Source organism: Gymnoscopelus microlampas (genome assembly GCF_963454915.1).
Source record: "Gymnoscopelus microlampas genome assembly, chromosome: 1".
Classification (NCBI taxonomy): domain Eukaryota; kingdom Metazoa; phylum Chordata; class Actinopteri; order Myctophiformes; family Myctophidae; genus Gymnoscopelus; species Gymnoscopelus microlampas.
The window spans coordinates 13978971-14090517 of NC_139962.1; the positions used below are offsets into that span (position 1 = coordinate 13978971).

Sequence of the window (111547 nt, forward strand, 5' to 3'; positions counted from 1 at the left end):
GTATTTGGTACCTCCAGGAGGGCCTTATCTGAGAATCTACAGTGTCATGCTTAAGCTGTGATGGAAAAGCAGCTTAAGAATGTGCTCAGACTTAGGAGGGGACAGCATATCAAATATATAAGTAGGGGCCAGCCCATGCAGGGCTTTATAAGTAATACGTACAATTTTAAAATCACTCCTGGAGCTCACAGGCAGCCAATGAATGGCGGCCCCTCCATCACAAGTAGGACAAATAATCATACAAAGCTTTTGACACTACAATGCATATAAGTAAATGTAAAGTAGAATGAGCTTTGACAAACCTGTGTAATTTAAATGAAGCTCATGAAAACAACTGCTGATCAAGCACATTTGTCTATCACCATCCAGGCATGTAAATCAAAATGAAATCAATCATTTTCACCTGCAGGGGTGGATTACCGCACAGCCCAGGGGCCAAAGAGCTCAGGGGGTCTTCTAAGTCATAGCCTTTTCATGGATTGTCACTGTTATTAACTTTCTTGTCAAAGGGCTTATTCACTCATAAGCCCCAAAATACTGAAAAACTGAAGGAATAGTTAAACACATTGTAGAAGACACAAGAAAGAAGCTATCGTGTCACCTTTTAAGTGAGTTTATCACGGCAGTTTATCTATAGGACTTTAGAGGGGATGAGTACTCCATGCAATATGGGCCCCTCATCTGTAACCTCCCCCGGAGGTTAAATGGGTTGGCGTAGGGCCAACAACCCTGACCATAAAAAAGAGTACGTTACAAAAGAATCAAAAAGGCAAATCCGGTCCGGGCACCTAGGCTACAATGTAGCCTGACAGCGCGTTTGCGGGTTTGAGTCCCGATCCCGACGACCTTTGCTGCCCACGTCACTCCCCATCTCTCTCCCCCCATTTCCTGTCAGCCTATACTGTCCTATCAATAATAAAGGCATAGACAAGCCCTTTAAATAGGCTAATGCAAAACATAATAGGAACTTGGAAGTGGCCCCAACACACACACACACACACACACACCTGAAAATGGTGGTTCAGGAAGACCCTGTTATGTTGTTATCCACCCCTAATCTGTCTTGAGTACGGCCCCTCAATCATTATAGCATCTTATAGAACCTGACTATGTGCTCCTTTAAATATGTTTTAGTGTGCTGTATTTTATTGTGTAGTGTGTACCGTTTTAGGCCTTAACTGTGAAGTGAGATTCCTTACATGAACACCTCCAAAGTGAATTGTACTTCCATGTACTGTTTCTCATGTCTTACTAAATAAAGTACATCAATCAAAATGCGCTTTCACTTCTACCCATAGAGGGCGCCACAATTGTGAAATGTTGCACTGTCTGTCGTACAAACTGTAATATTTCCATACACAGCTTCCTCGTGTTCTGACGGCTGCACTGGGAAGGCGGCCTGGCCCGGCGGAGATGTGCTAAACGGAGTTGTGTGTGTGTTGTGTTTTCTGGTTGTGTGTATGTGCACTGTAAACCCTGTTGAGAATGATGCAGGTGAGTGTGTGCTGCCAGTTGCCTACGCATGTGTACTGTACATCCTGTAGCAAGGGTAAATAGTTTGTGGTGTTGGCCACAAGCCATTGTACCTGCCGGTAGTGGGGTAGGGCTCCATTTTATAAGCCTGTGCCTATTTTTAACTCTTTGGTCTGTGCCCACTGCCCACGGGCCCTAGCTTTGAGCTACTAGAAAAACAAGTAGGCCTGGGGGGCGTTCGGGTGGTGCAGGCCTGCAGGGTTAACTTGTTGCTCACCACCTACCTGTGTCTGTCTGTCTGACTCTGACCATATTTGCTTGGCCCTATGCACAGCAGCCATATTGGAAAGAAATTGGGCCTCTTCTTACTTCCTTCACAGGTATTACCAATGATACTAATGAAGGCTCTGTTCCATTCTGGTCAGGGTGCTGATAGCGTGCATGTTGGCTCACTAGAAACACTCCATTTTGGTTCCCAAATGCCCCCTTATGGTGGGTGTGTAACTGAGAGTGTACAATGGGTCCATTTGGTTCCATTTGTACACTCTCAGAGTTATGAGGGTCCTTGAAAGTAAGACAACCACTATGCCAAATGTATGAGCTCATTGAAAAGATAAGATCACCCACAAATGATCAATGTAGTGTGCTCTGCATCACATCGTTTAGTTACAATAGGCTATTGTGGTTTACATCTGAAGTTGCTGGCTTCTGCATGCTCGGTCCTGTGAATCGCGGCAGCATCCTGATCCTGTTGATTACGGTAATAGTTTTGCAGTTTGTGGTTAGCTTAGCTATTTCTGGTTTAAAGCTCATTCTAAGAAAAAAGTAAAAAGAATAAGTTCAAACCTGTCTGACATTTGTAAGAATTCACTTTCAGTTGTTCACTTTGCTACAAACATGATTCTGTCTGACATTTACACAAATGCATCACTGTCTTTCAGTTCAGCACAGTTTCACGTCAGTATATAATCAGTATTATAGTTAGTTGGGACACCAGGTTTTCCCCGTCGCATCACTGCCTGTTCCGTTGTGGCCTTTATTAAAATATGCATTAAAACAAATGTATAATATGAATATAATTAATAAATTATAATTACTCAATAAAACATTATTTATCATTTGCATCTGCTGTTCTATTCATCATTGTAATCTATAGCCTACCTAACCTGACTGTATACAGTTGAGTCTTCCACAGGTGCAGCTGGCTCTTAATTGGCCAGGCACATATTGGCTCTGTTCACAGGTGGGTAGCTGGATAGGAAGATGGATAGAAATACAAATGTTTATTTTTGATGTGCCATATTTCTTTAAAAAGAAAACAGTAAGTTACATGTAGAGCAAGATGTTCGTACTGTATGTAATTGGCCTGTGCTTTTTTAAAGCATATTGAACCATACAGGAATGTAAGCTTTGATTGATTGAATACTTTATTAACAGTTTGCAAAACAAAAAAAAGAAGCTTATAGATAAGTAAGTACTCTATCGCTGGCGACCACTGATGGGTCAGGGTGAAAAAAGGTTGTTGATGCATTCCCCACTCCCAATTCTGTATACTGAGCTACAGTATGCAAGACTGCAGCCTAATCTTTAATAATTAAACTTGTGGTTTCCAAGGGAGTAAGAATCACTGGCTAACTATAAATCATTGATTGAGCTTTTTTTTGCCCTGGGGAGCTAGCTGTTTAGCAATCTACTGCCCTCACTTCTGTGGCTACAAAGTCGCTTGCCACTCAGATATATACAACATACTGTAAGTCCTGATGGATGGAAGCTTACCTCATCTGATGATGGATAGATAGATAGCTTTATTGTCATTCAACAATACATAAAATGCATAATTGAACAAATTCCATTCCACTGGCTTACTGAATCTATCTAGAACTACTCTTAAGTAAAAAAACAAAAACAAAAAACAGAAAACACCACTAATAAAATCACAGTCAGTTCATAATGAGACAAAAAATATTGCACAGCAAGGAGTCCTCAGGCTGCGCTAGGCTGTCCGCACAACCCTCTGCATTGCTTAGCGGTTGAGGTCAGTACAGCTCCCATAACAGGCAGTGATGCAGCCAGTCAGGTTGCTCTCAGTGGTTGCTTTGTAAAAGGTCTGTAGGATCTTGGGGTCAATACCAAACTTCTCAGTGAAATGGATGCTACAGAATTTGAAACTGCTGCTGACCTTTTCTACTATACGGTGCCATGTACTGTATGTATGGCCCAGGTTGTTCTCCTGGCACCATGGTGTCAGGTTCACCACCTCTGTCATCGTGATTACGCCTATCATTTTCGTGTCATCAGCGACCTTGACCGCTAAGTCAGAGCTGTGTGTGGCTCCTGTGTTGAGGGTCAGAATAACCTGTTGGAAACAGCACAGCTTTCAGCCACAGAAGCACTCCATGCTGCGCAGGCTGCCTCCCACTCTGCAGTCCTGATCTTGCAGCAGTTGACACAAGCTTCTCCTGGACACCCTTTTAGACCGTGGCATCACTGGGACAGCACTCAAGTGGTTCTCCTCCTACCTGTCTGGTCGGACCTTCCAGGTTTCTTGGAAAGGTTTGCTTTCATCCCCCGTAGCCTACTCCCTGTCATCTCGGCTTACAAGCTCTTCTATGATTCTTATGCTGATGACACTCTGGTTTTCTCCTTCCCTCCCTTTGCCACACAGGTTGAAAAGTGCATCACAGGCTGAAATCTCACAGTGGGTGTCTTCCAACCACCTCAAGCTCAAAGCAGACAAGACTGAGCTTCACATCTTCCCAGGTAAGTCCTGCCCTCTGCAGGATCTCACTATTCCCATCGACAACTCCCTAGTGGCTTCTGTTCCAACTGCCAAGACCCTGGGTATTATTCTGGACCATCAGCTGTTCTTTAGTTTAAGGTACATTGCAGCTATCACTCACATCATCCAAAGGATCAGACCCTTCCTCACCCAGTTGTCTGCCGAAATCCGTATCCAGGTCTCAGTCCTTTATCTCCAAGCTTGACTATTACAACTCCCTGTCTCCCTCCTTATTGAGACCCCCCTTTGTAGTTTAAACAGATGCTAGTGTTCATTGTTTACCTGATGTCCTCGTCTATTTCAGGCACTACATTGTTCTTTCTGCACACTATACTTAGGTGACTATACCTACAGTGCTGTAAGTATGAACTCTAGTTGTTTGCCGACTAGAGTTCATATTTACTCAGCTTAATCCGATCTCGCACCTGTAGGTCGCTCTGGATAAGAGCCTCTGCTAAAATGCCTAAATTGTAATTATAAATTGGGCTGAGGTGTTGTGCCGCATCCGCACCTCCTTGCATCGCTCTGACAGAAAGTCCAGGATCCGGCTGCACACGCTGGGGTTGAGTCCTACATTTCTGAGCTTGGTGTCGAGTATGAAGGGGACTATGGTTTTGAATGCTGAGCTGTAGTCTGTTATCAAGTAGAAGTCCCTCTTCTCCAGTTGGGAGAGGGAAATGTGTAGTGTTGTAGCTACGGCATTGTCTGTGGATCTGTTTTTGCCAGAACACGAATTGGTTGGGGTCTAGGATCTTTGTAATGCTTCTCAAAGCATTTGCTGTGTTCACTCATTTGTAGTGTGTGATACTTGCATTGTTTGTGTTGTAACAGTGGTTCATGCTGCTCTCTTGGCCAGGTCACGTTTGTTTTTTATAATCTAAATACATATATACTTGAGCACTTAACAGAACAACTGTTCTCTTGATTCAATGATCTGCAGTATTGTTTTGATGACAGCTAGACCCTGCAAGTAAAGATTAGTGTGGAGGATTTCTATGGTGATTTGGTAGAATTGCATAAGGACTAGTGTAAATTGATACATTGATTGAAAACATTGAAACATTCATATATTCTAGATTCATTGCGCATAAAGTGACATATTTCAAACCTTAAAACCATATAATTATTATATATCACTACTGTTATTTCCCTCCTGTTGGTGCTAGAATCTGATCATCCAGCTGACCATTAACTGATGGGATACAGTGAGTAGGCTCAATCTTAGCTTAACATTGCCATCTGCTGGCTGCATATAGTACCTCATATGATTTTCAGTGAGCGTCTTGGATTTACCATTTGATGTTTTGGTCTTTGTACTTTCACATGAAACACATTATATCCATGAGGTTCAAATGCAGATTGTCAGTTTGTAATTTGAGTTTTTGAGTAATTTGAGTTTTTTTTTCAGACGTATCTAATGTAACACAGCTGAAGAAGTTACAGAAAACTGCACTGAACTTAGTTGTGTGCACAAAAACATTCTAAATGAGAATTGTATGTCACCTTTTCTTTTTGTTATTTTATTGTTGCATTTTAATGCACTTGACAGAACAGATTGATTTGAAAAGCCTATAGCCGAAAATAGTCCCTGGAGAAAAGATTGTTTTACAGATCAGAGAAGATCTTTATGACTTTCTCATGGCAATGTGGATATTACCTGGAGAAGCAGAACATTTTAAAGCAGGTTTTTGAATGGGGAACAAGGGAGAAGACAAGTAGGCTAATTATTCACAAATCTGAAAAACAGTGACATGCTTTGGAACATTGTCGGCTTTATATCTTATGGATAGACATCCTTTGAAGGAAGGCACTGTGGGGCTTTGCTTTATATAACAGCATTTTAGAGAAGCTGAAGGGAACACAAGTTAAGAATTTGAATTGATTAAAATAATATTAATTCACTTCTGAAATTCGAGATTGTAAGACATTTGAGACCTGCAACAAACACACACATATCTGTGAGTAACTAGTAAATTCAGACAATTATACATTGAACTTTCCCCAAACTTGTGTAGTCTTGTCACTGCTTACCCCTACCGTTTGGTCTTCGGACCCCTTGGTCCTAGGGTTGGTATTGAAACCAAATGCCTCCTCCAAACACACAGAATCACCTGATTTTTCCTTTCACCTGCCAGTGAAGGAGCTTCACCGGGAGGATGTAGCTTGTGCAGAGGAACACCCTATTACTCAAAGTTCAACACCTCTGCAACCCTGACCAAGCTGTAGGAGTCGCTAGTGCAATGACAAAGAACACTGTCCCTGCCTGTCTTCCGCCCAGCCAAGCCGGATGCACTGCAGAGGATTCAAATCCCAACCTAATCAAACGTTAATTCACAAACTCTTATTGAAATACCTTTCTTCAAATCTGAATTTAATATATACTTCAAGTTAACATATTTTATTTTCCACGAAACATAACGTTTAGTATATACAGTCTTTTATATCCGTTTACCTGTGTATTTCATACTTTCCATTAAATGATAGATTTATTCCTGCCTGTCAGTGTGGGACTATTAGAAAGTGTATAGCCCACACTGGATTAGACCTAACTGAGGTGAAATTACCATGGCTGCATGAAGATGGAATGCCTTGAAAATGCTATTAGTGGTCATCTAATGAATTAGTAAGGTGTTGATGAGCAACAACAATGATGAACTGATGAATGTTCTCCACACGAAGGTCATTTTTGTGCTGGTGTTGATGAGAGAAAATGTTAGTTGGTTGACAAATCCATCATCACAAAAGGTCACCATTTATTCTGCGGCATTCTCTCCATCTCTCTTTCCCTGACATTGATGTTTCTCTTAACCATTCTCTCTCTCTCTCTCTCTCTCTCTCTCTCTCTCTCTCTCTCTCTCTCTCTCTCTCTCTCTCGCATTTCCCTCCCTTTTTTTCTCAATGATTTCCCTGCCCCTTCCTTTCCTTCTTTTTTAATTCTATGGCTACAATGTGACTTTGTTGTCGAGTGCAGTGCCTGTCACTATTTGGTCACAGTACCGTCTGCCAGGCAGTGGAAAAGCACAGATTGTAGCATTATCAGCATTCAGCAGCCACCAACATGATTGCACTGCCACGGGTGGCTACGTTACAGCTGTCTCCGGACAGAAGCAGGTACCTGGCCCAGAATGCCGACCAAGATGGGCATCCACTTCCCCAACTGGTTCTTGTTGGCCCGGTGCCCATATGTCCCCACCACACACACGCACCCGCACACACACGCACAGAGCAGTCCTTGTGCTATAGCCAACACTTGTCCCCGATTGTCAGCCATGCCACCCATGCAAGGGAAGAGACTGTCACACTGTCTCTCACCTGAGGGACCTTTTTCTTCAACAACAATAAGCCCCTGGCCAGCATGCATGTTCACTACAAGAGCATACATCTGGTAAGCACGCAGACTGTTGCTGGTCTGCTCAGGACTAAGACAAATATTATAATTTATTTTGCCCCTTGAAGCAATTTTCAGCTGCTTAACAGCCCAGTTTTTGTCACTTGTCTGTCAAGGAGTGTCTTCACACACCATATGACACATGAGCAAAAAATGAATGAAAAAATATTAATATATACATAATATGTTGGAGGTGTGCTCACGTTGGCCTCACGATTCGATTACTATTTGTCTGTTAATGATTCGATTCAACGATTCTTCATTCATTCTTTCAATATTTTTCAATTTGACTGCTAATGGCTCAGTTAATACAAGCCGGCAAACCCATATTAACTTTTTTGTTTATAAAGTGCTGTAACGTGTTTATAGCCTAATCACTCTCAGTCTCCTTCAAACATAAATGTATAAAATATATACTATATATTTATAAATTATGTATTGAATTTAATGCAAATCAAAGCTAGAATAATGCCTGGACAAACCAACTCTGAAAACTCTAAAGAACAGGTGAAAGTACAACAGAGGGTGAGAACAGAAAATGTTAGGAAAATGGAGGCAGCAGGGGAAACATATTTACTGACATCCATGGGCTGTCACCACTCTGATTAATGGTGGTTGGTATCCCTGCCTGGTGAAAAGGTGTTGTTGGGGTGTAGAGGAAGCCCAGGCACTGACCCAGAACTAATAGCATTCGACTTGAACAAGCTGTCCAACCTGAGAGAGTGAGCGCTGATGTTGCTGGTACACCGACGGCCTGGAAAGAGGAGGAAATAAAGCCTGATTTATACTTAGTTGCGCAGGGGTGTCACGCACTAGAAATAGCTGATCTACAAACTGACAACACGTTGCAGCACGACTCGTTGTGAGCTTGTAGATTGCCTCTTTTCAGTGTGTGACACCCGCGCTCAACTAAGTATTGCACATGCTTCAGGAAAGTTAGTTCTGGGGAAACATTGTGAACAGGTTCAAATCGTGACCTTTGGCCTTCTTGCACATGGCCCGACCACAGATGCTGTTGAAATTGGCATACAAGATGTTTTGCATCATCACAAATATGCCTACTTAGATCTCATACTCGTAAGATATATGTAACTTTGACGTTACCCAGTTTTCTAGGGAAGTTTGTAGTACAAGCGTAATTTATACTTTGTTGTACGACAATGTCGCTTTCCGAAAATAACTAAAACTCTGCGACCTAATCGGTCACGGTCATACAACCAAGTGATATATACAGTAGTATAAATTAGCCTTAACAAGCCATGGTTGCTCAGGTTAATGGCATTGTTATTGTAATTGTGCAGTTGTATCACGCTCAAGACATAACCACTTTCAAACTGGTGTCCGTATTTTTGGCATGTCAGTTTCCAGAGAATTCCAAAGGTTTCAAGATTTCACATTTTTCAAAATGCTCACAAGCTTACAACGCCTTGCGTTGTGCCACGTGAGATTGTAGACCGGCTATTTTCGCTATTAGTCGATGAAGTATAGGGCTTAAGTGGTTAATGCCGGTATTTATTTCCTTCAGACCATTCATGCCCACTGAACTGCTCTCCTTATTGATCCTACACTCCCGAAACAGTCACACCCTCATACGTGAGCCTTCACACGTACATTCGCCAGCGAAACACCAAGGAAAAGGTCTTGCCTCAACTAATCTGTCCAGTGTTGCCGGGAACATCATCCTGTCGAGGTTGTTTTTGCTGAGGGCAACAGCAAGCCCAACAGCTGGCACATAATGAAGCTTTCAGGCGCTTGTTCTCCCATCATGTAGCGCCAGCCCCTGTCTGCTTCCACCAGATGTTCCATGTTTTCACTCCAAAAAGTCTAGCTGCTGCCAAATGGTGACGCTAGCTAGTGAGGTGGTGGCCAGCTAGCTCCATATTCAATGGATGATTATAGGGTGATAGTTAGGTTAATTGCTTGTTTCATGTTTACTGGGCGAGGCCTTGTCATTGTCATCTTTTGCGTAGCTGAGGAAATCGATTTGACAGTAAAGATGTTATTATCCATCTCAAGGGTCCAGAGTCAGTTTGGTTACTAGTAGTACATTATTATGGTTTACTGTTGGTTGTGTTGATCGACAAGTATTGTATGTATTACGCACAAAAAAAGTGGGGAAAGATCTATTGTAGCCTATACTCATTATTACATAACAGACCAACACTCTAATTCATTATTAATCAACTACCTAACTAAACCAGACAATTTACGCAAGATTCTGATTGTTGTGTGTGGTGGGTTTTTCATGCCGAAAGAGGTTGAGACTTCATTGGGCAGTGAGAAGTCCTGTAAATGGACTTGCTAAAGTAATTATCTCTCTGTTCTTTGTTTTTTGTGACATTGCTTCTTTTCTAAATCATGGTATTATTGCAAGTATATTACAAGCAAGGAAAGTGTGTGTGTGTGTGTGTGTGTGTGTGTGTGTGTGTGTGTGTGTGTGTGTGTGTGTGTGTGTGTGTGTGTGTGTGTGTGTGTGTGTGTGTGTGTGTGTGTGTGTGTGTGTGTGTGTGTGTGTGTGTGTGTGTGTGTGCGCGCGTGCGCATGCGTCTGTGTCTGCATGTATTTGTTTAGTCTTAGATTTATGCTCATGAACTTCATGATGTCAGAACAGCATTAAAGGTCTAAAGTTGTCTCCCCACTTAATGTTTTTTTTACTTCATCAACCAAATGTATGTCACATGCTCCTGCATACAAACACACACACAACACGCATGTACGCGCGGACACACACGCGCATGCACACACATGCATGCACACGTATTACATTCTCATGCAGTAATGAAGTTTTACTTGAGCAGAGTTATTCTCCTGACACTCGTTCAGTTTTGTCATCATTATTTACTTATTTGAGTTGTTCTCTGTTAAAACTGTTGTCTGTTTAGGAAGCCACTCTATGATCCAGGAACACAGATCACTTTTTAATTAGTGTTCACTGTGTGTGTGTGTGTGTGTGTGTGTGTGTGTGTGTGTGTGTGTGTGTGTGTGTGTGTGTGTGTGTGTGTGTGTGTGTGTGTGTGTGTGTGTGTGTGTGTGTGTGTGTGTGTGTGTGTGTGTGTGTGTGCGCGTGCATGCGTCTGTGTCTGCATGTATTTGTTTAGTCTTAGATTTATGCTCATGAACTTCATGATGTCAGAACAGCATTAAAGGTCTAAAGTTGTCAACCCACTTAATGTTTTTTTTACTTCATCAACCAAATGTATGTCACATGCTCCTGCATGCAAACACACAAACACACACACAACACGCATGTACGCGCGGACACACACGCGCGCGCACACACGCACACACATGCATGCACACGTATTACATTCTCATGCAGTAATGAAGTTTTACTTGAGCAGAGTTATTCTCCTGACACTCGTTCAGTTTTGTCATCATTATTTACTTATTTGAGTTGTTGTCTGTTAAAACTGTTGTCTGTTTAGGAAGCCACTCTATGATCCAGGAACACAGATCACTTTTTAATTAGTGTTCACTGTGTGTGTGTGTGTGTGTGTGTGTGTGTGTGTGTGTGTGTGTGTGTGTGTGTGTGTGTGTGTGTGTGTGTGTGTGTGTGTGTGTGTGTGTGTGTGTGTGTGTGTGTGTGTGTGTGTGTGTGTGTGTGTGTGTGTGTTTGTGTGTATCTCTCTGTATATTTTTGTGTTGATTCGTGTGCTTATTTATTTGAGTGTACATTTTGGTGTGCATGTGAGTCATGAGAGACATTGAGGGTGTCTGTCTTTGTATGTGCACATCATGTTGTGAAGCATTCCCTGTTAATTACACTATCTAATCTACCCCTTGCCAGTGGGATCATATTGCAGGCTAATTGAATTAATTGAGGATACATGTTTTTTTTTTACAATGTAATTGATTTAATTAATATAATTTATGCTTTGTTCATTCCCGTTACGCTGAAGACACTCTCACCCAATGTGTGTGTGTGTGTGTGTGTGTGTGTGTGTGTGTGTGTGTGTGTGTGTGTGTGTGTGTGTGTGTGTGTGTGTGTGTGTGTGTGTGTGTGTCTCTCTCTCTGTGAAAACCTCTATCGGCTATGTTGTCACTGATCAATGCACATTTAGTTGTCTAACATCTGGCAAGCAACTGGATATTGGGTTCTATGGCAACATCACATTGCTATCATCCCCCCATCATTAGCTTTCACCATTGCCCCAAGGTCCATAATGTCGTTAGCCTACATGGAGATGCAGTAAAATGTTGTTACATGACGTGTCTTAACTCCTTTTACTGAGGTTGCCTGCCATGCAACCTGCTTGTCGTATTCAAATTGGACACCACAGGGAAAGAAGGGAGGATGAGGGTAAAAGCGTGATAACATGAGGTTTAAAATCTCTCGCGTCAAACACCATTTAATTTGGGGATTAGGCAAGCAAAGGCCATTACAGAAGCTAGCTCCGAAACGCTGGCTAGAATTGGTGGATTTTCCAACATTCATGGGAAATGAGCTATAAAGATTTGGTTCTAGGCCAATTGGCCTGTGAAGGCATTTATACATTTGCAATTTCTCGTTCCCAGCTAGGCTTAATCAGTTTTACTTTTTGCTCTCATTTCTATGAAACTTGATGGGGTTAGCAGTGAAAATCAGTCCAAATCAATCAACTTGCTCAACTGCTGCAGTAGTTTTAATCAAATGTGCAGTCAGAATGATTAGCTACATTGACTGAAATTATTTAGTTCTAATTACAAACAGATGGGAGTCTTTATTTGCACTTAAGGCGACTGAGCATGGGAAATGCAGTGTGAACGAGAATAATTAAGAAGTTGGGTCTTGCTTTTTTCCAAGTTGCGTTTAAATAATCAGTGCTATCATGTAAATTTGTCTTAAATTAACTATATAATTATATGCATACTTTACAAGCAGCAGCTATCACCTTCAAGCCTCCAGGTTGTAAAATCAAGGGGATCTTCTTTTTTTACTGAGACCTCAATTTGTTTGTTTTCTGGAGAGGAACTGTGTGCAATGGTTCTGTTGCCACAAGCTGAGATCTTCATGCCACCTGGGGTGCACATGGGAATGATAGCAACTCATCGAGTGAATCGGACAGTGCACTGAGTGCAGTGAGTCATTCTGCTGGTCTACTACGTTTAAAGAAAGGAATAGAGCAACTTTAGAGAAAGATGTGTATCCAAATATGTACAATGAGATTAAATATGGTGGGTTTGTGTTTTCTTTTTACAGACATGGAAGTATACTTGCAGATGAACATGCGTATCAGACAACAGTTTTGGCATAATGCAGAAACTAGGCTCCTTAAACACAATAAAACAGTAATATTGAGTTCAAATGTTAAAAATAGCAGTATTGTTTTTTTGCTCTGCACTGGTGACAGAATGGGTAATTAATAAGTAATTAGTTGTGTTTGTTCATCTCATATGTCATTACCTGTCATCGACCTGTACTGTACTGGCTGTACAGTACAGTTTAAAACACATAAATCGCATTCATGCATGCATAGGCCTAGGCTCTATTCCAACATCAAACTGCATCTGTGGACAAGAGGATCAACTGTTCATAATTCTGTTAAAAGCTTAGACAAATAATTAATCTGAAAATTAGATGAAGTTCAGATTCTGAATGCCTTATTGCCTCGTGCAGCTTTGCTTCAGACTCTTTAGAACTAGCATATCAGCTCAGGATCATCAGAACATTGTAACCACATGCACTTCACTCAGAATGCGATAGAGGTCAGTAGACAATGCTGGTCGTGCATCAGTAGAAGCTGGTCTTGCATGAATGTGTGCAGACCAGTGGCACGTCTTGGTACTCTGTGGCACAAAGGACCAAAGTTCCAGTGATATAGCGTAGTTGTGGAAGTCTTTCTCCAAGCCACCATTAACAAACAGCTTGTATCTGATTTCCACTCTTATCTGATTCAGCAAACCTGCAAGCATAGGCGTGCTTTATTTATGCCGTTGGATTTTATGCATGGCAGTTTTGCTGAGGGGGTAAAAAAAAGAAAAGTTTATTCCTCCCCATGTTTCCCCTATTGATTTTGGTGCCGCTTTGATGTGAATCTGCGCCAGAAGTGTCACTTAGATGAATCACTGTTAGTCCAAGCTGGCATAGTTCGGCGCTGGTGACAGAAGGGAGAATTCCACGCGGATCAAATAAATACAGATGTGAAGTAATTAGTTGTATTCCCAAGGAGACCATTGTGGGCATGTTAAAGATGCGAGGGATTGGCTGGCGTTCCCACAAGCAGCTTTTATCAATTTAAACAGGAAGAGACAGTAGGTAGGTCACAACCCGTTTGTTTTTTTAATGAGTCATCTGTCCAGTGTATAAACTAGCACATCGGACAGGGGGAGCCATCTATCACTCTTATTATCTACATACTTATGGGGCCATTTTTATAAATAATTAACACGCTATTAGTTATTTTGGACACACATTTGTGGGTTGTGAGATTTGCACATTATAGTCTATTCGGGGGAAATAAGTTCCCTTGTTCTCGAGTTCTAAAAACAGTTACACTAATGCTGTAAAAGGCCCTAACACTGTTTTTAATTAGGCTATTAAATTAGTTTCTGCAGGACAGGTTTCACCTAACGTCACACCAGCTGCATGATGCGACAGTTAAACTGGGGATGCAAATCATGGTTCCAGTGAAAGGGACCCAAAGTTCGTTCCGCGTGAATTCTGAGAATACATCCAACAATTAATGGAAAACATGCTATGCTCTTCACATCTGAAAACGTACCCTGCGTTAAGTGCATCATCATATGACAATAGGCGTGTACATTAGCCACATAATACGACCATGACGCGTAATGCTGCATCCTTGTGAAATTGGACACCGTTTTTTCAGCACCTTTTTCCTTTTTTCTCGCAATTAGGCTACAAGCCCCTTCAGAAGCGGTCATATTTATGCCTAGCAGTTAGCGATGCATTGATTTAATATGTTTCTAATCAGGGCATACAGCTTCAGGGCCTGAAATGTTAATTTTTCCTGCTGCTTACAAAGTAGCCTTTGATTTTCTGTCACGGCAGTAATTACTGTGTTTTGCCACTAGATAGGTGGAGGGCTTTGTGTCGTCTAATTATGAGGTAATCATTGCTGTAGCTTCAGTATGTTGTTTTCACCTATCTCTTTTACTTATTTATTGGTTTATTTTCATTTTAACAACTCCTCGCTCCCCCTGTGCTTGCGTGCGTGCTTGCGTGCGTGCGTGTGTGTGTGTGTGTGTGTGTGTGTGTGTGTGTGTGTGTGTGCGTGTGCGTGTGCGTGTGTGTGTGTGTGTGTGTGTGTGTGTGTGTGTGTGTGTGCGCGCGCGCGTGTGCGTGTGTCAAGTAAGGGGTAGTATCCTAGTAACTGTAATTGTTGTGGTATGGGTGCTGTTAATTACTGGAGTAAACGGTTGAACCACGGCCAGGGCCCTTTGTGGTGGGCAGCAGCAGCAGCAGCACAGAGAGAGAGATGGGGGGCTGGATTTTTTTTTTTTTTTACCATCTGGGGACCAAAGGAGAGAGGGAAGTAGAAAGGAGAAAAGGGGAGGAGGGGGGGTGGGGGGGTTACAGTGGCAGAAAGAGAGGGGCCCAATCAGTGTCCAGAGCCTAAGGCTCCGGGGTCCATATGGAGACAGCACTTTGCCTTGCGCTTTATTGCACACCTTGCTGTTTTAATCAATGGCAAGCCTGTTCACAGAGCCTAAAGCAGCACAGGTTGTTCCTCACTGTCACACTGCTACTTCCACTTTTCCTGCTCTGCTACAGTAAAATCTTCAGTGTTTAACTCTGGAAGTGTACAAATAGAATCAAATGAACCCTAACTCATTTGTATCTCTGAGAGTGTACACATGTAACCAAATAGACCATTACGGGACATGTGTGCCCTCTCAGAGTTGAATTAACACTCTTTTTCTTTTACTTTGGACAGTACAACCTCCCCATCTTCTTCCATATCTTAAGCACTCCACAGGGCTCATGAGCTTGTAAGTTACATTTGTTGCAGTGATTTCATACATAAGAGGGTGGGTACGTTTTATGTAGGCACCACAATTAATTTACCTACAAAAAAGGGTTACGAATTACGAACCTACTGTGTCTGAAATGACTTCTTGACATGAAGGACTACAGCTTAAATGCAATTCCATTTCAATTCCATTTGAGCGTGAAATCTAATACGGAGAGAATGTGTTAATAGTGAAACATTGTGGCTTGTGTTAATGACATCATAAAAGTGAATCAGTGTGCTCTCGCTCAGTTTGTATTGAAACCGTGGTTGGACTAGTAGTGAGTCAGTTATTACTGACTCCACACCTCCGCCCTTTGTCTCAGTTCATTGCTGGTTATGTACACAATTTTAAATGAAAAGGATCAATTTAGAAGAGAGGTTGTTAATGCTGATGATTATCTATCTATCTATCTATCTATCTATCTATCTATCTATCTATCTATCTATCTATCTATCTATCTATCTATCTATCTATCTATCTATCTATCTATCTATCTCTCTTGTTTGCATCATCATGTTTGTATCACCAAATATAGTAATTACTCAATAGTTGCAAAAATATCACATCCATTTTCACAGATTCTTACAAAGCCCTGAAAAGCAACAGTATGTACAAATATGTTTTACTTGAGAATGTCTATGTAACATGGCCCGTATTGTCAGCTTCTAGATAGATAGGTACTCATAGTACTCACTGTAGATAGTTTATTGAGCCTGAAAGAAACGCCATGAGTGAAGGTTCTACCAACGTCAGATCACATCAGAGAGCTCATGGTGGCTACTTGAATGGTTACTTGCTTTGGGTTATCAACAACAACAAGCTGTCATATCCACATGTCTGAGCCAGTGACAGCTGGTATCTAATTGTTGAATGAGCAAACATACAGAACAGAATTATCTAGCATTTTTTAACAGTCAGTAACTTAAACATTAACTTGTATAATGGATCTATGAATCTTGGGTACATACAGTACCTTGACATCAGTGAAAATACTGATTTGTATTCTATCTGTGTGTTTGACTTGAAGGACTGGACAAAGTCAGGACTGGGGGGGGCTTTTGGGATCCTGATTTATTATTATATGTTGTATTCTCAATAGAGTTCCAAATTATGCAGAGATTCCACAAATCCTACCATAACACGTCTCTACGGTTTCACTTGGAACAAAACTTCCCTTGAAGGGGTCATGGCTATGTTCCCTCAGCTTTATGTTCCCTCAGCCCTATGTTCCCTCAATCCCTAACAAAATAAAACATCCAAATTAGGCCATATGTTCCCTCAGCCCTATCATGTTCCCCTATTCCAAATTAGACCCGAGGCTGTCCCCTCAGCCCTATGTTCCCTCAACCCCTAAAAGAAATCATCCAAATTAAGCCCTATATTCTCTCAGCCCTATGTTCCCTCAGCATCACAGAAGGCCCTTCCATAATGTACTGTTGGGGTCACCTGTTGGGGTCCCCTGAAGGAAGGGGGGTGCCTCTGTTCCACCCAGGGTGCCACCCCAAAGAGCTATGCCCCCCAACATCACTCTTGTGTGACATCATGTCAATAAGTACTTTTTGAAAATACAACAAAAAGCTGTCTAGCTTCAGTAATTCACTTGTACAACACTCAGATTGAAATCAGTAATACCCTTTTAAATTATATACATAATCATAAGAATATTAGGGGATGTCGACGTCAAATTAACATGAACAGTTCAGTTGTTCTTTGTCCCATGACAAACCTTTCACAAAATGATTGTGGTGTTATGATATACAGTCTGTTATATGAATTTGATCTGAAGTCATGCAACATTCTGTGATAGGCTCTCCATCGCTCTACCTCTTACTCAGAAATGTACCTTTTGTGACATGCCACGCCCGATTTCCCATTGCCACGCCCCTTTTGACAAATCTGTGGATTTTAAACAGTTCTTACTTTGCCCAGGTTAAAAATCTGTCTATAACTTTTTGAGATACCTTGCTAAAAATATCTGATGACAGACAGACAGACAGACCATATGTACATACATACATCCTAATATACAATAGAGAGTCGCGCGCATGTGTGGCTGTCTGTCTGCGTCTCCAAGCTGTTAACGGGTTTGCCTCTCCAAGCTGTTTGTGGGTCTGGGTTCATACGGGTCCTCATGCTCTCTCTCTCAATATAAACTCATGGTCACTCGACCATGCTCTCTCCGTCAACACAACATTACGTTTCGCTTTCGTTTTCTCCTCCGCGCACCGCTGTCGCAATGAATGTCTACAGGCTACTAGACGGTAGCCCCCACGCAGCTAGACGGAAGGGCCGCGCAGCGGCCCGAACCTCTAGTACAATACATAGGCTGCATACATACAGACAGATGAATGAACAAACAAACAAACAAACAAAAACATTACCTCATTGTATTCATCTGAGGGAACATACTAAGGCTGAGGGAACTTGAGTACACTCCCACATTAAAGTGATTGTTTCGTTCATTATATTACAACCCTTGCCATTACTTGGATTTGTGATTAAATTCAGCAAAGTGCTGCCGATCGCTGAATTGCCCAGCCACTCTCAATTACTGTCTAGGGAGGGTACCTGAGAAAGCTTAACACAGCAATTAACAACTTAATTAAGTGCCACAGCCATTGTGGCACTTCTGGAGCCAGGCAACAAGGGGTGTATTGATTGCAGGGGATTGTCAGTTGGCCCTCAATTGATTGCCCAATTGATTGTCTTGCAAAGACATTTGTCAATGACTCAATGAGTGTGTGCATGTGTGTATGTGCATTTGCATGTACCTACGTGTTCGTGTATGTGTTTGCGTGGTGTGTTTTGTCTCAGAGGAAGTAGCCGTCACACGGCTGTGTGACACACTGATAATGACCTGCCACACTGGCTGCCTGGCCTCTCCTTGTCCCCCTGGGTTTGACACACACGTCTGGTGTCAGTCACTCAACCCCTCTCACACAAGCACTCCTACAGAGACCCCAAGACTGTGTTTGAATCCTAAGTAACATCTGCAGTCTATTCATTCTAAATGCACCTGACAGGAACCAAATCATACACACACACAAAATGAACACAAATGCTACACAAGCAATCCCTTCATAATGTGCCACACAGCTAACATGCCAGTCATTTTCACCAGAGTGTATCTATTTATTTGTGACCCTGAGAATCAGTAATATGGTTGCATGATTGCATTATGGGGAGTGTTGCTGATGGTAATGACAACTACTTCTCTGCAGATTTGCTTTAATTATTGAACAGAGAGATGCTTGGTCACAAAAATGATAGCAGTCACTCACACTAAAAACACATGCGCGTGCCCATAAAGGCATGTGCTCATGTACGCACGCACGCACGCACGCACGCACGCACGCACGCACGCACGCACGCACGCACACACACACACACACACACACACACACACACACACACACACACACACACACACACACACACACACACACACACACACACACACACACACACACACACACACACACACACACACACACACACACACACACACACACACACAGCATGTCTACTGTTCCCCAGGGAGTAGTTAGGACGCAGGGTGGGGCTGGATATAGGAGGGGAGCGAAGTGATGCTAAGACGTCAAATAAACTGTCATCTCTTATTGTGTCAATGAAGTAATTCCCTTTTAAAGGCTTGACCCTTCACCTTAGAGGGGCTCGGCCAATTGGACAGAGCATTGGAGGGTCATGAGGTGATAACAAATGATATGGTGGAGGTGGAGGAGGAAGGGGTGGAGGAGGGGAACTGGGGGGGGGGGGGGGGGGGGGTTGACACGGTAGAATGAACTCATCACAGATCAGTTTCAAGGATGGAGTCCGTTTCTGTTGCAAGAGAGAGTGAGTTTTGGAGAATTTAATACATTTGTTAATACATATTTTAATATCATTACCTTGAAACATCTGGCCAGAAAATATTGTTGTTGCACAGTCTAATCTCTTTTTTTTAAAATAACTCTGTAAAGCTTAAATTGACTTGTCTCGTATCAATATATTTACTCTTGTTTCTGATCGGGTTAGACATAGCTCTCTAACCTATAGTGCTATTTTATGCCACTAGGGGGTAGTATTACATGGTCAGACATGAGAATTGATAACAAAGAGATGTATTTTAAGCCAGATATATTCATCAGTGAATATTAAGTTGGCAAAGGCATATGGAGATAAACTACAGAGAAAACTGTATATAACAAATGTATATACAGTAATTCAGTTAATATAAGTTCATTCTATCTGTAGTCTCAACTGTAGCTGCTTGTATTTTATGGTACATGTGCGCATGCACGTGTTTCAAAATGCTTGACAAGCACAGCTTTCCCTTCACATGCTGTGGTTCTGAGGTGGTCAACTTATGACCTGTAATTACAGTGGCAGTTCACTCTCACATCTCATAGGAGCAAGTTGATCTCGGAAGCTTTCAGTCCTATACCCTCAACACCTCTGCTGTGCTCATGTGCCCAGCAAAACAATATCCATATATAGGTGATTGACTGGATTTTAACTTCATGCTTGAAAGGATTTTCCAATAGGAAATATTTTCCAATAAAACCAACAGGACAAATAATGCTGGTTTGCCATTTATTTTAAGAAAACTTAATTTTGTTTATATAAAACAGGCCACAGATCTGTTTGGTTCCATTTGTACAGTCTCCGAGTTAAATGAATATTCAGGATTTTACTAAACCTTTACACGCCACCTGTAGATTGGAGTGTAGCTGGGCTTTTCTTTTCCTTTCTGTAGGTATAAGATAACAGCAGAGGCCAATGACACCTGTTTTTCAGAAAACACAGCAGAGTGGCACCAGATCCTCAGCTACAAGCCACAGACAAATGCATATTCTTTACAAATGGTCTGCATCCATTTGCATTCAAACCTGTTGTAAAAGAGAAAAGGAAAAAAATCTATTTGAGCATATTCGAAGGTTGTGTCCAGGTCGCATATGTTTGCCCTTGTATATTGCCAGCACATTGTGGTATAACGGAGCCTCAGCTGCAAGATTGCGTTTTTTTAATGAAAAAGTGGGGGGCTGGTGCGTCCAGGTAAGACCCCTGGAGCTTGTATTTCAGAAGGCTTTGTTATAGCCCACAATGAAGTAGGGTGAACCACACACACACACACACACACACACACACACACACACACACACACACACACACACACACACACACACACACACACACACACACACACACACACGATTTACAGAGTCAATGTGGACAAAACAATAATTGCAGATTTCCAGGATTTCCAGGATGCAAGGCTGTACAAGTCTGTAAAACACAGAAAAATATGATATTAAAAGTTGGATATCACATAAACCTCTTCAAGTTTATGATAACAAAACATATGTTATTTTTCAACAAAACACATGTTATTTTTCAACAAAACACAATGTTTGTTTTATATTCATGAAAATCATAGCTCCCTGGCACATTGTCAAATTGCCTGCCAGAAATTGTGTCAGTTATTTGTGGTGATGTGTGAATTATTAGAGTAATTTACAAAGATACATTCAGTCTTTTTTCTACTACTTGGGCAGTATCACAAAAATTGGTATGCATCATTTTCTGACTTAAATACTTAATATTTATGCAGTCCTGAACTGCCTAACTCGATGTATTCTTGGCTCAACTGTAAATCTCTCCGCTCTTAAATATGGCTAAAAGGAAATATAATCTAGGCCTACTAACTTGCAATTTAGCCATCTCGCATGGGTATTCCGTTGATTTTAGATTTTTTATTGAATTAGATCCACTTGCCCTCAACACAACCCTCAGTTGTTCCTTTTCTCACAACATCACAGCCAGTGATTTCAAAGCCCAGCATCGACCTCAGTAAGACACTAATGTTACAGCTGACCCTGCTGACATGAAATGGCCCACTTGGCAGTTCAGAAACAGCAATGTCCCAACAGTCATAAAGGGACACAATGCAAGTTCTGATCTGCTCACTCAGCGGGTCAGAAACTGCACTGAGTCATTATTGAATTAGATTTAACTGTATAATAGAATTGGGGATCAGTGGACAGTTCTGCTATGATCACTAATGTGATAAAGGTAGGCCTAGGTATAATTAAGAAATGAATTGGTGACATCGCCTATAGACGGACAATTTGTTGACAGCCATTTGAGTAGGATAAGGAATGTGGGGTGGGCGAATTGGACTGGAGATTGGATCATTGTCGACCTCCATCACTGTGATGACCACTGTTGTTGATCGACAGACGGCTTGGTCTATTTTGTTCTATAGCCTATATGAGAAAGACACTATTAACAAGCTCCGTTGTCTTTTAAGACAATCTACATTGTGAAAAGCAACAGAGCAGTCATGTCAAGAGACACAAAAAAAGCTCTACTGCAGCAATAAAAACGATTTCTTACACATTTCTAATCAGCGTCCTGATTTTAATAACTTCACGCAAATCCGCTTGTGTTCTTTTTTTAGCTGTACTTGTATATAATAATGATAATAATGAATCAAATTAAAATGATAAATACCATTTCTAACATAGGATGTCACACAAAATAAATCATAATAGTAAAGGGAGTCTAGTTACATTACATGTTTACATTGGTCTTTAATTGTCAATTTCTTTCAACAGTCATTCAATACATGACATGTGACAGCTCTGCTCGTCATGATGATGACGAACATGTTTCTGACAGAGAAGACCCCCAAAACATTCCCTGAGTCATTTACCTCAATCTTCATCAATTATTGAACCGCTGTTGCCGGTTGAAAAGGCAGCCAGACTTTCCGTTGAACTATTTGATGAATATTTCAGCTGACAAACAGGCCACCTGACACTGTACACCAAAGCAATGTGTGGTTAGAGGGAGGTCACGCTTCTGGTCACGGTCATGCACGTACACACACACACACACACACACACACACACACACACACACACACACACACACACACACACACACACACACACACACACACACACACACACACACACTAGTTATTAGTTATTACAGTATGCAGTACTGTATAAGAAATATCAGAAATATATTCATATTAATAATGAATTAAGTGTTCGATTGTAAGCCAGTCCACATTTTGGTAATGGAGCTGCATGTGACATGAACTGTAAGACAAATGACAGTACTGTATGTTCACAAAAATCTTCAAAATAATTATTAGACAACATCTAAATAGAAAAAAAGAATATAATACAAGAAATACAATACAATTTAAAGGAAGCCTGGCTATTAATCCTTATATGCCTTATAATTGCTAACTAAAATTACAAATTAAAAACACCTTAAATATTGTATTTCTTTTAGAAATACTTCATCTTTTACTCAAAGCGGACAGCGCGCCTCGCAAGTTGATGATGTAATTTGTCCATGTGTGGTCCAGCCCTATGGAATGTATGGAATGCATGTGCTAACTAAAAAACAACTTAATACTTCCTACGGTTAATATGAGCATCAAAACAATATTTTAAATTATGTTTTATTAGCACATGCATTCCATACATTCCATAGGGCTGGACCACACATGGACAAATTACATCATCAACTTGCAATGGGCGTTGTCCCCCTTGAGTAAAAGATGAACTATTTCTTTTAAAGAACTCTCCACAGTTGCGAAATGCTGTACATGAGTGAAAAACATCTAACTGCTTTCTCTCTCAAAATTATGAAATACACATCATTTTACATTTGTTTGTTAGGAGAAGGTATTGGTTAAAAGCATTGTGTAGTTCCTATATCTTGGGAAATCATAAGAGGAGAGATAATGGGGATTTCTTCACCAATTTAACAAGTTACCATCGTACAATAATTGTATTACCTCGTTCTATAACCTATCCAGATACAAAATAAAGCATTGTATCCATATCATGACTCATCATTACATGTCTTACAATGAGAAAGTTAAGGATGCACTATGAATCATTATATCACAGTAGTACACAATGCCTACTTCATACTTAATTACTGATCCCAAATTAAGAGCAAAGAAATGACTTTAAACATGTTCCAAACAATTACAAAGTAATACATTGCAGTCCGCCTGTATGCAAAAACAGAAAAAGCATATGACATCAATAGATAATATTTATAGTGATGTAATATGCTTTGTTCTGTTTGGACCATCCTGTGTGTGTATATTATACACAGGACTGTCCATTTTAAATCAGAACAAATATAAGGCTAATGCATGTTAGCAGCTAAATATGACACCAATGTGATATATTGCATTAAGGAGATTTGTGACAAATCTCCTGGTTGTTGGTTGAAAAAAACGAGTGCTCACATCCGCCATTCAATAATGTCGCCAACTACAGTATCAAATTGGACTGTGAAGCTCTAGTGAATGTGTAATGTGTTATTTATGTCAGACTCGGTATAACTGTAATCTCTATGGAGAAGACACACGCCATAAATTCTTCTATGGCCCCAATGAATGGGTCAGGAAAGTGCCAATATTTCGTCTTTATTAGAAACAACAGAAACAGCAGAGTCATAAAGGGAATCTCTGGGGTAAATGTGAGACATGGGGTACGGCGTGGTGAACATACATGTCTAAAGGGTGATGTATCCTTAATTGCGTGTGGGGCGGTCACCGACAATAGGCTATCTACAAGCTCACAACACGTCACAGCGCGACGTGTTGTGAGCTTGTAGATTTGAGATTTTGGGTGCACGGCACGGTGCGCATCCAAGTATAAATCAGTCATAAGAGTTCAGAGGTAGTCACAAGATCCATTTCTTGAACCTTCTTATCCACACCTTGGTGCATTTACTCATAATCTGACACCGCTGACTTACAAACTTGCCATTCTTCATCACAGGTGAACTTGGAAATGAACTTTAAAGCAAGATGTAACAAATTATAGCATCTTCTCGGGCAATTCATGTCTGCTGAAGTGCTGTAACCCTCCTCATATCCTGACCTCAATTTGGAGTCTGTATGTTGAAGGTCCAACTGAGAGAGATGGTATCGATCTGAGCAGGGACTCTGGCAGCATCAATAAACAATAGGCTTCAGGCTTCAAGGCTGAGGAGACACATCTCTATTTCAACTGGAGGGTTCTCATCTAGACACCTGAGTTGGAACCTGGTTCTAGAAGGATGGTGGGCCCAGACCACTCTTTCCTTGTCAGGTAACAGGAATTCCAGTTCTTCTGCAAAGGCTAATGATGGCTCCCAATTGTTGTTTTTTGTATATTTAAGCCAATAAGTGTGGAAAGACATGAGTTTCAACAGCTATGTGTTATGCCAACAGTTAGGGGTGCAAACCCTGCCCGTACCAACATATCTTGTTCTACATCTCTCGATTGTGACCTTGACCTTTAACCTTTTAGACCCAAAAAGAAGATCATCTCTTTGGGGCAGCCTTCTGATCAATCCCACTAAGTTTCATGAAAATCTGCACACTCACACTTACTTTTGTCCATGACAATGACTGTGGCCTTGACCTTTGAACCTATTGACTCAAAAGTGACAAAAAAAAAGTGACTCAAAAGTTTGCCCCAAAAATCTTTTTGGGGCAAATCTGCTAATCCAATCCCATCCATCTTGCAAAAAAACAGACGCACGCACGCACGCACGCACAGTACTGATCATTACAATATCCTGCCATTCATTGCTGCAGGCATAGTACTGTAATTATTACAGTGACTGGAAGGTCTGTCAATGTCTGTCTTTCAAAAGGAAGCTATCGAGAAGCAAAACCAATGCACATTCAGTATATCAATACATGAACAATGCCTGAAAGAACAATACCACCGTGGAGACTGGGGTTTGATTCCTCCGAGGTGCCTCTGGCTGGGCCCTCCATAACGAACACAGGTGGCCGGCTGGCCGCCCGTGTTTGCAGGTGAGAAGCCGGCAGAGGAGGGGACGCCTGTTCAGCAGGGAGCCAGGAGTCCTTGAGCGGGTTCCAAGGGGTCCCCAGCTAGAGGATAGATAGTTAGGAACCAAATGGACACATAAGGGTCTGTAACTCAGAGAGTGTACAAATGGAACCAAATGGACCTATAACTCTCAGAGTTAAATTAACACTGATTTTACAGTGTAGATTGGGCTTCCACAGATGCCATCAAATGGGGTCCATGGCCTCATGCATATCAAAATGGGGGTCCTTGAAATCTTCTCTTATGGGTCCCTGGCATACCTTTTCAAATGGGGGTTCACAGGCTAATGTGTATCAATTTGGGGGTCTTTGACATGAAAAGGTTTGAGAACCACTGCCATACACAACTGAAAGTCTGCAAATACTTTGCCTGTGCACATCCCCGGTTAAAGCAGCATTCAACCTGCCTTCGTTGTTTAGGGATGTTCAGCAATACAAATGCTGTGCATGTACACAGTGCATAACCCAATGTCTGCAAATACTTTGAGTGTGCATATCCCTGGGCATGGCCCATTTGGCTTAACTTTTCAATTTATGAAGCAAGACTTTTATTTCACCAATCCTACTTTAGAGATCATATCATTTATCATTGAATTATTTTCACTATTATTCCCATTTGTAATAATATTCCATACTATTTTGTTATTTTTCCTATTTGTCAATGTATTCCCTACATTAGAACTTTTAGTTACAAGCAAAAAGGATCATAGAAACTTTCATATGAAGATTATCTTTAAATCTTTGCAGTGTTATTTACTTGTTTTTCCCCTTTTTGTGGAGAAATTTAAATAAGCGTGCCTCATATATTTAGAGTCAAACTGAGATCACTCAGCACTAAGCAGCCTGTCAATAGCAGGAAAAGAAGAACGGGCAAAAGAGGAGGTCTGATAAAATGGCTTTTAATTACCAGACAGTGAGCGCTGGCCTTCCTTCTCCACTTTCTCCTCCCAGCTAAGTCAGGAGTTTGATTTCTGATAATGTGGATTGCTGACTTGGCTTCATCGTACTTGCCCTTAAAGCAGAAGACCAAGGCATCAAGTCCTGGGAGAGTGTGTTTGACAAAGTGCCATATAGATCCCCTGTTTTTCATCAGAGGGCAGTGCTGGTGGAGGCATTAATCAGAGTGCTTGATAGCCCCGCTTTGTTTTCGACTTTCCCCCTCCTGTAACAATTAGGCACAGTAATAATTTCAGGCATTACATGGAAATCAATGGGCCTTTCACCCCCAAGCTGTTGATATATAAGTGATGAGATGGGTTCAGCCTGGGTCGGAGCAATGGGGTTGAACGATCGTGCGAATGATTAAAGTGCAATGAACTTCTAACCTGTGTGTGTGTGTGTGTGTGTGTGTGTGTGTGTGTGTGTGTGTGGGGGGGGGGGGGGGGGGTCACAACATCTGTCTATCTGCGGCCAGACAGACGAGAGAGTGAATGCAAACATTTGTGTCCAGCACTACATAAACCACCACTCCCCAAATATTCTCCCCATGTCATGATTACTCATAACTGGTTTCACCTGACAACCATAATCTCCCTCTAATAGCCATGAACAGGATACGTAAACAGAAACAAGGCCGGTCCTTTGTAGCTAATTGAAAGCTACTACATGGTGGTTTTTTATCATTTGCACTATTCCTCATCTAAGCTTTCACCCTTTGTTGATTTTTAGACGGGACACAAGAGTTTGTGAAAGACAGGGCGCAAAACATTTTATCTGCCCACTGAGCAATTGAATGCTGTCCTTACATCTGAAAACAGACAGTTCAGCCCGAGGGCGTTCGGGAATAGAGACTTTTGTTTTATCCAGGGATGAGAGCCAGTGAAACCCGACCTGGTGGCGCTGGCACGGCACTGTCTCATCACTATTGGTTTTCAGTGCTGCACATCCAGCCATGTCTGAGCCACAGGGAGACAGAAGCCGCTTTAACAGCTGCTTATCATTACACATAACCCTGGTCAACAGACTAAGGTATTGGGTCTGTGAACACAGGGCTGTAAATTAACAGAAAATGAGACTTCACTTTGTCCAGAGATCAATGTCTTGTTCTTGAAACTGCAATCAGGGCTGTTTGGTGAGCGGGCAGAGAGACTGATTTGGGTCCACAATGATAAGGCAGTAATCAACAATGGTTTTAAGTGCTGTTTGTTGTACGTTCAATTACACACTAATGACTCATGCAGAGTAAAAATCTTTAAATACTAATGCTGTGTTAATCTAGGGTGAGGGAGGGGGAAAACCTCTTTGAATGCCTCAAAAGCCATGGCCATGAAGGCACATGCACCCCTAATGCAACCTCCTACTCTCTTAAAGGATACATTATCAAAATGGTCAAGGTTGGAATTAAACTTGGAAAGCCTTGGTGCCATGTCACTATTTTCATGATGTCTCAAGTTTCTGAGAAATCAAAGGTGATAATAGTCAAGGATTGATTAAGACTTTATAATACTGTAGTCATCTAAATTCAATTTTGAAGGGGAATGTCTATGCTTTTTATACTCAACTTAAAAATGTCCTAAGAAAACTATTGGGCACCCACTGAACCTGAACACGCTCTATTGAACTTTATCTCACATCATTGTCACTCGTCTATTCAAGCAAGGTTAAACATGTCAAAAGGAAAGTAGGCGACAGTTATTCTTTTTATGTAGCAATCACTTTGTTATAAAAGACTGTGCTCTACATTCTTCTTTTATATTTTATAAGAATCTCAACTCTTGCATTGGTAAAGAAGAAAACTGAAGTTTTCTTTCAGATATTTTTGTTAAAGGCTATTGGTGAGTTATTACTGTGATGCGATGCGAGAGTGGGGTCTAGCCAACACGAAAAAGTCTCTGTGGTGAACAGTGATTGACCACAATCTTAAATGTATCTATTCAAATCAAATGGGCAATTCAGTGGATATAGATTTTTCAAAATAGGCTAACTTAATGAAAAATTTGAAATGGAATTCCGATGGTCATTCATTACAGTACATTGGAAAAATCCAGCCTCTAAAATGATTTAAAAAATATATATATAATATCAGAGTTCTTATCTTGTCAGCAGAAGAATATTTATAAGGTACAGAAACAAAATATGTTTTCTCAGTACAAATTACTTACATCATCTCAGCTCAAAAAAGGTGATGCACAAAATGTGTGCTGTCTGACCACAATATTAGGGTACAGGGTGGCCTGATACTGGGGCTATATAGGTTTACATTATTCTTTAATTTTGTGATAAGTTGTCATTCATGAAGTAGCTTCAAACTCCAAGTTTCAGTGATTCTAGCTCTGGTCCATAGCGTTTGAATTCAATTCAATTCAATTCATTTCAACAGGCTTTATTGGCATGACATTTGACGTGTTGCCAAAACAACATAACTAAATAATAAAATAATGTTTAAAAAAAGGAGATGGTGGGGTAAGTAAAACATGGTATTTGCCTACACTGTATGTCTATGCCCTATTGGTTGTCCCTTTTCTTGAGACAGGAAGTGTATATTTAGCAACCAAAACTGCACATTCCCCCAGAAGCAGGGGTCATTTTTTCTCCCTTTCTGTCACACTTCGGAATTCAGGGCAATTTATTTCAAAGTTTTTAAAGTATTCCTCCTAGTTTTTACATTGTGTTAGGAAGTGTAATTCTGTCTGAGCTCGTTGACCCTCATCACAATGACAGCATAATCACAGCCTCTCCTCTCTGGGCACCAGTGTGTGTCTGTGTCTGCCCTTTTCTTTACAGCTTGAGGAACCGAATATAACAGGGCACCACTTCTCCATTGAACTCAATGGACGCGGCCGCCATGTTCTTTTCTGTCGCCCTATTACTTTGAATGGTGACACGTTCTATACTGTATATTGCCAAAATATGATCATTCAGTCTGTACATTGTCAATGCCTTTCTTAGGTTTCTCAGTTACTGTGCTTATAGTGCTGTGGGTCTCACACTTTTTTATGTCGAGGACCCTGAAATTTGGCCGTGGACCCCTATCTGAAAATGTTTTGCCCCAGAAGAGAAGATTTTGGTAAAAAAAATAAAAAATAATTGTACAATGTTTTTGTACAATTATGCAGCGCAGCACGAAGTGACGCGCTGTGGGCTTGTATATCTGCAATTTTTGCAGTTCGGATATGCGATTGTCCAGGACCGCCGATCCGACCATATATAGACCATATATAGGCATGTCACTGTGACTCAGAGATAACCATAAAACACATAAACAAACCCGATATATAGGCATATATGGAGATCTGGTTGTCCAGAACCACAGATCTGACAGCTATGCCCATGTATGGTCAACTGCATATATGGGACTGACCGACTTCCAACTCTGCGTGGGTGAAGGCCGCGTAGCGGCCCGAACCTAAAGTAAAATAAAATATGTCCTATCCACTAGACGGGTAAACTCGTATTCACTCAACAGCAACACAACTTTAATCATTAAGAAATGTTGGTTGTTGTCTGAATGTTTTCATAAAATGTTGCCCTAAAAAAAACTTAATTCCAGAGACTTCAGAGCTTGGCTCTTGAAGCATTTGTTTCTTTCCTCTCCCAAGAAACCTTTATTTTGAAAGATCCTAACCGGATGTTGATTCGGAAACGCTGAAATAATGGTTTCCTTAAAGCTAGGAAGTTGACCAACTGTGTTCGTCATCTCCACATATCTTCACATATCTTGCTTCAGAGATTGTGTCAATCACAACAACAATTAGAACATCAAAGCTCACGTTCGGTACGAGCCGTTGGAGGTGGTTTGTTCGGCCGGACTCATTGTTAACAGCTGTTAACTCAACCTCTCATCATCTGTGTGTGTTTCTGTCACTACTCACACAGCATGCTAGCTGCTAGCTGCTAGCTGTGCAGCTAGCAAACCTCCACAGTACACACAGGAAATTAGCTCGCTAGCTTCGATAGCTTCAAGCCCAGTGTGAGTATGACTCTCTCTATCTGTCTGTTATGCTTCTACTTGTTTTAAATAACCTCTGCGACATGGACACCGAGGGAGTAGTGATCCGCATCAGGACCCCCACTGGGGACATGGACTCATCTGTCGACTGTCCATCCATGTTGAGCTTCAACGACCTGCTGGTAAGTTTCACAGCGATAAACAGTCCCTCTCTCTCCTTGTTGTCACTGAACTATAAACCAGTTATAGCTAAACTGCAGTGGTGGAAAAAGTGCTCAAGTTTTTTACTTGAGTAAAAGTGTCATTACTGCAATGTAGAAATAATTTAACAAGTAAAAGTCAAGAATTCTGAATTTACTTGAGTAAAATTACAAAAGTATTGGTATCAAAATGTACCAAAAGCAGAAAGTACACATTAAGCAGAATGTCCCATTTCAAATGTTCAAATTTATAGAATGTATAAAAAACCTTTAGAAAATAGTAGATCTACAAGTTCACAATGCGTCATATTGGCTATTTTCAAATGGCCAAAAATGTATATGGCTGAAGTGGGCAATGTATGTTTTGTAATAATAATCAAAATCTACAAAGTTACTAAAGTTTTCAAATAATTGCAGTGGAGTAAAAGTATAATATTTGCCTCTGAGATGTAGTAGAGTAGAAGTACAAGTATTGAAGATTGGAAATAGTAAAGTAAAAGTACCTCAAAATTGTACTTAAGTACAGTACGCAAGTAAATGTAATTAGTTACCTTCCACCACTGTACAGTGTTTAGTCCAATAGTAAACTGCTTTGCACACGAACACACAACTGCTTTGTAAAAGTATTATCATTTTTTGTTGCTTTTAACATCATATTATTGCCGAAGCCAATCTTTGTAGTATGATAACTTAATTTGCAAATGTTGGCTTGGCTACGTAGGTGATTATTACCTGCTGGAATAACCTATGATTTTAAGAGTTTGTAAAAATGTACCCTTCAAAACACTTTCAGGGTGCAATCAGAGATGTCATGCCCGAAGCCACTATCACTGCTTTTGAATGTAAGTTGCAGTCATACATGTTGAATGGTTTAAATCTTTGACAGAAATGTCTAAAACTTTAGTCACTCAAGACTTCATGACATGTCTTCCTGTTTTGAACAAGCTTTTCATTTCAAACCTTTATTTATTCTCGAAAGACATTGAGGTTGCCCTCATTTGCAGTGTCGTCAAGATACCATATAAAGATATAATGGTACCATACAGGTATATAACACAGTTACAGACCATGCTACATTACTACTATGTACTGTGTGGTGATGCCTGCTTGTCAATGCTTATGTAATGTCTCATGACATATTCTGAGCTTAACGTTTGTTATAACACAGCTTATGTTTTGGGTGAGATGTGCTTGGATTGTTTTCTTTCTTTGAATGTTTTCTTCAGCCAAATGTCATATACATTATTACCATGTTGTTCCCTGTGTTGTCAATCAACTATACAACACTAATTAGTTGATAATACGTTCTCTCTCTTTTTTTTAGATGAAGATGAGGTGGGGGATAGGATCACTGTAAGAAGCGATGAAGAACTCAAAGCCATGTTGTCATATGTGAGTGTACATTCCTTACATCTCTAAAGTTAAGCAAATTTTAGCTCCACTAAAACACTTGGGAGTTCTGTTCAATATCTGCCATAATTCTGGTCAGCACTGAATCTCTAAGTCAGCACATGTCTTACATTATGTCTCTCCTGGTTGGATACATTTTCACTCTTGAAAAAGTGTAATGGTGATAGAGAATGCTTGCCATTGGCTGACTGGTTGAAAATGTTGCATTCAGCTCTTCCAAACCCATCTTTTTGGTGAGGCTTTCAGTGTAGAATAGCTCCTCTTCAAATGTGTGAATGTGACAGTGAGACTCAGGCTGTAGTTTGTACTCTTCCACTTCCACACGTTGTACAAACTGTCTTGAGCAAATTTGATGCCCCCAGCTTGCTTTTTTAGCTATTTTCTGCCAGCTAGCTTTCTTGCTAGGTGCCAGTGAGAAGAGTTGATTTGTCCTTGCCTATGTGTCGGAGTGATAAATTAGCAAGCACGTATAGTTAGTTGTTCCTCTGAATGCCCTTTATATTGGCCCTTTTTTTTTGCCTGCCTGGCAAATTGCCAGACAGTTGAGGGAAAACCCCCACACAATCAAGTGCAGCAAGTTTGGTTGCTTTAATCACAGAAAACCAGTGAAATCGTGTAGGGACTGCTGTAACAGGGTCTTGGGAAGCAGCTGCAGCAGGATGCATTAACATAAGGTTGTTGTACTCTTGCCCATTGAGCGGCATCAACAGAGCTTTTAAGGGGTTCAATGTCATGGGCCCTTTGGCAGATGCTGCCATCGGATGAGAGTGAAAAATGTACCTTGGTGATAATAACAAATGGTGTTGTTTGCTATGCCAACTTGTGTGTATTGCAAGTAGGGATGTGCGTGGCATCACAGAAGCGGGGTGTGGTTATAGGCAGCACAAGCAGTATAGGATTTGGAATGACGTGTGCGGCGCTAGTCAACTTGTCTATTTAACGGTGCTACTCCTGCTAGCCTAGTTGACACAGAAATACTAGTCTGTAAACTATTATTTATTATGGGAGTTCTATTGCAAAACACACTTTTACATATATATGTGGGGCAACTAAATACTTAGCAAGATTTCATATCTGCAAAATCAGTCAATATCCTAAAGTGATCTTGAATTGTTGCTACAACACATCTTTCCGCTTAACAATGGTTTGGATTCAGTTCAGCGTCATACATAGGCCTGTCACAATTACTACACAATCGCCTAATTGCAATTATTTGAGATAATCGCAAATATTTTTGCATAATCGTTTCCACATTGAAAAATTTTCATACATTTTCAATCATTTTCTAAAAATAGCAGAAATAGCAGGTCATCAAGCGTAGCTATTTCTTCTTTTCTTACATTTTTGGAAAGTATAAAATCATTAAATGTGTGAGTAAGTAATTTCTTTGTGTTATGTGTCATATCTGCCCTGTGCAGTTTTTGATTATGAAGCCTAAAAGGCAAACAAAAATTAACTTTTTATTCATAATGTTCCAATGTTCAATGCCAAAAAAACACTATTAAATAGTTAATTGCAATTATTTGTGTGACCATTAATCGTCAACTTAAATTTGTAATCGTGACAGCCCTAAGCATACAACATTATTTTTCTCAATGATAAATCTGCCGGCAATGTACCTTGGACAGTTTTAAAGAAGGGTTGTGTGAGGAGGTTAGGAGGTACAAACCTCTGTCATCTCTATCTGGACAAACACAACCAGGCAATTCCTCTGTGTCTGTCACTAGAGAAGGTGAAATCTTTAATTATGTCAAAGCATGCCAGGGTTTGATCACTGTTCCAGAAGTGTATACAGTGTAGGGGTCTAACATTCCGAGCATACACAAAGATAGTTTAAAAAAGGTTCATCCTCAGAGAACTTTGTTTGTTTTAGGCTCTCGGCACTCAGGATTTTAGATAGGATAATCGTTAAGATTGAGCAAACAGGCAATGTTGTCAAAGTTGTCTCTGTCTCTGGACAATATTGTTTAACAACAGTTTAGTTTGTGGGATATATGTATGCAAACAGTTTGTGGGAGGAATGTGAACAAAAGAGATAACAAGTACCTGCATACACTTTAAAAGAGTGTTCCATTCATTGATCAGTGGATATTGCTAAGTGTTTTCTTCATGATACGTTGTATTTGTAATGTATGTATGTGTTGATTGATCCTTGAAGGGAAACAAAATAGTCATTACAGTGAATGACATGCAATGAAAACAACCTACAAGTATTTACAATTGATGCAATTAAAACATAGGGAAAAAGTGAATAGTGAGTAGTGAATAGTGAGTGGTGAGTAGTTTATTTGGAATTTTGTGTAATAATGTGTAAATGTGTAATTAATTTAATATTTTAAGATGAGGTAGAACATAAATGATTCATTAATTTAACAACTAGGCTACAGTGGAATTCACTAGTAGTTGTCCAGCAAAGGGACAGTTGACCACTGTAAAATGATGAAGGGCAAGACGGCAGTTTGCATGAGGGCAGCAGCAAAAATCAGCGAGCATACTCACTGAGCTAGAGTCTCGTCTCGAGCCTGAGCAAATTATGACCACTGCTTCTAACTCCTGAAAATGTCCTGGTGTATTCCTTTACGTGGTTCTGTGGCTTTACAGTAGGCTTAACTTTTGGAAATGCATGGATGAATTAGGACAGTTGTTCTCAACCAGTGGTCCGGGCCTCTGGGGACCACCAGTGGCCCTTGAGGGGGTTCCAGGTGGTCCCCAGATAAATGATGGAGAGTTGGTAACCAAATGGACCCTTATACTGTAGATCTTTAACTCTTGAGAGCGTAAAATGTAATTAAAATGTTACGCTCTCAAGAGTTAGATAATTGCTAAACATCCTCTGCATTACTTAATTAAAGAATTGCGATCTCTCCTATGGTACCAACACCAATACGGCATGGAATTGCGGACAAAATCCTATTCATGATAACAAAATACTCTTAAGTCTTGGGTCTGAGAGTCTAAATCCCATCAAACGGTGGTCCGTGGCTCAAATGTCGACTAAATAATGGACCTTGATATGCAAAGGGTTGAAAACCACTGAATCAGGACATGCTGAGCTCGATGCCTTTTGCTTCTGGATCACTTTTTAGTCCCTCCACACACTGTCCACCCATCCACCTCTCCCTCCCAGGGAGATCTGTTTTCCGTATTCCTCCATACTTACTGTTCACGCCACAGACATTAAGAGTAATGACTTGTAATGGGTTTTCCTACGAGGTACAGTGAAAGCTAAATGAACTGTCAATTTTTATTATTTATTATTCGGTACTTAAAGTTTTGCCTCATTAACCCATTCAATCCGGGAACGCATCTGTGTCATTTTAGATTTTAGCCATAACCACTGTTTTATACTTTTGGCTATTCAAAAATAGCAGATGTACAAGCTCATAGTGCCGCGCTATGAGCTTGTAGATCTGCTATTTATTTATTTTTAATTGTGAAAATGTGTGCAAATCTTTGAATATATATTTTTCTTTGCTTCTGGGGGTTCCTGGAACAAAACATTTTGAGATGGGAGGGGGGGGTGGGGGGTCCGCGACCAAATGCATATCATTTTGGGGGTCCCTGACATGAAAAAGTTTGAGAACCACTGATATTATTATAGCAAGTTAGCGATATATGTTTTTCAGAAAGGTTAGGATTTAGAAGACATTTGTAGATGCGTTCCCGTATTGAATGGGTTAAAGAGCAGGCCCCCCTGGGCAGTGGAATTGTTCAAAATCTACTTTCATCTGTGGATGTCTTTTACCCCCCATCAGCTCACAATGATGCCACTGTAGCCACAGGCTCAATTTGCTCCCCTTGTTTTGTTTTATTTTTGTCCATCTTTTATCATGCGTTCTCTTCTGGATGCTTTTTAATCATTAAGTAGTGCAAGGTGGCGGGCAGATCGAGCCGAGAGAGCCGTGGCAGCTGGTGGGATGACAAGCTGTAGTGAAACAGGGACGAGGAAATATGTTGACCTCTGCTGGCATTATGTTTGTTCCATCCGGGGGAAATGTTTTGAAGATTGTTTTTCATATTCTTACCTTTTTGTTTATAAACCATAACCATATTTTGTGTTATGTGTGGTATCATTATTTGATCTCCATAATCTGTCTTCACATTGGCTGGATTAGAGAAATGCAGAATTATTATTTGGAGAATTGGAACATTTCCCCCTATGAAACCTACAGATTTGCACTTGAGTGATATCTGATATGTTACATACTGTGGTAATTACAACAATACCCTGCCAGTCAAGTGATAGGTTGATTAAAAAAAACTACCATGTGTATTCACTTGTAAAGACAGGACAGCTAGCCGCAACCATGCAATTAGTATAAGTCACTCTGTCGGTCTGTCGTCCTCCAGAATTTCCAAGTGCAAACCGAGAGCTGCTCGCTTATCAAGGATTACGTGCTTGTTCGTCTGAACAAAGACAGACATGTCTCTTTGCTCCAAATACATGACAAAAGGGTCCATTTGCTTACATTTGTACACAAGTCTCAGAGTTACAAATTGATTAACACAGATTTTACTGTGTCGAAACCAAGCTCTATTCAGCTTTGTTATTCAAGGTGAATCTGCTCCAATATGTGTGGAACTCTTAAAATTGGTGGGACTAAGCATCAAGAGCAACACTTATTCTAAAACAACAAAATGCACAACATCAAAGCTGAGATCCTGTACTTTTTGTGATTTTGATGTGAAACGTAAACTAGTTTAGCCGGCAGAAATAAAGAATATGCACACAAAACATATACATTTCAGCATCCACAAGAATGCAGTGCTTCGTCCACACATTTTGAATGGCATTCGTACACTGAATCTTTTGGCAAACAAATCCAGGAGTCCCATAATGCTTTTCTGCCCCTCCAGGGACAATCTGGTGTACTAAAATCAGCTGATCAACGAAAAAATACTATGTCCGCTGAAACATAATTTACACAAGCAGCCCGCATTAAGTGTGGTATGCAAGGGTTATGCATCGCAGCAGTCATTTGCATTGGTATTCAAAGGACTTTCCTGGGTTTGCTGTGGTTGCCTTTTGGCCTCCGCTGAGACCGCAGCAGGTTTTTGCCTTGGTGTCGTTAATTCCAGGTGAGTGGACAGCCATTATGTGAAATTAATAGGAATTAAGAGCAACTAGCATGTTGGGTGAAAAACAGGGCAATCCATTAAGCTCTCTCGTGGTAACTAACGTTCTCTCTCTTTGTGTTTGTGTGTACAGTATAATCCATTGATAAGCACAATTGATGAGAACTATGACTTTCAAAAATGTTCCCACCTTGCAGAATGAAATTAATTCTCAAAGATAACGCCTACATACATTATTTAGCATTGGTCTACGCACAGGGCTTTTATTGGGCTGAGCATTCCACTATGCTCCTTTCTTCCAGGCATCTCTATTTCACAGTTTGACACCTTGAAAGACAACCTCAAGTTGAAAGATAAAATCTGGCCTATGTCAGGTGCTGGAGAACTACATCACTTGGTCCCAAACAATGGGTCAGGACCCATTTCATGGGTTGTGAATACCTACAATAATAATAATTAAAACACACTCTGTGTGTGTGTGTGTGTGTGTGTGTGTGTGTGTGTGTGTGTGTGTGTGTGTGTGTGTGTGTGTGTGTGTGTGTGTGTGTGTGTGTGTGTGTGTGTGTGTGTGTGTGTGTGTGTGTGTGTGTGTGTGAACAATATTCCATAATTTTTCAAATAGGGCTTTAGTGGTTAATTCATATTGTGTTTTTGTACGTTTGGGTCCCGGGAGACAACAAATTTATATTTTGCATAACATGTTTTGGGAACCCCTGAACTACATGACCTCATTAACTCCCCACTTGGCACCCCCTGGAGGTACGCAGGCTATTCAAAAATAGCAGATATACAAGCTCATAGCGCGGCACCGAGTGCCGCGCTATGAGCTTGTAGATCTGCTATTTTTGAAAAATCGTGACAATGTGTGCAAATCTTTGAATATATATATTTTTTTAAAGCAAACATTTTTAACTCAAATCTTTGCCAGGGATCCCTGGAACAAAATATTTTGATGGGGGTCCGTGGCCAAATACATTTAATTTTGGGGGTCCTTGACATGAAAAAGATTGAGCACCACTGATATAGAAACATGCGTTTTTCAGAATACCGTTGGGATTAGGAGACATGTAGAATCGGCTTCAGGTCTTAATGGGTTAAGGTAGCTCTCCATGGCACAGCGGCGGCGGTAAGTGTTGGAAAGTGTCCGTTGCCGAACATCTGCTGTTGAATGGGCGGTGGGTACACTGTCGCGTCCGGTCGCTTGTAGGGTAGTGTCGAAAGCCGACCGACGTCGGATAGCAGCAGGATTGTTTTTGAAAAAAACAACAAGTTAAAGGCTATTTTTAGCCACATAGTCTGTCGGTGTCGGCTCTCAGGTGCATTCAGCAACTTTTTTTTTCCACACCTTCCAACCGACTGATCTCTCATTGGACTGCCAGTCTGTAGTAATCTGTAGTAGTCTGTTTGGTAAGAGAGCTACCTTTACTCCCATTTGCCCATAGTCTGCTAATGATGATGAGACCAACTCGCCTCTTCTCCTCTCCTCCCCTCTTACACTTGTCCCTTAAGGCTGAGCGATGGTATTTGGGATCGGACGCTGTTTAGTTATTGGCCAACAAAGGAGAATGTCTTTTAATACAACAACTACAGATTAGGTGGTAATTGTAGCCTTAATCAATAAGCTAGCTGAGCGGAAAATTAAAGGTATGTGAATCCCCCCCACCCCCCCAAGCCTATACACAGTTACACACACGCACGCACTTCTTCTTTGGTGTGAGACCTATTGTTCATATGTGGCCTAGTGAGAACGCTGGAGGGTAAAAGCAGAGGGCTAGGAGCGAGGAGGGACCTGACAGTGATAAATAGGCCTTTTAATAACAGCTGTGCCACTTGGGTAGCCATTCTGATCCATTCCCATCCAAGCTGGCCCCATCATCCCCTCCCCAACCCACCCCCTTCACAATGAGAGAGCAATTCTATATTTACATATTATGTTCATATTAAAAGTCCCCCAAAAAATAATCTGTATCTTCATCTGATACTGCGCTCATAATTAAGCAGCTGGCACACGTTTTCCTTCCCCATGCCATGTCCATCTGTGACTGTAGTTGGAATGGGAGTCATGGTCAGGGTTAAGGCCTCTTATGTTCATTTACAAATGTTGCCGCCTATAAAAAGGACACACACACACACACACACACACACACACACACACACACACACACACACACACACACACACACACACACACCATTTAACAGAGGGTTTAGTTCAATGTAACATCAATTGGTATGTTGCCCTGCTGGCAGCAGTTGAAAGGCTCCAAAGTGTGTGTGTGTTTATTTCTCTGTATATTTTTGTGTAGATGCGTGTGCGTGTTTATTTGAGTGTACACATGAGTGTACACATTGTGTGTGTGTGTGTGTGTGTGTGTGTGTGTGTGTGTGTGTGTGTGTGTGTGTGTGTGTGTGTGTGTGTGTGTGTGTGTGTGTGTGTGTGTATTCCTATAGGGTATGAGTGTTTGGTGAGCTGTTGACCTGGAGCAGAAAAGGGTTAATGCTACAGTGGTCCAGAACAGGCCCTCAGGGCTCTAGTCCTCACCGGCAACAGATTTCAACACAGCATGCTCTTATTTTTGGGAACAGTGTCTGACATTATTTAAAGGAACCAATCCATTTGAGTGTTGTGAATGATGTGCATTGCAAGGTCAATTTTCATAGGGTTCTTTTTTTTCGTTGTTCTTCAATGTTTAAAATCACTGATGCTTACAGTTACATTTTATGCATTTAATCAAATCGTCGCTGTCGAGGTGACATTTTTCAAACATTAACATTTTTGTAATTAAATTGTAGAGAATTGCAGATTACAAGCTCACGACACATCACATGGTTTCTGCGTGACTGCAACAACATGTTCTTAAGCAGTGGTATTGTAGAGTCGATCTGAGGGCCATGACCTCTGTTAACCAAGATTAGGAGCGACGCTGTTGTAATGAGACACAATTATGTTGTACCACTACCAATAACATGTTATTTGTTTCAAATTTAGCATTAGAACCACTTCAACCGTTAATTGTGCTCTCATTTTCCATCCACTCAATCCACTCTCTTTTTTTTTTTTTTTACCTTAGTACTGCAATACGGTGAATGAACAACGCATGAATGGACTGCTGCCGGAGCCTCTCACCATATTTCCGCGAGGTATGTAGAGAGATTTGTGTGTGTGTGTGTGTGTGTGTGTGTGTGTGTGTGCGTGCACGTGTGTTTTTGTTTGATAATTGTAGAATTTTCACCATACGTGTAATAGGTGGACATATTGAGTGTGCTTTAATGACGTAAGCCGTGACACGTTGTGAGCTTGCAGATCTTTTATTTTCAAATTTTTCAAAAAAACGTAATTATCTATAAATTCACAAAACCTCTGTGTGTCTGACTGTTCCGGGCATAACCCAGGCACTCCGCCTATGGCCCATCCCCAGCCTTTACCCGATAGTCTGGGAGTTGGAGATGATGTTTCCACCCCTGTCCGTTGGTCTGAGTTTGTATCTGTGTACAGATAATCTCAGACACTGCTGTACCAATCAGCGTCAAACTTTGCATGCTCACTCGCAGACCAAGGAAGAACCGGGCCGCTTTATGTTTTGGTCTATCAAGGAATATCACTTCAAACACTAGCCATGCTTTGTATGGAGAATATAGGTTGCTGCCTTCAGGAAGGAGATACGGTGTTCCTACATACAATAAGGTCAAACTGAAGAGGTCCTTTGTCCATCAGACGACACTGAGGCTTAATCAGGATTTATAGGCCAAGGGTAGGCTGAGAGGTGGACATTGCTCTTGTCTTTGTATGTCTTTATGTATGTATTTTGTATTGTGTTTTGTTTTTCTTGTGTCATGTCAAATGTGTGAACTGTTTATTGTTGCATACATGGCTGCTGGGTCGCAAGACAAATTTCAGTGTGAACTGACAATAAAGTATTATCGTATCGTATCGTATCGTATGTCTATACCAGTGGTTTTCAACCTTTTTCATACCAGGGACCCCTAAATTGATACACATTTGGCCGCGGACCACCATCTGAAAATGTTTTGTGCCAGGGACCCCCAGAAGCAAAGATTTGAGTTAAAAATGTTCTCTTTGAAAAATGTATATATTCAAAGATTTGCACACATTTTCAAGATTTTTCAAAAATAGCAGATCTACAAGCTCATAGCGTGACACTCGGTCAAAGATTGTTAATATAAGAAGATACGCATTCTCCATTGGAGCCACTAGAGGCGAAGTGGTACACAAATCCTACAAATGGTCTCCTAAGTAGGCATGGTTGTCTTCTCCCCCAACCACCCCACCACCCTCCCCCTCCCCTCTCCCTGGCTGACAACGTCATATGTATTTGTGTATTTTCTTCATTAAAGAAAATAAATGCTTTACATGTTTGAAAGCAAACTGTTATTGGCAAAGATGCTTTTAAGAAACCTATGAAATTCCCACTACAAACACACATTATTCAGTCTTATGCTAGATGTGCTCCTGTTTCTGCTCAATGTTAACCATATATATATATATATATATATATATATATATATATATACATATATACATATATATATAAATATTATATATACCTTATAAATAAAAGGCCCTTATTTATAAGGTATATATTTTACCACTATAGACCATAGTATGTTTAGAAAATTAGCATGAATGTTATGTTTAGCAAAATGTTATGATTCCCAAATCATACCCCATCAACCAAGACAGTTAATAATGGAACATTATATTATTGAGCATTGGAACACACATTTTATTTAATTTTTAATATGTCCATAATGATTTTCACGTACTATATTCACATATATAATCTCAGTTAATCCGTTTTTAGAACATCTTATAGGGACAGAACATAGAGTTAAAAAAATAAATAAGGGACAGAGCCCTCTATGTCTCGTCCGTCAGACTGCAGATGGACTCTTCAGATATCTTCCCAAATCTCGCGAGAGTGTGTTGATGGGATAGAGAAAGGTCGATAACAAAGTAGATTTTCTCCTAATTTGTTTCTCTAAAATAAGCCATTTTAGTATGAAAATGTTGTACATATTGTGTGGCTTGTGATGATTGGGTCCAATATTTAGTTCAGTATCCATGGAGCTAAGGAATGGTTCAGAAGCTGTGTTCACGTTGACTCTTCCATTGGAATCAATAGACTCCAACTTGCTTCCTGTCTCCTAAAAAGGTGTCCACCTACGTCACGCAGAAACGGGAAGTAAACCGGAGATTGCGTATCTTGCTATTAAAAATCTTTGACTCGGTGCTGCGCTATGAGCTTGTATATCTGCTATTTTTGAATAGCCAAAGCTAAGTGGTTAAAAATGATTCTGAGGCTATGTTAACTAATTTAGCTGGGGACCCCCTGGTAGCCCCCCAAGGACCACTGGTGGTCCCCGGACCACTGGTCTATACCGCTTGACCTGTAAGTCGTGCAATCAAAATTCAAATGTTTTCCTCTGGATTCCTTGGATCATGATGCAACTCCCCATATAGGCCACACCCATTGCTGGCTTGTGACGTCAAACGTTTTTTTTACTCCATGCTGTTCACCTCTAATTGCCTTCACAAATGTGTGGACTGGGCCTAATTCCAAAAAATAGCATGTATCATGAACATAACATCCAATCATCCCCAAACGGGGGAATCGTATGTCGAGGGGTCGAAAAGCGGTTTAACTTCTGCCCATAGACCATATTCACACGGCGGCCATATTGGAATTTAACATTAAAAGTGCCGCCACCTGGGGTGGCTACTTTCATTGACTTTATAGAAACATGGCCACCGTGTGAATATGGTCTATAGGGGGAGTCACAAATGCACATAAGTTGCACAGTCTGTCGTACAAACTATTTCCTCCTCATGTTCGGATGACGGATGCACCCCATGACTGACACGGGCCCTGGGTGTGGTTAATGTTCCATCAACAGTATTGATGGAAAATACTGCTGAAATCAGTTTTTCTGACTTGGGTCGGATCAAGCTTATCTGAGGCATATCTTAATATACGCATCTATGTGTTTTCTTTGCATTAACGGCACACATCATCAAAATAGCTAACACAAACACACCCGGAAAGCAAGGCGGCTACCCATTTATCTCTCACTCTCTTTCTCTCCCTCTGCCACCCACACCTACCCACCCACCCACCTCCCTCCTTGGTCTCAAGAGCCCTACATCTCAATCACTCTCTCCTCTACAGCTAATTTCAGAGTCACCCTCATTTCATTTCTTTTCTTCTTTTAAAAAAAAAAAGAACTGATTCCTTTTCTGCACATTTGTAAATGGCCCAGTGATGTGTTCTACAATCTAGTCAATTACTGTTTCAGCCGGCAAGACTCCAGGGATCCGGAACATACATGGCCTGAAGGTACGTATCTCAATAATTGTTTCAGCAGCCTTACACACGCATAGAGAGAGCAAGAGAGAGAGAGAGAGAGAGGGGAAAAAAGTTGTGGCAAATGGATTGGTAATGCTGTGTTCCACTTATTGAAATGTCAATTGAAGTCAAGGCTGTCTCTTTCTTTCCCTCATTTTTTCCCCGCTCCCCTCGTCTATATTTATGTATGTAGATGGCTGACTGTGCTTATAGCAATCTCTCTCTCTCTCTCTCTCTCTCTCTCTCTCTCTCAGTTCATTTGGTTATGCCAGGTAGTCATTTAAGAGCACGGTGTTATGCTCTAACCCCTACCCCCCAAAGTATTGTGATCCGTCCAAACGTCTGTTAGAGGGAAGAGAATCTGGGTTGGTTGGACCAAACTAAGTCAAGCAGCAGCAGATGAAGCATTGTCACTCAGCCGTGAAATCATCATTACGAGCCGGGGCCCCAATTCAGGAGTGGCTTGTCCCCAGACCCTCCCACTTTATGTTGGGCATGTGTTACTGTTGAAACCCATTGCTAATTACAATGGGTTAAGTGGCTTGACACCTTGCTGTCTCTCCAGATGATCCATATTACATCTCCGTTTCAATAATAAAACGTCCCCCTCCACCCACCCCGCTCCCCAAATACTGAAACCACTTTATTTAATGTGTCCTCCGAGGGGCTTTGGCAACGGCTCTCTTTCTTTTCTTTTCTTTTTTTTAAGGTCACAGGACTGTTTTGTGAGGATGAAGGTTTTTTTTTTGCAGAGACCTTTGGCAATCTTCCCCTACTCTTCTTCTGTTTTAATATAAAAGTGATTGGCTGAAGGGAGTTCTCGCGATCCATTTTTAAATGAGGTCTTTCTGGGCACTAATTAAAGACAGGATCCCCGTGCCTTAGTAGACACATCACCCTGGCCCTTTGACCTCAATTAAAGAAGTTATTTTTGGAAAGCCCTCCTTACAGTGGCCACCATGCGTCTCTTTTGTTCAATATCTGGGTTGACTATACAATGCTCTGAAGGAGGGATTGTTTTTGTCTTGACATTCACTCATTTACTTGCAATCTCTCTCTCTCTCTCTCTCTCTGTCTCTCCCTCTCTCTCACCCACATGTTTGGTCTTCACTCTAAGGTTCTATTCTTCTACTCAAGATTTTGCAGTGTACCTCCTCTCTCCTCTCTCTTTCTCTCTCTCTCATTTTCTCTCTCTCTCTCCTTCCCCTGCTCTCTCTAAAAAGCCAATTAACCTCCAGGCTGATCTGAGAGGTTGTGTTGTGTTCTTGTTCATTAGTAGGGGCTTGGCCATATGTCTGTATGTCTGTCTGTCTTTTGGCCTTGGCCACTAAGTGTGCCGCGCGTGTGTGCGCGCGTATGTGTGTGCCCTCAGGTGAACACCAGGCCGAACCCAGGCAATGATTGCGGTCACCCCACCCCAGACCCCATGGCCAACAACAGGTGAGTCGCGTGGAGTGCAAGGAAGATGATGTCACACTGTCTGGGGTTACACATGTACATTTCACTCATAATAACACAATACAATTTAATTGTTTTCCAGCCTCAAGAAGTCATCCGCTGAACTGAAGAAGATCTTCACGAATGGGCAGGTGAGCTATTGTCACGGTGGCTATGTTCTTACTTCATACTCGCCACCCAGGTGCTGCTCTTGATTGTGTTATTGTGTGGGTAGCAGGAGGTCTGTGGGTCCTTGTGTCTTGGTCATCCAATGCCACAGACTCGTCGCACGCACGCACGCACACACACACGCACACTATAGTGGTGAGCGTGTCAAGGAGACAATTAAACCAGCAGCCCCTCTTGTTTCTCCTGTAACACGGTGGACTAATAGAGCTGTTGTCTCCCTCCTCCCTTCCTACACCCGTCTCCTCTCATTCCCTCTATTCCTCCTCCCCCAGCCATGTTAACAAATCAATTGGAATTTGGGGGGGGGGGGGGGGGGTATTAGGGGGACGTTTTAATCTCTACTGCTGCCTGCCTCTTCCTTTTTAGGCAGCTCTCCACCGCACCGATTTAGTCCCGCCTCGGCGGCGGGAGGCGTTGGAAAGCGTGTGCGGCCGACAACTTGTTGTCGGATAGCGTCGTTCGGCCGGGACCTCTATCGACCCGACGATGAGAAACTGAGCATGTTCAGTCTTTGGGCCGACTGGTAGAGCCGTGGGGTAGTGAAGAGGGGGGAGAGAGGAGGGTAAAGGTTTGGTCCGAGCTGGCTTCGGTGTTGCCAGATTCTGTGAGTGAAACAAGCGACTAGGTCTATGAAAACAAGCCCAAAAAAAGCGACCAGCTTCACCACTTGAGCCCTATTATATCAGCTGTTTTCAAAATGAGCCTTTAAAGCAAGCCCAAATAAGCAACTGCACTTCAGAAATAAGCCCAAACAAAAGCAGCAACCAGCAACTAGGAATATTTACAAGCGACATTATAGGAAAACAAGCCCAAAGTCGCTTATAATAAGAACACCTGGCAACACTGGCAGGCCAGCCTGCCAGCTCTAACGCATTAGCACAACAATGTGCCGACTGCTTATGCTGAACTAAATGCCAACTTTTGCCAACATACTACCAGTCTGTTGCAGTCGGCACACACATATCTCTCCATACCTAGTGGAAATATGGTGTGTTATGATTTATAAATACTTGTTTGATCGCTTTCCCTCCAGTCTCAACAGGCAGGGGGAAAGGTTGTGAGGAGCCTGGGCTAGTGATACATTGACAACGAATAACAAAGTCAACAGTGTGTCTTTATTAGAGCAAGACTTCGTAAAAATGCCTCTCACCTAACCTGTAGGGCACAGATGGGCAGCCTTTTTATGGCAATTGAGCTCATTTCTGCTCGACCTCCATGGAGTAATAACATTATACCAGGGCCATGGATTCTGCTGTGGTGGCATGATGGTTTGAGAGACTTGGCAGTCGTAATACACCGAAATGAAAAATAAGGAAACACTTGACCGAATACCGAAATACCAAAAGCATAACGACAGTAACAGAACAAAAAATCATTTATTTTCTTTTTCTTTCTGCTTGAACCCCGAGACTCGGCGGTGGTGGGCAGGTACTTTACCACTGCGCCACCCGAGCATCGAAAATAATATTTCTTTGAATAAGGAAATGACTTGGCTCTTTCAGCTTTCACGTATTAATGCCCTTATCCTTGCAGCTCTAAGACCGAGCACTTTAAGAGACCAGCCTGTGAAAAAAGGATAAGGCTGCAAAGGAGGGATTCTTCTGAATTGATGTCACCAGGCTTAGAATTACACTAGGATGGGTGTGATTGGATTGAATGTTTGAAATGGATTGCTCTAGGTGTTTCTACAATGCTTTTCTAATACAGTGCTTTGTACAACCAATGCTGCAATTAACTGATGCTGACCCCTTTGCTTTAGGACGCTGACTAGTCTAATGCCCTCCACTGTCCTGGTAGTTTATGTTAAACTCTGTGCTAATTTCATCACTGGTATTTGAAGCATTTCCCATAAGTGGCCAGCCTTTTTTTTGTCTATGCACTGGGAATATTGTTTTAATGTTGTTGTTTTTTAATAAATCTGATTGATTCATGGATCATTCTCTTAAGTGCATAGACCACTGTGGAGAAAGGGGTGTAGAGATGGGGGGCTTCATGTCAGCTGGGGCCACGTTATATTACCCCCTTCTGACACCTTTTATCAAAGTGGAATTGAACAACGACAGCAAACAAATCGTCATTAAACTCTACATCACTCACCTCCCCTCATCCCAAGCACAATGTCCTTTTATAAATTGGACAGCAAATGTTGTATTGATCTCCCCTCTCCCTGCTTCTCTCTCTCCCTCTGTGTCTGAACTTGGAATGACCTGAACGCTTGTCTTGTTTATGGCCTCCAGTAACATTTTGTGCTGTCTTCTCTCTCTCTGTGGCTTTCTCTCTCTCTCTCTCTCTCTCTCTCTCTCTCTCTCTCTCTCTCTCTCTCTCTCCCCCCCACCCCCATATGCACACACCTGTGTAGTTCAACATAACCTCCATTGATTGCCTCCCAACCTTTGGCATGTGTCTTTTCTACCAAGCCAAAGGCATGTGTCACATTGTTACATGCCTGTCTTTGTTTCCCCTTTAGATAAATGCCCAAGACATCCACTACGAAGAGCAACTTGGTCACGGAAACGGAGGAACTGTGTTCAAGTAAGTGTGGAGTGTGCTTACAAGGGATGGGTATTGTTAGATTTTTTTTTACACAATACTACAATCAATACTGCTCATCAATACCGATAATCATCAATACTCCATAATTTCCAAAATGTATTGGAAGTTATTTTCATTACTGTCCCCAGTTCTTTTTTCAACTGCAATACATGTCTGCTGTGTGCCTTATTACTACAAATACATAAACGCAAGAAGATTAGATACCAAAGAACTGTAATTCATGAACTTCCCAAAAGCAAAAACTGTTAAAAAATACGACTCACTGTTTTTAGGTAAGCCTACCTCAATTTTCTTTTTTATAAAAAACAAAACAAGAATTAATAAAATAAAATCTCTAAAATAAAATAATATCACGGCATACTGATTATATCTACGGACAAGACCAATTTAAGCTAAAATAAGTTAGATGCTCATTTTCATCCCTGTATTTAGACCCACCACTTTGATGATGCATTTAATTTCATAATCAAGTTTTCCGTGATTATTTGTTTATATTACCTCTATTACACCAACAAAAAACCCAGCAGTTGTGCTAGCCAATTACAATTTGATCTTTCCTCCGGCTCCATTTACAACACACCTTTGCCTCCGGCTTATGGGATCTATACTACTAACTAGACAATTACAACGCTCCTATCCCTCTGGCATATGGGATGTAGCTGATCATCTTTTGTTGTAACTATAGCTACCAACACGGCTTTTTACTGTTTCATCACGATGAGGTGGTTTCATTAACAGCCCACCTCTCATACTAGTTGGAGAAAGTGATTGCCGATCAGATAGGCACTAGACAACGCTCCTATCCCTCTGGCATATGGGATGTAGCTGATCATCTTATGTTGTAACTATAGCTACCAACACAGCCTCATTGCACCTTTGCTTCATAGAATTAGAAGCTACAACCCAAGTCAGAGAATAATTAAAATAATTAGCACTAGACAACGCTCCTATCCCTCTGGCATATGGGATGTAGCTGATCATCTTATGTTGTAACTATAGCTACCAACACAGCCTCATTGCACCTTTGCTTCATAGAATTAGAAGCTACAACCCAAGTCAGAGAATAATTAAAATAATTATCTGAAAAGGAGAAAGCTTTGCTAGTAATAAATGCACAGTTTGTGACCTTGTCTTCTAATGTAATACTGTGTTGTTGGCTACTGTGTGTACTGCCAACCAACAGAGCGAGAGGAGTCTGTTCGCATAGTTAATCGATCGCAGTTGCGATTGTTTGCTTGGACGGAAAATAGAAATAGAAACTTGCTAAAATGGGTCTTCAAATATACTTTGCCAGCTGTTTGCATCTCAGAGCGATCCACCCAAGTAAAGTCTATGTTTGTTAAACACTTCGTTAGAATGAATTGAGAGCATTGTTTGTCCAGGAGCTTATAGGTAATTCAGTTCTGACCAATCAGGAACTGGTACCTAATTGGCATTGGTTCTTGTTACCCATCCACACCTTTTAGAGTGGCTCTGATCAGGAAGTTTGCCAGGCATGTGCAGGGATTGTATTCATATAAAAAAAACAATGCTCCCTGGACCCTGAGTACAATAGAAGAAGTATGTCTGATAAATTGTGATGTTGAAGTGGTGGCACTCTGCAAGATGATGCACTGCCAGTTTGTAAGCTGATGCTATGATGTTTGACTTTTCAGTTTTGCATTTTGTTCACTTTTTGCATGGCTCCACTGTGCAGGCATGGTAGAGTGTTCTCTTTTCCCCCCCCTGGGTCCATATATCTCCTGTGGTTTGTTGTTGACAATCCATCAGGCCAGTTTGTCTCCAGGCCTTTATTTATTTATTTATTCTGATCTGAAGGTTGCCAACATATGTGATATCGATTTGGGGCTGTAAGGTATGAGAACAATTGGCTTAATCGGTGTACAGTACCACACATTACCTGTTGCAATAGATAGAAGACGGATTCCCTCGTCTCTAGCTAGACTGATGTATTGCTACCCTGCTAATGTTATGACAAGGGTGGCATTTGGGTTGCTGCTTTTTATCCCCCTATTCCCCACCCAATGTTGTCCTCCCTCCATCAATTCACTACTATTGAACTGTTTTATTGAGATTGAAGTATTGATCACTGCTCAGTCCTAACCTTGACTTGACAGAGTGGTCTGTCGGTCTGACTGCTTTTGCAGGAGCCCCTGTAAATTTCCTCTCCAGCAAATCCACTTTTATTCTTGTGAAAGGGCACTCTTTTTCAGTTTTTCCCCCTCTTCTTTCTTTTTCATTTACGGCCTTTTACTGTTTCATCACGATGAGGTGGTTTCATTAACAGCCCACCTCTCATACTAGTTGGAGAAAGTGATTGCCGATCAGATAGGCACTAGAAATTGTTCCACTGCACTGGGGAAGGCCAATATTGCAAGACCAACAACTTCTCAGTCAATTGAGCTCAGCAGAAAATCCATACGCTTTGGCTTTGAATTTTTTATGGTTGGGAGAAGAGGGTAAGAAAACTTGCTGAAACGTGTTTTTTTTTCTTTTGTCATACCCAGTTGTACAATGTTTATATATATATATATATATATATATATATATATATATATAAATAATTAATATGGTTTATTGTTGCTGTCGGTTGAAAACCTTTGTGTATGTCCAAAACTGTTTCTTGCGTCCATTGTACTTATTATTTAGTTTGTTAATACTAATATTTAAATATTAAAATAGCTGGCAATTTTCACCAGCTATACAGATCTACAAGCTTATCGCATCGCTACTGTCTTGAGAGAAGGACAAACTGGATCTAACCAGGACAGGAAAATATGCTCAAGAGGATAAGTACATAAGTTTGTAGTTTGATAAACAGAATCCTTAAAGGTCCACAGTTGTCTGCTTCCTTAAATAGTACATGCCAAATACCAGTGTCTTCTGCAACAGTGAAAGACATGGAAAAAAGGCAGCTTACGTCTGAAGAGGTGGAGCCAATCAATTGGGGTGCGTTTGGAGGTACACCAACGGCGCCCGAACGCACCCAGAGTTATCTCTCATGTACTGTATGTGTGTCTGTTCGTAGTATGAGATTCATGTGCACTGCTGGACCAATCAACGGGTAAAGTCAGTGATCTCACCGGGAGTGTTTCGGCATTCGGCAAGTGGGCAAATCATTTCAAAGAATAATTGTCAGTGGAAATGGTAGTTGTTGTCAGTTGACTTAAAGGGATATTTCACTTTCAAAAACACCTTTGGTCATTTTATCGTCTACTCAGGCCTTTGTGAGCCCCCCAGACAGTTTTTAAATTGTTTGATTCAGTATTTAGATATTTGATATTAATTTTATCAGACACGCCCCCTTCCTATACAAACCCATTGTATTTTCAAACTCCATTTTAACCATGATAGATTCATCAAAAACACCCGTCCTTGGTTCTGGTGACTCATACCGCCCTCCTAATACGCGAGGGGCCGTGTTTTTTCAATTACGTTTTTCATTTATTTTTTATATATTTTTTGGAAAAAAAAGAAAAAAAAATACAATACAAAAATGAAATAAAATAAATGAAAACATTTATTGGAAAAACACGGCCCCCTCACGCATTAGGGGGGCAGGGTGAGTCACCAGAACCAAGGACAGGTGTCTTCGATGAATCTAACATGGTTAAAATGGAGTTTGAAGTTACAATGGGTTTGTATAGGAAGGGGGCGTGTCTGATAAAATGAATATCAAATATCTAAATACTGAATCAAACAACTTAAAAACTCTCTGGGGGGCTCACAAAGGCCTAAGTAGACGATAAAATGACCGAAAGTTTTTTTTAAAGTGAAATATCCCTTTAATCGTAAGAAGGTCGCTTTTGTGCAAAAGAGAACAGATCTACTAACAACGCCTCATGATGCAACACGTTTTTAGATCGTATATACATTTTGGACATTTTGGTCGTACTATGCAATCTGGCCAGGTTGATCTTATGATTTTAATTATATGATTTAAGATTACTATGGCTATTTACAATATACTTACAGATGTCTGTGTAATTGTGGCGCTTAATGAGCAGCACTTACGTTTCAAAGTTTATGATTGGCTGAAAATCTCTATAATACAGCCATAAAGTGTGTAATAAACCATTTAAGACCCCTGGTCCATCCACCCACCCTGGAGCCCCCCCAGGGCCCCAGTCCCCGGCTGGCTACTATTTCCATCCAGCTGGACATTGTATACACTTGTGTATACAATGTCTACTAAATAATACCCAGAGAGGACAGACCTCCAGACCCCTCTAGTGGGTCTGTCTTTTCCCTGCTCACGCATGGTTCTCACCTTTTTCACCCCTAACCAGTATGTACAGTAACATGCATCATGGGAAGGGGCATGATCATTTTCTTAGTTTTCTGGCAAAAACAAAAGAAGTTACCTTTTCGTCCCTCATCAGTTTGCATCCCTGCAAAACATAAAGCGGGCTGGTATAGCAGAGCTATTGAGGTTGATTTGAAAAATTTGGGATGGAGGTACTTCCCTGCATGGACGAAAAGGTTAATGCTGAACAGGGCCAGGGGGTTTCCGAGGTTAGACACACAGACGGGGCAAAAACAGAATCCAGCCTCTGGACTGGTGCAGATAATGACAGTAAACCTGTCAAATCGAGGCCTGAGAAGGTGACAATGGATGAAGACTATTTGAAGTTGTAGTCACCTAGAGCACCAGCTGGTCTTCACACTTAACAATATTTAAGTAATGTAATGTTGTCTCCAGCAATACAGAAAAGACATATTAGATATTTTATATTAGGTTATGCTAGTGGTCCCAACATCGCAGAAGATTTTAAGATTTTAGTTTTGCTTGCACAAGCGCATGGTCTGTTTGGACTACCATTTTCTTTCACTCAAATGAATGTATACTTGTGATACACGTTTAAATTACAGAGGAGCTGCTCCTCATATAACATGCATTTATGTGGTAAACATTACTTTTGTGCACAGATATTTGGACTTCGGTGATGTGAGACTTGTTTTCTCATCACATTATTCCCTGCAGGGTGCATGGCTTATAGGCCATGTGTTTGTACAGATATACTGTATGTGTATGAAAACAGACGGCTGCTTTGGCAGGGAAATGGGGACATGTCGATTGCTACCCTCCCGGCAATATTTTCCCTGCGTCCTACATCACCTCTAGTCTAAATAGTTTTTGGTTAATGTAAAACACAAGGCACTTTGACCATCAAACATGCACAGAGGGTTTTTACACCCTTCGTTCCCACTCAGCAAGGCACCTTGGGTATTACTCTAAATTGCTTTCTTTAAAAAAAAAAGTAATTCAGTCAGCTCCTCTGTTGGGCTTTCTGTCCTGTTCCAGTGTTATTATATGTCAGAGTATGAAGAGTTGATAACCCAATGACATACATATGCACACACACACACGCATAGCTGCAGATTGTGGAACTTACAGTACACACACACACGTGCGCATGCACACAACACACGTGTCTCACTTAAATACAAATACTGCACCTGCAAGGACACAATGGTTTGCTGTATCCACTCTCATTTACAGCCGGCAGTGAAATCCTTCACTGTTGCCTAATGCGAAGTGAACGTAACCCCCCTCTATCAAAACCGTTTCTCTGTCGTCTCCGGCTTCTCCCCCTTTGGTCCAGCTTATATGAGGCTTAGCCAGTGTGAATAGCACCACTGAAGGCTCCACACCTTTAACCTCTTAGCCCATTTATGACCTAGAGCCATTTAGACTCAATTGGATGTTACCAACACCTCAGCTCTCCATAGCCATATGCTGACCTGGCCATCCATCAATGTCGGCCTTTGTTTTTTTATTACAACACTCTCTGCGGTCCATCCTGTCCACCAATCTGACTGACTCCGTGGCTTATAAATGCAGTAACAAGGACACAGAGGCTATTTGGTGCCTGATGGATCCAGCAGTGCAATTAGAACAAGCACATTTACATGGCAGTGGCTACAGTGACATCCACTTAAACACCCATGGCTTTTTCCTTTTCGTCTCTCGGCCCATTTTCTCCATTGATTTTTTTCACCCCACCTCATTGATTATGCTGTATACTGCAAGGCCTAAACACTTTGGTTGTATAATTGGTTAATGAGCTCTGCTTGTATGTAGAATACTTAAAAACGTGCAGGATATTTAGACGCCAATCGCTCACATTGTGCATATGAAGTCTGTTACGCGTACATCCGCTTGCCTGCCCCGCTCACTGTGTGCCTTTTACCCTCCATTCCTCCTTTGTCTCTCATGTCAAAGTGATCTGCAGTGAGGTAAAACTTGAAGCAATTAATGTTTTTATCATACGTTCTTATTTGTAATTAAGTGAACTTACTACTGTGTAATTATTGGGGTGACAGTAGGAGACTTGACTTTTATCTCAAGAGTTTATTTAGAATGACCAAGACAAATCAACTGAATGCAAGGTTACTAATTTGTTGCAAATGTGCAACAGAGACTAACCTCCCCTGGATTATTTTTGGTTTACTAGCCTATTCCCATCCATGCAGTCTGGCCGTCCACCAAGATCCAGGTTCTGCTTGAGGTTTCGTCTCGTTAAGGGTAGTTTTTCCTCAACACTTTTGCCAAGTGCTTGCCCATGGGGGAATGTTGGGTCTCTGTGTAGAGCATGGTCTCGACCTGCTTTACATGTAAAGTGTCTTGAGATAACTTGTTATAAAATGTATATCCTCGTAAGCAACTGGGCTGTGTGATAACACGTGCGTCTGTATGCTCGCATACCTGCGTCTGTGGCAGTTTGGAGACCTGCGATGGCTGTCTCAGGTGAGAGTGTCAGGGAGAGCGAAAGCCACCCCATCGCCTCTGTGGCACTGTAAACCTACACCCCTCCAGCCCTGATCAAGGAGGCCAGGCTCTGCAACCCTCAGTACCAACTTCAGAGTCATCGAGAGAGGCCCTATGAATACTGCATGATGGAGCTTTTATTACAGCACGGCCTAGAGTGTAAATAAGATCCAGGCAATGGGGCACGTTTACTGGGGTCAGATAAGGGGGAAGTGGGGGGGAATGGCTATGTAACCTTGTCCCTCTCTCTCCCGCCGTCACAAGCCTGTCACTGTAACTCATACAGGAACGCTCAGCCCTGAGGTGGTCAAGGACAGTCTCGAGGTAAAGCTTGGACAAAGCAACGGTCACCCCATATCTCAAGCCCTGTTGAGGGAAACCAGCCAGTATTTAGGGCCTTCATGTTTCCTTGTGAACCTGCCCACATATTCATTTGTGAAATGATGTTACGTTGAGTTTCACTGAACACTAAGGTATATATATTTTATAAAATAGAAGAATGAAAATGATATATGTGGACCTGTTTCCCCATATCATTAATTTTACAGAATTGCCCTGCAATGTTTGTCTTGTTATAAAAGTCCAGAGTTGTGAACTAGAGCTTTCTCTGTTTTGTCAGAGCCGTATTTTTTGGCCAGCCTGCCTCCCACACAGAACCTGCTCAATCAGTATTTAACTAGTCAGTATTTATATTTCTGTATACCTCTGCACTCTTGTCTCAATTAACATCTTTGTCTCATCTTAATTAAGAAGCAGCAGCCATGCTTAACTGACATTGATTATGGCTTAAAGGGAGAGTGAGACATCAAAACGGAAACAAGACCGTGTGTGTGTGTGTGTGTGTGTGTGTGTGTGTGTGTTTTACAAAAAGATCCGGACAAACATTCTACAGTATAGCAGGCTTACAGATAGATATTTATCCTTGAAATATCTACTATAAATGCACAAAATAATTTATCCCATAGCTTGAAAAATGTCCATATACGGCACAATACGATCATTAGCCAGAAATAAATAGTCTAAACTCTAAAACATCTACAGTGTATTTGAATGTGCAGGTGCATCATTACACAGCCGCAATCAGGAGCAAGTGTGTGTTCTAACTGTGAGTAGTTACCAGACATGACACTAAGAGGTGTCATTAATTAAAGGCCGAGGCCAGTTTAGAGGTGTCTGGACGAGGAGCAACGTGATACTCCAATCTAAGACACATTAATCACACCCTGCACCATGAACATTCTCTCTCGCAGACCTACTGACAGGTGAGATGCCAGGTATCCCATTTACCCGACCCACTCGCAAGCAAAACCAGCTTGCGTAACATGCTCGTTCCCCCGTCACTATCAAGCGACAGCTGTTGGACAGTCTTCGTCCTTGAGGATTGAATGTTGAGACGTCCTGAGGTATTGTCACCGGTGCCGTAAACGAACCTTTGCGGGCTGTAACTAAAGCCGACGTTTGGCATTAAGGAGTTTCATAATTAAATCATTATGGGGCCGGGCTGTGGCTGCTGCTTTACCTGCAACTCTAAACCCTGTCTGGGAGCGAACGGGCCATCGGGTTGACTGAGACGGTTTTGACCTTTGACCTTTGGAAGAAATTATAAAGGCATTTTGTCATGCTCGTTGGAACCCGACTGCCCTCAAACCTGCCATCCCAGTCAAATTTTTGTTCATTCATTACCCATCGCTTGAATACATTTTCTTTCCCTTGCACGTTTTTTTTATTTATTTGAATACAATGATTGAAGGTCCTTCTTCTGTAATTTGTCTATTCTTTTTTCTCCTTACAGAGCATACCATCTTCTTGGTAAGCGAGTTTTAGCAGTCAAGGTAAGGAGAAGGGCAGTGTACCTGCCTTTTTTATTGTACACTACTAACTAAACCCTCAACCTTTTCATGCCATCTTGTCTGCAATGTGAATTCCATTCTTTGGTGCCACCTCATGAGCAAATTCATGTTACTGTTTTAATATTTATCTATTTTTCCGTTTGCTTTGTCTGACAAGATCGCCATGAATGGAAACACATTTCCTTGAACTTGGTTTTGAGCCTACACCCGCTGGCAACACAAGATTCAAGATTCATTATTGTTACATCCCATTATGAAAGTATAAAAGTATAATTCTTAGGTTTCAACATTGCAGCAACATGAGAAGTACAAAACAAGTAGCACTAATATAAGTTGTACTAAAGAAATACATTGCAAACATAATTGTATAATGTAAGGTGCCTTTGTTTAGGTGCTGTGTGCATCGGTCCTACCTCTAAATATTATACAGTGTGTATATATTTATATAGTTAACTATATCAAATCACAACCATTGATATGGAGTTGGTCCCCGGTTTGCTACTATAACATTCTCCACTATTCTGGGATGTTTTTTAACTAGTTAGAACATTGCTGCTGCAATTAGCACAAGAGTATTAGTGAGGTCAGGTACTTCATGTTGGGTGATTAGGCCTGGCTCGTATTTGACGTTCCAATTCATTCCAAAGTTGTTTGATAGGGTAAAGTTCAGGGCTCTGTGCAAGTCAGTAAAGTTCTTCCTCATTCATCGCAACAAAGCATTTGTGTGTGGGGGAGCGTAGGGGGCACGTGGGTATTGTCATTCTGAAACGGGAAACGGCCTTTAACAAACTGGTGCCACAAAATTAGGAGTACACAGTTGTCTAGAATGTCATTGTAGCTGTCTCCATTCACTGAAACAAATGTCAGTAATTAGAAATACAAATTAGAAAGGGTGTGTATGTATGTGTTTGTGTATATATATGTGTGTGTGTGTGTGTGTGTGTGTGTGTATATATATATGTGTATGTGTGTGTGTGTGTGTGTGTGTGTACGTATGTATATGTGTACGTACGTATGTGTACGTACGTACGTACGTGCACACAGTTTAACAATGTATTTATGTCCACACACAGGGAAAGCATACAGGGACACAAATATTTTAGGTGCAGTAAAGGTTACATTCTCAAACTCATGGATATATGTCCTCATGATATAACACGCATGTCACTCAGCGCTCCAAGTACCGGCGGCTCTGCCACATATGGGAGCAGAGACGGCACAATACTTTGCCAGCCTTTCTGCCCCGTCTTTGGGCATCCCAAGTTGTCGAAACCCTCCAACAAACAGTCCGTGGGTATGTCCTTGGCTGGATCACCAGAGGAAACAAAGTTCTTAGTCTTCTTACTGCTGCTTGGTGTTAAAGCGCTCCGTATAGTTGTTCTCATGGGCCTGGAAGTCCACCCATTGCTATTCCGACAGTGGACAGACCCACCGCGGGAAGGCCGCCGGGTCTATTGCCTCTCTTCCCGGTAGCTGTTCACGGGAGGGGCCGTCAGGTAGCGTCGGCTGTTGGTAGAGTCCACTGGTGAGAAATGCCTTCTTGTATGCAAGCTACATAGTCCACAGAAATTGCAAATGCATCCACTGCACCTACATTGACGGTGGTAGTTACAACGGGGCAGTTTAACGTCATGCCCAGGACACACACACACAAACACACACACACACACACACACACACACACAGTATACGGTATGTGTCACTCTGCTCATGCTGCCTGCTACCATGATGGGTGCATGCACTCGCATACATGTGGGAAAACCTATGAAGGAGGACCAATTGAATCAGACTTACTTACTACAACACTGATAGGCAGGCTACACTGGAGAACCGATTCATTGAATCAGACTTTTAATGACAGACCGATAGGCATGCTACACTGAATGATATTGAATGAACCGCTTACTCAAGGGGTGTCTTAACTGGTGGTCTGTGTGCCAGATGCGGCTGGATCGTTTGGATTGTGAGAAACCATTTTGAGAAATTGTTTGTTTTAATCATGCACCCGAACGTAACCCTAGCATCCCGAAAAATATTTGAACATTCGTCGAAATTAGCAGATATCTACAAACTCATAACGCTCACAACTGCTCGTTGTACTGTATTAGATGGCTGAGAAGAGGTCTCTGCTGTTAACTTTTCCAGTACTAATGATGTTAAAATATATCAGCAGGAGTTAGCAGCAGAAAGGGTTTACTTGTACTGAAAGTGTTAATCAACTATTTGCATACTTACTGTACCAAGTCATTAGTAAGTAGTTTACTAATAGCTTGTTCATGATCTATTAACTATTTATAATGCATAGCTGTAAATCATTAACCAGCTATTAACAAACCTTTAGCAAGTCATTAATAACTCATTAGCTAACGGTTTGTACAATTATAATAATATAAAGTGTCTTTGTGTGTGTAAATAATATATGTGTGTGTGTGTGTGTGTGTGTGTGTGTGTGTGTGTGTGTGTGTGTGTGTGTGTGTGTGTGTCCTGCCTTAATAAATGTGCATTATGAGAACGTAGTTGTTTCAGTCTGTGGTTGGGATGGCTGGGGTCTTTGATAATCTTAGGGCTGTACTGACACTATCGTAACAACACTGTAACAACTCCATGGCTGCTTCATTTTTCAATAATGATAACTTTATTCGGAGATGAGGCAGTCTCTATATCAACAATGCACTGAAGTATTCTCTTTTTGCCCTAAGCTGTTCAGGATCATTAAAGAAAGCATTTTTGGTAAAACGGCTTTGTCCAAAGTTAAAGGGGCAGTACACCCAAAGTAGAAAAACATACATATATATATATGTATTTTTTCCTCTTACCTGTAGTGCTATTTCTCTATCCACAGTTGTGGTGTGATTCACTGATGTTTGGAGATGTTTGCCATAGTAGAAATGTCTACCGTCGCCCCAATACAATGGAGCCCTATTACATTTAGTTTTTGACACTCAAAGCAGGAACATATTTCAGTTTTGAACCGTTGAAACTATTTTCTATCGAAGTAGGCCAGCCAACACTGTCTCTGTTCAAAAGGCAGCATACCAATATTCATTGACTGCTTTCTTCTTTTGTGTGGAGATTAAGTTGCCAGTTTTAGTTCTCAAACTGTGGAGATCTGTGGATTCATTTTGAGTAAAGGAAATACAATATAATGTATTCATCTCATAAGCATCGATGAATACATTAAAATAATAATATATTGTATATACTGAATAATTAATTTTATTTGAGTCTCTTGATTAATCTTTTTTGGGGTGAGCACATTATCTTGAGTTACTGTTATGATTTCTGGAATGAGACGTGGTTGAGTTTTAACTGGTGCAGTACCTGTGAGTGAGTACATGGAGGCCAGTCTGTGACATCAGTCATTTATTACTATGATTATGAAGTTAGTGCCCATTGTCAGAGTGCTTGGAGGCCAGTCTATGACGTCAGTAATCGGGTATATGGAGAGACATACACAGATACACAGACAGATTCCTGGGTAACACTTTATGATAACCATCTGGGACATTATTCTAAAGTTCTATCGAATCGTAATTTACTGTAAATGTGCGAAATCTCTGTGTGTGAGTTTGTGCGTCTCTAGTATATGGAGAATTGTCTGACTGATCGACCTCAAACTCGCCACGCGCAACGCAGAGGACCCAAGGGAGTGCGTGCCCGGCATTGGGTCGGTCGGAGCGGCGGTTGTCCAGTACTGCCGAACCCCCCGATATATTCCCATATTATACACATAATGTAGTTCTGGTTGTCCAGAACTGCCGGTCCGACCGATATAACCATATATGGGCATATACTGATGGCATCAGGGATGAACCGACTGACCAACTTCAAACTCGGCCTGCGTGCCGAGAAACGTATCCCACTAATCCACTTATCTTGACTAATTAGTCAAATAAACATTGTGGCCTTGGTTTTTAAACCATTGGATTATCACCCTGGAACGCCCCGCCCCCCCCCTGGACAGGACATATGCCAGGGGTAGGCAATTGAGATAAGCCTAGGGCCAATATCACTCCCAGACATTCCATCGCGGGCCGGGCCTCCCCGCGAACATGCACGCGCGCCAACACGCAAAACTTTTCGGGTCTAATTCGGGTCTAACTCGGTCTAATTCGGGTCTAATTTGGGTCTAATTCGGTTCTGTTTGACCAATATAAATCAACATTTTTTCCGGTTTAAATATCAGCACAGGCGATTTTTCTGGTGATTTTTTTTTTTCTTCTCCATTTTCCTCTAATCTAGCTATAAAATGTTATAAATCCTTTAAAATGCATCGTGTTTATGAGTGCATGATTTCAAAAGTGGGTTCAGGTTCTATGAAATAAGTATTTATAATTAGTTTAACATTAATTTTTAATACTTTTTTTATAACACTTTTCAGTAAATCATTCATACTGTATCTTTCTGTATTTGGATATAATAGATATAATAGCGGCCTATATGTGAGACTATCGGTCTGATACTGTATAAAAATAAAATCCCTCCCCCCAAAAAAAATCAAAACATATTTTTCTAAAAAAAATAAAAAATAAATAAATTCTCAAAATTATCTCACGGGCCAGATATTATTTCTGGGGGGCCAATTTCGGCCCGCGTATCGCCTATTGCCGACCCCTGACATATGCTCTGTTGATTTTGACCAATAACCCTGAAAATGTGATTTCAGGTTATTCCCTTGGACATCACAGTGGAGCTGCAGAAGCAGATCATGTCAGAGTTAGATATTCTCTACAAGGTTAGTGGGGACTGATTTAACCTGTTCCATTCTTTTTAAACTTTTTTTTTCTCAGATCAGAGGGGAACTTTCCTCAGAATTGCATTTTGTAAATGTAGTAAATGTATTTAATGGGCTGTCATTTAAAAATTGTAATGGAACACTTATCTTTATACGCTAAGCAAAATGTCACTCTGTGGACAGGAAGCTGCCTATGCTGTACCACATATTACAGTACAAGCACTAGTACAGCAGTCTTCTCCAAAGCAGTGAAATAATGAGGTTATTGTTCAGTGAATGGGAATTTTAGTTGCTGTATCCTTTCTGTGCACAGAGAGATGAAACGGCAACACAGACCAGACGAAAAGGTCCTCTGTGAGCCATAGCCATTAGCTTAAACAAATGGCATTAAAACGTATTGAACATTCTTGAATAATGACTTCTGACCTTTAAATTGTACCTAAGGCTGTTAGACATGTTGAGGGATCACCCACAGGCCACCTAGATAAATTAATTAGTTTGAACTATAATTGTTTATTCCCCTTTGTGACATACAGTACATCTTCAAGATCTTTGTTTTAACCTAATATATCAATAAATCAATTGTATCAATAAAAAACTTCTCTTAAACGTGCAAGTGGCAGTGTGTGGGTATATCTCTCCAGATTGATCACAACCTATATATAAATTCACAATAATACAAATGGTTCAAATATTTTCGTTCCCCTTTTTTCCTTATTCTAATATTTGACACTAGTGTGCAAAGGCACACTTTTAAGTAGATTATTTCAGTGCAGTAACACCCTGCATGAAGATGTTTACACCTGTACATACTAGTTCTTATTCTAAAAGCAAACGCATGCTTCCAGTGAACCCTGGTTGTTCCCCATGTCATCAGTGTGCAGCTTGCAACAACTTTTTAAGAACCATCTCACATCCTAGGATTAAGACATAATTCAAAGTAATTAATGTATTTTCTTTACTGTCCTTGTTCAATGGGGTACACTACATACACATCAAGACATTTCAAAACAAGACTATCTGATCAGAAAAGACCTGTAAGATCTGTAGGAAGAAGAGCGGTATATCTTACCAGAATGGGAACCTTTTAAAAGATGAAACACTCCGTTTTGATGTCATATTTTTGGGTGGAGGGGCCGCTTATATTGCAGACACCAGTCACCTGCAAGTAACTTGGCATAAGCATGGCATTGAGAATGCAGTCTACTATGTTTTCTCTATAGAGATGTTTAAGGCCGCTGTAATAAATGATTAAGCAAAACCCATTAAATATTTACTCGGACTTGACATTTTACATTGTAAACATGCTGTCTTCCCTGTTTCTTCCCCCAGTGTGATTCTCCCTACATCATCACTTTCTACAGTGCCTTTTTTGTGGAGAACAGGATAAACATATGCACAGAGTTTATGGACGGTGAGTCTGGCTTTGGCTAAGGCCTGTGGCTTTTACAGGGTATTTACTGTACTCGTACTGTAGCTAGCCTAAGCTTTGTAGAAAGGGCCTCAGGGAACTTGCCTCCGTCTCTCCACCATGTATCCATTTACACTTCTACAGAGCGAGAGAATGCCTTATCGCTGTCAGCTGGTTAGCATGTCTGTGTGCTAAGAGCTACAAGGGCATGATTAATCCTGACTTCAACGTGTTTGTGTGTGCTTAGGTTTTTGTGAGATACAGTCAACTTTCCTCAGAAATGATATTCGAATATTGGTCTTAAAAATTGGCAGATATTCGAATATATTCAAATATTATTATTATTATTATTATATATTTATTTAAAAAATATATTTTTTTCAATTTTGTTTTTGACAGAAACAATACAAAAAACAATGTATCGAGTGCTCGGATCCAATAAAACATATCTTTTCTTTGTTTTGATACATTGTTATTTGTATTGTCCCTGTCAAATAAACATAATAAAAAAAAATGTATATTCGAATATTAATTTTCATATTCGAATATACATATTTTCCCCATATTCGAGGAATATTCGATATTCAAATATTAATTCACCAGCCCTAGTGCATGTGCACATGTATGTCTGCTTGTTACTGCAGTGGTTCCTCTGTTTCCCACATCAGTCAACTTGTCAACAATTATTGAGAGAGCAAACGCCAATTGATTGGCTGGGTGCTACTTCGCTAAATAATGCAGGAATCATGTTCATTTGATCCAAGACTAACACACACACATACAGACACACACAGAGACGCACACAGACAGACAGGGGTGAAAACATAATCTGTACCTCCTGGCCTAACAGATAAAAACCACAAGCCCTTGTCTACCAATATATAGTTAGATAGATGCCTACCTTTATTGATCCCATGGGGGAATTTCAGTCACTCGGAGGCAGCATGTGAGCACTGTTACTGATTTCCCCAAACTGATATGATAGTTTTCATGACAAATATGCATTTCTCAACATGACTCTGGGTACCCTGATATGCGTAAACCCAGGTATTGTCTATTACACGAATATGTGGTTTGCAAATCATTTGGTCAAAGAGGCTAGAACATGAGTAAGATGTGAGTGAAATAAATGGTAATAAAAAAAATAATGGTTTACTGGGTACGGCTTAACAGTTTCTTTGTGCAGGTGGTTCTCTGGATGTCTTCAGGAGAATCCCAGAGCATGTGCTCGGTAGGATCACAGTAGCGGTAAGTTTATATACAGTAAAACACTTCTGATTGCCCTGATTACTACTGGGCATGTAGCACTTAATCCGTATTATGAATCAGTAGTAACCAGTAAGCATGACCAGTAATTAAGTAATCACGTCTTTCATGTCCATCTGGCTCTTCTACAATACCATAGTTTCCTGAACTACAGGTGTGAAACTTTCAATTAGCCTCCCATAGGAAGGAGATGGACCACACACACACACAGTGTCACACACACACACACACACAAATAACTCAATTAAAACCAGCATTTTAATGCCAAAGGCCTTGGATTTGGATAAATGCCTCCCTCTTCTCGACCCTCATTACTCCAAGCCCCCACCTCCCCTTTGTCTCCTCTCCTTCAACTTTGTCCGTAATCAAACATTGACAGCTATTTAGTCAGCGTTAATTCTAATTCACAGCTTTCCCTTCTTATCCACTGTCACAGTTGTTAATTATCACAGAAGGCAAAGCACCCAAGAGAGCATGTGTGATGCTGCTCTCATCTGTCGTCGTACTTCCACAGGCAGTACGAGTTCAGGGAGACACAGGCTTTGAGGGAGAATTGCAGTCAAGATTGAGAATAAAACACATATTCAAGTCGCCTTCTCTTCTTTCCTGTTTCGTGGGACAGAACGTTGTAGACTGGGGGTGTGGAAAATAGGACACAGCATTTATTTTTATATATTGGGGCTTTTCTGTACAGTGGAGAGCGACAGGAAAAAATACAGAGAGAGAGAGTAGGGCGAGTGACATGCAGCAAATGGTCTAGCCGGCCGGGAATCGAACCAGGGACTTGCTGTCAGGCATTAGAGCCTGTGTGTGTGGTACTTGCTCTAGCCACTCAGCTATCAGGCTGCCCAGACACTGCATTTTGCAGTACATCATCAAAAGTACATTACTTACCGTTGACTGTTTTGTGATTTTTGTGTTTTCCTTTTTTCTTTTTCACCTTGCGACAAATGAATTATGCCCCATCAGTTTAATACCAGCTCAGTGACTTTGTGGTTAGGGTGTCCGCTCTGAGTTTGGGAGGTCGGGGGTTCAATCCCTGTTTTAAATATACTTGCCGAAAGTAGCCGATCACAAGCTCACAGTGTGATAAATGTTTGACGCGTCGTGAGCTGTAGGCTATTTTCACCAAATGTTATTCCCAGAATAGGGATGCTAGGGTTCAAGTGGGTAAATTGTACACTTGTTTGTTAAAAGTCAAACATTTTGTAGGTTTGTAGAGCTCTGTATGCTTTCATATTGTATTGACACAATGACACAATGTATTTTAATAATGATTACACCATTTATGGCTTCCCTTTTGTAAATGGTCTTTAACATGATCAGAATTTCACCCTCGCCTTTTTATGTTAAACTGTGTACAGTAAAAACTAATTATAAATAAATGAACACTTCAGATTTTGCTGTGAATGAAAGATGTATAAAATGGTTATATTATACATTTTGTGTTCTTTTTCCCGACATCACTGTTCATTATACATTAGCAACATTCACATCCTCGCCAGTCAGAGAGAGAAATTAGAAAATAGATGATACATTTATGTGTACTTTGAGATATAGTTTGGGTATCGAAGCTCAAAAGTTTAATTTCGTTTTTGGGTATCGAAGCTCAAAGTTTAATTTAGTTTTTCGGTATCGAAGCTCAAAAGTTTAATTTAGTTTTTGGGTATCGAAGCTCAAAGTTTAATTTTGTTTCTGGGTTACATGTTAAGCCTCAATTGTATTTTTTTACTGTTTTAAGAAGAAGAAGAAAAAAACAATAGATGAATACTTAAATGGAATGCTCTTAAACCTTTGGAGTGTGAATACATGGTTGTATGTTGCTTTGGATCATAGCACTTGTGGTGAAGTTTGTCTGATAATGTTGAAATAAATAACGTTGTTGTTCCCCCTGTGCCACAAGGTGGTCAACGGCTTGACTTATCTATGGAGCCTGAAGATACTTCACAGAGGTGAGAGGGGGGACTATGAAGGCTCGAAGTTATTAAACAACAGTCAGAGAGAGTTGATAAAGGCCAGCTGCAGAATGCTGACACAGCGCTTCTCTCAACCATTTTGTCTCTGCAGACGTCAAGCCCTCCAACATGCTGGTTAATACTCGAGGACAAGTCAAGCTCTGTGACTTTGGTGTCAGCACACAGGTAAACTGCTGCGCATGTGTATTAGAAAGAGTATGACGATATCGTGCACTGAAAATAATAGATCTGCAATCCCAAAGCTCATAAAATAATAGATCTACAAGCCCCAAATGGGTTGCATCACAATGCCTTGTGAGCTTGTATATCACGAATCAGGCATAAGAAGGTTTTTTTGTATTTGTCTCCGAGACAGCTCTCTGCTCTGTGCCATTTTGTGGATGAGTGTGTGCACGTGTACTCTAGCTACTCCTGTTTGTGTATTGCTAACCTGTCAGTCTGCGCATTCATTTTCCACTCAAGATAACAGAGTGATCCCTCGGGACAGCCCCTCGCATTAACTTAGCCGCTCGCCGCCATTGTTCTGCAGAGTCCCAAAATTTGACTGGCTATAATTGTGACTCGCGCGCGACAACGGCACGTCCTCATTGATATGTATGAATTGCTGACGGACAATAGCTGGAGCCATTGTGTGTATGTGCCTGTCTTGGGGTGGGTGGGGGTGGGTGAGGGTGGGTGACGTGTGTTAGTAATGTCATCAGCAGAGCTGACCCTCAAAAGGTCAACACTGAGAGGTCTTCTACTTAACATCCTTTTGGTTGAATTGTAAAATTCATTTTCAGCCTGCATAGAAACTCAAGTTGGTAGCATTAACAACACTGAGTCACTCTGTCATAGCGCTCTCTCTCTCTAGCCCTTTCTCTGCAGGACCGCATTTAAAAAAAAGAGAAAAGGAGTCATAAGGGAACAGACAGTCATTATCCCAGTCCTATCATTGATGGCATGTGCCATCGTACGCGCACACACACACACACACACACACACACACACACGCACACACACACACGCACACACACACACACACACACACACACACACACACACACACACACACACACACACACACGCTTAAATGTCCCCTCGTCCCCCTCTTGTTCCCTAGTGTAAGCACTGAGAACAGCCCAAAAATAACACCCTGACATTTCAGTAGATTTGGGGGAATGTAAGTTAGAGAAGGATGAAAGATGGGAGTTGCTACTTAATATAGGACAACGATGTAGTGACTCTTAGAGGTTGTCTGACTATGTCTCTCTATCAGTTTAAACCCTCTACTTTCATGTATATGACTGATTATATATGTTGTTGTTTTTTTTGCAGTTGGTGAATTCTATTGCCAAAACATACGTGGGAACTAATGTGTACATGGCGGTGAGTGAATTCTACTTTTATTGAACACACATTAACGTTAGCACCTTTTATAATGATGTGCTGTAGCTGATGTTTGTTTGCTTCTCCTGCACAGCCTGAAAGGATATCAGGAGAGCAGTATGGTATCCATGCAGATGTGTGGAGTGTGGGGATCTCGTTCATGGAGGTAAAGCACCACTGGATTGGCATGTGTCTTTAGAAAGAATTGAGCTGCAGATTTTATTTTAAAAAAAAGCTGCAATCCGTAACTTTTATGTTCTTCCTGGGATTCAAACCCAGGGATTCAAATAAGTTCCGGATTGCAGCTCCAAAAATGGAACTGTACCAGTCCATTTGGTTACATTTGTACACTCTCAGATCTACAAAGGGATAAATTAAGACTTTTCACACTTTTATCTGTTTTTCCCCCAGGAGACATTATTCTGTTTACTGTGTCTTACACTGGGCCTCATTCACTAAGCTTGGGTCCGCACATAATTTGTACTTATTGACATATATCCGCACTTTTCCACGTACAGAGTCTGATTCATATAAAAATAAATTGTCTGTGGATTTTGGCGGACGTCCACTCAAACTCATGTCTGCTCGGATGCAGACTTATATCTCAAATATTGCGGATAATTTATTAGAATGCCTTATTCTTCATACAGAATAAATTACGATAAAACCTCAAATAAAATATTTATGTGCCCGACATTTGTCATCGCATATAACAGAAAAAATATGTCAAACGATCTATTGCTTGGATGCATATTATACTGTATACATGATGCAAATTCAATATATATATATATATATATATATATATATATATATATATAATATCCTTTCCCAGTTTTATTAGCCTTTGTTCGTGAGGTTAAACTTTGTAAACTTCTTATTCTAATTACACATGAGAGTAGGCTATTACTTTTTTGACGTTCAGCAGATCTATCGTACGAGGGACTCTGTTGCCAAAATACACTGATCTACAAGTTGTCAAGGCGGTGCGACACGTAAGCTTGGTGATCTATTCATTTTGACGAGTGATGACGTTTATCGTCTGCCGTTGGATTTTTACGGTTGCCTTATATGGTGTTAAATGGGGCGTGGAACAATGCAAATGATTTCCGCGGGAGCGCACGTATGACTTGCATACAAAAACGAGATACACCTGTGATCCGCACAAATCAAAGCTCTGCACTCCCATTCATTAATCGCACGTCAGATTTGACTTATGAGATATACAGTACATGACCCTTTACACACAAATAATGTCGAACATTTACGACCAGCTTAGTGAATGAGGCCCAATATCTGTTTGTGTACACACTGATGAAGGCCAGATGGCTGGGAAAAATAACACTTTTTGAACTGTATGAGCCATGTAAACATTAATATCATATACAATGTTATATACTGTCATATAGCATTTTATGATCATTTATATGTTGTGTGTTTCCTTTTCATTTTTTCAGCCATATAGCCTTCAGCAGTTTGTACAAATTAATGGATCCATTCTCTACTTTAAAAAAGTACACAGTACCTCAGTGTTGATTTAACTCTTGTGTAAAAATGTTCCAAGCCTTTACTGGGGGATAAATAGAACTGAACTGGATGTATGTAATAATAAGTCCATTTAAGGCAATGTTTTAATTGTTCCTGTCAATTTGAGGGATATGTTAAGAAGGGAACCCTGGAGGGTATTGCGAAGGACTATAGGCTGGATATTGTTCATGCTTGCATACACGGCGCTCCTGTGTGTGGCTGTGTATTAGTGACTTTGCCCGCCTCTCCCCAGGGCCTTGATACAGTGCGCCGCTGACAGGACTACATTTTCAAATAACATTTTAATTTCAGTATTACACTTGCCAGGTCTCTTGCCCTCCCCATTGACACTATTGATTCTCCATCTGTTTATTTGCACAGCTCTCCCCCTTCCCAGTTTGACAAATTATTTAGACTTCCATCTCATCTTGTATTACGTCAATACTGTTGAATATTATTACAATCCTTATACTAATTGTTGAATGCAAAGAAAGAGAGCCACGTGAAAATGATCAGCATAATCTTTACTTGGTAAAGAGTTTTCTCACCATGCTACCAAAAAGCTCCCTTTTCTCTTTACTTCCATCCAGAACAGTATACATTTGTCTAAATGAAATGGCTTCAAGTCCTATTTAATGTGGAATAATCCACAGCCTGCTTAGTCTATGTATGTTCAATGCAAACATGTCACTTTGCTGCCTTTGACCAAGATGAAAGATGGACTCCCCAAGTGAGTTGTCAAATGTCAGGGGATAGTTATCAAGAAAAAAGGAAAAGAAAGAAACCACCCTGCTACTCACACCGCATCCATCTGCCGCACAGTCCTTCCCTCCTTTTGTTTATCCCACCGTTTTGTTCTCGGCAGGGGGTACTTGTAGGGGGTTATTAACTAATAGCTGATGGTGTTTTTTTAGAAGGGGGCACTGAGCTTCTTTCAAAGCCTATAATAAGGCTCATATTCTGCACGTTTCAGTAAATCTTGCAGCGTTGAACTATCCATGCAAATACACATACTCAAAGGTGTCAAGAAGCTTGCAATGGAAAGTCTTTTATACTCCCAATACACATACATGAGAATAATTATACTGTATGTAGTCTACACACACAATCCAAACATTTCCTTCACACACATGGCATAGCACCACTGGCTTGAGGATCTCCAATTACTTTCCTGTTATTGTAATGACTGTACACTTATGGGACAGTAGCTTGTAGAACACTGGCATTAAATCTGTCTTTTGAACGATCAGGATTTGCTACTAAAATGTAGATGACTTGGACTCCTTACTCTGTATGGTAGGACCTGACAGTCATGCTTTTCTCTTTATACAGTTGGCACTGGGCACATTCCCCTATCCACAGGTGAGTACACTTCTGTGTAGTACAGTATATGTGTGCAATTCATTCAGCAGTCAGCAATGGACCTGTTCAGTCTATAAGGTCATGAGGTATTTTAAGGAAATTAACTTTAGAAAGTATTAGAAAGTAAGATTATGTTTTTATCTGTCCTTTCCAGTACACCCCAAGTATAACCAAAGTTGTTTATTGGGTAATTTTTCTTAAAAGATTTAACTAAATTATGGATCAATGTATTGTATTTGCATCTTACTTGAGTTGTGTAGTTGGTTATTCATGAAAACAGGTTTAGCATGACATTAGGGGCCAACATAGTGCTGGCAGAGTGTATTTTGATTTCATAAATATGGATTACTTCAGCTTTGCCATTTTCATGTTTATAAGCGTGAAATAAAAACGGTTTAGGGAAAGAAAATGCCATCTGTTCCTCTGGCATTTTACTCAGATAGAAAACTTTGAAAAGATGTTTTAGGAGTTTCTGCTAGAGACAGGGAATGACAAATGATGCAGGTCATGAACCAGTGGAACCTTGCGATTATGTCTGAGCATTTGTGGAACGCCCAGGCCAACACTGCACAGGAAAGAAAGGATAGACCGGATGACATGGGTCACAAGCCTAATTTGAAGCCGTAATTTAGGAATTAAAGGTAGGGTAAGTGATATTTTTTGGTTAAAACAAAAAGTATTTTGTTAAAAGGTTAAAGCACTATATTCTGATAGTAATCATTGCTATAGAGTGTTTGTTCAGTAACAGGAGTCTCTCCGTCTCTCCAGCTCTTTAATAAACAGAAAATACATTTTTCGGTAGGTGTCAAAATCTCAGCCAATCAGGAGAAAGTACCCATTTTTAAGCTTTATTTTTATAGTGTTCCAGTTCCAATTTTGCCTGCTCATTTCTTAGTGTCATCACTTCCAATTTCACTTGTTTAATCTATATCCTGATTGAGTTCTCTATCCTGATTGGATAAAATTGGAAATGAAACTGAAACTGAAACGAAAATGCATTTTCTGTTTTATAAAGAGCTGGAGAGACAAGGAGACTCCTTTTACTGAACAAACACTCTATAGCAATGAGTACTATCACAATATAGAGCTATTTAACACTTATTTTAACCAAAGAAAATCACTTACCCTACCTTTAAGCCTGTTTAAATACAATAACATTCTGAGCTACCAGGAAACTGCGGCATAGTTATGATTAGTCTGAGTTTGCCTTGGTATCTGATCATGGCATATTCTAATTTTGATCTGTAATGGCTGTATTACGCCTAGTCAATTCCCTAATATTTGTATATTTAACCTTGTTGCGCTCTGTCTGTCATATTCACATGGACATTATCCACTACTTGTGACAGCGAGTCAGAAATGTGTTTGCTGTTTAGCAGCAGCTAATTAACTTGACCAGGGCTGAAGTCTCTGTGCTTTCAACTGCATTGAATTGCAACAATAACGTAAGATTAGACAAAAACACATACTGTTCACTGTGTTGGATTACCTATCTGAAGCAAGTTTAAAGTTTCTGCAAGTTGATATATTTTCTTTACTAATTATTGTTTGACTTATTATTACTAATTTGAAATGAATGGAAATCAAATGGCTTCATCTAAAATCGAAGAAGTGACTGTATGCTCGGGGAAATTGTCTCCAGTAATGTCAAGCATACTGTTACTTGTAGTCAGTGGACTAAACATGCAATGTCAACGGTATGGCCCTTTAATCATGTACACTATACTGATGGGCTGCACATGACATAAGGTCTACTTGAAGGGTGACAAGTGGAATGTTGTGATTTAAAGCCTTGAACAAGGCTGAGCTGGAGGCCAGAATTGTCTCCCCTTTGAAACATGTAAAGTGCATTAGCTATTTGGGTTGTTTTATTCCCCTGTCCTTTCTTATTTATTATCTTGCTAATCCCTAAATGAGCAATCTGAACTCAGTTACCTCAGTTTACCTCCTGGCAAACTACCTTCACACATCTCCCTGCCTTTGGCTATGGTGTATTGTTCACAATTGGTCAATTTCTAAACACGTTTACTTAATCAAAAAATGTGGGTTTCCTGAGAGCTACAGTGTATAAGTGTAGAGCACATTTCTGATTTTTCTCGTTCTGATTACTTATGGGTAAAATAAATAGTTCTGCAATGACACCATACATAGAGCTATACAAAATGTACAAAGAAATGGCAAGGTCGTTCTTGATATGGCATGTTGCACATTTCCTAGGATGTTGTTTGGCTTATCTGCTAACTTTCACTGTACGTTTAACAGCCCTTTACCCGACAGGTAACACGTGCGCTGCTTCCTCAATTAGATAAAACTTCATTGTAATTGATTAAAGAAGCCATGTGCTGGAACCCTAACATTATCTTCCCAGGGACTGCCTAAGTGACTGCATTGTTTCAGCATTCCAATTACCCCTCCTGGGAAAGAGGGAACCAATTTAATGAACATTAGTCAAGGCTATCGTCTGTGAGCTGCATGTCCCTCATAAAGGGCTTTTAAATCTCAAGTGTTACCCATTCCAATTACATCTTCATTATTATACTATTATATATCATACTGTTATGTTGTACTTTTGTACGACAGGTACAACTGTAATGTGTTTCTGACTTGAAAATGTTCTTTACGCAGTGCAGAGACAAACACATTTAAATTCACAGAATTAATGCAGCACTGACTTGCCTTTCTTCAGGGGCTTTCGCAATAGATAGGCAGATAACAATTATGATGAATCCCTATAGTAAATTTCTGTTTCCAATTTCTGCTCCTTTGAACAATGCTCTAGTTTCATGCAGTAGCTAGTGCTAACCAAACATGTCTGCAAATGAGAAATCATTTATGTTTGTACACATCTTAAATTAATTGTTTGGTAATATAAATGACACATCATGACCACTCTGTCTGTGTGTGTGTGTGTGTGTGTGCGCGCGCGTGCATGCGTGGCTACAGCTGGGGCATGTCTCATTTTATAGTGCAGTCACTCTTCCCTCCGGCAGCATCTATTAACATGGCCATTATCATGTTAATCATTAGTGTTGTATTACATATACTAATGAATACTACACAGAATGTGGTACTGGGCGCCTTCCCACCACCACACTTTCCCATTTCTCTCAAAGATGCTCTTGTGTAAGTATGAATAATAAGACATCCAACTCCCAGTTTGACCTATTGGGAATTTGAGATATTTTAAACCATATAAACTATATATGGTTTCTCATCTTCACTTGACTCATTAGTCATTTCTGTGTTGCACAAGGTTCCATGTGGTTATATTCAGTACAAATTGAATATAGAAAAATTATCCCCTACACAAGTCCTGTCTAATTCATTGTAGGATGCATGTGTGTAATTCACAATCTTTCCGCACCATGCAGGATTCGATTCAGTTTCATGATTTATTTTAATGTTTGTTTATGACATCCTTTTCAGTCCAAAGTAGAACTTTGCAGAACAATGATGTTCATGTTGTCACAATATTTTTGAGAATTCTTCATTGTCTTTGATGAATAGAGCTAGAAGTACAGTGTTGGCGCAATTTCATGTTTTCACACACCAGTCATTATTCAACTTTAATTTATTTTTTTACTTATCCCTCATCCTTCTTTAGTCTTTTTTTTTGTGAACTTACAGTAAATGGCTCTATATGTATATAAGATGGAGCGTGAGAGAATGAAAGAAGGAAAGGTTTAGACTTCCCGCTGCCACAGCTCTCTTCATCTCACTGTTAATTTTCCCCCACCTCCATATGGTGTTGCAGACAGTTCACCTGCAGGCTGTAGCAGAGTGGTGTGGCGATGGTGCTCGGCTCCAGCTCGCCAGGCGCAGCCAGCCAAAGTCCTCAGGCCTAAGCTGTCATTTTTGCAGACGCCCGCACAGCTGTCTGCGTCAAACCCCCTGCTACACTTCACACTGAACATTTCAGTGTGGGCCGAGGGAGAAGGGGGAGGGACAAATAAAGGGAAAATGAATAGGGGGGATTGGTTGCACCTGAGACTGCACACTGTTGACACGGTCCTTGTCATGGGAGTTGCAAGGTATAGGTAAGATAAGGGATATGTTGAGGAGGATTTAGCTTTTAGGGTTTCAGGGTGTTTTGTGCTTTGGAGAGGGCTATTGTCTTCGTTTTTTGTCCCTTCAATTCTGAGGTTATGTGCGTGTGTCATTTGCCATCATGGGGGTGATGCTTGGTCAATACTGTAGTTTGCCATAGCCCACTCTTTTTTTGTGTGTGCATTCACACAAATCCCGTATTTGTCATTGTAGAAGTGGTGTAGCAGTGCAGTTTTTTGAGAGCTTGCTTTGGAAGTCTTTGAAGACATTGGACCTGATCATTATTGTTTTTTTCTTGATGTTTTTCTTCATTTTCTCTTATTTTGTCAAAGTTGAATGAGTTTTCTGGATGAAAAACCATATCAGTGGTTTGAGCGTAAACTGTGCTTGTTTGAATCTACCATTACACATCAAGATATGCTGAGTGATCTTTTGTCTTTAGCCACTGCAAATTACATTGACTATTTGATATTAGTAGGATCATGACTATAGTGTCTGTGTTATAACCAATGTTGCCTGTTGACATTGTTGACAAACATTTTTCTGACTAATCGCTGGAAAGTGTGGTTTCAATCAAACCCAAGTGTTCTGAACTCATTGTATAATTTAAGCAAGGGCAGACGAATATGAATATGAATACAACCCAAATCTTATACGTTTGTTTTGTGGGAATTTAACAAAGAAATCATATGGTTTCAGTCTCCAACATTTTACTTATTGCTACGTCTCTCTCTAACCTCTGACCTACAATCTCGTGATCTTATAACCATACTACATCTATTCCTTTTTTTGGAGCAAGTTTATCACAACATAAATGGTGGACAATCTTGCAATCCTTAGAACTACACATTGCAGAAACACCCTTAACGTGGGTACATGTTGGTGGAAAGGCAAGTGTCTTAACCATTACTACACCAGTGGGCAAAATGACTCTCGTTTGAACCCGAGTCATTCTTGTTCCTTGGGAATACAGTACCATCACTGACTGACACCCTCATATGGGACAAGAAGATCTACTGTTTAATCAAGAACGGAGATTGTTTTCCTACAGTAACTAAAAAAGCTGAACATTTCACTGACAGTCCCGGCCCAATTTCATACATGGGTAATCAAAACTATCTCTACACCCTCCATCACAGTCTGCTGTAGCTCCACCTCCACCTGTTCCAAGGACAATATCCAGTGTGTTCTCCACACTGCTGAGCAGGGCGTCGGCTGTCAGCTGCCCTCCATCAAGGAACCACATGACACTAGGGTGACGGAAAGGGGAGGAAGAACTGCTACCAGCATTGCCCAACCAGAAAGCCATCTGTTCCCAGTACCAGCACCCATCCAAGAAAACCAAGATCACTTGTCAACCTGAAAAAGTTACTTCCCAAGAGCGACATCCCTACTGGGCCAGGTCTAAAAGTCAACCTCTGCAAACTCTCACACTCTCTGGACTCCATATCACTATCCAATAGAGCTGACTTTGAAACTAATGACTGCTGCTATTTATCGTCATGCATCGTCATGTATAATTATTACCCATGTGATTTTTGCATAGCTTTGCACAATCTAAACTGCCCACTATGACACATGTTAGTCTCAGGAATGTACATTGTCCAGTGCACATCATTATTTCTTCCATCTTGTTCTGTTTAGCATAAATAACATTGATAAAGTGAGCCGTACGACTGTTCTCCACTATAAAGGGACAACCCGACTACGTCATGGTACTGAAATGCACATAGCTAGAGAATATAGAATTTTGAATGTATATGAAATGTTAGGACTGTCAAACAGTTATACGTTTTGATTGCAATTCTTTTAAAGCTTATGTAATTAATTGTTATAAACAATGTGATACCTGGCGTCCCTATTCTGCGGTGAACATTAAGCGAAAATAATCTATCTACAAACTCACAACGTGTCGCAACGCGATATGTTGGGAGCTTGTAGATGGACTATTTTCCGGCAAGAGATTTGGTAAAGACAGGAAAAAGGAGGAGGCCGAGCATGGACCCCTGGGGATTCCGGTCAATGAAGTATATAGGGTTTAAGTGGTTAATCATTGCCATTAACATGACAGCGCAAGTACAGATTGATATGTAGTCTGTTCTCTACCAAGTTGTAAGCTGTCATACCTTTTTACACTGTGTGAGATCCTATCATCCATGATTTGTGTCACTAAGTTATATGAAATTCTGTCTTTGTACCATGTTTATTGTGCATGGGAAATGGGAAAACATCAAGTGCATGGCGATTGTTATTTTCTTGCCTATTTTGAGATGTTCATATTAATTCAAATGAAATGCCCAGACATATACACATGCACACAAACTTGAGATAACCCATGGTGTCTTTGACAGTAACATATTTAAAAGTGTTGTGGCTCAATAAGATCAATATGCATCTATTGAAAGTTAATTTATCTGTTAACTTGAGAAATATACAAAGAGGAAAGTCTTTATGCTTACACTATATTGAATACCCTTGGAGCAGCGTGTTTGCAATAGTAAAAGCTCTCACCTTACTCTTTACAAACTGACCTTAATCATGGTCAGTTTGTAAAGAGTACTGTACCTTTGTCTCAAATAAGTTTGTTTGCAATTTTGCATTATAGCAAGCTTATAATATGAGTTGCGAGGTATCTGCTCGACAGCAACAATATCCATGGTGGCAGACAGGGTTCTTACACACACAACTAAATCTTTCTTTGCCGTCTTTGTTAGACTTGATGTTTTTTGATGCGGACAGAACTCATTCGACAATCAGAACTTGATGTTTGCCCATTTAAAAATAACAGTTGGTCCTTAAAAAAATATATTTTCAAGCTGCATAGCAATTGGGATGAATGAAGCCTTTGATGGGTAGCCTTGTTAAAGCTTGATCATCTTATTAAACATTGTTTACCCTCAGGACGAACATGCACATAGTTATATGTTAATCAGATAATCACCTGACAACGATCAGAGACTACGTTAAGAGAAAGAGGACAGTTATTAAGCCTCAGTTTGTTGATGCCTGGTCAAAACTGCCGCATATGAGAAGAATACATGCTCAATTATGCTTGAATATGTTTGTCTCCCACTCTCCAATTTCAGGCCCCTGAGCAGCATGCAATTCTGTCCTTGTAATTATTTCTGAACAAATTAGTTTTCCATAGTAGCCTTTAATGTGTCTGAATCGGGCAAAACTGGATATAAAGGCAGTTGAGGAGTCTCTTGATATTTATTTTGAAAACCTGTATTTAATTGAGTGAATCGATAAGTGCTCTAATTCACTGTCAAAAGACCCAGAAACAAATGAGTTCATTCACTGAACATAATCCGGTATTTACCTAAGCCAAAAAGACCATGAATATTTTGTTCTGCATGCCAAATTCAACAATATGTCTTCATGGAGAGTGTGACCACACTTATGTTGGTGTCTACCGTCACAAAGATTTAGTTAATTAAAACCTTTTGGATGATGTGTGAATAGTTTCTTTTTTTTCCCCTACAGTGTTTGTTGGAATTATTATTCTGCTACAACTTTTATTGTATGCATTTTAATAATGAAGAGCCTCAGTTGCAGCTTTTCTAAATGAGCCTGTCACATTCTGGTCATGGTCAGGCCAAACAGTACATTTCTTTTAGCTTTTTGTTACCTAATGAGTGTGCCTGATGCCAGCAAGCGTACAATCATTTGTGTTGTATCAGTTCAATCTTTTTGGATGAAATTAACTCAGTCATTGAAAAGCCTGTAATTGTGGTTTGGAACAATAATTTTACATACTAGCATTTCTAGATAACCTGGAGGGAAGGAATAAAGCAGCTCTCAGAAAATTAGCCATATTGACCCCCCCCTCTGTCTCTCTCCAACAAATGAGAGCAAAGCTATTAACATTTGTATGTTTTCATTATGTAAATGCTGTTAACGCATCCCCACAAATTGCCACCAGGAATGTTTTTTTTTTTTCTCCCAGTGATCATAATGTGTCCAAGTGCATCATTTTGATTATGACACACTAATTACATATTGCCTCTCCTCCTTTTCTCCCTCTCTGTCTCTGTCTTGCGTTACAGATTCAGAAAAACCAAGGATCCTTAATGGTAAGTTTTATGGAGTTAGCATAAAAGAGATTGAGAAAAAAAGAGGTCTCCCTCCATACCCGGCAGTGTTTCACTCTTGATTGGCTCTCTCATTTGAAAATCCTCACAAACTGCATCTTTTCAGTATGTTGTTAGAGCAGACTTTAACTGCTGGAATTACATTGGGTGCCATTATGGGATAATAAAGACATTCAGGAGGTGCATGATGGCTCCGCTAGAGCTCGCTGCATTTGATTAATCTAAGTAGATACTTTTTTTATTATGCTATTGATTTTCCCTATTGCCAAGACATTGCATGTAGGCTAATACGTTTATATTCCCCCCCCCCCCATCTTTCTGTCTGTCTGTCCTCCCCTCTTCTAGCCTCTCCAGTTACTGCAATGCATCGTTGATGAGGTGAGTCGCCGTCTTATGTGCTTTTGCATCTAAAGTCAGTCCTAATGGCCCGGAAAGCTTATATTTTGTTTCCTAATGAAGCAAGCCACTCAGGCAGCTTTGCTCCCCGCACACTCAACCCTCCACCCTGTGCAACTGCCTCCAGCTATTCACATTACTGTAGAGAGAGCATCTAGCGCGAGTAACACACACACACGAGCACACATACAAGTGCAGCAGCAGCTGCCCTAAGCATTGCTGCTCTGTATACTGAATAGCAGGTTTGGCCCCAAACCAGACTAAGATTAATCCAGGGATTTTCTTGCTAACAGTACTGCCTTAAGTTCCTGTTCAGAACCCTCATATCCCATTTGACACTTATAAACAGACTGCTAATGGAGTGATGTATAGCTGCATCTCAGATTATTGAGTATATTTGACCAATGCGCAACTTTGCCAAGTTGTTGGTCCCTTTTCTCCTCAAGTGTGTGCACTCTGTGTTTGTCTGTTTGTGTACAGACACACCTACTGTGTCTGTATTTCCAACATAAGCACCAATCCCCAACCAGGGACCTTTCCCTTCTCCCTGCTCTCCTTTCCACCTCAGTTCTTTGCTGACATGCACTAATAGCAAAACTGCCATGACACCCTCACTAACCCAACCCAGTTCTCCAAACCCCCCAACCCCAGCCCTGTCCAACATTAAACATAGCGCACTGCTTGTCCTTAAGTGCCTATAGATTGGGCGTAATTAATAATTAAACGCTTTCGGTTGTAATGGGTTGACCCCAGCTGAACTGTTCATTAGTCAGCCAGACGGAGGCATCACTCAAACTATTTTTCCTGCGCCCTTTGCCGTCTCCCCTTGAGGTGAGAGAACTCTCTGTGTCGGCACAGGCAAGCCGGCACCGCCTCACTGTCCCAGCTGACCCAGGGCTAGGGAGAGAGGGAGGCAAGCAGAGGATAGACAACTCTTTGGATAAATGAGAACACTCAAAGAGAAATGCAAAGGATGGATGGCATTGCGAATTTACCTACCAAAGACACATAGGAGAACCATAGAAATGCTATAGAATACAATGGCCCTACTGTGTTGCCTAAAGAGACAGAGAAACATCAGTGTCTTTCGTCGACAGCTAATATAATTCAGAGGAATAACAGAGAAGCATTTAATCACATTAAAAACCCAATTGGCAGTGCAACACATTTATTGCAAGGTGCACCTTATAACATGGCTACTATTCTGTCTACTCTTGACAGTATTGTCATCTACTGCTCTTACTTTTAAACACAGGAAGGTTCTCTGCTTTTAAAGTTGGGTTTCAGTCACTCTATTTGCACATTTCTTTACTTGGACATAATTTTGATCAGATGGGCGAAGTATTTTCAAAAGGTAAGCTATTTGTAAGTGGTCTAGAGTAGACGTGTTTGTATTCAGGAACTTATCAAAACCATGCCAGGTGTTATATAAAACTAATTCACAAATCTTTGGTAGAAATGTGAGATATTCTTTGCATGTTGCCCTGATGTTTGTTTGAGTACTATGCTCCAGTAAGTGGATCATTAATATTGACATAGCTAGAGGTGTATTCTACGGGGGGGATTCTCTCTGGGGTTGGAGAGATAAATAACAATCAGGGCCACATGAGGCTCAGGTGAGGGAGTATATAAACAGGGAAAATAGAAATGTCTACTTAGAAATTAGTGTACATAAGCACAGGTTTTGTTTGCTATTAACATATGCTTACCCTCACCCCTCTCATTTCTCACTCTCCATCCCACAGTAAATGCTTTTCTATTCAAATGTTACTTAATATTTAGGTACAGGAGAGAACATTTGGTTGTTATTTTTTAACCTCGGACTCGAACCCGAAATTCTCTTCTCCTTTGTCTGTCCTCTGTCCATCTGTCCTCTGTCTGCCTGTCCTCTGTCCGTCCTCTTTAATGTGTCTCTCCGGTACTTGTTGAATACGAAGTGGCTCCACTATTAACGGACGTCTGCTTTGTTTTCAACTCTGTAATTACTGATCTAATTTTGCCTAATAATTACTCGGTGCCAATGACATGTATATTTACTGCTCATACCCTCATAGTGTGCCGTCTTAGAATGGAGGGCATTGACAAAGCCCCCAGACTTACCACTTTCATCAGGCTGCTGGTCATTTTCGCCATTGCTTGCCGCCACTTCAAAGCTTTGTCAGTGTTCCCCTTCACTGGAAATATGAATACATGCATGAGTTTGTGTGTTTGTGTCTTCAGTGTGTTCAAAGCACACGTGTAAATGCAAATATTGGAGGAAAGTGTGTAAGTGAGAGATCAGTATCAGAACTAACAAACATACAGTAATGCAGAAATAGATTGCATAGCTTGTATCTTACTGTGTGTGTGTGTGTGTGTGTGTGTGTGTGTGTGTGTGTGTGTGTGTGTGTGTGTGTGTGTGTGTGTGTGTGTGTGTGTGTGTGTGTGTGTGTGTGTGTGTGTGTATAACACGGAAATAGATTGAGTAGCCACTAGCCTGTATCTTATTGTGTGTGTGTATCTTACTGTGTAGAAATAGCTTGAGTAGCCTGTATCTTACACTGTGTGTGTGTGTGTGTGTGTGTGTGTGTGTGTGTGTGTGTGTGTGTGTGTGTGTGTGTGTGTGTGTGTGTGTGTGTGTGTGTGTGTGTGTGTGTGCGTGTGTGTGTGTGTGCGTGTGTGTGTGTGTGTGTGTAATGCAGAAATAGCTTGAGTAGCCTGTATTTTACTGTGTGTGTGTGTGTGTGTGTGTGTGTGTGTGTGTGTGTGTGTGTGTGTGTGTGTGTGTGTGTGTGTGTGTGTGTGTGTGTGTGTGTGTGTGTGTGTGTGTTTGTGTGTGAGAGAGAGAGAGAATGTGAGAGTGTGCCACAACCCAGCAGGTGGAAATTGTTTGGTGCTCTTGCTCTAAATGGCATGTACACTGAGGCATACGGCTTGCAGTCCTTGAGGGTGTTTTTAGTGTGTGTGTGTGTGTGCTTGCGCTCTATGATATATTGCTCATCCAAGCGGCGGTAGCACTCTGAAGCACAGCGAGATTAGAAGCAGCCAATTCCTTTGTTAATTTAAATAGGTGCATGCATCATGCTTTGCAGGGGCCTGCCGATCAGAGCATTAAGGAACGGGGGAACACTGCCCAGAGGTGTTTTAACAGCACAGCGGGGCTGCTAATGCAAAGCGGTGTGATCCCCTGCATTTGACTGAACGGATGATTGTGGAGCCAGCTTGTGTGTGCGTACGCTGTAGATGTGTATGAAAATGAAAATATGAATATAACATTTAGGACATGACGTTATTGTTATCTCCACCAGGGTGGAACACTGGGAGGCAGAGATAATGTTTTTGCCCCTGTGAGTGACTGACTGTGTGAGTCCGGAGTTAATCTTGCTGGATCGATCAGCGTCAAACCTTTCGTGCAGGCAGCTAATGGGCCAGGGAGGGAAGGCGCTATAGCAGTCCGTTATACATTTTGGCATATTTGGCATATTTTTGGCACATATGTTTTGGGGTATATTTTCATTTCATATAAAACTTGAAAATCAGAGCTGTAAAATTGGTATTAGTTGTTTGACTCAATAGTTAGAAGATGTCATTGAAAGGGGGAACACAGTCATTCTCTCTTTCTTTTCATTCACTGATCTCTGGTCTAAAGTATCCCAGAGGACATTGAATCTGAAAGCAGACTGCTGAGAGCTGAGACATTCCTTCCATTATTTGTATGCTTTGTCTCAGTGAGCTGCTAGCCTGCCAGCAGGCTGCATCACCTCTCCCTAGATAGTTATTTGAGCTAGCCTGACAAGGTTAGCTCTAGTATAGAGCCCTGAATGGAAACTTCACAGAAGCTTTCTGGTGACTTTCTGTCCCAGCGATGGAATGTTTCAATGTGTTTCATTGGACTTAAGGGGATTTCTGCAGGGTGACTTTTCCAGCAATGGGATGCAGTGATGATCGATTGAATACTTTATAAGCAAGAAATGTAAACAGCATATGGTATAGCAAGACGTTAAGGCTAAAAGGATAACATTTAAAAAATCCTGGGGACTCCTATGTATTCAATACATCTATGCAATGTATTCAACCAATTAGAGCAGTGTACTCCGAAAAACCTAAGAAGGAGCAATGGAGATCCAATGTCTGGCTAAGCAGAGGGAACGGACTCAGCCGCTGTATGAAATCCAGAAAATAAATAAATAAGCGAATGTCCGAAACTTTTAATTGAGATTCGAACAAGCGAATATTCTAACCTTCGGATGCCACTGGTCCAGAAGATGAAATATTAATTGTAGATGATAATATTAATTGTAGGTGTGTTTCATTTCAACATGGACAGCTCCTGGAAGATTAACTTCATGCTGCCTCACAGAAGCAACAAAATGTCTGCTGTGAAAAGGGTCCATAGATATGGCAGATGTCTCCCTAGAATCTGGGATATTTTGTAGGGGTGGGACGATATGGGTATCTCACGATACGATATAAATGGTAAATGGTGCATTTATATAGCGCTTCTATCCGAAGCGCTTTACATTGATTGTGCCATTAACCCATTCACACACACATTCATACACCGATGGCGGAGGAAACCATGCAAGGCACCAACCTACTCATCGGGAGCAATTAGGGGTTCAGCGTCTTGCTCAAGGACATTTCGACACTAACTCTAGGGGAGCGCCCCAGCCCGGGATCGAACTGGGAACCTTGCGGTTTTCCAGTTCACTCTACCCGGCCACTCTACCCCTGAGCCACTGCCGCCCCCGATATCTGTGGCGATATTAGGCCCTCGATAACAAAAATATCACGATATTCGATATATTGCGATATCACGATATATTGCATGAAATTTCACCAACAATATATCACGATAGTCCTTGTATTCAATTCATAAACACATAAAATAGCACCAAACAGTTCAAAATCATCATTACACAAATACAGAGTCGGAAAAACATTATTTTTTTAATATCGTTTTTTTTCGGCAGTATATCGATTATTTATCGCGGGAGAAAGTATCGCGATATATCGTCCCACCCCTAATATTTTGTCATAACATTTGTAATTTGTTGCCTTGCATTGTAGATGACTTGAACACTCACTGACTAATAGCATTTGTGTTTTATTTTTCTGTAAATGTGTTCATTGATGGAATTGGGGACAATCTGTATTTGATTGCAAACTGTGGCTCCAATAATTGAGAAATCAGCTTTGGGAACATAAAACTTCTTTAATGTGCCGAATGTCTTCATTGGTTATGGCGAAACAGTGTCTGGGCTGTAACAGCACATCCAACACAAGGAATAGTGCGAATGTGGTGTGAGAGGTTCACGGTTGTCTATATTTTTTTCCCACCATATGACTACTTCATTTATACATTTTTACTGATTTCTTGCACTCTTTAAAATGTTTGTGTTCATGTGGTCATTTTGACCTATCTACATTATGTTATTTAGAAATGATTTACATATTGTTTCCAACAATTTAGAATATTCCTAGCATCAGATTCCGAAATAATATCTAAGATACATATTCATTATATTGTATATATACTTCTTCAATCTTTTTTTCCCATTTCTCTCCCAATTTTAGTCATTATACCAAATAAAAAAAATGTCCAGACACTTGTGTGTCTATAGTTGGTCATGTGGTGGGAGGGTGTAGATGAGCACATGTCTCTTCCAATATAGATGAAGCTGCTTCTTTTCACTTGACAGTGAGGCGTTTCACCAGGAGGGCATAGCGCATACGGAGGAACACGTTATCTGATCATGTTCCTCTCCCTGCTGAACAGGAACCCTGACCAAGCTGTAGGAGTCACTAGTACAGTGACAGAGATTGCCCTCAGTCTAACCCTCAAACACGGCCAATTGTGTTTGTTGGAGCATCCGGCTATGCCAGAGGCTCCTTGGAGGATTCAAAACAATAGTCTCCGCAGTGGTGTGCAGGAACTTCATACGCCTCAAAAAGATTATTTAAGTGCAACCCTGCCTTATGGAAGAGACAGGATAGATGAGTGGATAGTGATTCTGCCGGTAATTTTAATGTTTGTATCTCAGTCTTGGCAGGAGACATGTGCTCATCTACACCCTCCAACACCAACTATAGGGGTTAACACTGACGTGTATGGAAACAAGAATGATTAACTTAACAACAAAAATTGGGAAAAAAGGTGGAAAATATTGCAAATATATATACTTCATATGTAGCTAGGGCTCACACAGTTTTATAGAATCTTATAGAGTTGAAAATCTGGTTGCGTCACATACATAAGGAGAATCTTAACAGATTCTCTATATTTCAGAATAATGGTGCACAGCTTTAGACATGATTTCAAAATCTGATTCCAGAAATATTTTACTTGTGAAAAGTTTGTAAATGATTAATACGTGTAACGTAATGTAGGTTTCAGTGTAGGTCACAGTGACAGTTTGTGGCACTCCTAGCGTTATTACAAATATGGAGAATGGTAGATCCAGCGGAATGTGTATATAAACAACACTTATCATACCACCTCACGTTATTTGTGCAATCCTCCCTTATACGTAAAGAAGAACTTTATTTTGCAAGGTGCTTCATATTGCAGTATCGGTTAAATTTGAGATCTTCTGTCTAATTTATTCCTGTTACCTCCCTATTTTCCAGGATCCACCTGTTCTTCCTGTCGGCCAGTTCAGTGATACGTTTATTCACTTCATCACACAATGGTGAGTCTCCTTTCAACACTCTGTCACCACAACAATTCTCTATTAAATGTAGGCACTGGTGGATGCCATTTTTTTAAATTTTGAAATCCACTCTGGATAGATAGTAATTGGGTGTAGTTCTCGTAAAAAATAAAGTATTAACCCTAATGTTGATGTACTACCTGTACATGCAGCCAGAATGAACAATTACATTAACTACAGAGTATATTTGACATAAACTCCTAAAAAAAAAAGGTCGGAAACGTAACTTCGGTCGATTATTTTCCCCAAATCCCCCTGTTGGTAATCGCTCTCGTTTTGAGCGACCTGCCAGCACTGGCACCTGAACATGGCTCCTGCAACTTTGTTGAGTTTGTGTATGCTCCAAGCAGCAACGTGGAATCTTTTCAGCCCTCTTGAAAAGATGCCACGTTTGTGGCAGCATTATTTGGTGTCATCCCTGGTACCATTTCCTGACCAAGTTCCGTGAGACTGGTGAAGTCAAAGACAGACAGAGTGGCCGTCCCAGGGAGACAACACCCCAAGAAGACCGGTTCCTCGCCCTTGCTTCACTGAGGAACCATAGGCTTTCCTCCAGAGATTTACAGACAGATATCTGTCAAAGTTGCAGGACCCATGCTCAGGTGCCAGTCACACACCTATGACTGGCACACACCTGCCAGCAGCAGTGTTGGGCGTCACGAGTTACAAAAGTAACTAGTACGATCCTTACAAGTTATACCTCGTTGTAAAGGTGACTACCGGTAATCAACGATAACAACAATATATAACACAGTACCAATTGGTATTTTTGAAAGGGACAAATAAAAGGTCAAACATTTTGAGGAGTTTTAGATATCCCAAATTACTCTAGATCATTTAATTGTATAATGGCACACAAGGGGACTGAATTTACATGCATGGATGTGTGTGTATGTAATGATTGTGATGCTCAGCCTCTGCTCCCGCTAAATGAAAAGGCTATTCTCCTTTTACCAGCAGTGACTGATTGGTATATCTAGCGCAATGGGGCACAGGCAATGTTTACCCTTGATTTGGTTTGCCTCCTGTAACCTCTACGTAGTTACACACAAACGTGCCCATGCACACACCTGAAACATGAGTGTGTTCTCTGCATGTGTGACTGAGTGCTGTGCTGTGCACCCATGTTATATTATGTATTTGTGTACGAAGGCAGCGAGTCCTTACTAGCTGAGCCTGCCAGCTGTTGTTTACCCACATCCCTGCCTTATTTACTCAAGCAGGGCACCTCTCTCTCAGGACGTAGTGAGGTAGGAGTGCCCAGCCCCACCCTGGCACACGCCTGGCAGTAGCGTCTCTTAAGGCTATTCTTAGAGGGTCATGGCCCCGCCCACTGTGATACATCACCCAGTAACACGACCAGCTCCAGACGGGGCCCAGCATTAATCCCTCAAAGTCCCCCCTATGTAGGTCGCTCTAACAGATAATGCACATATACACTGAGGATACACACACACGCACACACACACACACACACACACACACACACACACACACACACACACACACACACACACACACACACACACACACAAGACTCATAAATCCAACTGGTGGGCTCTTTAGGCTACAGATTTCTTTGAGAGACAATCATTAAATAGTGCTATGTGAAGCTTTTGCAATGTGTTGACTTTCCAGGGGATTGTATTGCCTAAGTATATGTTATAATTTATATCGCCAGTCCAAGGCTTCTCTTTCAATTTCTGTGCTACGAGTATTTTCAAGCCAGCAGCCATAAAGACTGCTTGTATCGCTTTTTCCTTTCAGTATGAGACGGCACCCCAAAGAGAGGCCTGCCCCCAATAACCTAATGGTAAGTTACCCTATAGGCCTTCCATTAAAAAGTTGACCACAAAAATTCCAATTAAATATAATTTTATTATTCTTTCCTTGGAATATGCAGTTGTGTTTTGTCAAAATGGTTGAGGAGGTTCTGCCAGGTCAGGGACCCTCAACACGGTGATGCAAAAACAATATTAATGATTTAATGTATGGAAGCCAATCTGAATGAACCAGGTCATGCTGCTGTAGAGCAAAGAATTCTGGTTCACACAAATGAAGTTCCAGAGACCATAGGAAATGACAAGGACAAGCAAAATGTGATGTGTGCATTCGTGTGTCTCTTAAGACACTATGTAGTATGTAGACTTATGATTTTTACATACTAATCTGCATACTACTCAAGTAGCTCTGGCTAATGTTTCAGGACCAAGGACAGTGACAGCCGGGTCCACAGAGAGAGGAGCTGTGTGTGTGTGTGTGTGTGTGTGTGTGTGTGTGTGCGCGCGCGTGTGCGCACGTGTGTGCACGTGTGCGTGCGTTTTAAGACAACGTGTAGACATCTCATTTGTACATGCTACTCTATGAAAATGAATTGTGTTTGTATTCACAAGTTTTTCACACAAAGTATAAAGTCTTCTGAGCATTCTGATGGATGTACTGGCCACATCATATGTCCCTAGTTCTTCCCCATTTGGATGGTTTTCTATGATCTGGTATTAGCTCACAAGGCCACACTAATTTGCACCAGCCACCTTTTAAGAGCTGCTACAAGCCCCGACTAATGTTTCAGGACCAGGGACAGTGACAGTCGGGTCCACAGAGAGAGGAGGCGTGTGTGTGTGTGTGTGTGTGTGTGTGTGTGTGTGTGTGTGTGTGTGCGTGTGCGTGTGTGTGTCAGGGAGTATAAATGCAGAGGTGCTAACATTGAGAATGTTCTTTGTTTCACACCTCAAGAGCAAGGGGAAAACGTTACACTGAACACAGAAAAAGCACCACTCATACTGAGCGGAAATGAATGCGTGCGTGTTGCTCGCATAACTTTATAGAATTATTAAGATTGTTTGCCTTCCTTTAGCAAACAAATCAAGTGGCTATTTCATAAGTTCTTATTTATTTGAGTATGCTCTATTTGGGTCAGTCTATTCATGTTATTCTATGCCCACTTCCCAAAGATTAGACAGACATAGGATCCATCTCTGTCTCTGTCGTCCTCCGCTCTTCTCCCTGCTGTGGTGTTGTGACATCAGCGTGTTGGGTCATCTGAGCTCGCTCACATAGCACCGTCCTCCTAGCAACTGTCCTGTTCATTGTCGCTCCAGCCGCCTTCCTCTCAAATACTTCATCGTTAAGGTCCTTACTCCTTACACACCAGGAGTGAATATTATGTGGTGATAAAGCGACATCATTACTTCTCAAAATGATATTGATTTTTCACCGCAAAAAAAAACATCAACCTGTATGAATGGGGCATCACCAAATGAATAGCTTGATGTGAAACATTCGCCAACGCATTGTCAGTTTGTTTATTCGTCACACTCAAAATGTGTAAGGACCTTGATTTCCCTACTCCACTCCAACTCCCTTTGACTATCCTTCTTTTTGGTCTTTTATTTTCTCCAATTAACCCCCCCCCGCCCGCGCCCCCCGAAACACACACACGTGCGCTTCTTCTTCCCTCTATTCTGCCATCTTTTCTCTCTCTCTGCTTTTTATTCTCTCTCTCTTTTTTGCATTCTCTCTCTCCCCTTCAGGCCCAATCATTTCCTTCTCTGCCCATGATGAGCTGGGAGATGAGGTCATGGGTACCCGCCATTGTGGCACCGTCCTCTTGATTGTCTTTCTCTCTCTCTCTCTCTCTCTCTCTCTCTCTCTCTCTCTCTCTCTCTCTCTCTCTCTCTCTCTCTCTCTCCCTCTCTTTCTACTCCTTTCCCTGTGCCTCCCTCCCCTTCCGTATTCCCCCACCCCTCTACCATTCCCCCGGCCTCCCGCGTACATATTAAAAACTCTGTACCTTTTCTATCTGTATGTTAATGCACCTAGCTAGCCACAGCTGGAAGTCCCGTCCCTCCCCCCCCCCACGAACCCCCACCCCTATTTCTCCTCTCTTATCTCTCTCTCTTTCCTCCACTTGCTAATAGTTTTTATCTTTGCCTCTCATTCCTCTGAGAGTGTAATGTTGGAAAACAGGCGCTCACATTGGCAATAAGCAAATACTGTTATTTTTATGGCCGTGCCCCCCTCCTCCCTCCCTCCCACCAGCTCATCGGGTTTTTGCGTACCTTCCCTGATCGCTACCACAGCTTTTTATTGACGTCATTACTGTCACTGGAGTTTGATCCTATTAAGACTCTCCTTTAGTGGTGCTGGGATCCCGCATGCCCGTTTGATTGCATGTCTGCAGCTGATAGGCTCTATCTCTGAAGCTTGACATGAGGAGCATTACGGGCACTTTATGGCGAGTGCCTTGGTAGCACTGTTATGTTTAACCCATTGAGACCTGAAGCCGATTCTACACGTCTCCTAAATCTCAACAGTATTCTCAAAAACGTATGTTTCTATATCAGTGGTGCTCAATCTTTTTCATGACAAGGACCCCCAAAATGATATGTATTTGGCCGCGGACCCCCATCAAAATATGTTGTTCCAGGGACCCCCCAGAAGCAAAGATTTGAGTTAAAAATGTTTGCTTTAAAAATGTATATTCAAAGGTTTGCACACATTTTCACGATTTTTCAAAAATAGCAGATCTACAAGCTCGTAGCGCGGCACTCGCGCTACGAGCTTGTAGATCTGCTATTTTTGAATAGCCAAAAGTGTAAAATAATGCTTTTTAGCTCAAATCTAAAAATGACACAGTTCCAGGTCTTAATGGGTTAATTGACAAACAAAATAAATTGGGGAAAAGAAAAAGAAAATATGTCGTGAGGTAAGTGAGGTGATACGGAAAGTAAAAGAGTTTCAGGCCAGAGAGATGCGTGACTCATATCACAGAGCCCATTAGATTGTTGCCCCAGACATTAACTGAGCTGTATCAAACTTCGTATCAGCATCACCTCTCTCCCTCTTCCTTTCACATCCTCCTGAGTCTCCTCTCCAGCTGGAAAGAATTACAGCGATCCATCACATCACAAGAAAGTGACAGTATCTTCTTCTCCTCCTACCTATGCATCTTTCATTGTGGACACCCTATCCTGTCATCATAACCTCATGACGTTGGTCAGTTCAGGAGACTTTCCGTTGGCCGAGGACCAGGACCTTAGCTGGGACACACACTTGATTCCATGTATCCGCTTATTTCTGAAGCCTTGGGCGAGAAAGTAATCGGTTTTCTTTGCAAATTGTGCCGTTCCTCAGGATTCATTTGTGTTCATTCATAATATGGTAGTTGGCATGGACCACTGCCATATTAATCTATGTGTGTTTTCTGTATTTGTGACTGAGTGAGATCCCACAGCCCTCCATAGCTTCTTTGTGATTTGATGGACATTTCAACTTACCCAGGCCCCCCCCCCCCCTCATTCCCTATTCCCTGTCCAACGGCCTTCACATAGCCTTTTAGCACCTTTGTCAATGCAGCCCCCTCCCCCTTTTCTATTCATATGCACACATACAACCATACGCAGGCACTCCTTAGCCCCATCCAACCCCAGAGGTACCAGATGAGCCCCTCAGTCTGTCACAAAAGAACCCCTCCTCTCTCTCTGACATAACCCAAATCTAGCAGCCTACACACAGATGGAGGCTGAATAACTGCGCTGCCAACTGAGGCTATTAGTTTTCAATAAACCGGTTGAAGTCTCACTGCATAATGAAGCTGGATCTTAACTACTTGCTCTCTGTGGGTCCAAGTATTAACCTGCCCACTGTAAAACAAATATAAGTGGATTCCTTATCCCCAACACATCTGACATAATAATAATCCATCGATGTAGATCAATCCATTGATTCAATGAGCAATGATTCAATCTGATCATTGCAAAGCAAAAACATTTTTTATTTATTTTACCTGTAAGACCTGGCCAAAAATGGCAGTATAAAAAAAAAGTGAAAAAGAGAAAACGAACATGCCAAGGAGAGTCAAATATCAAAGATATCTACATACACATAGCATAATCCAGTGTTTATTTCTCTGAGAAACTTCTTTAAAACCCCTTTCCCACTGTTATGTATGTATGTGTGTAACTGTATGCTATCTGTTTTACGTCTTGAGACTCCCGTCCAAGACAGGCGTCAGACGCGCCTCCTGCAGGAGACTTGGCTCAGTTTGGCGTAAGGAACCTATTTTGACTGCCCTTGCTGACGTCAACCCCGGCAGGGTTCGAACCCACGACCTAACGAATGAAAGGCATTACACTAGGTTGGCTCTTCTCCCACTAGCATGTAAAGCCAGTCATTTACTGATGTTTTTCATGTTGGTGTCCTGTGGAAATAGGTGCCAATTTTGAATGCCACTTTCAATCTCATGTCTCTCTACCTTGTCAGATTAGCTGTTAAATCATGATGGTGCTTATGTAAAAGATTTTTGTCTGACGTCCCAGTAATCCATCATAATTAGATTGAGGTTAGGTTTTGGTATAGTTTTTTTTGTGGGGTTATGGTTAGGTTTTTATGAAATTGTTATCATTTTAGTTGCAGGCAGCTGTGGATTCTGCTGCTATTGTTGTTCAGACAGAGTTTCATTTTTCTCGAACATCAGTTGTATGATTTATTATCCACGGATGGTACTGCTGGTATACTCCATTGTCATGGAATATACTTATGAGAGGTTAATATTCATTACAGTTTATAAGTAAGTAATTAGGTCAGAGTGGCTTATTGCCGGTATCAGACCAACAAGGGTGTCTATCACCTTTTCAATGCGCTAGACCAATGGGAGAAGGATTGCTCGGGAGGGTGCTACACCTACCGTCAGCTCCCAGTACCGAACGGACGAGTTGGTTACCCAAGCGTGCTACTCATACTGAGTTGCCGGTGCCTGAGATTGAACACAGAACCTTTTGGTCCAAAGGCGAGTACTCTACCCACTCAGCTACTCTGACACAGTTCTCTAAATTTTGATGTAACATTAGTTAACAGGGACAATTGTGTTGTTTGATCATATAAACAACAGTGTTTTTAGAATAAAAACAGTTACAGTACCTCTGCTGCCTCTATCTCAGGTACTACTAAAGTACTCTGTTTAGTAAATAGTAGTAGTAATACTAAATACTAGAAAGGCGCAATTTCGGAAGTTGCAAGTGTAGTTGCCCCGGCGCGAGTCGTGGGTTGCGGCCACCGGGACCTGAGGAATACGCAGAGAGGAATAGCGTCGGAGGCCATGCGACGTACGATTCAAATTTGGTGCTGATCGGATCCTGCGTTCGTGATATATGCCGCTTTGTTTCTAAGAAATAAGCTCCTCCCACAAATTTTACGACATCAAGCGCATCAAACATTTTGCACATTTGTGGCACCCGCAATGGTTCAAAGTGGAAATTCTTAGGCCGATTCGTTGAGTACATGACCCTCGACATGTGATTCAAATTTGGGGTTGGTTGGACGTTTCGTTAAGGATTTTTGACATTTTCTGACAAATAGGCTCCTCCCACTAACTTTGAAAGCCGATTCCAAACGGTATGGACTATCAAAATACTTTCCCATTAAAGTCAGTGGGAAAATGTATTCACTAATAGATTTATATAAATTAAACTGTACAACATATCGCCGGTCAATTTGACATATCTCTTGTGTGTGTGCCGCAACAACTGTGGGAGGAGTAGTGCATACAAATTTTATATTTTATATTTATTGCACCTCCTTTGAGAAGATTTTGTGCCCCCATAAGAGATATAGTATAGATATAGTACAGAATTCTACATCTGTATACTGAAGGTGAGAAGACTACTGAACAGTAGAGAGTGAAATCCTGTGATCTGAATAGTCATCCTATATTAAAATTGGCTAATGTGAGGGCGGGCCGGCTAGCAGGCAGGCCACATCACTGACTCAGACATAACCATAAACAAACCCTATATGCCCATATATAGGCAGGACCACGGCCACGTCACTCTGACTCAAACATAACAATAAACAAACAATGAATCTATCATGTTTAAAACGAAGTTTGAAGTTACAATGGGTTTGTATAAAAAGGGGGCGTGTCTAATACAAATTAATATCTAAAAAGTGAATCAAGCAACTTATAAACTGTCTGGGGTTCTCACATAAGCCAGAGTAGATGTTAAAATGACCCCAAACATGTTTGAAAGTGAAATATCTCTGAATAATAACTAATAGTGGGGGAAATATTAGTGAAATTAATCTATTCCTCACTTTGCTGGGGACCTTCTGGAACCCCACCCCCAAGGACCCCTGGGTGTCCCTGGACCCTACTTTGAGAACCACTGTGCTAGGTTGTCTGCAGTCATTTCTTCTTCCTATAAGTGGCCAGACTGACCACTTATAGGAAGAAAAGTTACCGAGCATATTTTAAGTAATGTCAAAAAGACCATACCAAGGACATGGCAAACAGGAGAACTGGATGCTTGGACAGCTCTGTTTCTAGGGAAAACAAGTTTGTAACACAATTGTTACATTCATAACCAGAGATTTACCCCTTCCCCTACCCACCGAGATTAGAACACACATGCACATACATCTATGCACACAAACCAATGCCACTTAGATTCCAGTGGGAGCTAGTGATTAGCATGCAAATCTGTAAAGACCCAGTTATTCCACCTACCTCTTCACCTTTCTCTCTCTCTGTCGTACTCTTTCTGTCTTCACCTAACCGTTCTTTCTCCCTCTCCCTCCGTCACACACACACGCACGCGCGCGCGCGCGCACACACACACACACACACACACACACACACACACACACACACACACACACACACACACACACACACACACACACACACACACACACACACACCTATATATTTTGTTCCTTCCAACAAGTCTAATGAGGTGACGACCAGTCTCTTGTAATAATTGCCTCAAACTCTTGTTTAATTTTTCCAGAGCTGATTAATCATAAGTAGAGTTATTTAAAATCGCATAAATTAATCTTCCATTAAAAAGACCTATCAACGGCTCCAAACAATTAAAGAGTTAGGTAGAATTTCCCCTGGGATAAGGCCAGTTTTATTTGAGTGGAGCATTCAGGTGATTATGCCAGTTTGATGTGGCCAGACGGTGATTAATGTAGCCATACTCTGAGTCCCTCCCCCATCTCACCTCTCTCCCATGCACCGCAAGAAACGTAAGCCCGTATACCTTAAATTACCTAAGTAAAGAGTATTTATTCATTGTAACTCTCTCATTACACTTTACATGTTTAATTCAGCTATGGAGGTGTTTTAATTATTGGAGGGCTATGTTCCTGTTCCTTCCTACAAGGAACGTTGTCGTTGTGCCCATGTGTGGCAGAGTAGCCCTGCCTGTACCCCATAATCCTAATATCGGTCAGGGGAGATTTAGTGGTTCAAATCCAGGTGGTTACATTGATTCCGTGACCCGCAATGGGTGTCCCGATGCGGTGGAGGTCAAAGTGAGGTGAATGTTGTAGAGTAGACCTGCCTGTAACACAGATTCCTAATATCTCCCTTGGGCAGATGGGCTCTCCTTTGGTTGAGTGTTAAATGTTTGGTTTCCCGTGCGGGAGACCCGGGTTCGAATCAAAGTGGTTACACATGTCTGAGAGAGACGGCACAGAAGCGTATACTACTATTGCAGTCAGTGTCAGATTGTGTGTCTGCATTTGAACAGGACACCAGAGGCAGCTTGTGTGTTAGATTAACAGGGAGTCTGTAAAGAACCTGGCCCATACATGTTAATGCAGTGTTTGCACCTCAGCCTGGATTGTGCATGTGCGTGCGTCTGTCTCTAGGTAGCATGGCAGTCCATAGCCATGTGCCCTCATTCGGGTCAAATACCATCAGACGTTGTTGGTCTGTTCGGGTTAGGTTCTGGAGCAGAGGTGGAGAGCTGGATATTAAAGACATCACTCTGGGCTTGTCTCCCTGTCTCTCTCCCCCCCTTCCTGCGGTCCCCTTCTCTACTGAGGCAAGGGGGATGATTGATGAGATGGGTATCCAGAACATAGGGGCACCCAGAAGCATCCACCTCACCCCTGTCATACGGACACACATACACATGCATGTGTGTGTACACACACACACACTCGCTCGCTGATATGAGAGTAATTAACCTCAGACTGTGTTAACCCCAGCCACACATTAGAAGGACACCAGGATTGATGGGGCTACCCCAGTCTTTTACAATCTCAACGTCCTGGACAGGATTAGGATGTACTGGAATGTATTAACACCTTCTGTTGAGAAAGAAAGTACTTCTGGTTTAATCACATACAATTTTCTATGTTCTCAAATAAGAGCATTATGTCCCAAAAGTCAGGCAATCAGATAACTTAGTCAACAAATGGAAGTTAAACGTACAAGCATTTTAATTTAGATAGGCTTATATTTAATGAAGTTAAGATTCAAATAAAAACTCAGTGCTATAGTAACTTTCCTGTTTACACCAAGGTTGTGATTAGTAAGAAATAAATACATAAATAAATACAGTAAAGGGCAAATTATTTTGGTACAGAAGGTCAAGAGCCCCAAATTGCACAATGGATAATTGTTTATCTCTGCCACATTATACAACATTGGCTATACATAGACTCAGTTTAACATATGTGCCTGTCCAGCAGCAAATAGACAAGGACGACACAGGGAGAAAATAGTGGACCTTAACTGGCAGTCTGTCCTACTTTATTTCTAGTCTTACAGAACAGTGTGCCAATTTGGACACTGCCACAGGAGCTTTAATGTTATCGCCTAAGAAATGGCTTACTACAACACCCATCACCACATATCAAATCAAATATAACCTAAGTAATGATGTCATTCTCATGAATGTAATTTGTCTTGGCGAGTGAAGTTCAATCAATAGGAGACATTGCTAACCTACATTTACATTTTTGTGAGTGCATCATTTGCTTGACTATACTAGCACAGTCCTATCACTGAAAGGTCTGCCTGAGTGTATATAATGTTATTTATATAATATTTATACATACAATTGTACAATACAATTAAGGGTTTTTACTACACTTTGTGAAGAACAAATATCAATCAAATCGGTACTGACAAGTCAATTCACGCAGACTGACTGTGGTGCTGTTTATTTAATTGTACTGCTAGACACAGTAAATGGAACTCAAGGTTCAGTCTCAGATCACATGTTTCATTTACAAGGCTTCTCCACTTTCACCTCTGACTCTTCTCTGACCTTTGGGCTCAAGTCTGGATTGTGGCCCCCAGATGAGTTTTTGTATTTAGATTCTTGTCATTGAGATATCTCATGTGACATAATTAGTTTCAGTCCATAATGTTACTGATCCTCAGACTAGGATTTTAACAAGTGAACTCTGCCAAAAATTGGTAAAGCAAATATAAACTTCCAATCAGCAACGGGTGAACACATCATTGCATTACGGTTAGAGGATAACATTCTATAACCTACCTAATGCCCCCCAAATATATTGCCAACAACCAGCATTGTAGAAATCAAGCTCTATTCTGTTGAGAATTTTGAGAGATATTTGGGTGCATTGTGCCAATTAGATGGAAAAACATTTGTCAACATGTCAACCATCTGTGACAATAATCTCCTTTTTGTCTATGAAAGCTCATTACTTGTTTTGTTTATTATCTGCATCATGTCAATTTATCTTTTCCAAGGATGCCCGAATTTTCCATAGACCACTATGAATATAATATTCAAAGTCAGAGGAGTTTTGTTTTGTTGGTATCACACTTCATCGTGGTCTTTCTCTCTGTCTCACTTTAGGAGCATTCCTTCATCATACAATATAACGACGGCAATGCAGAGGTGGTGTCACAGTGGGTTTGTCAGTGTCTGGAGGAGAGGCGAGCGCAGCAGGCCCAGGGATGCTGATGTCCTTGGGACACGCCACGGAGTTCATGGGTCAAGTATGCCCATATGCACTGTAAAACAGACTTTATGCACATGGACTAAAGCAAAGACATTGCTTCAGATACATTTTGGAGTATGTGAGAATTTTTCTACGTCAAAGCTCTCCATGACAGCAATCCACCATGGTGGGGAGTATACAGTATACTGTATGCTTTGAACTGGGATTCGACGGACCCTTTTACTGAAATATTTGCTTAATGTGCAGTGAATTGGCACCCGGACTGAACTCTGCACCTCCTTTTCAATGTGTTTCCTGGCTCCAAATTCTTTGGGAATGGAAAGGTTTGCGGTGAGCATTCCTGTCTATTCCTGACTCAGATTACCTTGACGGTTTTCTTTTCCAGAGAGGATATCCCAAATAACCCACTTGTGCTTTAAAGTCAGAATCTCTTGTGAATGTTACGGTTTGTGCCTGTGTGTAACCACATGTGTGTGCCTATTCTTCCATTGAAAAATATTTTTTGTAACTCATCAAAGTAAAAGTTGCCACAGTTACTGTTAATGATTTAATTAATATTCCCTTTCATATTAGACCAATTTTGACCTAGAATATAAACATGGTCTCCTGGTATTCTTTTTCCTCTGCCTTGCAAACCATCATTGTGAAACTTGTGGGTTAGCAGTGGATGGTACTGTAGGTCCAGTCAGGCCTGCAGACTCATCTTCTTTATTGATGCAAGGAACACCCTGCCTTCGCTCAGCACAGACGTAAAGAAAGAATGGTGGTATTTGAACACTGCAGTGTTCTTTCTGTGAGAGAAAAACTGAAGTCATGCCTGTTACAGAAGTGGAATGGGGAGATATTGACAAACAATCTTACAACAATCTTAATAGACTGGCAAGGCTATGGAGGTGGGGTTTTTGTCTCAATGGAAGACTTTTTCTTCCCCCTCTATTGCACATCATTAATGTGTTTGTGCAGCCATGCTTGATGTTAAATGCAATGGAAAGAGTTGTTGGAAATTTAATTTGACTGTATTGGTGAAGCTGATCTTGGCTTCATTTCAGTAACTGCTATCATTCACTTATGTAGCACATTTTCCCTTTTTTTTGGTCCTTTTTTTTGGAGGGGGGGGGTGAAGGGGTGTTGGCAAATACTGAGGGTACGTGTGTTCCCATTATGCATGGTCTGAATCCAGGAGTTTGAGGTCACGCAATCTCACGTGAACTAAACCACAAAACTTAACCATATCTAACTTCATGACTATACACAACCCCCTTTAACCTTATATCAAAACATAATCATTTAAACCTTATAGTAAGTAAGCCTTGCAAAGCCATGTGGCCCATAGGGCAAGAACCTATCTCCTGTTTCTGTAGTGTGTGGCGGGTTGATGTACAAGTACGTCCCCTTTTAACCTTATACCTAAACTTAATCGTCTTTAACTTAAGGACAAAACATAAACCTAATCATGTCAATTTAAAGGTTTTTCTGTGGTGCCTGGTGGCACAGTCAGGGCACTGACTGCATACTCATTGTGAGCAGGGCCGCATTAAGACCCCTCAGGGCCGTGGAACACCACAAAATCAAAGCCCCCCCAGGCGCGTAATTTGACGCGCACGCGCGTGCATGCGCACAACCTGCGCGCGCGAAATTTTCCGGGTCTAATTCGGTCTAATTCGGGTCTAATTCGGTCGATTTCGGTTCTATTTAACCAACATAAATCAACATTTTTTCTTTAAATACACAAAAATGAAATACACAATTCTCACAGGGCCCTGCAGGCTGCGGGCCGTGGAACGCCAGTTCCACTAAGTTCCGCGGTTAATGCGGCCCTGATTGTGAGTCGAGAACCCCTGAGTTTGACTCCAGATGCTGTCATGTCTCTTCCCATCTCTCTACTGTTTCCTGTCTTAAGCCCCTTCCCACTGGACAAAAAATCCCACTACCATCTGGCTTTTGTCTTTAGTGGGAATGGTTACAATCGGCATTAATTCCCGGTATAAATTATTCTAAATCTGCAGTAGTCATGGGTGTTTATTGGCTCCAGCTTCAATCGGCAGTGATGAGATCATGACACCCGCAACTTTTCCGGCGCAAGATTCGACATGTACGAATCTGAAAATAATCCATGAGCACAGTAGAGAATACTCGTGATCTGCTCATGTGAAAGATAGCTGCTCACCAAAAACAACAAGTGGAAACGGGAGGTGGGCCACCTACTAATTGAGGATCTGACTTCAACTGAGTGCTGCTATTGGCATATCCTATTGGGGCATTCAGTTATATCAGTTATTCACATTTTTATTCATTTATTTTCAGAATGGGCTGGTAATTGAGCAAAAAAACTTTTAACAGATTTATGGGCACATTTATTATCACAGACCAACCCTACTTCTCAGAGGAAACTTTATTCTGTTATTCTTGCTATTCTCCATAGCGCTCTTGTCCTGTGCTCGGGTCAGATAGACAACTCAACTGCAATAGGGAGGGAAGGTTTCACCCAATATATGTATAATTTATTATGTAGACTATCAAATATAATTTTGCAGTACACTGACACAACGGATACCATTTTTATATGAAAACGGATGAAAACAAATACTACTATTTTTCGCTTTTTTCCCCATTCCTTCCAGGCAGTTTAAAGATAGTAGTTTGTTTTATCACAATAAAGTTATTGCAGGTTAGAGTGTCTAACTTGAACCTTTTCAGATCAGTCAACAGAATGTTCACAGGCAATTTTAATATATTATTTCCACCAGGCCGGATGGCCAAAGCCCTGAGATTATGTTTTTGCCCTGTGTCTGTGTGTGTGTTTGTCTGTCCATCTCTGAACAGCTAATCTCCTGCACCACTGGACTGATAAGCGTGAAACTTTGCACGCACTCCCCCAGTAGGCCATGGAAGAACCGCTGCCCCAAATCTTTCATATTGGCCTCATGGTGGCGCTATAACAAGTCTTTTCACGTTTCGGCCTATATCTCGAACCGTATAAAATACAAAATTCACTAGATTCCTTGGATCATGATGTGCCAAACAATATTTTCTTCAAGCATTTTCTTGAACACACTTTTTGTTACTACTCCTACAGATTTTGTCCAAAGCTCTTACAAATCGGTACACATTATCTCTGGAGTCATGTGTGTAGGATGTATCTGTCAGATTTTTTATATTCCATTCCAATTGGCTATGAGTTACTTAAAATGAATTGCGGGCCATGGCTAGCCAACCCAGCCTGGCGGAGAGCTTCCCTCCGAGGAGTGCACTTTATTTTATTTTTGTTAATGGAAAAAATGTAATGCTGTTTTCTCAGGAGTTAACACAACCAGCAGGGGCCTTGTTAGTGGTGATCAGCTTTTGATGTAGCTTTCCTTCCCTACAGGACAAATTAGAATGTTTATAAATAAAGGCTCTGTCCATGGTTCTGCATAGATAAGTGGCTTTCAGATGTAACGGCAGAAGTGAAGACTAAAGAAAAATGTCTCAATCTTCCTGTGTCAAATTGCAAAGCTAGATATTAAGGTGGCAAAAGTTTTGTTTTTCGATTCCCCTACAAAATACAATTATTATTATGATTAAGTTAGCATTGATGCGAATTTATGTAAACAAAGGTAACGATAGTCACCCAAATAGGATTATGATTTAGTGCCATGTATCTTTATCCGGCTGATAGCCTCAATATTGTGACGGCTGTGTATAACTTCACCGTCAACATCTCTGTTCATTCAGCATTATCTGCACACAAGTGTGTGGTTTTATATATAATCCATATTTCAGTGCTATCACTTGCCACTCTTTGAAACGTTTTCAGCCATATTGATCCATGCTTGTCATGAGTCTCGTGACCCAACCCAATGTAGTATTTATTCATGATCATTAATTGACAATTAATTGTTTGACTACTGACAAACAGCCAGGTTTTTAAATTATTAAACGCTAAAGAAAGGGATCAAGGCACACCAAAGCCAAGCAGGGTTTTACAATTCATAAAGAAGTCCATGTTAAGTTTAAAAACAGAGAAATTGCTCAATTCTTACATTTAACTAAATATGTTTTCATTACTTAGCTCTTATAATTGCTTTGCCATTCTAATGTTGCTGTAAACATAATTCCATGACCCAATAGATATGTCCTACAACTTTTGTTTGATCCAGACCCACAGTTTGTGTATTACTGCTCTAAGCGATGCACCATTGTTTTCTCTCTCTTTTTGCACTTTTCCTTACGGTATATACTGTAATCTTATGTTTGGGAATGACCATACAAAATGCTATAAAATATTCGTAACAGTTAAATGATATTTGTAATCCATCAAGGTGGAACTCCAAAAAGTTGTGTACAACCAATATCATGTATTTTTGTATCATACCAAATGTATGTCTATTATGCTAATTTGTGTTATTGTTGGACAAGTTCGACTATTGTATATGATTATTCCACATGTGGGACATATAACCACTTTACATAAAGCTGGCCATAGCCACTGTAACCACTTGAACCCTATCATTCCTATCAAGCGCATATGAAACAAACATTTGGCGAAAATATCAGATCTACAAGCTCCCAACACGTTACAATGCTACATGTTGTGAACTTATAGATCAGCTATTTTCTGCAAAGAGATGGCGTGTAGAATGAGAAAAGGAGTGGGTCAAGTATAGACCCCTGGGCTCCCCATCTATGAAGTATAGGGTTCAAATTGTAAAATAATGTATTGTGTTTTGGTAAACACAAATACCATGATGAATACCAGATGTTCAGCAAAGTATTTGTGTGATGCAAATAAAATTGGGAATTCCTTATGCAACATTTTGGTTGAACAGCTAAACCTCTATGAACAGACACAATGTTTGGTTTACCCAGGTCACCCAAGTTTGAGTTGAAATTGATGACAACCAATCCAGATTGCTTCATTTTTATTTAAGTTCATCTCAAAATGTGACAAGCTTTCTAACATTGTAATTAATGAATCTCCATCTCCAATGAGATTGTATTGTCAGCTACCTGGGATGTTTTAATTTCATGCATGAAGTTTCCATCTGGTGAAGTTTCTGTCTGATGCCTCTAATGTTTTAACTTAGATGAATATCTAACCCTAAGATTTCTGCAGCAGAAAGAAATAGCATCACGGGCAAAGGACAATCCTGTGAGTGACTGAGTTGGAAGAACTCTGATGTCCATCCATTTTTGGTTGCTGCTTCTTTCCAATTTCAGACGGTATTGTATGTTTGCATGAGAAGTGTTGTTTTTCACCCAAACTCCATTCTGATTGGCCGTGTGGGATTTCAAATTGAAGGGGCTTTCTTCTATATGCTTTCTATTTTATTTGTGAATTCATAATGTTAGACCCACCGTCCCTCCTCCAGACTTTGGTATTTGTGTCCGGCAGGCTGGGGAACTGAATTAGCCAATAGGTTGCAAGCTGTTTGTCCAGCGTATGGGATCTACAGTAGCCTACAGTACAATTCTCTGCCATAAAACTCTATTGCATCGTAGTTGATCCTGTAAAAAATTATATATTTTTTCCAGTGAATCTCTTACACCACGTTTATAAAGATTGCTGTCTGTCTCTTCCACACAGCACCTATGATGTGTGCAAACACACCAGACACCGACAGACAGATGATGAGAGATACAGTATAATGTTACTGCATCAGATATTGTAAGTATTATTATTGGGTCGTGCGTCCTGATGGAGATTCACACTCCACTGAGCGCCACTTTCCTTTGTACTGTTCTATCTTGAGCTCACATCAGGGGCAAATTCCTATTGGCTGATAATGACTTTTAAGGATTATCTGTTTCTGCATATACTAATATGCAGGTTAGATTAGAATACAAATGTTTGTCACAATTACTTATGGGTCATCTTGAGATGTCCCCATTGAGATTATACACAAGGAGAAAATCCACAGAATCTCACTTGGTTGCTCATTAGAAGCTTCCCAATTCATTCACTGTCTTCAAGTGCAGTCTTCCTCAGGCATGCCAAGGATTTGAACCCATTGACCTTCCAGTTACAAACCCACCTCTTGAATCATTAGTCTTCCACCACCTCCTACAGTATATACTATGAGATATATTAATTTCCATCATTAATATTCTTTGACTTTGACCCTTGACTGTCAAGTCTGTCTGGAGTTTAATTTCAACGGGAACAGGAACCAGCACCTCTCTGCTCTGTTTTGGCCAGCTACTTTTTGAGATACTAATATAATAACAATACAAAGTATTTATAAAACACTCATTAAAACAAAGTTGCAAAGTGCTTTACATAAAACTGAAAGGAGAAAAAAAAAATAACTATAAAAACATATGTGTAACATTTGTGAAGTTGTAAGTAATAAGAACAGCAATGAACCAAACATTTCAAAATGTTAAGTTATCGAAAGACCTTTTGTTAAAAAGTACATTTTAACAAGGCATTTAAAAGTAGACACCGATTTAGCCATTCTGAGCTCCTCAGGCAGGTCGTTCCAGAGATGACGGACCATGACAGGAAAGGCACGGTCACCCTTTGTCTTCAGCCTCGACTCAGGAACAACCAGCAGGATCCTGCCTGAGGACCCAGGCTGCGCACCGTTCTCATAAGAGGTTAATAACTCAAAAATGGGGCCACGCCATGAAGTGCCTTAAAAGTAATCAGTAAAATCTTAAAATCAATCCTAAAACACTTGAGTGTCTTCAATTAAAGAGTTATTATTACAATAATGTATGATGATTTTGGTGCATTTAAAATGTAAAATGTATCTGATCCTGCACATGTCTGAGATGATGATTTCTGAGCAAGTTTGTTAACGTGGCTCTCAATCAAAAAAAGGTTTAGGCTGCATGGGATCAAATAAGACCATAAGGTTTTTGGCCGCAGAGTCAAGTCATACAGTGAAGGCAAGGTACATCAGTAAAAAAAGAAAGAAAAATCACACCCTGTGTGAAGTGAGTGGTGCCTTTGATGAGCCCCGTATTGACCCCCGTATTGATGTTGTCATCAATGTTTGTGGACACAGACATACATACATACATACATACAGACACACGGACAAAGCCACGTATAGGAGTGGTTGCCTTCGGCACCACTCAAAAAGAATCATGTGGGTCACATGGAATGAAGTGGCTCCAGTGTTGATCTCAGACTGCATGCTGCCAGCCTGTGACATCAGTCATCTGACGTCAGTTGACTCTGTCATCTATGATGTATGACACCAGATTTGGGCACGGTTTCAGCAAGGTCAGAGCCGCCTTGAAGCTTCTATGAAATTAAAGTTATACATTTCAAAATGTATAAAACACATGAGAAAGTTAATTTATGTAAGGAAGGTACTTCTACTGGCAGCATGCATACAAAGTTTGGCGCTGATCGGCCCAACCGTTTGTAAGATTAGTTCCAGACACACATAGATGAATAAGCTCTTGCAGAGGCATGCCGTAAAAAGTATAAAAACGTAACATATTCTTCACATCAAGATGTACAGTACACCCATTAAAATTGACCGGGTCTAAGAGACAGCCAACAGTGTTAAAAAGATGGCAGAAATGCTTTGCATGAAATGTATGCAATGGTTGTTGGTCTCACTGATCTTTCCTTTTACCTCTTCCCAATAATTCACCAGGATCCATGGTCTGTCTGTTTTTTCAATATAGTGTGCTTTAAGAGACTCGGCTCAAATAGCTGATTTTGAAAAAGAAAATTACTGAATTGCCCAATCACATTTTGAGCAGCAGAGGGGAGACAATGTGTTTCAACAGATCTGAGAGCAGCTTAGAGAGGGGAGCTTAGCTTGTCTTATAGGAGTTTAGCGTCAGCCCAAAAACAATACATGAATGTAGATAATTATTTTCAGGCCATGTTGTATCACACAAAGCAGATTTAAGTTTTGTTCCAGCAATGTTGTCCCTTTTTACATTTTATTTCTCTGCAGTGTGGAACACATGATTAACTGAGCATACTTTGACAAGAACACTGGCTGGTATATTAGCCCCAAACCTTTATACTGATTCTTTTGTGTAACTACCATCTTACCAAGCAGAAGTATTTGCTCATATAATTAATCAGAGGAACTGCAAAGTAATCCATGCTCATAATGAAGCAGAATTATTTTAGGCTGGTTTGATGCCTTTTTACATGTCTCACAGCAGAGTGATTTCATTAAGTCTGAAAGCAAGACAAGTTAGTACCTATACATTCAGAATGTTCATTTCTGTGAAGGAAATACCTTGCATTGTCTTGCAATGAAACCGTGTTTAATATTTATAAACTATATTATTATTGCACATTTCTGATGGCAATTATTGTGTATTCAGATAGGAGACCACATTTTTTTTTACAAAATACAGTAGCAAACATAAAAATGGGACAGAAACGTCAATGTACATTTAGTTTGTAATTATTGTTTAGTGAAACAATGCAAGGATACAGTATGCTATGAATTTGAATACAGTCTTGTGAAAGGTCCTTCCAGTGGCCTACTAGTAATAGCCTTCTTAGTTTTTATAAGCAAGTGTGTGTTGGGGAACATTTTGTGACTGAAGTGTCCTTCAGTGGAAAGTGGAAACAGGGTTGAAAATGTGCCCCTCAAACTGCTCAACTATTATGTAGCCTACTACACTTTTGAGAGGAGAATACTTTTCAAATTTCAAATTAGTCTTTATTCCCTGATATGATTCTACTTGGGCGTTTGTCCATGAAATAGCTCCCAATTGAATGGACTTATATGGCTGAATAATGGCACTCATTTCTAACTGTACATTAGGCTGCTTGGGGTATGCAGATGGGATTGCATCGGTGGTGGATCATTAATAGAGTTGTCTAAAAAAGATAGGCTAACACATCCATGTCTTGTTTTTGCCAACACACATTTTGTGTAAGGTGTCTTTTTGTGTCATTACATAACACAATTGTGTTAATAATTTGAATCATGCTCCCTCCAATGTTGTTTTGAAAATTATGGGTCCTTTGAGTGCACAGAAATCCTGTTTTCTGATGTCATTGTTAACAGCGACTAGAATGGTCTGAATGGCTTTATAGCGACATCATTCCAATGGGCCTCCACTTGATTTGATGCCAAGTTCAGTTCTAGCCTATTAGGAGAAAGTGAAAATTGATATAGGGATAAAATACCTGTTTTTAACACGTAAATTGTTGCTGAAATAAAAATTACATGGTGATCGAATGATCTATTGCTATGTTAAATTTGACCTATACCAATGTGTCGCAAACGAAATTTTGTGGGCTTTTCCGTGGGGATATTGACCGCATATTGTTTGGGGATGCGTCTTCATTTCATATTCCCATTTGCCACAGAGGTAACGCCTCCGCATTGTATCGGCCGGTGACCTTTTTACAGAGCAGTCCAAGTTGATTAGCGCATCAGGCGGGACAATGAGTGGTCGCCCTGTACACAGCCATTACCCAGAATCCCTTTATCAATGTCCTGTAATTAAAATGTCACCGTTTAATTTTCGAGCCAATGCCTCCCTCTCAGAGCAATCCTTGCCCAATAAAAAGTGTAATCGAAATGTTCTTTTCACTGGAAACAAAAAGGATACGGGAAAACCGTTTAAGAGCGCTGAGCAAGGATGGATCAATAGGTCTATCGCCTAAGAAGAGGATTGATTGGTCTCTAAAATTGAATTTATTGGGGTCATGGTTTTATAGGGTGCTGATACAACTGTTAATTATAAAACATTTGGTCTCAATTGCTGCTGTTATTAAACCTGTCCTGATTTAGCTGGACTTGATTTATCTTCCCATATAATATGACAGAATGTAACTGGCCACAGAACGCAGTTATGCGTGCTTTTATTGCGCAAATGGGATGCTTTTGCAGGCCGGGCATTTTGGCTGCTCTGTGGCTATTATAGATGTATAGCCATAGTAGGCCTATACAACTTTGCATAGAAAAAGACCGGGAAGTTGTCAGACAAGGTGTAGCCTATTCAATCTAACACGCAGGAGGCACTATTTTGGCGTTAATTGCCTCAATGGCCTTTTGAAGCTCCTTTTATTGACTCAGATTATTTCATAAGCATCCCATGTTGTCCTCGAAAGAACATAGGCCTACCATGGCCTATGGAAAACCTAAATATAGCTAGCAATGCATAGGCTATACCTAAGTTGCTGTAGCCAAAGAAAAAGTCACAGCCCCCGGACTGGGCTGGTAGACAATTCATTAATTGTCTAATAGCCAAAATATCCTTGAATTTATCAAATGTCATGACTACTGTATGCCATTTCGGAAAGAAAAAAAAACTAATATGTAACAGAAATTAAACGTTTAGTAGGCCTACTATTAGCCTACCTGTCAAAAGGCCTATGCCAGTGCACCCACGTCTTGAATATTCTATTAGGTCTGGGTTCACCTCGTGAGTTTGGAATTCTAATGACTTAAAACCCAACACACATTAATATTTTAGGGAAGGTTTGTTTAAACAATTGGATGCATATAAATGAGGGCGCAGGTAATTTGCTCTTTTAAAAAGCCGTCATTCATGTGTATCCAACAGTAATAGAGAGAGCGCGCCTAAAATTACCGCTGAAACGTCTAATTAAAAGCTCGTGCTGCGCTGTTCTCCCGCCCTAATGAGAGTGTTGTGAGCCACGTGAGCTCACGTTTCTCTGGAATAAGCAGCGACAATGGCCCATTCAGTCGGTGGTCTAAATAATTAAAAAGAGAGGAATAATTACAGTATAAAATTGTAATTATTGTTGGGCTGGAGGAAAGCCTCTTGATGGTGAAAGAGGAGAGGTTGGTGCTTATATCGGGTTCAGCGAGGCTCCCTTTTCTCCATCAATATTGCAGGGAGATAAGCTGATGGAACAGAACAGTGCGCTACCTGAGACCATAGTGCATGTGTGTCGCGGGGCAAACGCAGTGCAACTTTCAACCTGGACATCGCGTCGGTCGCTGTCGTGGTGGAAACCTCGTATGTCCAAAATCGTCTCCTTAAAATAATATAGTGAAAATAGCCGATCTATATGCTCTGCAGAAGGCATCCACCACGGAAGCATTGTGCTTTTTTCACTACTTTTGTGTGACACTCTTGTATGATGGAGTAGGGCGTTATCTTACGAAATACATGGAGATACAAGGTTTCTGCATGCCCCGACAGCAACGACTGAGGCTGTGACAGCGGGTTCATTGTGTATGCGTCCCAGACGTGAACAATGAACATCCACCTACACCTTGTGTCACTTTCGATCGTCTATCAATTAACCAAATAGACTTGACATAAAGTTATGGAAATGTGATTTGCTCAGTTCTTTCCCGTCAGATTTCTAAATAACAAATGTAGGCCTACACGGTCAGATTTTATACCCTTTTTATTCCTTCTTTTTTGTTTTGCAATTTCAGGAGAAGACCGATTAGTAGGCTAATGTCCAGTTCAGTGAGGCATCAGTTATCCTGTGTTGGTGTGTATTACTGATGCATAGGCTGGCTCGGTCTACTGCAGTCTGCACCTGTGGACTGCATAACATGGACCTGATGAGAGAAGTCATTGTATTTTCGTCTGGAATTTCGTCTGGAATTATGCGTTATAGTGTATCATTCTTGCACAAACATTCATATAGGCCTAATTGTGCTTTTTTAAAAATCGTTTCGGTTGAATCACATGCACGATCGGCTATTGTTCAGCCACAAATGACAGAGATGGAAAACAGTGTTCGCTAATCTGACGGCGCACAGCCTGGATCAACCTGTTCCAGGTATTAATAGCTTCTACCGGACGAGACTTTAGTGAGGTTAACCGATGAGGCATTGATCCGGTTATTAATAGTTAATACGGTCGTAAAAGTGGCATATTGGGTTCACTTATCTCAGACTATTGCTGTATGCATCACTGTTTGTGTAATCTGGCCTCGTTATGTAGCCTAAAGGCCCACTAAACATTACCTCTCAGCTCACAGATTATTGGGCTCATGCGTTTGGATAGGAAGAAATGTGTGGGGCTGTGGGTGGCATTTGACTTGCCTGAGGGCATTTTATCAGCTCATCGTAGATTCCGTCCATTTCCATTGCACGGTCTGAGAGGAAAACGCAGTGTGTGATTTAAAACAGTATAGTTCTCAAACATTTTCGTGCCAAGTACCCCCAAATTGATATATATTTGGCCGCAGACCCCAATCTGAAAATGCTTTGTGCCAGCCAGGGACACCCAGAAGAGAAGATTTGTTTAAAAATGTAAAATGATTCAAGATTTTTCAATAATGTTAAAAAAGAAAATAGCAGATGTAAGCTCGCAGCGCGGCACGAAGTGACATGCTGTGAGATTGTAGATCTGCTATTTTTGAATAGCCAACATATAAATGATATTAAGTGGTTAAAATTATTGTGATTAAGTGGTTAAAATTATTTTGCTGGGGACCCCCCCCCCCCCAGGACCCCTGAGGGACCCGGACCCCACTTTGAGAACCAATGAATTAAAACATGTCGAATTATTTGACACACGAACAAAAGCATGCGCCAGCCTCAAAAATACAAGGCGTGGAAGGAAGCCTCAAATTGATTTGCGTGTCCACAAGAAGCCTAACAGATGGTCGTGTGTAACTTGATAAATGATGCACCCTCGGTGTCATTTTAGTCTTTTGTGCCTTCTGCGATATTTAGCTTTGGTATGTTTCCCCTCCGTTTTGCGTAACGCTGATATGAATTATTAAAGCAGCACAGACACAAACGGACACTGATTTTAATAGATACTAAAATATTATTATTTATTAGGGCCATGCATGACTGAATAATCTACCGGGTCAAATTTCCTATCATGTCTTACTTATTTTGTGTTGACTTTAGTAACCTATAATAGATCAAGTGTGACTGTTGCTCTTGGAGCCCGGACACAAAGTGGTTAAACAGAGTGCACGTTAAGTGGGTGTGCCTTGCTATTAGTCTAGCGGTCATTTGTACAGTGAGGAGGAGAGGAGCTGCCATGTGGTCACTGTTCTGTCAGTTCACCATTCAGCTCGCTGGAGTCTTGGAGGATGGAGGTTATCCGTGCGCTCTAACAAACCTCAAGACTTTTTTCCTTTTTAGGCCAATCATTTTGGGCAACGTCTAGGCTATGTTTTTTCACCAAACTGGCTACATTTTGCTTGTGTTTTTTCCCGTGAAAGATTGTTTTATCTAAACCCTGGAAGTACTGTGTTCATTTCGGGAGAAAAAGGTAGGCAAAGTGTTTCTTTTTTTGCCTTTGTCTATAGCCATATATACTTGTTTTATTGATGACGATAATGTGTACATTTTATAGTCCGACTTTAGACAAATCTGGGGTTCCCATCACTTTAATATTATGTTCTATTATCATGCCTAGCTATTAACGATTTGTCTAAATTTCTCTGAAAATGAGTATGTAGCCTACAGATGAACTTCAGCTAATTCAGCCTAATTTCAAGTAGGATAATCTGCTTTCATGTATTTAAGGCTGAGTCTTTTGTTAAGAAGTCAAATACACACAGTTTAACTTGTGTAATTACCTTGAAAGTGGCTTAGCTGTTCTTTTGGTCATTGCTAAGCGCATTATTGGCCCAGCTCAGGGATATTTCCCGTCTGTTCTCATGAGCGTAAAGATCTTATTGTCTCTTAAGTTGTCCTCACTATTTAAAAATAGTAGGATAGGCTACCCCACCTGCAGACACTCGGTTTGACCAGGCTAGTTGTAGTGGTAGACTATCACCAATAAGTTAACAGGGCCTGTCGCAAATGTTATAATCATACTTTCAGAAAAATTATGAGCCGGCTGCATAATTATCCCATAGATTAAAAAAAAAAAAATTCATGTCTACTGCATACATCTAATATAAAACGGTAAAGCCCTAATTGCTTTGAATAATAATAATAATAATAATATTATTAGGCTATCATTATTATTATTATTATTATAGCTAAGTGATTTATAACTAGGCATAATTGCTTTAAAATTATTATTATTAGTATGTGTTTATGTTTTAAAGGCAAAGTTAGGCCCATACGAGCTTCTATCTGTGTGTACATCATTATAAGCTGTAATTCTATTGCTTTCTGATGCCTTTTAAAAAATATATTTCATGGTTTTGTCACGTTGTCCAGTGATATTAGAGTGATTTGTTTTTGTATCTTGGAATGGAACGAGGCTAAATCTAGTTTATGCCTTCCAGGCTTCTCGAAATGGAGTCTCTACCCAGCCAGGTAACGACGGGACGAGACTCCAGCTCTTCCCCACCTCTGAAGCAGGACGTGCAAAGCTTCTCCAACCTCAAACCAAACACAGTCAGCGAGACGTCTCTGTACGGGGTGCCTATCGTGTGTTTGGTCATAGACGGACAGGAGAGACTTTGCTTGGCTCAGATTTCGAACACGCTGCTGAAGAACTACAGCTACAATGAGATTCACAACCGCCGCGTTGCCCTTGGAATCACCTGTGTCCAGTGCACACCTGTCCAGCTCGAGATTCTGAGGCGCGCGGGTGCGATGCCAATCTCTTCGAGGCGCTGCGGCATGATCACCAAACGCGAGGCCGAGAGGCTTTGCAAGTCATTCCTGGGGGCACACAACCCCCCAAAGCTGCCGGAGAATTTTGCATTCGATGTCTCTCACGAATGCGCCTGGGGCAGCAGGGGCAATTTCATCCCCGCTAGGTATAACAGCTCGAGGGCCAAGTGCATCAAATGCAGCTACTGCAACATGTATTTCTCACCAAATAAATTCATCTTCCATTCTCATCGCACCCCCGAGTCCAAGTACACACAACCAGACGCGGCGAA

The 111547-nt window shown here is 40.9% G+C and overlaps 2 protein-coding genes across 2 annotated transcripts in view; both read left to right on the forward strand.

Annotated features, from left to right (window-relative positions):
- Window positions 1-30082: 30082 nt before the first annotated feature.
- Window positions 30083-98514, forward strand: map2k5 (mitogen-activated protein kinase kinase 5). The gene is made up of 22 exons (XM_084082519.1): window positions 30083-30552; window positions 31364-31412; window positions 31895-31962; window positions 40127-40196; window positions 43371-43411; window positions 44793-44860; window positions 44961-45009; window positions 47514-47578; window positions 56164-56203; window positions 60888-60956; window positions 62289-62370; window positions 63554-63615; window positions 65537-65585; window positions 65701-65774; window positions 66927-66977; window positions 67072-67143; window positions 69837-69866; window positions 77963-77989; window positions 78353-78385; window positions 85013-85074; window positions 86863-86908; window positions 96723-98514. The coding sequence occupies exons 1-22, from the start codon at window positions 30421-30423 to the stop codon at window positions 96828-96830; spliced, it is 1347 nt and encodes a 448-aa protein (XP_083938645.1). The 5' UTR covers window positions 30083-30420; the 3' UTR covers window positions 96831-98514.
- An 11342-nt stretch (window positions 98515-109856) lies between these two features.
- The window catches only part of skor1a (SKI family transcriptional corepressor 1a), a gene marked incomplete at its 3' end in the record, with an annotated part of 6679 nt that continues 4988 nt past the window's right edge, over window positions 109857-111547 (forward strand). Inside the window, exons 1-2 of the mRNA XM_084053816.1 lie at window positions 109857-109971; window positions 110942-111547. The exon at window positions 110942-111547 is cut by the window's right edge and continues 1132 nt beyond it. Of these exons, the coding sequence (XP_083909942.1) occupies window positions 110952-111547 (596 nt within the window). The 5' untranslated portion in view covers window positions 109857-109971; window positions 110942-110951. The remainder of the gene's footprint in view (window positions 109972-110941) is intronic.

What these genes read in the sequence shown, in the direction of transcription:
- map2k5 (XM_084082519.1), top strand. Translation starts at nt 30,421, where the DNA reads ATGCTTCTACTTGTTTTAAATAACCTCTGCGACATGGACACCGAGGGA. An exon ending in GGAACATACATGGCCTGAAG is followed by an intron (nt 43,412 to 44,792) that starts GTACGTATCTCA and finishes GTGTGCCCTCAG; the next exon opens with GTGAACACCAGGCCGAACCC. An exon ending in GCACATTCCCCTATCCACAG is followed by an intron (nt 69,867 to 77,962) that starts GTGAGTACACTT and finishes CTTGCGTTACAG; the next exon opens with ATTCAGAAAAACCAAGGATC.